The sequence below is a fragment of the Apium graveolens genome, chromosome 8 (assembly GCF_009905375.1).
Source record: "Apium graveolens cultivar Ventura chromosome 8, ASM990537v1, whole genome shotgun sequence".
Classification (NCBI taxonomy): Eukaryota; Viridiplantae; Streptophyta; class Magnoliopsida; order Apiales; family Apiaceae; genus Apium; species Apium graveolens.
Window position 1 is genome coordinate 154,050,461 of NC_133654.1, and position 144,179 is coordinate 154,194,639.

General features: G+C 34.8%; 1 non-coding gene across 1 annotated transcript; it reads left to right on the forward strand.

Moving 5' to 3' along the window:
• The first annotated feature begins 123,200 nt into the window (after positions 1–123,200).
• Positions 123,201–123,307, forward strand: LOC141681423 (small nucleolar RNA R71). Its single transcript, XR_012558858.1, has one exon. It is a non-coding gene; the product is annotated as a small nucleolar RNA R71 (small nucleolar RNA).
• Positions 123,308–144,179: the final 20,872 nt, after the last annotated feature.

A 144,179-nucleotide genomic window follows, 5' to 3' on the forward strand; every position in this document is an offset into this window, starting at 1 on the left:
ATTGTAAACTTATCAAGTAATCATTTTGGGTTGTAATAACTTTTAAATTGTGGATTCAAAGACTTGAACTTATTTCAATTTCATCTCTGAGACTATAACGGGTTGTGGTGTGTTAGTGTGGGGTCACAACATGAGGTTGTTTATTGTTAATTCAGTTAAGTGATATTGTGGAAAGAAATACCGTGATGACCCGGATCCCTGACCCCGGATCTGGGGGTGTTACAGGAAACTTTCAGATAAGGAAGGCGACTGAGTGAAAGGAAAGAAGATCAAGACAAACGTAAGAAGAGATATGCATGAAGAAGGAATTCTATGAAGAATGGAATACTTGGAAGAAAAGATAACTGATTGATATATTTTAGGAAGCGGAATTATATTTCATATCAATTAGCGATTATCTTGTAACTGTGTGATATATAAACACAGACATAGGGTTTACACTATAAGTGTTATCATTATCGAGAATATTATTCATTGTAACCCTAGCAGCTCTCGTGATATTTGTTCATCACTGAGAGAGGACAATTCTATATTGTAACAGAGTTTATTGCATTGAATAAAGTATGTATTCTGTTATTTGTGTTATTTGAATTCGATTTGATTGTGCTATACACTGTATTCAACCCCATTCTACAGTGTGTGTGACCTAACAAACGGTGATATCTTTTGTCAAATATTTTTGTTGTTTTGAATAAACTCATTTATATATTTCAAGAAGATGCCACCCAAGAAAGCAACCCAGTTTAAAGAAAATAGTAGTATTTTTACGGAGGGTCCAGCTATAAATGAAATTCTAGATTTGTTGCGCCAGTAGCAGCAACAACAGTTGCAGTTAATCCAACAGGTTCAGCAGCAGCAACTACTGCTGCAGCAGCAACTACTGCTGCAGCAGCAACAACAAGGGGTGAACCCAAGTGCTAGTTTCAAATCCTTTCAGAATATTAACCCTCCTGAGTTTAAAGGTGAACCTAATCCAGTAGCTGCTGGAGCATGGTTAAAAGAGATGAAGAAAGCTTTCAATCTTGTTCAAGTAAGTGAGAATCTTAAGACTGATTATGCTAGCTATTTCTTGAAAAATGAAGCGAATTATTGGTGGGAGTCAACCAGGGCGTTAAAGGAGAAGGCCCTGTTCTATAGGCTAGGTTTACTGAGTTATTTTTGGAAAAGTATATTCCTGACTGTGTGAGGAATCAAATGGAGATTGAGTTTCTAGAACTAAGCAAGGTGACAGAAGTGTAGCTGAGTATGAGGCTAGGTTCACAGAGTTGGCTAGATTTGTACCAGATTATGTGTGCTCCGAAGCTCAGCTTGAATAAATCCTTGAGTCGAAGAGTCTACCTGGAAGTTAGAGTCGGAATTGCTTGACAAATATCCTCACTTATTTAGTTAAGTCAGATTCTGAGGATAAAATCTTTTTAAGGGGGGAAGGATATAACGACCCATATATTTTTATTATTATTTAAATGTGTAATTATGGAATAAATAGTTAGATAAAATATTTGTGTGGGTTCACTCAGTGGGTTATTACTCTGTCACTATGGGTCTGTTATTACTAGTATATGAAATTGAATTACGTGGTTAATTAATGAATTGTATGATATTGTATCGTTGTGAAAAATGGTGTTATTGCAGTTTTATTTCCATAATTACTTGGATTGTCTCTAAAATTATTTTTATGACTTTATAATTTCAATAATTATTTTTAGGACTTTAATAAATTGAGAAATCAATATTCCATTAATTATTTATTTTTAAATGATTTTCTGAGTGTGTTTAATGGTAAAATCCATATTTAATTATAGAAATCTTCAAAAATTATGAAACTCATATTTATGTAAGTTTGGAATATTCCGAGAATTTTAAAATTTGTTTGGGAATTTTTGGGATTAATTTCAACCGCGTGTTGATTCTTTTAATTGATAAAAGCGGTAACAAATTGCGTTTCAGAAATTGTGTTAAAATTTCGAAATTTATGTTTTTATAAACTTCGGGATATTTATAACATTTTAAGACTATTTTCGTGATTTTCTGAATTTGTTTTAAGTGCAGCTTGGTTCATTAAGTGTGAAATGCGGGTACGAGTTGCGTTCCAAAAATGCCTTCAAAGTCATGAAAATTTTATTTCATTAGTTTCGGAATTTTTAGAAAATTTTAAGACTAACTTGGTAATTTTTGGGTTATTTTCGCCTGTGCAATGGTTCGCTAAAATCTAAAGTACGGGTCAGAGACGGGAAGAAAAAAAGGGGTACGTATCCTGAAACAGCTACGTGTCAATTTCCCAGGAATTCATTGGACACGTGTTAATATGCTATTGCTTAATTTATATAAAAAAACAAATAAATAAAAATAAAAATACAAAAACAGATATACACACACGACCCTATCTTCATTCCCCCCCTCTCGCCGGAATCTCGCTCGACCTCAGCTTCTCTCACTCTCGATTTATCTTATTTCCTTCCTAATCTCTCCTTCTGTATCTCTCGATTTTTCTCCTGACTCCCCGTTTCTCCCTCTTCCCCCTTCTTTCCCCTGTTCGCCTGGTGTTCCCTGGTAATTCCGCCGCCTATCCTGTCCTCCGCATCGCCGGTGTATTTTCCGGCGAGGATTGTTTAAGTGTGCGTGTGTCTTGCATGATTGTAATTGTAATTGCACTAACGAATTTTACCGCCGTCGGCGATGAGCCTTGGCGAGCCGACGGTGGGCGGTGATGAGTTGTTTCTGAGTCCTATAATTATAAAAATAAAATATTAAATAAAATACTATTTCGTATGATTAGTACGAAGTATATTAACGGTTGTAATGATTTAAGCGGTAATTACGTGATTAATTTGGATTATAATTGTTGGGTTGTGATTGAATTGATTTGGAATTGTGATGGGGATTTGACGACGAATTGTTTCGACGGGTAGTCCGATAAACAAAGGAGACGCTGCCCGATTTCTGAAAAAAATTAAACTACGGAAATACGGGAGCGTATCCGGTAATTATCGGGACGTAGAGCGGATATATAAATAGATATGTACTGTATACGAAACTTGATTTTGCGGTGTGATGAACTATTTTGCCAAAACCAATAACCATAATTACGTAAAATGACGAGTCTATGTATTTTCTAGAAAACGAACACCGAACCGATTTTTGAGAACGTGAACCCTAACTGTTGGGTGTGTTATTGTAATATGTATAATTACGAGTCGTGATTTGATATCGTATGGGTAGATTGTTAGCGAGGATATGTCAAACATACCTAGAAATCTAATGCAGGGTATTTCGGTTCTGTAGGTTCTAGTTGAAGGACTCCAGAAGTGAAGTCGAACTAAAGATAACCTAGTGATCAGTCGACAAGCGTAGCGAGGTTCCAAGCGAAGGACCTGAACGTTAAAGTCGGATCCAGGATAGTCTGATAGTAAGGCGATAAATCCGAGTGTCCAAGTTAGTCCAAAGTCAATCAGTAATAGTGGTAAAGCTCTGCAAGGCAAGTACCCCTGACCATTCTTTTATGGTTCAGTATATGTGAATAGCTAATGTTTTAATGTTGTGATGGAACAGAAATGTTTTAAGTACGTATCCCCTGTATTTGAAAATGATGTTTAAAAATGTTTTGGGGAAAAGTAACTTCTGAAAGCACCTATCTCTAAGCGTGATTTAAATGAAAAGTGTTTTTGAATAGTGTGCTGTGACAGAATGATTTTAAAAAGAGATAGGTGATAGTGATTTTGGAAACTGGACAAAGAGACTGTTTTAATCCACCTATATCCTGGAATGTTTTGATCCACCTATGTCGTGGAATTTTGGAAAGAGGCAAAAAGGGGAATTCAATTAATCTATTGGAGTTGCGTAAGAGGCCCGTTATTCGGTAACGGCCCAGCATGTGGTTGCGTAAGTGGCTAATTGGGTTGAGCATTCTGTTTAACCGATAAGTCCAGCGTTGGGGGAAAGACCTAGCTAGTCTTTTACCAAGTTCCAGAACACATTCTTATTTTGGATGGCCGCTAGTTGCTGTCCGGTGAGGGTAGACTGATCAGCTATCTTCACCCGTTAGATGTCCAATAGATTTGATTGATTCAGTTTTGGAATTGATTAACAACTCAACTTGATGTGAAAATGAAATAACACGCTAAGCTCTGATTCTGGTAATTATACATAGCACACGATTGATATGGTTGTTTCTCGAAGCATGCTAGTTTTGGTATCCAATTTATGAATGTTACCTGTTTTCTAACGAGTTATGAATTCTGTTCCTATGACTGCTTTACTTTAAATTGTTTTTCTTGTTATTCATATAGTGGTACTGCTGAGCAATTAATTGCTCATCCTTGCAGTAATGTTTTTATATATGTATTGCAGATGCCTAGGAGATTCTTCCGCGATAGTCAGGGCAGAGTCCCAGTTCCTTTTACGTCAGGCTCCTCTAAGGTAGTTGTGTGGACCAAAGATGGTCTGTTGAGTTGCTGTATTAAGATAGTATTGTTCAGAGTATTGTTATAAGTTGGTTTTGTATTAAGTGTAACCTAAATCATACTTAAACCTGGAAAAGGTCTTGGTAAAGGGGGTCGTAATTGTGTATTATTAATGTTTTGAAATATATTATGTTTATTATTATGGTTGTTGGTGACGTCAACTCCTGACCCCGGGGTTGAGGCCGTCACACTTATACCCTTTAAGAAAACTACTTGAACTACCACTGTTCAAGTATAATAAGTTTTCAAAAGTTCATTATATAGAAGGAGCTACAAGATAAAACTTGTATAGAATCAATCATTGAAATATCATTTAAAAGAAATAAAGTTACGAGATACTTCATTAAGTCCCGATACACACAAACACACACACATACATACACATATATATATATATATATGTCTCTCAAACACTCCTTGAAAACCTCTGTTATGAAAATTATAAACAGAGTTGTAATACCCAATGATTTTGGAAAGAAGAAACTTTGGCATAAACCCGATATCTTGTTGATCAGGCAAATATATCAATCAAGTTACATTCTCTACTGGTAGATGGATGAATTCCCCACTGGTCATCACCTGGGCCGCATTAGGACCTTATGTTGGACCGTCTTCCGGCCTCTTACGCATTGATGGACTGCCACTCAGCCACTTACACTTTGATGGACTCCCCCTGAGCCCATGTCGCCTATGGAGACACATTTTGATTGGGCTTACCTCCCGAACCTTGGGCAAGTAATCAAAGCCTCCATTATCAATCGGCAACTTCGTTGAGACAAAATTACACTACGGAGCCGGATCCCTTAGGTTTTGAGCGAGTATTTAAATCCTTCCACGAAAGAAAAGATTTAAATTAAAAACGAGTTTTGTGATCCACTCTAAATTTTATATAGTTATAGAAAACTATATAAAATATACCCAGGAACCTCCCCTCCCAGTTTTATGAAAATGTTTAACTTTAGGTCCCCTATACTAAGGGTATACGCAATTAACGCCTATCTCTAGCATAGGTATTATGCAGTTTATAAGCAATTGAATTGACAATGAAATATCAAGATCTCAAATCTGGCATGCATATATATATATATATACATATATATATATATATCATATCAACATACTTCAATATATCGCAAGATTTTCTAATAACAATCATGCACTTATCTCAAGATAATGCATATATATATATATATAATCATCACAACAACAGTATACAGGTAGAAAACTTGTCGGAGCAATCTGGGGTGGAAATAGGTCTGGTGTGAGTCCGGTAACCTATAAACAACATATAATCCAAAATTATTCATGTTCGCTTAAGAAACTAGACTTTATCCATTTAGACCCTAAAGTTTTCTTTTACGCTTAACGAATTACATTAGTCGCTCGCGTATCCTCCACTCCACTATTTTTATAAAATTAACCGTTAAACACTTTAAGGCGAATATTTCGCTAGTACTTTACCAACTTCTTAATAAACCTTACATAATTGTTTCATATTCCAATTAGTCCTTTAAGGGCCTTAAACAAGATCTCAAAGTTGTGCAAGAGGTAAAGGCTCGTACGCGAGACACCGTTACTTAAAACAGTCGTTTCTCATAAACCGTAAATTGGAAATAAGCGAACCACATATCAAAACGAAGCTTACGACATGATATAGCTAAAAATAGCAAATATTCAGTTTGGTGAGTGAGTTTTATATTCCGAAATTCAAGAACAAACAGTCTATATGTAAACGGGCATTACGACAACTATGTTTACGCGATTTCCCAAAATTTTACTACACTAAATCCTCCCCAAATTATCAACAATCACCAACACATCAATATTTCATTTAATCAATACTAACTCAGTCCATACTTCCAAGATTATCAACTCATTCAACCATTAACATAGATCCATTAACCATAACCATTACAAATCAATCAAAACTAACTGACAATCATGAATCATGCTTTCTCATCAACAATGCATCCATAAACTCATTAAAACTATAAGTCAAAGCTAGGGTTTTGAAGATTATACCTTCCTTGGAGTGTAAGAGTGGGTAATAAGCTTGGTATGATCCTTGTGTAGCCTTACTATAGCTTAAACTATCCAAGAAATCAAGATCAAGAAAATTATTTCTTGAAAAACAGTATTCATCATCACTTTTGATGATTTATTGAAAAATATTGGTAATGAATATAAGGCTCAAACTTATAGGAAGTCTATATCTAACCATAAGAAAGCTTATATAAATACCTTGTAATTGATTAAGAAGTAGAGCTTGAGTTTGAAATTTTCTTCCTTTATTTTTGAAGAAAGGCCGAGAGCTTCTTGATGGAAAATGGGGAATAAATGATTTTGATTTGTGTTTTTATAAACATGTGGTGTTTAAGGCTTGGTTACTTTTAACCTTGGATTTAATCATGGTAAAAGTAGTTGGCCACAATTCAACCAAGCTAAATATCTTGCTAATCATGCTTACCTCATCATGCTTATGTCATTACTTGGCCACTTGTCAACTTCCTATGGCTTGATGACATCATCTTTCTCTAATCCTCTTGATTAGTACTTAATTGTTTGGTTAATCTCTTTGTTATTTGCATAAGCTTGATCCTCGGTCACTTATTTATTTTACGGTTCGCTTAACTCTCGTTCTCGTTGTTCGTTTGAGGGATCATATCTGGGATCTTATTACTTGGGCTTCCTTAACCCTTTTTTAACATTTTATATTCCTTTAATAATCCTCTCTTATGATCCTTGAATTGAAATTCTTTTAATCATGTTACCTTGTACTTAATTCTTTCGGTATCTGGTCGATTTTTCGGGAAAAATCAAAGTGTTCGAATTCGAATTCTGACGATCTTTACATGCACTCATATACATTATAGAGTACTAATATGATATCAGAATATCCATAAAAGAACTCCCATATAGTGTGGCATGAAATTTTTCCTTAATCAGCACAATCAGCATAAGTTACTATTCATAAGGATTACAAAAATTCCAAAAATTTGGGGTTATTACAGTCTTCCCTCCTTAAAAGGATTCCGTTCCGGAATCAGATTGAAAATAAATGGGGGTACTTTTCTAGCATTGCGCTCTCTAGTTTCCAAGTTGATTCCTCCACATTATGATTCTGCCACAGTACTATGACTAGCTTGATCACCTTGTTCCGAAGCACCTGCTCCTTTTGATCCATGATCCTCATGGGTTGTTCTACATAAGTCAGGTTTGGTTTCATGTCCACGTGCTTGTATTTCACTATGTGCCTGGCATCCCGATGATATTTCCTTAACATCGATACGTGGAACATGTAATGAACTTGTTGCAGGTTCAGGACTAGGGCTAGCTCGTAATCTAACTTCCCAATACGCCTTAATATCTCAAAAGGTCCAATGTATCTTGGGCTTAGCTTTCCTTTTTTTCTGAACCTCATCAATCCCTTCTAAGGGGATACCTTTAACAGTACTAGGTCCCTTACTTCATACTCCTTGTCCTTTCGGGCTATATCTACATACTTTTTTGTCGATCTTGGGCTGCTACTAGCAGTCCTCTGATTAAATCCATTATATTTTTGGTTCTTTGGACCACTTCGGGCCTGAGCATCTTGCGCTCTCCAATTTTATCCCAATATAAGGGATATTGGCATCTTCTTCCGTACGCCTCGTAGGGCGGCATTTCAATGCTGGCATGAAAGCTATTGTTATAAGAAAACTCGATCAATGGTAAATGATCATCCCAACTTCTTTTAAATTCTATTGCATGGACTCTCAACATATCTTCTAGCGTCTGGATGGTCCTTTCACTTTTCCTGTCCTTATGGGGATGGTAAGCGGTACTCATGTTCAGTTTGGTTCCCGCACACTCCTGAAGGCTCCTCCAAAATCTATTGCTGGAACTCCACTAGTTGGTTAATTTGTAGTAGTAGACTGAGTTAGCTTTTGTTCTTCCTGTTCTTCTTCTTCAAATACCAGCTTCCTTTTGGCTCTTTCCTTCCTATACCCCTTTCCTGATTTCTGCTTTGGTTCCTCCAGCTTCTCAGTTTCAGTTAAGATAACAGGCTTCTCACTTTCTGACTTGGTGACAGGCTTCTTAGCTTGTTTCTTTGCTTCTAAGGTATCCTGCCTTTTCTGAGGTTTGAGCCTCAACTTTTCTTCTCTCTTGGCTTCTACAAATTGAGGATGTCTAGCCATTGCACAAATCAATTTTCCTTGTCTTTAGATCTTTGCTATTCTTTTCTTCAAGACTGAGTCTCGTGGATCTTTGTGATTTGCAATTGAGTGACCAAGCAGCTTCTTTTCATCAGGTTGAGGAGTTGCATAAACTAGGTCCAATGGATTCTTGCTTGAATATTTTGATGAGTGATTTTTGGGCTTCAGAATCACAGTGGCCTTTTGATGTCTTCTAGATGAGGTTTGACCCCTTTCATATTCCCCAACCTCATTTCACTTATTGGAATTTGTCTCAATTGAGTGAAGTGATTCACATATTTGTCTTGATTTACAATTGGACCAAATACCTTTTCAATTTTCTCATCAATTTTCTGCATTTTTTCTTTCAGCTTGAGTTCAGCTGCTTCTATGTTGATTAGATCAATACTATCTAATACTGGTGGCTTTGAGAACGTAATTATAACGACTTGTATATTTTCGCACTATTTAAATGTATAATTATTGAATAATTGAGTAAATAAAATTGTATTACTGCTGTCAGCTACGTATTATAGTCATTATGGATGGTATGGGTTGTATTACTTCATAGTAAGTGATTTTAATTATCACTATCGTGTTTTGTGGGTCAAATTGAATAATTATTAGTGATTTAATTGCATTTTTATTTTTATAAAATTAGAAATTATTTCAAAAATTATTTTGAGTGTTTTATATTATCAATATGAATTTTTAGAGATTTTAAGAAATTATGAAAATTTATTTTACTAATTTATTATTCCTGTATGACTTATTTAGTATATTTATTGTTAAATTCAATATTAAATCCAAAAAAGTTTCAAAAATTATGGAACTCATATTTTATTAAGTTTGGAATATTTTGGGAATTTTAAAATTATTCAGAAATGTTTGGGATTAAATTCATCCGCGCGTTGGTTCGTTTAATCGTTAAATACGGGTACAAGTTGCATTTCAAAATTGCTTTAAAAATTATGAAAATTATATTTTATTAGTTTCAGGATTTTTACAAAATTTTAAAACTATTTTGGTAATTTTCTGAGTTTATTTTATGTGCAACATGGTTCGTTTAAATGCAGAATGCGGATCAGGATTCGGGCTTGTAAGCAGAAATAAGTATATGTGGTAAATAATGTGATACGTGTTACGTTTTCTGCCAATTTTCCTTACGCGTGGCATCGATTAAGAATAATAAAAAAAATGATAAATAAATAATAATAAATAAACAATAAGCAAAAGCAATAACAGATATATACAAACAGTCTCTTCTCTTTCATTATCTCATATCTCTCTCCCTCACATCTCTCCCTCTCAGATTCTCTCTGTCTCTCACCCATTCCTCTCTCCTTTCTTTTTCTTTGTTTTCTCTTCTTCCTCCCACAATGGTGTATTATTCCGGTAATTTCCTTTCTTTTCTGGCCACTTCGTTCTCTGTTCTCCGATTCAATTCCGGTGATTATCCAGCCGTGTAACTGTTGCATTTGTGTATATATGCAGGTTTAAGTGTGTGTGTTTGTGTGCATGTGTGAGTGCTTGTGTGTGTGGGTGATTCAGTGTTACAGTGTTGTAAGTGCCGCTGTTGCCGGCGGTTGGTTTTTCCGGCCAGCTGCGCATGCGGCTGCGTCTTGTCTGCTTCGAATTTCCTGAATTACAATTATATCTTGAGTCCTGTGATTGTATTTTGATGAAATGAGTTGCTAAAAGAATTTGAGTGATTATTTTGCGGTTTATTCGATTAGCTTCTGAAAATTCAAAGTAAATATTAAAAATATTTACTCGAATTATTTGGATAATTATTTTGAATAAACCCTCATTATTATTTGAATTTTATTTCGAATTAATCGGTGAAACTCGTTACTGGCATCCGAATCGGGTACTTCCGAGATTCGCCGCCGTTAGTAATGAATTTCGATGAGCTGACGGTGGACTGTGATGACGCGATTCTGAGTCCTAATACAATTAAATACATAAATTTGTTTTAATGAATGGATAGTTAATGTTAAAAAATTGTAATTAGCTGAATGACTGTAAATTGAGATTTGTGGATTGTGGACGTCGATTATGTTTCGACGGGCAGGCCAATAAACAGAGGAGATGCTGCCCAATTTTCGGAAATTTAATTCGGAAATACTGGGACTTACCTTTTGATTATCGGGACTACTAATCAAACGTATATAACTATATAATTCTAAATACTTTACGAAATTTACTTATGAATTGTGATAAAATATTTTATTAGTAGTGACAACCATATTTTATGTAATGACGGCTCTACATAATTACTGAAAAAGAATGTCGAACTGAGTTTTGAATACATGGACCTTATTTGTTATGTGTGTTATGGTAATTCGAATAATTACGAGTCGGGATTATTATCATTTGGGTAGGATTGATAGAGAGGATACGTCAAGCATAGCCGAATGTCTAAATTAAGGTATTTCGAATTTATAGGTTATAGTCGAAAGGCCTAAGAGTCGACGTCAGACTAAAGATAGTCTAGTGATCAGTCAACTAGCTCAGCAAGATTCCAAGCAAAGAACCTGAGTATTGAAGTCAGATCCATGATAGTCTGATTGTAAGGCGATAAAGCCGAGCGTCCAAGTCAGTCCAAGGTCAATCAGAGATAGTTGTATATCTCTGCAAGGGAAGTACCCCTGACCATTTTTTTATGGTTTAATATATATGAATGAACTTTTGTTTAATCTTCAAACAGGAACATAAATGTTTTAAGTTACATATCCCCTATTTTTGAAAATATTGCTTAAAATATGTTTTTGGGGAAAAGTAACTTTGGAAAGGACCTATCTCAAAAATGTGATTAAAATGAAAGGAAGTTTTGAATAATATGCTGTGACAGAATGATTTTTAACAAGAGATAGATAAAGGTGATTTTGAAAACTGGATAAAATGAATCAGGTATTGGATAACGTTGCGTAAGTGACTAATTCGGCTGTGCACCCTATTTTCACCGATTAGTCCAGCATAGTTAATCAGAGACCTAGCTAGTCTCTGCGGATCCGGTTAATTTGTGTGGAAGCCCGATCAGCTTTCCTAGATAATTTGTGTGATAGCCCGGCCAACTATCATAGATAACTTGTGTAGAGGCCTGATCAGCCGTCCCTAGATAACAATCAATATAAATCTGATTACGGTTTGTGGTTTCAGTAATGGAACCAATGGTTTTATGGTACCCGTAAAGGGACATATGGTGGTATGGTTCCTGTAACAGAACAGTGATTTGGAAATGAAAATAGCATGCTAAAATTGGACTCTGGTATTTATACACAGCACACGAATGATGATATTATTTTACGGAGCATGCTAGTTTTGAATATCCAGTTTATACATGTTTTATTTATTTTCTAGCAAGTTATGAATTCTGTTCCTATAACTGTTCCATGATAAATTATTTTACTTGTTATTCATATAGTGGTACTACTGAGCAATTGATTGCTCACCCTTGTAGAATGTTTTGTATATATATATATATATATTGCGGATACTTAGAAGATTCTTTCATCGTAGTCAGGGCAGAGTTCCAGTTCCTTCCGTACCAGACTCCTCTGAGGTAGTTGTGTCAGATCAAAGATGGTCTATTGAGTTGCTGTATTAAGATAGTTTTGTCAGGATTGCTTGTAATGAGTTGGTTTTGTAATAATTGTAACCTAAGTCATACTTAAACCTGGAAAAAGTCTTGGAAAAAAGGGTATGTATGTATTATCAATGAAATGGATTATATTATGTTGGTTGTTGTTATTGATGACGTCAACTCCTGACCCTTAGATTGAAGCCGTCACAGTTGGTATCAGAGCTACAGGTTTGTGTCCCTGATTTAGGTTATGAGTAGAGTCAGAAGAGTGTAGGAAGGTTTATATGAAGTGGTGAGTCAGCAACTCAATCAGAGGAGCGGGTCTATGAGTCCAGTCAAGGGTTTCGGAGGTGTAACCCTGACGTCTATTGAGGATTGGCTGAAAATGCCCTAGATTAGAGTACGTCTCCTTTGTATATGTATTATTGGTAATGTCCGATAGAGATTTCTAGTTCCCCTCTCGGGAAATCGAGTCTGGTCACGAGAATTCAGTTTCTGAGCAGATCCTTAATGTGTCAGCGGAAGAAACATCCATATTATTCCTAATTATTGCATTTTCTATGTTAAGTGATGTTGTTGGACCAAGTGTGCGACCTCGGTGAGTTCAGATGGAATGATAATAGTCAACGGATGCTATTACAACCAAGTCTCATAGTGAATGTCGACCAGTACTATGGTTTATATCTTGAACCCCTATACTTCTTTCTTGAGACGTATTTTGTTTTTAGAGTAATTATTTACTATCCCATAAGTTGCTTATTTTTCCTGTGAGAAAGTTAAGAACACAAAGTAAGCAACTTAGGGTTCTGTTGATCTCATTACAAATCAGATTCTCCCCTTCCTATTTGTAAATTTATATAACATTGTTTCTTTCCTCGGTGATTTCATCGGTTGATTGGGGCAAACAATGCATATGATTTGACTATTTGTCTGTGTGATAAAAGGGTCTGGTGGGATGCCACTGAATTATATGTTGTGAACTATGCGGTACTAAGATTGGCCATCTTATGTACTTGTATGGTTGCTCTCAGTCATATTTGTGTCTTCTTTTCTTGTCTCCCCTGTATCAATAATTCTTTGATTTTGAAATTCCATTGGATATTCCGTGGTAGTGAATTTATCAGTGACTTCTGTAGTTAGACAGTCTTGGTTGTTGGGAGTAAATGAAAATTGACTGTCAGGAGAAATAAAAGTCTTATATCAAGTTGTTATTTAAGAATAATGGAAGCAATGAGGATTCAGGATCTAATGACGAAGTTGTAACTTCGGAAAAGTAATTCAGTGGTTGGCGGATCCCTTGCAAGTGATAGGAAATCATCCGTAGAGGAATGGTTGGTTGAAACTCGGACTAGTGTGTCAGCCAAGTCCGTGATTCCTTAAGTTTGACTTGACATACCAGTTTACCCTTTTTGGTTGGTGACTAGTATAGTCCGTCTAGTGTCGCGGTATATCGAAATTGTTAATGCTGTATTTTAATAATGCTGAGAGGTTAATTAGTTATTGTTATATTGAGAAGTCATGCTAAAATATTTAGTATCTTTATATTCCAGTTTTCTGCGCTGTTGTTGAATCTGCTACTGTTATTTTTGCTATTGTTGCTAGTGTTGTTAATCTAGATATATTTTATAAATGGATCCCGATAATAAAGACATGGGTACTTTGATTGAGCAACATTTTCCTGACACAGGTGCACCGTTTGAACGGTGATATTTTTGTTATACATTCTCATTATGTTTTTGAATAAATTCCCTGTTATATTTCAGGAAAATGCCACCCAAGAAAGCTACCCAGTCTAAAGTAAATAGTAGTAGTTTTGCGGAGGGTCCAGCTATAAACGATATTCTAGACTTGTTACGCCAGCAGCATCAACAATAGTTGTAGTTAATCCAACAGATTCAGCAACAACAACACCAACAAAGAGAGCCAAACCAAACTACTAATTTTAAATCCTTTCAATCTGTTAGGCCCCCAGAGTTTAAGGGCAAAGTGGACCCTGTTATTGCTAGAAATTGGCTTAAGAAAATGGAAAAGGGATTTACCCTCACTCAAGTAAGTGATGATCTTAAGACAGATTATGCGAGCTACTTTCTTTAGAATGAAGCAAATTATTGGTGGGAATCCACTCATGCGTTGGAAAGAGAAGGCCCTGTTTATTGGACGAGATTTACAGAAGTGTTCTTGGAGAAGTATTTTCCAGATTGTCTAAGGAACCAGTTGGAAGTCGAGTTTTTAGAACTGAAACAAGGTGGAAGAAGTGTGTCGGAGTATGATGCCAAGTTTACAGAATTGGCCCGATTAGTTCGTGAGTATGTAGGTACGAAGATCCAAAAGGCAAGGAGGTTTCAACAAGGATTGAAGCCTGAAATTCGCAGAGGAGTTATGGTATTGCAACTCAAGACATAATCTTCCGTAGTTCAGGCCGCCCTAGTAATGGAAAGTGACCAGAAGCTGGCTGTTAAGGAAGGGGGTGATAAGAAAAGGAAGTCTAAAGGTTTTATAGACAAGACAAATCAAGGAGAATCCAGTCAGGAGTTTTAGAATCGGTTTGGCCGAAACAGGAGTAAAAGATTATGGAGATAGAGTTTCTTTCAAGCTAGGCCTAGTGCTACTTCAGTTACTTTCACTCCAGCTCAGTCAGTTAATTCAGCAGTGGATTGCAAGTCCCGTGACAAGAGATACAGTGGTTCATGCAAAAAGGAAGTTCAATGTTTCAAATGTGGTCATAAGGGTCATTATGCATCAGAATGCAATCCAGAAAATCCAGGAGTTACTTGTTATAATTGTGGGAAGGTTGGGCATATTGCAAGGAGTTGTGGAACGACCACTCAAGGTATTACATCCCAAGGGTGAACATCCAGCACAGCTAGAGGCAGAACCTTCAAAGTGACCAAGAGATCGAGCGCCTAGGACTCGGACGTAGTTGCAGTGCATTTTCTCTCAACTCCATACCTGTTAAAGTTTTATTTGATTTAGAAGCGTCTAAGCCTTTTGTAATAAAGAAATGTGCAAGTAAAATGAATTTGATATTAGAAGACTTAGCCGAGCCTTTAACTATAAAAGTGGTCAATCAAGATGGACTTCTAGTGAGTCACCTCTGTCTTAGCTATCAATTAGAATCCATGAGCATTCTTTTCAGTTGATTTGACACCCTTCGAGCTAGGAGAGTTTGATATGATTTAGTAACAGATTGGTTGTCCTGTCATAAGGCAAAATTTGATTTTCAGAAGAAGCGAATTGTAAGGTGTACTGAAGCCAATAGTGAGGTAAGTTTCTAAGGGCAGAAGCAAGATAAGAAGTTCTTCCAATCATGCAAGAAAAGGTAATAAGCCAAGGATATAAGGTAGATCCACCATATGTAGAGATATGAAGAAGAAAGTACTTAAGATGAAAGAAGTTCGAGTAATGAATGAATGCCCTGGAGTCTCTCCAGAGGCCCTTGGGAATGAAATAATTAGTTAAGTAATTACACGCATTATTGGAAAGGGAGGTGGTCATACCAGATATATCCCCGTGGGGTGCACCAGTAATGCTATGGAAGAAGAGGGATGAAATTAGGAGATTATATACTGATTATCGAGAGTTTAACAAAATGACAAATAAGAATAAGTGACCCCTATCTAAAACTAATTAATTTTGTGACCTAATTTAAGGAGTGTGTTATTTCTCGAGGATTGACTTAAGATCAAGTCTGAAGTCATACCAAAGGCTGCATTTAAAGCGAGATATGGGCATTACGAGTTTTTGGAAATGTTATGTGGATTAGCAAATGCATCAGTCACCTATAAGGATTTAAAGAACATGGTATATAAGGAGTGCTTGGATAAGCATAATTGTATCTATTGATAACATCCTCAGCTAATCAAGACTAAGGAAGTATGTGTAGAACGCCCATGATTTCCCTACGAAGATTAGAAGGGAAGCAACTATATGTTAAGTTTTCAAGGATGAATTTTGGCTGAGATTAACAAAAAGATTCCGATTATTTCATTGACCACCTAAGCAAGGCCGATGTGGTAACATATGCCTTGTACAGAAGGAAAGGACTGAATGTAACTAAGATCACTGAGGAGTTAATACAAGATTTGGAAAGCATTAAGAAGTATTCGGATGTTTGGAAACTAAGTTAAAAGTGAGTACCGCCTATCATCCTTAAACGGAGGGTCAGAGTGAGGAAAATGATTCAGACAATATAAGATATGTTGAGAGGTTGTGTTGTAAATTTTAAGGAAAACTGGAATGATCCTTTTTCGTTGATAGAGTTCTATAATAATGGTTATCATGCTAATATAGGATTGCCATCCTACGAATCTTTGTATGGACATAAATGTGGGTCCCCACTTTATTAAGATGAAGTGGGAGAAAAGAAGTTGTCAAGTCCTAAGTTAATTCAGCACACTAAGGACGCAGGGTGTTGGGTTGGAAAAGAGTTGAAGTAGCCCAGAATAAATAGAGAAAGAATGTGGGCTTGTATTGAAAGGATATGAAGGATAGAAATATGATCAATGGTATTGTTAAAGGTGTTACCTTGAAAAGGATTGATTAGGTTTGAGCAAAAGGGCAGCTGAGTCCTAGATATATTGGACCGTTTGAGATATGAGAGAAATAGGTCAAGTCGTCTATGAATTAATGTGTTGCCATAACTGCAGCATACTCATAGTATGTTTGATGTCTTTATGCCAAAAGACTATATCCTCGATTTGAATCAAGACAGGGTATACGAACCAATCTAGAACCTAGATCGTAAAAAGCGGGGCCTCATGAATGAATTTATATCTATAGCGAGTATGATTTGCATAAATCCACGAGTTGAAGAGTCTACTTGGGAGTTAGAGTCAGATATGCTTGATAAATATCCTCATTTGTTTAATTAGTTAAGATTTCGAGGACAAAATTTTTTTAAGGGGGAAAGATATAACAACTTGTATATTTTCACACTATTTAAATGTATATTTATTGAATAATTGAGTAAATAAATTTTTATTAATGTTGTCAGCTACATGTTGTAGTCATTATGGATGGTATGAGTTGTATTACTTCATATTAAGTGATTTTAATTATCACTATCGTGTTTTGTGGGTCAAATTGAATAATTATTAGTGATTTAATTGCAGTTTTATTTTATAAAATTAGAAATTATTTCAAAAATTATTTTGAGTGTTTTATAATTTCAATATGTATTTTTAGAGAATTTTATAAATTATGAAAATTTATTTTATTGATTTATTATTCCTGTGTGATTTACATAGTATATTTATTGTTAAATTCAATATTAAATCCAGGAAATTTTCAAAAATTATGGTACTCATATTTTATTAAGTTTGGAATATTTTGGAAATTTTAAAATTATATCGGAAAATTTTGGGATTAAATTCACCCGCGCGTTGGTTCGTTTAATCGTTAAATGTGGGTACGAGTTGCATTTCAAAAATGCTTTAAAAATTATAAAAATTTTATTTTATTAGTGTCGGGATTTTTAGAAAATTTTAAAACTATTTTGGTAATTTTCTGAGTTTATTTTATGTGCAACCTGGTTCGTTTAAATGCAGAATACGGATCAGAATTCGGGCTTGTAAGCAGAAATAAGTATATGTGGTAAATTCTGTGATACGTGTTAAGTTTTCTGCCAATTTTCCTTACGCGTGGCAGCGATTAAGAATAATAATAATAATAAATAATAATAAAATAATAATAAATAAACAATAAGCAAAAGCAATAACAGATATATACAATCAGTCTCATCTCTTTCATTATCTCATATCTCTCTCCCTCACATCTCTCCCTCTCGGATTCTCTCTATCTCTCACCCATCCCTCTCTCCTTTCTTTTTCTTCGTTTTCTCTTCTTCCTCCCGCAATGGTGTATTATTCTGGTAATTTCCTTTCTTCTCTGGCCGCTTCGTTCTCTGTTCTCCGATTCAATTCCGGTGATTATCCGGCCGTGTAACTGTTGCGTTTGTGTGTATATGCATGTTTAAGTGTGCGTGTGTTTGTGTGCATGTGTGAGTTCTTGTGAGTGTGGGTGATTCAGTGTTACAGTGTTGTTAGTGCCGCTGTTGCCGACATTTGGTTTTTCTGGCCAGCTGCGCATGCAACTGCGTCTTGTCGGCTTTGAATTTCCTGAGTTGCAATTATATCTTGACTCATGTGATTGTATTTTGATGAAATGAGTTGCTAAAAAAAATTCAAGTGATTATTTTGCGGTTTATTCGATTAGCTTCTGAAAATTCGAAGTAAATATATAAAATATTTACTCGAATTATTTGGATAATTATTTCGAATAAATCCTCATTATTATTTAAATTTTATTTCGAATTAATCGGTGAAACTCGTGACTGGTGAAAGAGATGTGTCCTAAGTCCAATCATGTATGATGATTTAGAAATAACTTTTATGTAATCTGTTTTGATTTCATTGATATTAATAAAAGACTTGTTTTGGTTTTATTGCGGGCTTTATCTATTTAAGTGTTTAAATAAGATATACCATAGTTTAGAGTAAAGCTTTTTATGGATTATGATGAGATCATAATAATGAGACCTAAAAGATGATAACTCTAAACTTAAATATTTCCTGGTCGTAGGATTACTAACTGGTAATTAGTAATCCGCAAAGATCGGTACATACTATGCTTGCTTCATTATGAAGGATGTCCGTTCTCATAGACATTTGTGTGGTGACACTATAGCTAGTATGTAGGTGCTTATTATAGAATAAGTTTACTGAACATGACTCACACAGCTGAACAACTGATGGAGTTCACTCACGTGTCAGCAGTTATTCACATAGTGATAGTTGTACAAGTATCCTTAGACTTGAGGTCATCATAGTCATCTTGTGTACACTGAACTATGCTTTGGTTTAGTTCTTAGTCTCCAGGGACAATTATAAGGGCTCTACTGGATATAGGAATTTGTACACGAAGATAGTGTATGATCAATAAAGGATCTACCCCTTCTAGTGAAGGAAGAGAATGTTCAATGCTGATCCACTTATGCTAGTTCAGGAATCTCTGGCCAGAGTGAATGAAATTAGAAAGGAGTTTCTAATTTACATTAAATAGAACTAAGCATAGTGAATGGGAAATCAAATGATTAAATAAAATAGGCTTGACACAAGTTCCATGCCTTGTATTTAATCATGACATTGCAGGGTAGAAGGAATTGATTGTACGGTAACTACTCACTGAATAGGTTCTTGGTATTCTAAGCAGTGAATTCGTATTATCCGGATAGTCGCGATATGCTGAAAAGTATCCCTCACGATGTAGAATAAATATGATTAATGTATTAATTAATAATATTTAATGAATTAGAGAATTTATATAAATAATGATAAAATAGTTTTATTATTATTTATTTCTACTACCGGCTTAATATTGAACCTACAGGGTCACACCATAAAAGAGAATGATTTAATGGTGGAGGAATTAATTAATAATGGCTGGTTATTATTTATTTGTGAAATAAATAATTAATTAGCAGATTTAATAATTGATTAAATGAGATTTAATTAATTCTTAATATTATTAATTAAGAATTTAATTTTGGAAATTAAATCAAGTGAGAGAATTATTTTTCTAAAGTGTTTAGAAAAGGGATTAATGATTAAAAGGTGTTTTAATTATTAGTTAATTGGTTAATAAGAATAATCAATTAAAGGGTTAATAATAATAATATTTTATAAAAAAATTTCAGCTGAAAATTGTGCCTATAAATATACTATTATAAACCCTATTTGCCTCAACCCAAATAATTAACCCTAATTCTAAAGTAGAACAAGAGGGAGGCAACTAATTCTCTCAACCTCTTCCTCCTCCATCACATTGTACTCTTGGTGGATACCGGTGGAGTGCTTCACACTTGAGGAGCAGCTGCTAGGGATTTCCGTTCATCGTTCTTGGATCGCTATTAAAGACCACAATCTTTCCATTAACGTAAAGCTTCTTAAGGTAAACATACTAAACTACAAATTAAATATTATTTTTTCGCATGGATCCTGCGGAGGGTTTCCGTTTTTTAAGATTTAAATTTACGTTTTCGTTGCGTTTATGTGCTAAAAACCCTTCAATGGCATCAGAGCTACTTGCGAAAAGTTTTTAATTCGTTTATGTGTTTAACTGTTTTCGATATATGAGCATGTACGTGATTCGCCATGATTTGATGTTGATATAATATGCTTATATATGTATGATTTTGAATATATGATATTCATGTGAGTTGTATAATCATAAGATGATTATGTAATCTGTATATATACTGATATATACATGATTTATGTTTGTTCTAATTATGAGAATATTAGATACGGATTATGAATTGGCTGCTGCAGATTTGCTGAAATCTGGGTCTGTTATCCGATTTACGCAAACAAATACCCTATTCCGTAAGTAAACGAGCGTCTGAACAAAACTGATAGCTAAAGCTATGAACGACTTGTCTGTAAGGCGTTTGACGTCGTTTACTTCCCGTAAACAGTGATTCTTGTTTTTCTGATTTGATTCTGATTTTTTTGATTTTTGTCATTTTTTTTATGATTAGATCATGGATAATATGATATGTTAAGATCACATTATGTGTTTTAACATGCTTTTATGTGTTGTATGAGCATGGTGGATGGTAATGGCCTTTCGACCTTAGTGTAATGGTTTTGGTTTTAAATACGACTTCCATGTCGTCAATCTTTGTAATCATAAATCTCGAATGTAACTCAAGTTATTCTTGTAAGTTCATTAGATTAGTTTTACTTTCAATCATGTAATGTAATTGAAGACTCAAGAAGGCTATCCAATGGAGGTGATACAAAGAAGAAGACGAGGCATACAAGAAGTCTAAACAAAGAAGCAGACTTATATAATAAGTAGTTGTATTTATTTCCATCACCATATTAGATTGACCTTGATCTTTATCATGAGCTTGATAAAGATCACAAAGGATGGGGCCATAACCAAACACATTTACTTTATTGCACTTTACATTTACTTGTTTATTTAATTTTATATATGAGATATATGCTTATGTTTACCATGCGATGATAAATTTAGGTGAACTTAAATCAATATAAGGCGTGCTCTAGAAAATCTAGAATAAGAATCGTTTCTTACCTTAACAATAATATTATAAATATAATCATGAGATTCTTGTGTTTATGAAACACGTAATTAAATATGAATTTTCAATATTGAGAGAAAGGATGATTCTGTCAAAAGCAGATTTCTATCTGTAAGAAAGGGGTATTAAGTGACGCCTCTTGACAATGCTCCCCCCGATCTGGGAATCATCTGATTATCGATTATTGATTTGAAATATTTAATTTAAAAGGAAGAATCTCTTTATAATATGATTATGATTGTAACATAATATAATCCCTCTAAAATTAAATAATATCAAGTAGTAATTGGCCAATGACACAACGGGCTTGTGTCGGTCAAAGCCTTCCAACATGGTAGAAAGTAGTTCTTATTTTTAAATCATTGTCGTTTCGTGCTATAGCCGAGGGCTTTGATTTCGAAATAAGAAATACTTTTCTATTACATAAAGATGTGTACATTGAATTAGAATCTAAAGGTCGTTACGTGCTACAGCCGTGGGCCATTGGAGACTGATTCAATTGTACGAAATGTTGGGTTAGACTTGATTTAGAATATTGGGTTTGTTGTGCTACAGCCGTGACTCAATTATTCAAGAGGCTAAATTTTTATTAGGGAATAACATAAGATGTAATTGACAAGAGTTGTCTGCCTATTGAACATCACATAACGTTTCGTGCTACAGCCGAGGTTGTGTGATGGGCCGAGGTTGTGTGATGGAATGTAGGATCCCTATTCCCACTAGCATTATGAATGCTTAATTTTCACTTAGGGGTTGTATAAATTAGATAAACTAGTGGGAGCCACTTATGAATAAAGAGCCGATTCATATAGTATTTTGAAATGAAATTGAATATTTGCTAAGTGTTGTTATGTGTTCATTATTTACATATTTACTATATTCGTTATGTCTTCTGCACTATCATTCCGGAGTATACTAGATGCTTACAAGTTGACTGGTCCTAATTTTGTTGACTGGCTTCGAAACTTGAGAATTGTTCTCAGGGTTGAGAAGCTGGAATATGTGCTTGACTCACCTAAGCCTACTGAACCTGCTAGCGATACACATAATGATGAACATGTTGTGTATCGTAAGTGGATAGATGATGCAAATGTTTCTCAATGCATCATGCTAGCTTCCATGAACATTGAGCTACAGAAGCAACATGACCATATGGATGCTCACACTATCCTTATGCATCTACAAGAGTTGTATGATGTGGCAGGGAGGACAGCTCGATATGAGATATCGAAGGAGCTGTTCGGTTGTAGGATGTCTGAGGGATCATCTGTGAATGACCATGTACTTAAGATGATCAATTTGATTGAACGTCTTGGACAACTTGGTTTTTCCATGGATGGGGAGCTGAGCCAAGACTTGGTCTTGCAATCACTTCCGAGTTTGTTCTCGCAGTTTGTTGTGAACTTTCACATGAATAAGCTGGATGTCAGCCTGCCTGAACTCCACAACATGTTGAAGACTACGGAATTGAATTTTCCCCCTAAGAAGAGTTCTGTTCTTCTAATTGGTGAAGGTTCCAATTCTAAGAAAAGGAAGAAGAACCCTTCCAAGAAGAAGAAAGTAGGTGAGAAAAAGCCGGTTCCACCAAAAGCTGAAGACCCCAAGAGCAAAGCTGTTTGCTTTCACTGTAACAAGGTGGGGCACTGGAAGAGGAACTGCAAGGTTTACCTTGCAGAATTGAAGAAGAAGAAGGGTAGTGAGACTACCGCTTCTGATTCAGGTATGTTCATGATCGAAGTTAATATGTCACTAAGTCAAATTTCTACTTGGGTATTAGATACCGCCTGTGGTTCTCATATTTGCAATTCATTGCAGGGACTAAGGAGAAGTAGGACTCTTGAAGAAGAGGAGGTGATTCTACGGATGGGAAATGGAGCAAGAGTTGCTGCTGAAGCTGTAGGATCATTTCATTTACATATGCCTATGGACAAGACTATTGTTCTAAATAATTGTTATTTTGTTCCCTCGATTGTGAGGAATATTATTTCTATTCCACGTTAGACTTGGCTGGATTTTCGTTTGTTATTCAGAATAATAAATGTTCCATTTTTAGAGATAACGTTCTTTATGGAAGTTGTATTTTAAACAATGGTCTGTATGTATGTGACGTAGAGCATAATTTACTACAAATTGAACATACTAATAAAAGAAAAAGGGATGATGAAAATCTCACTTTCTTGTGGCACTGCGGACTTGGTCATATTAGTGAAAATAGACTGCGAACATTGCATAAGGAAGGGTTACTTGACCCCTTTGATTTTGAATCATATCCTACATGCGAGTCTTGTCTATTGGGTAAAATGACCAAATCTCCATTTAGTGGACATGGAGAGAGGGCTGCAGATTTGCTAGGATTGGTACACACAGATGTATGTGGACCAATGTCTACGCAAGCCATGGGTGGATTTTTATACTTCATTGCTTTCATAGATGATTGATCTAGATTCAGATATGTGTATTTGATGAAACACAAGTCTGAAGCCTTTGAAAAGTTCAAAGAATATAAGTATGAAGTGGAGAAACAAACCAAACATAGTATTATAACTCTTTGATTAGATCGAGGTGGTGAATACTTGAATGGAGAGTTTCTAGCTTATCTCAAAGAAAATGGTATAGTCTCCCAGTGGACTCCTCCATATACTCCACAGTTGAATGGGGTATCTGAAAGGAGAAATCGAACTTTGTTAGACATGGTTCGGTCCATGATGAGCTATGCGAATCTTCCAGTATTCCTGTGGGGTTATGCATTGGAAACCTCAGCATATTTACTGAATAAGGTGCCTTCCAAATCTGTTTCTCAAACTCCATATGAGATATGGAAAGAAAGGAAACCGAGTCTTAAACACGTTAAGATTTGGGGATGTCCAGCTTATGTCAAGAAAGTTGACCCAGATAAGCTGGAATCTCGATCTGTAAAATGTAATTTTGTGGGATATCCTAAAGAGACTTTAGGGTATTACTTTTACACCGATCATCGGGTGTTTGTCTCCAGACATGCTACCTTCTTGGAAAAGCAGTTATCCTTGAAGGAAACAGTGGGAGAAAAATTGAACTTGATGAGGTTCAAGAAGCACAAACTACTACGGATCAAGTGGAAACTCCTGTTCAGACTGAACAACCTTCTGTGGAACAGCCCATTCGTAGGTCAGGGAGAGTGTCTCGCCAACCTGAGAGGTATTATGGCCTTGTCATTGAGAATGACAATGAGTTGTCAATCATTGATGATAACGACCCTGTGACCTATAATGAGGCTATGAGTAGTGTTGACTCAGAGAAATGGCACAGTGCCATGAAATCCGAAATGGAATCTCTGTATACCAACCAAGTATGGACTCTGGTTGAGGCGCCTGAAGGTGTTAAGCCTATTGGGTGCAAGTGGGTATACAAAAGAAAGATTGGAGCAGATGGGCAGGTGGAGACCTATAAAGCCAGGCTCGTGGCAAAAGGATTCAGACAAAGGCAAGGGATTGACTTTGATGAAACTTTTTTGCCTGTAGCCCTGTTAAAATCAATTCGGATTTTGCTTGCGATTGTTGCTTACTACGATTATGAGATCTGGCAAATGAACGTGAAAACGGTCTTCCTCAATGGGAAACTTAAAGATGAAGTGTATATAAAACAGCCAGAGGGTTTTCTTTCCAAGGGAAATGAACACCTAGTGTGTAAGTTGCTGTGAACCATATATGGTTTAAAGCAAGCTTCTCGTAGATGAAACATCCGTTTTGATGAGACAATCAAAGAGTTTGGTTTTATCAAAAACATAGATGAACCATGTGTCTAAAAAAAGGTTAGTGGGAGCGCGGTAATATTTCTTGTATTGTATTGAAAGAGGAGATGTCAAGAGAGTTGACACACATAACAACATAGCAGACCCACTCACAAAGCCACTTTCTCAAAGTCACTTTGATCGTCATAAAGACAAGATAGGTATTAGATACCAGAGTGATTGGCTTTAGTACAAATGGGAGATTGAAAGAGATGTGTCCTAAGTCCAATCATGTATGATGATTTAGGAATAACTTTTATGTAATCTGTTTTGATTTCATTGATATTAATAAAAAACTTGTTTTGGTTTTATTGCGGGCTTTATCTATTTAAGTGTTTAAATAAGATATACCATAGTTTAGAGTAAAGTTTTTTATGGATTATGATGAGATCATAATAATGAGACCTAAAAGATGATAACTCTAAACTTAAATATTTCCTGGTCGTAGGATTACTAACTGGTAATTAGTAATCCGCAAAGATCGGTACATACTATGCTTGCTTCATTATGAAGGATGTCTGTTCTCAAAGACATTTGTGTGGTGACACTATAGCTAGTATGTAGGTGCTTATTATAGAATAAGTTCACTGAACATGACTCACACAGCTGAACAACTGATGGAGTTCACTCACGTGTCAGCAGCTGTTCACATAGTGATAGTTGTACAAGTATCCTTAGACTTGAGGTCATCATAGTCATCTTGTGTACACTGAACTATGCTTTGGTTTAGTTCTTAGTCTCCAGGGACAATTATAAGGGCTCTATTGGGTATAGGAATTTGTACACGAAGATAGTGTATGATCAATAAATGATCTACCCCTTCTAGTGAAGGAAGAGAATGTTCAATGCTGATCCACTTATGCTAGTTCAGGAATCTCTGGCCAGAGTGAATGAAATTAGAAAGGAGTTTCTAATTTACACCATAAAAGAGAATGATTTAATGTTGGAGGAATTAATTAATAATGGCTGGTTATTATTTATTTGTGAAATAAATAATTAATTAGCAGATTTAATAATTGATTAAATGAGATTTAATTAATTCTTAATATTATTAATTAAGAATTTAATTTTGGAAATTAAATCAAGTGAGAGAATTATTTTTCTAAAGGGTTTAGAAAAGGGATTAATGATTAAAAGGTGTTTTAATTATTAGTTAATTGATTAATAAGAATAATCAATTAAAGGGTTAATAATAATAATATTTATGGAAAATTTTCAGCTGAAAATTTTGCCTATAAATATACTATTATAAACCCTATTTGTCTCAACCCATATAATTAACCCTAATTCTAAAGTAGAACAAGAGGGAGGCAACTAATTCTCTCAACCTCTTCCTCCTCCATCACATTGTACTCTTGGTGGATACCGGTGGAGTGCTTCACACTTGAGGAGCAGCTGCTAGAGATTTCTGTTCATCGTTCTTGGATCGCTATTAAAGACCTCCATATTTCCATTAACGTAAAGTTTCTTAAGGTAAACATACTAAACTACGAATTAAATATTATTTTTTCACATGGATCCTGTGGAGGGTTTCGGTTTTTTAAGATTTAAATTTATGTTTTCATTGCGTTTATGTGCTAAAAACCCTTCAACTGGCATCCGAATCGGGTACTTCCGAGATTCACCGCCGTCAGCAATGAATTTCGATGAGCTGACGGTGGACTGTGATGACGTGATTCTGAGTTCTAATAGAAATAAATAAATAAATTTGTTTTAATGAATGGATAGTTAATGTTAAAAAATCATAATTAGCTGAATGACTGTATATTGTGATTTGTGGATTGTGGACGTCGATTATGTTTCGATGGGTAGTCCAGTAAACAGAGGAGACGCTGCCCAATTTTCGGAAAATTTAATTCAGAAATACGGGGACGTACCTTTTGATTATCGGGACTACTAATCGAACGTATATAACTATATAATTCTAAATACTTTACGAAATGTACTTATGAATTGTGATAAAATATTTTATTAGTAGTGATAACCATATTTTATGTAATGATGGGTATACATAATTACTGAAAAAGAATGTCGAACTGAGTTTTAAATACATGGACCTTATTTGTTATATGTGTTATGGTAATGTGAATAATTACGAGTTGGGATTATTTCCATTTGGGTAGGATTTATAGAGAGGATATGTCAAGCATAGCCGAATGTCTAAATTAGGGTGTTTCAACTTTGTAGGTTATAGTCGGAAGGCACAAGAGTCGACATCGGACTAAAGATAGCCTAGTGATCAGTCGACTAGCTCAGCAAGATTCCAAGCGAAGAACCTGAGTGTTGAAGTCGGATCCAGGATAGTCTGATAGTAAGGCGATAAAGCCGAGCGTCCAAGTCAGTCCAAGGTCAATCAGAGATAGTTGTAAAGCTCTGCAAGGCAAGTACCCCTGACCATTCTTTTATGGTTCAGTATATATGAATGAAATTTTGTTTAATCTTCGAACATGAACATATTTGTTTTAAGTTACGTATCCCCTGTCTTTGAAAATGTTGTTTAAAATATGTTTTTTGGAAAAAGTAACTTCGGAAAAGACCTATCTCTAAAATGTGATTAAAATGAAAGGAAATTTTGAATAGTGTGCTGTGACAAAATGGTTTTTAACAAGAGATAGGTAAAGGTGATTTTGAAAACTGGATAAAATGAATCATGTATTGGATAACGTTGCGTAAGTGGCTAATTCGGTTGCACACCCTATTTTCACCGATTAGTCCATCATAGTTAATCAGAGACCTAGCTAGTCTTTGCGGATCCAGTTAATTTTTGTAAAAGCCCGATCAGCTTTCCTAGAGAATTTGTGTGATAGTCCGACCAACTCTCCGAGATAACTTGTGCGGAGGCCTAATCATCCGTCCCTAGATAACATCCAATATATATCTGATTACGGTTTATGGTTCTAGTAACTGAACAAATGGTTTTGTGGTCCCCGTAACGGGACATATGGTGGTATAGTTCCTGTAATGGAACCGTGATTTTGGAAACAAAAATAGCATGCTAAAATTGGACTCTGGTATTTATACACAGTACACGAATGATGATATTATTTTATCGAGCATGCTAGTTTTGAATATCCAGTTTATACATGTTTTATTTGTTTTCTAGAAAGTTATGAATTCTGTTCCTATAATTGTTCCATCAAAAATTGTTTTACTTGTTATTCATATAGTGGTACTGCTGAGCAATTGATTGCTCACCCTTGCAGAATGTTTTGTATATATGTATTACAGATACTTAGAAGATTCTTTCGTCGTAGTCAGGGCAGAGTTCCAGTTACTTCCGTACCACACTCCTCTGAGGTAGTTGTGTCAGATCAAGACAACCTGTTGAGTTGCTGTATTAAGATAGTATTATCAAGATTATTTGTAAAGAGTTAGTTTTGTAATAATTGTAACCTAAGTCATACTTAAACCTGGAAAAGGTCTTGGAAAAAAGGGTGTGTATGTATTATCAATAAAATGGATTATATTATGTTGGTTGTTGTTATTGATGACGTCAACTCCTGACCCCGGGGCTGAGGCCGTCACAGTAATTGCTGGAATAATTACCTTACTGCCTTGAACATGCACATTCTTCTCCCCCTAACTAACTTGGATGAGTGCATCCTTTTCCCTCTTTTTGTTATCATCAAGTAAAGCAGGGTTGGAAGTGTGAGCAGCCACCAGTTGTTGTAGCAGTTGAGTTTGGGTTTGTTGATTAGAAAGTATATGAGCAACTGAGTCCTCCACTTTTGAAAGCCTTGAACCCAATTCCTCAACTTTACAACTCAAGTCATGTTCCTTCCTGAGATTTTGGTTTAAGCTTGTCATTGTAGAATCAGGAAGTTTAGCATCCAGTCTTTCAGAGATACCCTCCTTGACTTGCTCAATATCATGCATCAGTTCATCTGCAGTTTGATTATGTTGGAGAGCTTAAATTTTATGCAACTGTAGAGACTCTAGATGGGCTTGTAGAAGACTTTTGGTGCCGACATTGTTGGTGTCTTGAATGGCAGCTTGAGTTTGATGAATAAGTTTGAACAAGGTGGATTCGAAGTGATGATAGTTGCAGTCCTTTTTAAACATTCAAGCTGGAGTTTCTGCTTCTCCCCCTATGTTTATGGCTATATCTTCAGCATCCTCTCTAAGAGAGTCATCTCCAATAGAATCACCAGAAACCCCAGAAGGATAATTAAAATCATCTCCAGCTGTTGAAGGAAGTGAATTGATTGCATCCTTTGCCATTAACATAAAATCTATAGTGTGCACCAAATTAAGGGTCTTCTCAGCATCCTCATTGCTCTGTTCAGCTAGAATTTGATATGCTGGAACAAGATGAGTAAATGCCTCAACATCAAAATAGACAGAATCTAATACAACTTGATATTCTAGCTGAAATAGTTGCTCTTTTTCTGCATCATTGACATCCCTTAACTCACTAGTAATAGGATCTTCCCATTCGGTTATACCTGGTTTTCTCTTGTTATATCTCTTTTCTTGCATCAAGGGCTCCCCTTGGCTTCCCACCCTCACCTTCACCATCTAAGGTGGGACTCCTCTCACTCACTTTTTCCATGCTGCAAGAAATAACATGTATTTGTTTACTCTTTTCCTCTCCTTTTGCCTGAGAGCAACTCAGCCTCTCACTCACGTCACTCCCTTCCCTCAATCCTAAAAGTGATTAAACAACCACTAAGTCATCTACACTAGTAACATGTATAGAAATTTCAAGTTATGTAGAGACTTTCAACGGATGAGAGATATTCGTCGAAATAGCAGTTGTGAATGTCGAGGGATAATTGCTGTGAAGCTTATCTGCCGAGAGACAATCACTTATCGATGGATGAGGAATATCCGTCAAGAGAGTAGAAATTATAGAGTTAGGAGTTGAAATTACTGTAGAATCTGTGGTGATTGATTTGACTTTATGCACAGATTTCTCAGTAGTATAAAAAAATGGCAAGTGAGCCAACAAATCATCTATAAGATGATGCTCACTTGCTTCCGATTTTGGCTCCTCCATGAGTGTCAAAGATGGAGAATCAGAAATTGATATATTGATCATATCCACATCCAGTGAGTTTGTGGGAGAATTGTGTGTGTGAGGTGTTTCAATTATGAGAGATTTTAGCTGTGACCCCATATTTATTGGATCCATATCAACCTGAATTTGTGATGGTGCAATAACTGAGTCTTTGACCGCAGTTGGCACTGTGTGTGCACCCTGTGACTCCCCCAAAGGTTTAGATTTCTTCTTTCTGATAAAAGTTTTAGGTTAGTCTATGTCTCTTCCCCTTTTGGCCTGTGCTCTTGGTTGAGAGCTTGTTTCAATAGTCACATCATTTTGGGAGGATGTAACTAGCAATGAGCTTGTTTCCTTATTAAGCACTACAATCTTTTGGGAGACTGCAATGTGGCTGGTTTGGGTCACACTTACCTCACTCTCCTTATTCTTGGGGTTTCTTTGATTTTCACCCTGTCCCTCACCTTCCTTACCACCCTTCACACTCCCCTCTTGTGTTTTGGTAGTTATTAAAACTAGTTTCTTTTGAGAGGAACTAGAGTGGGGTTTCTTTGATTTGGTTTTTGAAATTTTGGATTTTGTGGCTTAGGTAGAGATCTATTTGGTCACTGACACAGATGCCATAGCCACAGTGGTTTGCAAAGAAACTTGAAGTTGAGAAAGAGTAGAGATAAAAACTGTTACCTCACTAACCTGAGGTGCCTCCATGATTGGCAAATAGTTGAGAGGCACTTCACTGTGGAGATTGTTCCTGTTAAGATCAGCAAGTAACCTATTTTCTTGGACCCAACAATCAAGCTTATTTGTTGAGTTCTCAATCAAGAGGTCCTTAGACACATGATTAACTAGCATCATAATAAACCTAGCATAGTATATGTTCTTTGACCTCTTTTTAATGTCTCCTAGCTTATACCCAAGTTCAAACATTACTGAATTACTAAAATTAAAGTACTTATAACTTAAAAGCATGCAAAGCATATTAACCATAGAGTAAGTAACTGCATCAAAATTGCTAATCTTACCTGAAAATACTTTTATAAAAGAGTCATAGAGAAAGGTCCATTCTTTTCTAAGGCCCATTCTCCTAACCTCACCTAATTTTGTAGGATTGAGAGAATAACCCATAAACACAAGCATGGTGCTCACATCTATGTCTGTGTATGGAACAAGTATGTTGTTTTCAGGCAAGTGAAAGCATGCTTGTATTTCATCATAATTAATGCAATAATCATTACCTTTCAGAGAGAAGGCAATGGTCTTATCTTTAGTGTTGTACACTATAGTAGTCCAAATCTCCTCCACAACTTCACAGTAGATAACTGGAGATTCAAGCATCACATAACTTAGTTTGCAACTTCGAACGAAGTCCATCATCTTGTGATAGTCCTCAGAAGCAGCAATATCTTTGTTCACCAGTGCTACAAAGTTGTTCTAGTGAAAGTTGACTCACCAAGTGGCTTGGTAAAGATGTCTACAAGTTACTGCTCACTTGGAACAAAATAAAGTTGCACAGTACCATTCATGACATGTTCTTAAATGAAGTGGTACTTGATGTCAATGTGCTTTATCCTTGAATGCTGCACAGGATTTTCAGTAATGGCAATGACACTTGTGTTGTCACAGAAAATTGAAATCTTGTCCACATGTAGACCATAATCCAATAACTTATTTTTCATCCACGGAATCTATGCACTGCAACTACCAACAGCAATGTACTCAGCCTCAGCTGTAGAAGTAGAAACTGAGTTTTGTTTCTTATTAAACCAGGACACTAGCTTGTTTCCTAGAAATTGACAAGTTCCTTTTGTACTTTTTCTGTCTACTTTAAAAATTGCATAATCAACATCTGAATAACTAATTAAATCAAAACCAGAATCTCCAGGATACCAAATGCCAAGTTTTGGTGTTCCTTTGAGATATCTGAAAATTCTCTTAATAGCTACTAAGTGAGACCCCTAGGATCAGCTTGAAATCTAGCACAAAGACAAGTAGCAAACATTATATCTGGCCTACTGGCTGTTAAATATAAAAGTGAGTCAACCATGCCTCTATAACTTGAAATGTCCACGGACTTTTTAGTAGTGTTCAATTCAAGTTTAGTGGCAGTGGTCATGGGAGTTTTTGCAGATGTTCAATCCATTAAGTCAAACTTCTTTAAAAGATCATAAATATATTTGGTTTGACTAATGAATATTCCACTAACTTACTTAACTTGTAAACTAAGAAAGTAAGTTAGTTCTCCCATCATGCTCATTTCATATTTACTTTGCATCAATTTGGCAAAAGTTTTGCAAAGTTTCTCATCTTTAGAGTCAAAAATAATATCTACATAAATCTGAACAAGTATACTAGAGCCATTAACATTTCTAAAGAAAGAGTTTTGTCAACAATACCTCTTGTGAAATGATTTTCTAAACGAAACTTTGACAAAGTGTCATACCAGGCTCTAGGTGCTTGCTTCAATCCATAAAGTGCTTTCAAAAGATAGTAGACATAATCTGGAAAGTTGGGGTCTTCAAAATCAGGAGGCTGACTAACATAAACTTCCTCCTCCAAATCTCCATTCAGAAATGCACTATTAAAATCCATTTGATAGACCTTCAAATTGGCATGAGCTGCATAAAATATAAAGATTCTGATGGCTTCATGTCTTGCAACAGGAGCAAAGGTCTCATCAAAATCTATTCCTTCTTGTTGACAACAGCCCTAAGCAACCAATCTAGCCTTGTTCCTGACTACCATGCCATTTTCATCTATCTTGTTTTAAATACCCATTTTGTGTCAATAGGATTTTTGCCTTTAGGTTTGGGTACAATCTTCCATACTTTATTCATTTCAAATTGATTTAGCTCTTCCAGCATAGCTAAAATCCAATCAGGATCCAACAAAGTTTCTTCTACCTTTTTAGGCTCTTCCTGAGATAGAAAGCTGTTGTATAAACATTCTTCTTGGGTTGTTTTTTTTTTTGCACTCTTCAAGATGCATCACCAATAATTAGTTCAAATGGGTGATCTCTAGTCCATTTCCTTTATTGTGGTAGGTTAGCTCTAGATGAAGAGGCCTCATTGTTGTCTTGATGGGTGAATGAGTTTTGATTAGAAGAAACTCCCCCTGAGTTTGTGGATCTTTGACTTGAAGTTGGGGTCCTTTCTGTGTGTGATCTATATTGACTTTCAACTCCTATTGATGGCTTAACGGATGTTGAATTTTGCCTTTCGATGGATGATATAGTTTGTCTTTCAACGGATGATGCAACTTGTCTTTCGACGGATGTAGAATTTCGTGCTTCATTTGTTGCTGACTTTTTTGCATTTTACTTAGAGATTATTTCTTGATCACTTTCATCATCACTATCATCACAATTCATCTCAACATTGTCAAATTTGAGGCTTTCATGGAAACCTTCATATTACAGTCCTTCAATATTCTTATCATCAAACACAACATGTACATATTCCATAACAATGTTGGTTCTGAGATTGTAGACTCTGTATGCTTTTCCAACTTCACACCCCACAAAAACACCTTCATCTGCTTTGGCATCAAACTTTCCATGCTGCTCAGTTTGATTCCTTAGAATATAGCATTTACACCCAAATACATGAAAAAAGTTTAGTGTTGGTTTCCTGTTCTTGAACAATTGATAAAGAGTCATGCATTTTGCTTGATTGACCAAAGAAATATTCTGAGTGTAGCATGCAGTATTTACAGCTTCTACTCAGAAGTAAGTTGGTAACTTTGATTCTTCTAGCATTGTCCTTGCAACTTCAATAAGAGATCTATTCTTTCTTTCCCCCAATCCATTTTATTGTGGAATCCTTACTACCGAAAACTCATGCATGATCCCATTTTCTTTAAAAAATAATCTCATTGCAGAATTCTTGAACTCAATGCCATTATCACTCATGATTCTTCTTACTTTGAGATTAGGATGATTGTTGATTTGACTTATATGATTGATAATGATTTCACTAGCTTCATCTTTAGATTTAAGATAATATGTCCAAGTGAATTTTGAGAAATCATTCACAATCACTAGGAAATATATTTTCTTTGAGATTGACAACACATTGACTGCTCCAAACAAGTCCATGTACAATAGCCGTAGTGGTTCTTCAATTATAGATTCAAGCTTCTTCTTGAATGATGCATTGATTTGTTTTCCTTTCTGACAGGCATCACACAATCCATCCTTTGAGAACTCAACTTGAGGAATGCCTCTTACAAGATCTTTCCTGACTAATTCATTCATAGTCTTGAAGTTCAAATGGGACAATTTCTTGTGCTACAGCCAACTTTTATCTTGACTTGCTTTGCTGAAAAGACAAGTAATAGAATTTGCACTTGATGAGTTGAAGTCAGCTAGATACACATTTCCTTTTCTCACTCTAGTGAGAACCACTTTTTTTTTCTTTTTTTTTTGTAACAACATAGGCTTCTAAATTGAATGTTACTGAGTTGCCCTTGTCACATAGTTGGCTAACACTCAAAAGATTGTGTTTGAGTTCATCAACTAGAGCAACTTCTTCAATGATGACATTATCTTTAGAAATCAAGCCATATCCCACAGTATACCCTTTGTTGTCATCTCTAAAAGTAATACTTGGGTCAGCTCTCTCCTTGAACTCAGTGAGCAGGGTAGAATCTCCAGTCATGTGCCTTGAGCAACCACTATCCAAATACCAAAGATTCTTTCTGTTTCCCTGTACACATTAAAATCAAATCAAGTTGATTTTGGTACCCAAGTTTCCTTGGGTCCTGCCTTGTTAGCCTTCTTTTTAGGTTTCTTAGGCTTGTCCTCGATTGACTTAGGTGATTCAGATTCAACCTTGGTCATTAGAGTAGGGCTTTGAAAACCATTCATAATTGCAGAATTATCATGCATCGGTTGGTTAACATGAATTGGCATATTATGTGTAAACATGTTATTCCAGTATGACATGCTAAATGGCATTTGAGGCATACTGAATGCAGCGTAGTAATGATTTTGTACAAATGGCATATTAAAAAATTGTGCATTCAAATTTTGTGCATGCATAATATTCATTAACATCGTGGGCATGTTGGGAAATGAGGGAAGTGCAGACATGGGTGTAGGCATAGCGGATTTGCAATTAAAAGGCAAATGATTAACACTTCCACACTTAATACATATTTTTCTAGGTACATATTTATCAGGTGTGTAGTTCTTATGTTTATAATTCCTACTTTCCCATTTCTATTATTTTTCTTTTTGGAGTCTTCCTTGACCTAAATTTTCTCCAATCTTTCATTCAGTTTCTTCATTGACAGATGCCCCACATCAACTCTTTTTTTCTCCTTGACTTGACTTGATTCTCCTGTAAAAAGTTCTTAAATACTGATCCATATTTCTCATTGAGTTTAGCTAGCTTGGCTTTGCTAATTGGTTTCTTTTCAATCGACGGATGTGGTTCCTTATCTTTTGACAGATAATTCTTTTTATCTTTCAATGGATAATCTTCATTATCCGTTGAATACACATCCGTTGAAAATATTTCTACCAAACAAGGATCTAGTTTCTCCTTGTTCTTTTTCCAGGCTTCTTCACATAATGATTCTATGCCTTGAACTTTGGCAATTTGTGTATGTACATCTCTTGATGACTTCCAAGCCTTGATTACCTCTTGCTCTGGTTCAAGATGCTTTCTTAAAATCTCCTCTTTCTTTAAGGATTCCGTCAGTTCCTCTTTAGCAATTCTACACTCGATCTTCAGTTTCTCAAACTCAACAAATTGAGTTTCTAGCACAGTATTCCCTCTCACATAAAAACATATTATTTTCCTTAATTTTTCATGTTTTATTTATTGATTGATTTAAGTGTAACACACAAGTGATATAGTTCTGTTGACATGTCATTTATAAAATTATTACACTCATCTTTAGACAGGTGTGCTAGATTAGTGGTGATTACCTGATTGCTTGAAGAACTAACTTCTGCTTCATCTAATTTGGCCATTAGAGCTAGACTGACATAGCTTGTTTCTTTATCTTCATCTACCCCATCAGCTGCCCAGTCATTTTTTTGAGTCAGGAAAGCCCTTTCTTTTTGTTTGAGCAATTCAAAGTACTTCTTTTTGTAATCCACATGCTTCTTTTTCTCAGAATCAGACTTTCTACATTCACTTGCAAAATGACCACTCAAGCCACATTTGAAACACTTGAATTTGGAGTTATCCACCATGTTTCTATTTGGCTTGGCTGCTCCAAAATTCTTTTTGAATTTGAGCTTGGTAAACCTTCTTGATAGGAAAGCTAAATGTTCATCTATGTCCTCCATTTCATCCTGACTGAGATGATCTTCATGCTCAGCTACTAGCCCTTTTCCTTTGCCTTAACAAATCCTAGATTTTGGTACAGATTCCACAGCTTCAACCTTCACCTCTTTCACTCTCTCTTGTTCAGCTACCAGTGCTATAGATCCTCCCTTATTCCTTCCTTTCTCTATCTACTCATCTTGTTCCAACTCAAGCTCATAAGTTTTTAGAATTTCATATAGTCTTTCCAAAGTAAACTCCTTGTAATCTTGAGAATTTCATAGAGAGATAGTCATAGGATTCCATTCCTTTGGTAGAGATCTAAGGAATTTCAGGTTTGAATCTTTTCTCTGATAGACTCTTCCATGCAACTTCAGTGCATTTAGTAGTTTTAGGAACATACTAAAAATGTCACTTAAGGATTCATTGTCTTCACAATAAAAGTGCTCATACTGCTGGATTAGAAGCTGCATCTTGTTTTCCTTCACTTGCTCAGTTCCATCACATATTATTTGAATTGTATCCCAAATATCTTTAGTAGTTTTATAGTTGATGACATTGTCAAACATATCTCCATCAAGACCAATGAACAGAATGTTCATAACCTTTTTGTCTTTATGTACTTGCTCAATATCTTTATCTGTCCATTCTGATTATGGCTTTGGAATACTTTGCTCATTGCCTACAACTCCATCAGCATCTGTAGCAGCTCTTCGAGGAACATGAGGGCCTTTTTCAATGCAATCAACATACCTTTCATCTTGAGAGAGGAGATGCGGGTGCATTTTCACCTTCCAGTGGTGATAGTTGTCTTTATCCAGAAAAAGGATCTTCACTCCAACATCCTTCCTGCTCATGTTGTTAGTTACTTTGATCTTTAAACTCTTAGTGTGTCAAGAGCTTGCTCTGATACCGATTGTTATTCCCAAACAATCTAACTACAGAATTATAGAAGGGGGTGTTGAATGGAATTCTGGTTTCTTTTCGATTTTATACAAAAATAAATATAACAATATTTGAATAGGCTAATTGCGGATAAGAAATGTTTAAGTATTCAAACACAAAGTAAGTAAACAAGGATGTTTAAAACTTTTTGGTGGATTGTTATTTCCACCAGAGATATATATAAATGTAGAAGATCTATGTGATGCAAAAACACATAGCTGCTTACAAGAGTTCTTACAAACTTAAACTTGAGAGTTCTAAAAGATACAGCTTACAAATGCTCTCTAGTTCTTGCTTGTTTTGACTGTGTCAATCGATAATTAACTCTTTGTTACGCTTGCTTTTTATATCACCAAGTTACATGTGTAGTAAGACAAATTATAAGTCTATTATCTAGGTCTAATCACATGTTTCTTCATTACTCTTTTTAATGCAATCCAGATAGATATGTCATCTTTGAACGTCTTTGTATTGCATGAAAATGGAAATGCTTATTGATCTTTATAATCCTGAATACAGGCTGCCATATTCCTTTTGTATACAATCAACCCATGTGACTCTCAAGTCACTATCAATTCCTATTTGAATTAGTTATTCGTCGAGACTCTGTTGACTATCCATCGAGACTTTATTGATTATCCGTCGAGACTCTTTTGGATCATCCGTTGATTGGAACTTAGGTCATCCGTCGAAGCCTAGTGGAAACATCCGTTGAAAGTATTTCATAGTAGTTGACTCAATTTCATTTATGTAAAATTACAAGGCATTTAATATTTATAATTAGCCAACCTATTTTGCATATCATTCTAGTAGCCAATATGACTTAGAATATCCTACAACTTCTAATCCTTCAAGACATTTGTTAGGTCACACAACACTGTAGAAGGGGGTTGAATACAGTGTAGAATACAATCAAATCAATTTAGAACACAAGTAACAGAAAACATATGTATTCGATATAATTAACTCTATTACAATGGAACTGTCCTCTCTCAGTGATGAAGAAATATCACGAGAGCTGCTAGGTTACACTGTATGATCTTCTCGATGATCATACATTATAACCTAACAGCTCTTGTGATCTTCTCGATGATCATACATTGTAACCTAACAACTGTTGATCTGTTGGAACAAAATGCAATTCCACTGTACCTTCATCCACATGTTCCCTTATGAAATGGTACCTAATGCTGATGTGCTTTGTCATTGATTGTTGAACTGGATTACCTGTCATAGCAATTGCACTTTGATTATCACAGTAAATAGGGATTTTAGAAAATTCTAACCCATAATCCAGTAACCGATTCTTCATCCAAAGAATCTGTGCACAACAGCTTCCTGCAGCAATATATTCTGCTTCTGCAGTTGATGTGGAAATTGACTTCTGTTTCTTGCTAAACCAAGAAACCAATCTGCCTCCAAGAAATTGGCAGCTTCCACTAGTGCTTTTCCTTTCTATTTTGCATCCTGCAAAATCTGCATCTGAGTAACCAATTAGCTTAAAATCTGATTCCCTAGGATACCACAATCCTAGATCAGCTGTACCCTTAAGGTACTTGAAAATTCTTTTCACAGCTATTAAGTGAGGTTCTCTTGGATCAGCCTGAAATCTTGCACAAAGACAGGTAGCATACATGATATCAGGTCTATTTATAGTTAGATAGAGTAAGGAGCCAATCATACCTCTTTAGTTAGTAATATCTACTGATTTACCAGTGTCCTTATCTAACTTGATTGCAGTGGCCATGGGAGTGGATGCAGTTGAACAATCTTGCATTCCAAATTTCTTCAGTAAATTTCTGGTGTACTTGGATTGACAGATAAAAGTGCCTTCATCATTTTTCTTGAATTGAAGGCCCACAAAATAGCCGAGTTCTCCCATCATACTCATTTGATATCTTGACTGCATTAGCTTTGCAAACTTCTCACAAAGTTTGGAATTTGTAGAACCAAATATGATATCATTAACATATATCTGTACCAAAAGTAATTCCTTTCCATGGTTGATGTAGAATAAAGTCTTGTCAATTGTGCCTCTGTGAAATCCACTTTCCAGAAGGAATTGAGCTAAAGTCTCATACCATGCTCTTGGAGCTTGCTTAAGGCCATAAAGTGCTTTGTCAAGCATGTAGACATGATTGGGATATTTAGGATCTACAAAGTCTGGAGGTTGTTCAACATATACCTCTTCTTCCAATTCTCCATTGAGAAAAGCACTTTTCACATCCATTTGAAAGACTTTAAACTTCTTGTGAGCAGCATAAGCCAAAAAGATCCTTATGGCTTCTAATCTAGCAACTGGTGCAAATGTTTCATCATAATCAATACCCTCTTGTTGAGAGTAGCCTTTAGCAACCAGTCTTACTTTATTCCTTGTAATTATGCCATCACTATCAGTTTTATTTCTGAATACCCATTTTGTGCCTACAACAAATCTGTTCTTTGGTCTTGGCACTAGGGTCCAGAATTTCTTTCTTTCAAATTCGTTTAACTGTTCCTGCATTGCTTGCACCCAATCAGTATCTTGAAGAGCTTCTTCCACTTTCTTTGGTTCAGTCTAAGATAGAAAGGAATGATAGAGACATTCATTTGAAGTTGCAGTTCTAGTTCTGACAACTGCTTCAGGATCTCCAATGATTAAATCAGGTGTGTGTGCTTTAGTCCATTTCCTTGCAGATGGAAGTTGATCTCTAGAACTGGATCCTCCCCCATGATCCATGCTGTCTCCATTAGCATTTTTTGATGCTCCCCCTATAGTTATGCTCTCTGAGACTTCAGAATTTGAGTTTGATTTTTCAGGAGTTGAAGAATCAGAGCTTCCAGAATTATCAGTACTTGGCTCATCAGAACTAGATGAATCAAAACTTGATGAGTCAGTGACAGGTTCTGATGCTTCTCGAGAGTCTTGAGATGTGGTAGGATCTTTAGCTTGCTCCCTAGACATGTGCATTTTCCTTTGGAGTTGTTACCACGGTTTCAATGACATCATAACATAATCCAGTAGAACTTACAGTGTTAGATATATTTGATAATGTCATGGCTAATATGTTTTATGTTTAGATTTCAGATCTTATTTGAACAGAACAAATCAGTACTTAACTGATCAGTACTTATACTGGAAGTCAGAACTTAAGGGATATCAGTACTTATGTCATCAGGAGATAGATATTGGAACTTAAGTGCTGAAGGACGATCAGATAAGGACAGTAGCTGATTAAAGTTAAGAAGATCAAGATAAACATAAGAAGAGATATGCATGAAGAAGGAATTCCGTGAAGAATGGAATACTTGGAATAGAAGATATCTGATTGATATATTTTAGGAAGCAGAATTATATTCCATATCAATTAGCGATTATCTTGTAACTGTGTAGTATATAAACACAGACATAGGGTTTACACTATAAGTGTTATCATTATCGAGAATATTATTTAATATAACCCTAGCAGCTCTCGTGATATTTTGTTCATCACTGAGAGATAACAGTTTCAGATTTCAGTTCATTTATCTTGTTGAAGTTTAAATGAGAGAGTTTCTTGTGCCAATTCCAGCTTTCTTCAGTTGAGGCTCTACTTACTAAACAGATTGCAGAACCATCAGAACTTGTTGAAAGCTTAGCTTCATAAATGTTACCACGCCTGAATCCCTTCAGAACAATTTTTCCTTTAGATTTACTAACTATTTCACAATGTTCTGCAAAGAAATCAACATGATAACCTCTGTCACAGATTTGACTTATACTCAGTAAGTTGTGTTTAAGTCCTGAGACCAGAGCTACATCTTTAATGATGACATTCCCAAGATTGATATTGCCATATCCCAAAGTTTTTCCAATGTTTCCATCTCCATAAGAAACACTTGGGCCAGCTTTCTCCACAAAGTCTGATAGCAGGGCCTTATTTCCAGTCATATGTCCTGAACATCCACTGTCCAGAACTAAAATATTTTTCCTGTTGCCCTGCAATCAAAAAGACCACTAATTATTAGTTTTAAGGACCCAGACTTGCTTGGATCCTTTGGCCTTTTTAGGTTTGTTAACATTTGCAGCGGATTTAGCATCAGATTTTATGTTAACAGTTTTCTTATCAGAACTTATACTACCAGACTTTGAATCAGAACTTACACTAGAAGGAACAACAGAAACTTTCTTTAAAGAAGGTTTTATTTGATAGTAATCATAGTACAAACTATGATATTCCTTACAAGTATAAATGGAATGCCATAAACTACCACAATGAAAACAAGGATTTTGTGGTTTGTATCTAACAGACTGACTTTTAACTCCTGACTTTGTAGATAAGGAGTTAATATTCTTATTCTTCCTGCAAAAAGAAGCCAGATGGTTAGAACTTCCACAGTTATGACATGCTTTCCTAGGAGCATCAGGAACAGATTTATAGTTATTGCTTTTATTCACACCTTCCTTTCCATTCCTGTTTTTCCTAGATGATTTTACCTTGTTTGCATTCTTAACATCTTTCAGCTTATGCTTAAGCTGCTTCTTTGTCATTAAGCCTATGTTAACTTCAGCTGTCTTTTCCTGTTTTAGTTTGTCAGAAGCTAATTCCTTTTTAACTTCTGATTTCTCATTTTCAGATTTTTCAGTTACAAACTTAACAGGGTTTAACTTCGGCTTTTGCTTATCAACAGGCTTAATTTCTACAGTTCCTTTTTCATTTTTATTTTCTCCATAGCCTAAGCCCTCTTTCCAGTTTCCACTGCTTAGCAAATTTTGAGTTGTTTTGCCAGAGTTAGTCCAAGTTCTGATAATCTCTCTCTCCTTTTCTAACTCAGTTTTTAGAGATTCATTCATTTTTAGCACTTCATCCCTAACATAAAAAGCATCATCTCTATCCTGCTGAGTTTGATGGAACATGACTAACTCTTTTTCTAAGAAATCATTTCTTTTCCTAAAAGCAAGATTTTCAGAAGTTAATCTTTCACATGTTAAAGTTTGATCTCTATAACTAAAAAACATGGTTTTAAGATATCTTCTCAACTCATTAATATCATCAGTATGAAAAGCATAAGTAGTCTGAGGTACCTTTGTTTCAGCAGCTTCAGAACTGCTCTCAGAACTTGATTTATTAGCATTTGCCATCAATGCATAGTTCTCCTCACTTTCAGAGTCTGAGGTGTCTGTCCAGCTTTTCTGCTTTGTGACAAGAGCTTTGCCTTTGTCACTCTTGGTCTTCTTGCAATCAGGAGATATGTGGCCTTTCTCACCACAATTATAACATTTAACATTAGCGTAATCTCCTCTGTCAGACTTTCCTCCTCTTCCTTCAGATCTTCTGAAATTCTTCTTATCAGAACTTATGCCTTTCCTGGAAAACTTCTTTCCCTTCCTGAACTTCCTGTATGCAATCTTTGTGATTCCTTTCACCATAAGAGCACACAGCTTCATCATCTCCTCATCAGCATCAGTTTCAGGCAAGCTTTCAGAATCTGAGTCATCATCACTCTCAAAACTTGATGACTCAGTATCAGACTTTATGATAAGAGCTTTACCCTTGTCTTTCTTTGAGGAAGGTGGTTTGGGGGATTCCTCTTCAGCCTTGAGAGCAACTGTCCTTGACTTTCCTCCTTTCCTCTTGCTTCTTTGTTCCATCTCAAGTTCATGAGTCTTGAGCATTCCATAGATTTCATCAAGAGTTGTTTCATCAAGATTATAGTTGTCTCTTATTGTTGTTGCCTTCAAATCCCAACATTCAGGAAGAGCTAACAGGAATTTAAGGTTTGTATCTTCAAGATCATACTCCTTATTTACTAATGACAAGTCATTCAAGAGTTTAACAAATCTATCATATACATCAGTCAATGACTCATTAGTCCTAGAGTCAAAGTGTTCATACTCTTGAGTGAGTATTGTCTTCCTGTTCTTCTTAACTGTTTCAGTTCCTTGACACCTTGTCTCCAGTGCATCCCATATCTCCTTAGCAGTCTTGCAGTTGATTACCCTGTTTGACATTACATTATCAATGGCACTATGCAATAAGTGTCGTACTTTGGCATCCTTGGCAATAGATGCTATATCTTCAGCAGTGTAATCACTCTTTTCCTTTGGTACGGTCATTGCTGCTTCACCTGCAACTACAACAGCGAGCTTGGTAGGTTTGTGAGGCCCTTCCTTGATTCTATCAAGGTATTCTGGATCTGTTGCTTCCAGAAACATGGTCATCCTTACCTTCCATATGGGATATTCAGATGGTCTCAATATGGGAACTCTGATAGTCTCATATCGACTCTGAGTTGATGTCTTTGATGATTCCTCAGTTTTGGTAGGCTTAGTTGGAGTTTCTGTGTCAGACATGATTGTGTTTGGATCTTTAACTGTATGTGTGTTAACAGAAGGCTCTGATACCACTTTCTACAAAAGCCTTCAGAGTCTATAATTTGAGAACAAAAGTGGTCATGGAATCTATCAATGTCTCTTTTGATGACAAGAAGATCACTGGACTTGAAGATTGCATTGATCATGATCAGCTGAGATTTGAAAATGAAGATTCATATTCTGATACCTCAAGTCCTGACAATCTAAGTCCTGATACTGTAAATTCTGATGGATTAAACTCTGATGTTATTGAAACTGTGGTGACTATGTCAAAGGAAGATGCACCAATGCAGGGGGAGCATACTCAAGATATTATCACATCTCAAGAAGCATCAGAACATACATCTGGCTCTTCAAATTCTGATTCGTCAAGTTCTGATAAGCCAAGTACTGACAGTACTGAAAATCTAAATACTGAAGGATCCAACTCAGAGAGCATAGTTTCAGGGGGAGCATCAGAAAATGAAACCGAAGACAGCATGAATCATGGGGGAGCATCCAGTTCTAGAGAAAATCTTCCATCTGCAAGGAAGTGGACAAAATCACATACACCTGATTTGATAATTGGAAATCCTGAGGCAGGTGTCAGAACTAGAACAGGTACTTCGAATGAATGTCTTTACAATTCTTTTCTCTCTCAGTCTGAGCCAAAGAAAGTGGAAGAAGCTCTTCAAGATGCTGATTGGGTGCAAGCAATGCAGGAAGAGTTGAATGAATTTGAAAGAAACAAAGTCTGGACCTTAGTGCCAAGACCTAAGAATAGATCGGTTGTTGGTACAAAGTGGGTATTCAGAAACAAAACTGACAGTGATGGCATAATTGTAAGGAACAAAGCAAGGCTGGTTGCAAAAGGATATTCTCAACAGGAGGGAATTGACTATGATGAAACATTTGCTCCAGTTGCTAGGTTAGAAGCCATAAGGATATTCATGGCTTATGCTACTCACAAAAAGTTTACTGTCTTTCAAATGGATGTGAAAAGTGCTTTTCTCAATGGAGAATTGGAAGAGGAAGTATATGTTGAACAACCTCCAGGCTTTGTAGATTCCAAACATCCAGATTATGTCTACAGGCTTGATAAAGCACTTTATGGACTTAAGCAAGCTCCTAGAGCATGGTATGAGACTTTAGCTCAGTTTCTTCTGGAAAGTGGATTCAACAGAGAAACTATTGACAAAACACTGTTCTATCTCAACCATGGCAAGGACTTACTTTTGATCCAGATTTATGTTGATGATATTATTTTTGGGTCTCCAAATGACAAACTTTGCAAAAAGTTTGCCAAACTAATGCAGTCAAGATATCAGATGAGTATGATGGGAGAACTCAGTTATTTTCTGGGCCTTCAAGTCAAGCAGAGTGAAGAAGGAACTTTTATTTGTCAATCTAAGTACACCAGAAACTTGCTGAAGAAATTTGGAATGCAAGACTGTTCAAGTGCATCCACTCCCATGGCCACTGCAACAAAACTGGATAAGGATACTGGTAATTCAGTAGATATTACTGATTACAGAGGTATGATTGGCTCACTTCTCTATCTAACTGCTAGTAGACCAGATATCATGTTTGCTACCTGTCTTTGTGCAAGATTTCAAGCAGATCCAAGAGAACCTCACTTAACAGCTGTAAAAAGAATCTTTAAGTATCTTAAAGGAACAGCTGATCTAGGATTATGGTATCCTAGAGAATCAGATTTTAAATTAATAGGTTACTCAGATGCAGATTTTGCAGGTTGCAAAATTGACAGGAAAAGCACAAGTGGAAGCTGCCAATTTCTTGGAGGCAGGTTGGTTTCTTGGTATAGCAAGAAACAAAAGTCAATTTCCACATCAACTGCAGAAGCAGAGTATATTGCTGCAGGAAGCTGCTGTGCACAGATTCTTTGGATGAAGAATCAGTTACTGGATTATGGGTTAATATATTTCAAAATCCCTATTTACTGTGATAATCAAAGTACTATTGCTATGACAGGTAATCCAGTTCAACACTCTATGACAAAGCACATCAGCATCAGGTACCATTTCATCAGGGAACATGTGGATGAAGGTACAGTAGAATTGCATTTTGTTCCCACAGATCAACAAGTAGCAGATATCTTCACAAAACCACTGTGTGAAGCTACCTTTTCAAAATTGGTAAATGAACTTGGAATGATTTCAGGTTCTTTCTCTAAATCTGCTTAAACTTGTTCTATGTTATCAGACTTTATGATCAGTATTTACAGAATTAATCTCTTTGTATATTCTGTGCATTAATTGATAAATGTCTTTAAGTACTGACTGTTGTCTGATATATGTTTCTAAACTCTGATAAGTGATATGTCTGTTTCAGTAACTATTCAATCCTATGAGGATAATTGTGCTAGATACTGACCTACTAGTCTTCAATACACAAATGATCCCATGAAAGAAGTAATTATTTCTGTGGAAATCTTATGACACAAGCAAATTATGATACTTGAGCTTAGTTTAGTTTACTTTATTCATCTTACTACTAAGTCCCAAATTAGAATAATGCTACTCATCTGTTTAAGTTCTGATTCTAGTAAAACTGCTGAATGTACTAAGTGCTGATAAACCTCACTTATCAAAAGAAGAAGAAAAAGAATCAAAGAATAATATCAGGTACTCCTTTGAGATCTAGAGTAAAAATGTGAAAGGGACGACCCAAGTGCATTGCTGGTATTAAGTAAATATGCATTAGAAAAGCAAAATATTTTCTTGGTGACTTTTCACACTCTATGATTACTGGAGAAATACACTGATAATAGCATAAATTCTGATAAACAGTCGTGACTCACTTACACTGAGAAGCCTCTGTAAAATAGAATTTCAAAAGATGCCTAAAATTAGCACAACAACAGTTGAGGTGGACTCATGCATGAACTCATTTATCAGTAGGTTTCAGGATAATGACAGCTCTTTAGCAAAATTTTAATTATGACTTATTTCTAAGATGTACTGAAGTAGATCAGACTTTACTCTTTGTCTGTTATTTAGCTTAATGCACACACTAATCACTCCATCTGAATGATGAAAATTTCTGTGGTGGTCTATGTTATTTTAGATAAACAGTCATTGTGTCACTTTTACACAAATTCTGAGGACAAGTTCTAGTTACACGTTCTGATGATTAAGTTCTGACGTTCATAACTCAGAACTTGTATGAGGATTTACTAAGATGGGCATTCCCTTTTCGAGTTAAGACATTATGTTCTGATGACTGTTAAGTTCTGGTATAGGTCTAAGTTCTGATTTCTCAGTCTAATCCTTTACTTGGCTTATCTTTGAATGAAATTTAATAACAGTCTCAGTTTGTCCTCGCATATGTTGAAGTGGAAGATTAATAGTCACTATGATTAGGATTAATGGTTTTGTACTTGAACAGTCCACTGTTTCTTGTGTCTTGTGCGGTCTAGACCATGATTCCTCTTTCCACTGACTGTTATTCTTTTTCAAAGTCTAGGGAGACGAGGTAGAATTAATTCTACCTGTCAGCACTAAATATCTTTGCGTCTCTAGGCATTCTCTTGCCTATATACACAGCCACTTCACATTAGTCTTCTCATCACACTTGTATCACAAATTCAGTCTTGTTTTTCATTTACTATCACAAATGGCTGAATTTGGCTGGTTCTACAATTACGGTGATGAGACTGTGCATGTCTTTTTGAATGGAATTCCAACTCCCTACCCTATCACCAACATCCCTCACAATCTCTGGATTCAATTTCCAGAGGTTATCAAACGTGATCTGGTGGCCGTTCGAAGAGACCTTCACCTTCGTCGTATCCGTCAGCAAGAGCGAATCATTCGACTCGCTATCTTGTTTGTCGAAGATAGGAAGAGGAAGATGACTTAATCTCGTCTTCTTCCTGTTCTTCTTCATCCTCAGCTTTGTCAGGCTTCTTAGCTAGGACTAAAGCTGTTGACGTTAGGATTAGAAGCTTAGGGAAAATCTTGTATTGATGTAATTTCTATTTCATATATGTATTGACTTGATATATTAATGAAAACTGTTTTTACTTCAAGATTTTGTCTCTGAGTTATTTTATCTTGTGTTGTTAAATCCTGCTTGATATTCTGATGACCATTTAAATTTTGTCTTTATTTAAGTTCTGATTCTTTGTCAGCACTTATTCATCGAAATTATCTCGGTCATTTTTAACATGATTCATTTTCAGAATATTAATGTTGCAGTGAAAAATACTTCAATCAGTGCTAACGGTTTCAATTTTGAATTAAAACTGTGTCTCTTGATAAATGGAACGGTTTTTCCTTAAAACACGGCAACTGGATAAGTAATCATTCCTGTTTTCTCGAGCCCAGTAACTATCCGTTATTACTGCATGTCTGACAGGTGTCCAACGGTAACATTTTTTTTAGAGTATAAGAACAACAGAGAGAAGATTTCTTTAATCTTTTATTTTCTTTATACTTTATCTCTCTTCTTACTTTTACTCTCTTTCTCATTCTTTCTCACGTTGGTTTTTCATACAGACATTATCTCAAACACCTAACAGGCATACTTGAATTTCAATATTTTTTTTCACATGGCACCAAAGGATTTAATCATTGATGGAGCAAAGTTTGTTCCAAACAACTATGCTGCAATTCTTGATCATGCTGAAGCTCCATCTGAATTGCATTTTGTGCAAGATCTTCTTGCACATAGTGAGGTTGGGTACGCCTTAACTCAGCCTGAATTCTTTTCAAGTCAACAAGTTCTGCGGTTCTGGAGGACTGGAGTTTTTGATGATGGTGGTAAACGAGGAACTCCCAGTATTATCTTCCAAGTGGGTGATTCTTCCTATGTAGTCACTCCTGGTACAGTACGAAGAGCATTACATCTTCCAGAAGAATGTACCTTCTCTATACCAGAGGAATCAGAACTTCGGGGATTAATGACTGATTTGGGATATGAAAAGAGTCTGACGAAACTTGGACAGTTGAAACGGGCTAATATCAGAAGAGAATGGAGTTTCTTCTTCGATTGCATCACCAAGGCTTTTGGCAACAAGTGTTCAAATTTTGATGCCATCCCAATTCTGAGTCAGCACATCGGGTATGCTATTATCCATCAAACTCATTTTGATTTTGCAACTGGAATAATTGGTTTTATTGGGGATAGGATGACAGAGGATCGAGATGTTGTTTATTTTTCTAGATTCTGTCAACTTATTTATACGTATTGTACTGCTGAACCCCAGTTAGTCAGCACTCAAACCCCACCTTTTAAGGTTGCAAAAAGGTACTTTAACGACCTGATAAATGCTGACACAAAGAAATCAATGGTGAGACAATTACAGATTCCTCAGTCTGTGAAACAGATTCTGGTAAATGCTGATCCTGCTACTTACAAATCTGTTTACTCAAATGTTCAACTCACTCACCATAACCAAAATCCATCAACCTCAGTCCCTACCTCTCATTCTACTCAACCTACCCTCAGAACTTATCTAAAATCCTATCTCTCCACTTCACAGACTGCTCAACCTTCTTCTTCAGCACCTACTGTGAAGCCTACATCCTCTAAGCCAAAGAGAACAAAGACCGTTCCTCAAACATCTCAAAAGAAGAGGAGGATTACTTTGAGAGATGAATCAGATTCTGAGGATCAGATTCCCTCTTCAGAACCTGTGGTAGATGAAGCTGAGAAGGCAACTTCTCAGAAGGATTCTGCAATTGGGGGTTCTAGGCTTCTCAAGAGGCTTAGACGTATGACGGTTCCTGAAACTCCCAAGGAATCTAAATCAACAAGGAAGTACAAGAAACAGAGGGCACAGAGGCTAGTTTCAGATGATGAGGAGGAAGCAGCTAAGGAAGGGGATCAGGAATCTCTGATCTCACAAGACAAGGAATTTGCTCCAGTCACTTCTTCTCCATCAACTCCATCTCAGGAACCTGTATCTGACAAGGCTAATTCACCTTCTATGTCTCTTGTTGATCCAGGCACAAGTGCTGAAATTGATATTCAGAACCTGGTTGTGCCTGAAATACTTTTCTTAGAAGCTCCAACAGCAAATAATCCTTCCACAACACCTGTTACTGATGCTGTTCAAACTCCTGAGTTATCACTAACACCTTCTCTGCATCAAGATGCTGATGATCAGATTTTAGGTGAGCATCAGGATATGGTTGTTGATCAGAACTTAGTATCAGATCAGCAATTAGAGGATGTTGAAGCCTCCATTGCTACTCACACAGTTGTATTATCAGAAGATACTGATTCTCTAAGTTCTGATGCTGCAAATGTTGGAGATACTGGTGAAGCTGCTACAACTGTAGATGCTGATGAAGCAGGTCCTTCAGGACATACTCCTCCACTGACTCTTCCTAAGTCTGAACTGGTAAAGGAGTTTGTTATCAGGGATGCACCAGTACCTTGGAGTGAAACTCCTGCAGGTCAGGAGTGGACTAAGGAATGGAACTCAGTTTCCTGTGTTCCAAATGCTTTACATCTTGCTGAGCACTTGACTAAAGCTGATGAAATGTTATATTCTGATGATTTTAAAACCCAGCTTAGAGTCACTGCATTGAGTACTAAACATCTTCAAGGTCTTCATTCCAACACTCAAGCAGAGCTACACAAGATTCAGGAGAACTTTATCAAACAGGAACAAGTTTGGAAAATTGATAAGAAAAAGTTCTTCCAACCTACCATTGACAGGGTTGCTTATATTGAGAAAACTCAAGAGAAGCAACAAGCTCAGATTGATCAAATTCTGACAAATCAAGCTTCTCAGCAATCGCAATTTACTGAAATCCAGACCTCAGTGGAACTACTTATCTCTCTTTTATTACCTGCTGATGCCAAAAAAGGGGGAGAAGGTAATTAAGTCCAAATGCAAAACCAACAAGTCACTGCAAGGAAAGGATGATGAAAAGATGACCAAGGAAACTCTGGAATGGGTAGTGGTCATAGTCAAGGTAGAAGGTTTACATCAAGACAAGCTAGTCACAGAACAAGTTCTGATACTGGGAAAAGAATAAATTCTGCTGCTGGTAAAAGGATAAGTTCTGATGAACTTCTAGATCTTGATGAGGAAATGTCAAGACAGTTATTTCTTCAAGAAAATCCAGGGATGGACTTGGAAAGTTTAAAGGAAGAAGAAGCCAGACTTAAATCAGAGAAAGTCACATCTAAATCTGAAGCTTCTGGTAAAAAGTTACTTCCAAAACCTAAAGGCATTGTGATCAAAGAAAGGATACATACTGAAGGAACTTTGGCTAGATCACAACCACAGATAGATCCAAGATCCAAGGGTAAAGAAAAGGTTGGTGAACCTATCAAGCCTTATGTACCTCCTGAGGAAGAAGAAATTACTGATGGAAAAGATAATCTTGCTCTGACTTCAAGAAAAGTTCTTAAAACAACCTCTGACATGGCTCAAGTTGTTCAGAGTCAAGAAATTGTAAGTTCTGATATTCAAAAGAAGCAAGTAACCTCTGACAGTGCTCAAGTTAACTTGATATCAGAAAATAAATCTAAAACACTCCTACCAGGATTCACTAAAGCAAAACAGACTCAATCTTTGAAGACTACTCCAAGTGGTTTTGAAGCAAGAGTAGTTACTGGAAAGGAAGCTAGAGATAAAACTGGATTGGGAAGTGCTGATGAAAGAAGAGTACACAACACTACCGATGATCCAACTTCCTTGAGTGAACCAGGTATTGGAGCAACTCCTGATAGATTGAATCAACTAGAATCTGTACAGATGGTTTACCATACCTACTTGAAAGAATACATTATGTTGTATTTCATGACAGATGGTAGGGTTTATCATATAAGACAAAATGCCATTCCATTGAAGTATTTTGAAGAATTAGAGCATGTATTATTCTTACTTCAAGTGGATGACAGAATAACAGAGACTGCTGCAAACTACTTAAAGGAACAGATTCAGAGACAGAAAAGACTTTATTCTGTTAAGTCTGACAGCAGATATGTTCCAAAGTACAGAAATCACAATGGTGATATTGTTGATATGAAGCCTAATACTGCACAGATCAGAACATATCTTGGTATTAAGGGGCTTGAATTCAATCTAGAGTCTAACAAAGCTTATGTCATAAGACTAGATCGGGAGTTGAGAAAAGCAAAGATTAATGATCTCAGAGCTGCAATATTTCAAACTGGTGAAGATACTGCAGAGCTTAAAGATGTCAAACAGAGAATGATTGATGAACTCAGATATGCTGAGAAATGTTTGTTGAAGAATTATCTCAGAACAACTCCTGACATCAGAGAGATCAGAAAATGATGAAGCCAAGTCGAAGATCTACAACTGCTTAAATTCTGATATTTATACAGATTGAAGTTGTTATCAGAAGTTGAATTGGTAAAAGCTTTAAGGACTGTAAGTTGTAGTTATCTTGTCTATTTCTCATGCATTTGTACTTAATGTTTTTGACATCATCAAATATCTGTTAAACTTGTATATTTTGCTAATTTACAAGTTGGGGGAGATTGTTAGATATATTTGATAATGTCATGGCTAATATGTTTTATGTTTAGATTTCAGATCTTATTTGAACAGAACAAATCAGTACTTAACTGATCAGTACTTATACTGGAAGTCAGAACTTAAGGGATATCAGTACTTATGTCATCAGGAGATAGATATTGGAACTTAAGTGCTGAAGGACGATCAGATAAGGACAGTAGCTGATTAAAGTTAAGAAGATCAAGATAAACATAAGAAGAGATATGCATGAAGAAGGAATTCCGTGAAGAATGGAATACTTGGAATAGAAGATATCTGATTGATATATTTTAGGAAGCAGAATTATATTCCATATCAATTAGCGATTATCTTGTAACTGTGTAGTATATAAACACAGACATAGGGTTTACACTATAAGTGTTATCATTATCGAGAATATTATTTAATATAACCCTAGCAGCTCTCGTGATATTTTGTTCATCACTGAGAGATAACAGTTTCAGATTGTAACAGAGTTTATTGTTTAAATAAAGTTTGTTTTCTGTTACATAAGTTCTTGAAGTTTGATTTGATTGTAATAAACACTGTATTCACCCCCTCTACAGTGAAAGTGTGACCTAACATACAGGATCAGGATTTAAGTCATCAGAATTTTCAGAATCAGAATTTAAATCTTCATTCTCAAATCTCAGTTGATCATGATCATCGAAATCTTCAAGTCCAGTAATCTTCTTATCATCAAAAGAGACATCGATAGATTCCATGACAACCCTTGTTCTTAAATTATAGACTCTGAAGGATTTTATGGAAAGTGGATATCCAACAAAGATTCCTTCATCAACTTTTAGATCAAATTTTGACAGCTGTTCAGGATGAGTCTTAAGAACAAAACACTTGCAACCAAATACATGAAAATATTTCAGATTTGGCTTCTTTTTCTTCACCATCTCATATGGTGTTTTTCCATGCTTGTTTATGAGTGTAGCATTTTGAGTAAAACAAGCAGTCTGCACAGCTTCAACCCAAAAATAGGTTGGCAACTTTGCTTCATCAAGCATAGTTTGTGCAGCTTCAATCAAAATCCTGTTCTTTCTTTCTACAACTCCATTTTGCTGTGGAGTTCCGGGTGCAGAAAATTCCTGCTTGATTCCATGCTCTTTGCAGAACTCTTCCATAATCGAATTCTTGAACTCAGTGCCATTATCACTCCTTATTATTTTAACATAATCTTTGACCAACTTATCCAGCTGTCTGACATGATCAGTTAGAGTAAATGCAGTTTCATTCTTCTTGTGCAAGAAGTACACCCAAGTGTACCTTGTGAACTCATCCACTATAACCATTGCATATTTCTTCTTTGCAATAGACACGACATTGACTGGACCAAATAGATCAACATGTAGTAAGTGATAATCCTCAAGAATTGATGACTCAGTTTTGCTCTTGAAAGAAGATTTTCTTTGTTTTGCCTTCTGACATGAATCACAAAGGCCATCAGGAGCAAATACTATTTTTGGCAGTCCTCTCACAAGATCTTTCTTTACAAGCTCATTTACAGTGTTGAAATTTAAATAAGAGAGTTTCTTGTGCCAATTACTGCTTTCTTCAATTGATGCTCTACTCAATAGACAGATAGCAGAACCATCAGTACTTGTTAAAAGTCTGGCTTCATAAATGTTACCATGCCTGTAACCTTTCACAACTACTTTGCCTGTAGAATTACTTATAACTTCACAGTGTTCTTCAAAGAAATCCACATGATAACCTCTGTCACATATTTGACCTATACTCAACAGATTGTGTTTAAGTCCTGAGACTAGAGCTACTGATTCAATGATGACATTCCCAAGATTGATCTTGCCATATACCAGAGTTTTTCCAATGTTGCCATCTCCATAAGAAACTCCTGGGCCAGCTTTCTCCACAAATTCTGAAAGCAGGGCTTTATTTCCAGTCATATGTCCTGAACATCCACTATCCATAACTAGGATGTTCTTCTTATTGCCCTGCAATCACAAAGACCACTAATCGTTAATTTTAAGGACCCAGACTTGCTTGGATCCTTTGGCCTTATTAAGTTTATTAACATTTACAACGGATTTAACATCAGAGTTTATGCTAACATTTTTCTTATCAGATTTTACAGTATCAGACTTTGCATCATACTTTATACTAAAGGGAATTAAAGCAACTTTCTTTAAAGAAGGTTTTATCTGATAATAATCATAGTACAAACTATGATATTCCTTACAAGTATAAATGGAATGCCATATACTACCACAATGAAAACAAGGATTTTGTGGCTTAAACCTAACAGACTGACTCTTAACCCCTGACTTAGGAGGTAAAGAGTTTATATTCTTATTCTTCCTGCAAAAAGAAGCAAGATGGTTAGAGTTTCCACAATTATAGCATTTCTTTCTAGGAGCATTAGGAACATTCATATAATTGTTGCTTTTATTCACACCTTCCTTTCCATTCCTATTTTTCTTAGCTTCCCTTACCTTGTTCACACTGGTAATTTCTTTCAGCTTATGTTTAAGCTGCTTCTTTGTCATTAAGCCTATGTTAACTTCAGTTGGTTTATCTTGTTCTAATTTTTCAGAAGTTGACTCTGCTATCACTTCTGTCTCAATATCTTTCATCTTTTCAGAATCAGACTTTACAGTTTTAGCTACAAATTTAACAGGATTTACCTTTGGCTTAGTAGTCTGTTTAAAAATAATTGGCTTAACTTGTTCAGTTCCTTTTTCACTTTTATCATCTCCATAACCTAAGCCCTCTTTCCAGTTTCCACTACTAAGTATATCCTGAGTTGCTCTACCAGAGTTAGTCCAAGTCCTGATAATCTCTCTCTCCTTTTCTAACTCAGTTTTTAGAGATTTATTCATTTTCAGCAATTCATCTCAAACATAAAAGGCATCATCTCTTTCTTTCTGAGTTTGATGGAACATGGCTAACTCTTTTTCTAAATAATCATTCCTCTTTTTAAAAGTAAGATTTTCAGAAGTTATTCTTTCACATGTTAAAGTTTGATCTCTGTAACTAATAAATATGGTTTTAAGATATAATCTCAACTCAGTAATATCATCAGTATGAAAGGCATAAGTTGTTTGAGGTACCTTTAACTCAACAGCATCAAAACTGTTATCAGCATTTGCCATCAAAATATAGTTCTCCTCATCTTCAGAATCTGAAGTGTCTATCCAGCTTTTCTTCTTTGTGACAAGAGCCTTGCCTTTGTCACTCTTTCCTTTCTTGCTGTCAGGAGATATGTGGCCTTTCTCACCATAATTGTAGCATTTGACATTTGAGTAATCTCCTCTGTCAGACTTTCCTTCTTTGCCTTCAGATTTTCTGAAGCCCTTCTTATCAGAACTTCTACCTTTCCTGGAAAACTTCGTTCCCTTTCTGAATTTCCTGTAGGCTATCTTTGTGATACCCTTCACCATAAGAACACACAGCTTCATCATCTCCTCATCAGCATCTACTTCAGGTAGACTTTCAGTTTCTGAATTATCATCATCAGAACTTGATGATTCTGAATCAGATTTTATGATGAAAGCCTTTCCTTTGCCTTTCTTTGAGACAACCACTTTGTGGGATTCCTCCTCAGCCTTAAGAGCAACTGTCCTTGACTTTCTCCCATGTCTCTTGCTTCTTTGATCCATCTCAAGTTCATAAGTCTTGAGCATACCATAAATTTTATAAAGAGTAGTTTCATCAAGAGCATATTTGTCTCTTATAATAGTAGCTTTCAAATCCCAACTTTCAGGAAGAGCTAAAAGGAATTTTAGATTTGAATCTTCAATATCATATTCCTTGTCCACCAGTGACAGATCATTCAAGTGTTTGACAAACTTGTCATATAAGTCAGTTGATGACTCATCACTTTTTGAGTCAAAGTGCTCATACTCTTGAGTAAGTATAGTCCTCCTGTTTTTCTTGATTGCATCAGTTCCCTGACAACTTGTTTCCAAAGCATCCCATATCTCTTTTGTAGTCTTGCATTGAATTACCCGATTTGACATGACATTATCAATGTCACTATGCAACAAATGCCTTACCTTTGCATCCTTGGCAATAGATGAGATATCTTCAGCTGTGTATTCACTTTTTTCCTTTGGTATGGTCTTTGCTGGATGATCTACAACTACAACAGAGAGCTTGGTTGGTTTATGCGGTCCTTCATAAATTCTGTCAATGTATTCTGGATCTGTAGCTTCCAGAAACATAACCATTTTCACTTTCCATATGGGATACTCAGAAGGTCTCAGCATGGGAACCCTGATAGTCTCATATCGACTGTGGGTTTGAGTCTTTGGAGTTTCTTCAGTTTTGGCGGGCTTGGTTGGATTTTCATCTTCTTCAGACATGATTGTTTTGGATCTTTACTGTATGTGTGTTAACAGATAGGCTCTGATACCATTGTTAGGTCACACAACACTGTAGAAGGGGGTTGAATACAGTGTAGAATACAATCAAATCGATTTAGAACACAAGTAACAGAAAACATATGTATTTGATATAATGAACTCTGTTATAATGGAACTATCCTCTCTCAGAGATGAACAAATATCATGAGAGCTGCTAGGTTACAATGTATGATCTTCTCGATGATCGTAACACATATAGTGTAAACCTATGTCTGTGTTTATATAGACACATATCTTATATAATTCTTCTAGTCCTCTAACTCTTTTCATGCATATCTTCTTCTGTATTAGTCTCGATCTTCTTTCCTATAAATCAGCTTCCTTCCTTAACTATTAGTCCTTCAGTACTTAAGTTCTGATATCCATCTTCTGATATTATCTTCTGATAATCTAAGTCCTGATATCCTTAAGTCATGACTTCCAGTAAGTCCTGATTCCAGTAAGAACTGATATTTCCTGTTTGTTAAGATCTGAAAACTAAACATGAAACATATTAGACATGACATCTTAAATATATCCAACAATATTACAGTAAACATGATTGTGCTACAAAAACATTTAAACATAACCTACTCTTTTAACAGATGATAGAATAAGATTATCTGTTGAAAGCTACAATTATACTTAATTAAATCTACTAAGGTGTTTTGGTAAAATACCATCAATCCTAAAACACATTTCTAACAATATCCCCCAATTTATGTCTACTATAATTGTAGACATAAATTTTTATAGTAGACATAAATTTAGGAGGACTTGATGATAACAAAACACCTTATACAAAAGAATCATTCAATAGCAGATAAAATTATGAGTGCTGCAAGTTTTATTGAAAGTTGATAGAAGAAAGTTCAAAAGTCTTAACCATAGCTCTGATACCACTTGTTGGGCTTGCTAAGCAGGCCTAACTCCGTATTAGTATGATATTTTCCGCTTTGGGCCGAGCCCGCACGGATTTATTTTTTGGACACATCCCAAAAGGCCTCATACTAATGGAGTTTATCTGGCTGCTTATATTCTAGCAATCTGCCCCTCCTACAAATGATGTGGGCCAACTCCTAACAGGAGCCGGATCCCTTAGGTTTTGAGCGAGTATTTAAATCCATCCACGAAAGGAAATATTTAAATTAAAACGAGTTTTGGGATCCGCTCTAACTTTTAAAATCATTTTGAAGATTTGCAAACATTTTTGAAAATGTTTGGAATAAGGATGATTTAATAAAATACATCAGTTTTAATATATTAGAAAATATCTAAATATTATTATTTAAATAATATTCCCATAAAGAATGGTTTTTATAAAAATAAATGAAGTAGAAGTTTTGAAACTAATACTTAAAACAAATAATAAATAACAAAAGATTTACTTATACGAAAGTAAGATCTTTATTTGAATAATCAAAAATAAAGTTTGATTATTATTTGAAACTATCCAATATACCTTATTCGATTAATAGTTATAGAAAACTATATAAAATATACTCGGGAAACTCGCCTTCCGATTTTAGGAAAATGTTCATTTTTGGGTCCCCTATACTAAGGCTATATGCAATTAATGCATATCTCTAGCATATGTATTATGCATTTTACAAGCATTTGAGCTGACATTGAAATATCAAGATCTCAAATCAGGCATGCATATATATCATATCAACATGCTTCAATATATCACAAGATTTGCTAGTAACAATCATGCACTTATCTCAAGATAATGCATATATAATCATGACAAGAACAGTATACGGGTAGAAAACTTGCTTGCGCGATCCGGGGTGGAAATAAGTCTGGTGTGAGTCCAATAACCTACAAAAAATATATAATCCGGAATTAATCCATGGTCGCTTAAGAAACTAGACTTTATCCATTTAGACCCTGATGTTTGCTTTTACGCTTAACGAATTACTCGGCTCCACCATTTTTATAAAATTAACCATTGAACATTTTAAGGCGACTCTTTTGTGAGTACTTTACCAACTGCCTAATAAACCTTCCATAATTATTTCGTATTCCTATTAGTATTTTAAGGGCCTTAAACAAGGTCTCAAAGTTATGCGAAGGGTAAAGGTTCGTCGCAAAATGCCGTTACTCAAAACAGTGATTTCTCCTAAACCGTAAATCGGATCTAAGCGAACCACATAAAATAACGAAGCTTACGACATGATCTATCTAAAAATGGCAAATGTGCAGTTTTGTCTATGAGGGTTCTGTTCCGAAAGTCAAGCACAAACAGTCTATATGTAAACGAGCATTACGACGACTATGTTTACGCGATTTCCCAAAATTTTACTACACTAAATCCTCCCCAAATTATCAACAATCACCAACACATCAATATTTTATTTAATCAGTACTAACTCAGTCCATACTTCCAAGATTATCAACTCATTCAACCATTAACATAGATCCATTAACCATAACCATTACAAATCAATCAAAACTAATTAACAATCATGGATCATGCTTTCTCATCAACAATGCATCCATAAACTCATTAAAACTATAAGTCAAAGCTAGGGTTTTGAAGATTATACCTTCCTTGGAGTGTAAGAGTGGCTAATAAGCTTGGTATGATCTTTATGTAGCCTTATAATAGCTTAAACTATCCAAGAAATCAAGATCAGGAAAATTATTTCTTGAAAAACAGTATTCATCATCACTTTTGATGATTTATTGAAAAATATTGGTAATGAATATAAGGCTCAAACTTATAGGAAATCTATATTTAACCAAAAGGAAGCTAAGATAAATACCTTGTAATTGACCAAGAAGTGGAGCTTGAGTTTGAAATTTTCTTTCTTTGTTTTTGAAGAAAGGCCGAGAGCTTGTTGATGGAAAATGGGGAAGAAATGCTTTTAATTTGTGTTTTGATGAACATGTGGTGTTTAAGGCTTGGTTACTTTTAACCTTGGCTTTAATCATGGTCAAAATACTTGGCCACAATTAAACCAAGCTAAATATCTTTCTAATCATGCTTATTGTTAGGGTGAAAACACGTGCTAATATTCACGCAAGTATGCGCATTCCGAAGTAGTATAAGATATAAATCAGATTCATTACCACAGAGACTGGTTTAGTTTAAGTTCAATTTATGCACCTATACAATAATGTATGGTTATCGCTCAATGCTAAGACAAATAACAAATTGGAATTTGATTAAACTAAGAGATTATACTAAATAACATTAACTAAAAGAATTAAGGTTGAATTACTATATATGACAAACATGGAATCCTAACTTCATTAAATACTTCATTCAATAGCCTTTTTGTTCTTAACCTTAGCATGTAATGGTGATGACACTAATCAGATAACACGAAACTAGTAAACGCCAACTTTCGTTGTATGAATACCCTACTATCAAGCATCCACAAAAGAGATAGAAGTTGAATAGACACCACTTATGCTTAGTCCTTATATGTCTATAAGAATTGAAAACATAACGGTTTAATGCGCAAGTTATCTATCATGATTACATAGGGCAAGTAAGATGGTTAAAATTACCTACGAATCATGCATATAAATACATGAACCTATGCTAGCATGGAAAGTTCTAAATCTCTATATTCACTGTCACTTCAATAGAGATTAACACGTTATTTTATATGTTAGCTACGCACACAACATGAATAAGCACAACCAATACTAGGATATCAATCAATCACCACACACCAAGATATTATAACAATTAACTATAGAAATCCATAAGTAAATCCGTTAGAACCCCACGATAACGATTAGTTCATAATCGAATTCATCCTCACCATGGGTTCAAATGAAAGCATGATAATAAACAATATAAGAGTGCTAGGGTTCAAGAACAAATCGAAAACGAGCATCCAAGTATCAACTATATTAAAGAAAACAAAAGTATTCTTCTCCGTAGCCTTCTCGTGCTCTCTAGGTCTTCTTATTGCTTTCCCAGGCCTCCTTGTTATCAAAAACGTGTTTTTGTTGATATATAGGCTTCTGGTCATTCTGGGCTTTCAGACTCTCAAAATCAGACTGGAATCAGGATTCTGTGAAAATGACCTGGTACGGCCGCGCGCTATCCCAGCGCGGGCGTGCTCTGTTTCTGAGGCTCCAGCGCGGCCACCCCGCTTCTCAGCGCGGGCGCGCCGTGCTATTGTAGTTGGAATTCTGAATTTTCTTCTTTTTGCTGTAACTTTTGCTCCACTCATCAGAATTTGATGAATAAGCAGTCCACACGAAGCTCTCGAGATCATCTATAATTTGAGACTGGCCTTGACTTTAGATTTTTGGCTCTTTTCAACATATATTCAATAAAAGCTCAATTCTTCCTCCAACTAGTGCCTGAGATGCAAGAACATAAAAACACATCAAAAATACAAACAACTTGAGTCCAAAACACCAACTTAAGCTTGTAATGAAGCGTTCCAAGTAGATATAAAATCCACTTATCACTTACCTCATCATGCTTATGTCATTACTGGGCCACTTGTCAACTTCAATGGCTTGATGACATCATCTTTCTCTAATCCTCTTGATTAGTACTTAATTGTAGCTAACCCTAGCACTGCCACTTAAACACAAACTCAAACACAAGCCATCTCAGGTTTCTCCCAAAAGGCACCTATTGTAAAAATAAAGAGGCTAGCAAAGTTTGATGCTCCTCAAGCATCAGGACTTAGTGCTTCTCAGAAACCACCAACATAAATAATTGAAGCAGACAGGGTGGATCTAAAACACAAGTTTCTTATTCTTCTAAACCTACAAAATTTGTTAAGAGAAAACTTGTGCTAGCTGAGTCAGAATCTAATGATGAGGACACTACTCACTTGTCATCCAAAATTCAAAAATTAAATGTTGATTCTACTCAAGCTCCTGTTGTACTACCAACTGTACATGGCACATCAAATAATGATGATGTGAATGTTGATTCTTCAAGCCCTACACCAAAGAAAAGGAAGCTGGTCAAATATTACTTTGTTAAGCAAGTATTGAAGATCAAACAGGAGATAGCTGAGGAAGGACAGGCTGCAGCCACTCAAACAATCTCTAGGAGTCACAAGGATGACAATACTGTAGTTCTTCCAGTCTCAATTTCTGGCTCACCGGTAAAAGCTAATTTTAGGGTGAGGGAAATTTTTTCTACTTCTGAGCAAGTACAGAGGATCATGGCTGATATCGTACAGGGAGCATCTCAAGAAACTGAAGCTGAAAGGGATCTATTCACAAGGATCTTTATTGATCATGAGCCAAGCTCACAAAAACCTTCATCTCCAATTGGTGAAGCAGCTAAAAAGGGCTCAGTCCCACAAAAACCTACATTTCAATATGGTGTAGCAGACATGGTAAATCCTGATCCTCTTGCAAGTAAATCTATCCAAGAATGGCATGATGCTGCTACAACCAAGATCACAGATGAGGTCTCCAAGGTTAAAGCATTCTGCAAATCTATTGAGTTTCATTTTGTAAAACAAAAGGCTGGTGTGCATTTAAGTCAAACACATGAGGATGATTCTGATGATGAGGAGAGGGGTACACAAGAACCTAGATCTCAAACTGATCTTGCAGCAACATCTCTAGCCACACAAGAACCACTACCTCAAAGTGGTAGTGCAGGATTAAATCCTAATGTAGTTGTCTTGGCTCTAGTGAGGAAAGAAGAGTGCATCCCACACCAAAATCAACTGAAGTTCTTTTAGTTCCTCCATTGAATGCACTGCCTCTACAGGAAACTGAATCTTCTATCACACAAGGTATAAATATTGACTCATCTTTATCAGTATTTAATTTAAATACTGATAGTGTCTTGTCAACATTTACTGTTAATTTAAATCCTAATGGTATGATCATGTCTAGTCCTCTAAAAGAGGGTACCCCTATTAATGTAACCACATACATCTCTTCTCAGTCACCTCTTATTTCTGTAGGACAAACTTTTCTTAACCTTTCATTTGAGATTGAGGGAAAAGATCTAGATAAAAATATAAATAAAAAGAGCTGGGATCCTTACCAGGAAAAAGGAGAGATAGATGAGAGTCAGGATTTAGTATATCTTTATGAGGAAACTCTGACTCTTAAAAGTCATGACATGAGTGTAGTTAGAAGTAACGAGAATACTTTAAAAGAATATAGAGATCTAAGTAGTTCATTTTTTTCTCTTGCAGGTGCTCAGAGTATAAAATAAACAGTTGTTGATTCACAACCTGTAGTCCCATAGATAAACTCTGATGCACCAAGTATTGATGTTCTCCCTGCAGATCTAAGTACTGATACTTTATTGCAGTCCACTCATGTTTTTCATTCACATACGTTTGTAATCCCTCTTGATTCTATTGATGAAGTTGCAGAACAATCCACTCATGAAGCTACAGTTCCAGTATTCACAACAATTTCTGAGTCTCCACATCATACAACTAGAACTGAGATTTTGGAGTTAAATGATGATGCTCCTACACATATATCAATAATTCCTGAGGGAGTTGAGTTAAATACTGATGCTATGGAAGTTTTTGAAGCAACTGGTTCACATACTGCTCCAATTCCTGATTCCATTTTAAACTCTGAAGCTGAAGATGAAGTGGCACAAAAGTTCAAGGAACCAGTGGCTGATGATGAGGCTTCTAGTCATTATAATGATTCTGATGATGGAGATGATATTGATTTCTATAAGATCAATGTTGCTCTAGATCCTATGAAGATCTTGATGAAATCACATTTCTGGAAGATATGTCTGAAAAGGAAAGACAAAGGTTGATAAATGCAATAGTTTCTATAGTCTCTAAAGCTTATAAAGATGAGAAAATGGAAGTCTAAATGGAAGGATTATACATATCCCATGTATTTTCATAATGCTTCCAAGCACTTGCAGACAACTGAATCTGAGATCAAGAATCCCTCATTGCTTTCCCATATTAAAGCTTCAACTCTAATGATCAAGTCTGTTCATTCCACACAAGCCAAAGCTCAAACTCAATCGGATGCTCTTAAGATGCATTTCATGAAGCTAAATCCAACAATGAGTTTGAAGTATAGAAATAATTGAATCCTATCATTTCCAGACAAGACATAATAGAGGTCAATTAGGCTAAGCTAGAAGTCACTCAAGCTAAAATGTCTGGGCAATTGGATGAGGTAAAACAATCTATGGAGCTAATTTTGTCCCTCCTTCTTGGTGATGATGCTAAAAAGGAAGATAATTTCTAAATCTAAATGCAAACAACTCCAGTTAAAAGATGATGATAGAGATGATGCCCTTGATGGTGGAAATAAGGGTGGCAAGGCACTTGGAAGGTACAAGGGAGAAAAAAGTGATGGCTCTAGTGGTACTTCTAACTTCTAAGCCCACTATCCAAAGAAGGGGTGGAGGTGGGAGAATTGGAGGAGATGGGAGAAAGAAAATACAACTGTTACAAAAGAATTGACTACTGTGACAACCACTGAAAGACAAACTATGACAGTCAGAGATGTTGATGATGACCAGGCTGAAAGGGTTGTGAAAGTTGGTGCTGAAGTAAGTCAATTCATGTAAACTCCGAAAGTGAAGGGAAAAAGACAAATCTATTATACAAGGATCCTAAAATTACAGCTTTTAATTCTGAGGTGAGTAGAAGGATTTTTGAAAAAGGAAATCCAAGAGTTGATCTAGAACAATCGAGATTAATGGAAGAAGAATTGAAGTTACTAAAATCTGTAAACTCTAATGTACCTCAAATTGAAGACATTCCAAGAAGAAAGAGAAATCAAAGACCAAAAGAAAAGGTAACTCTCATCAAAGAAGTCAACTCAACTATAAATACTGAAGGACCTACTCTTAGGTCTCGAGCTATCTTAAATATTGATAGGTGGTATAAGGGGAAAGAAAAGGTTGGTGAAAAATCAAAGTCAAAATTAGTATCTGCTAAATCTGAAACACTGATAGATCCATTTTGTTCTGTATGTCAAGCTCATAATGATGCTGATGAAGAAAAAGTACTTGAAGAAGAAGCCAATCAGGTTTACAAGAAAAGAAAGGTGATTCCTGGATCTGATTGGGCTGAAAAACTTGAAATTACTTCAACCACTAACATTGATCATGTTGGAAAAATAGATACTGAAGCTCAACCAATCTCAACCTCTGATACTACTCATGTTGGAGATAGAACTGACCAAGAAAGGTTAAAAGCTGATTACACTGTCCTGAAGGAGACTCAAACTTTGATTCAGAAAGCTCAAAAGCTTATAAGACATAACTTAGTTTTGAAGAGAAGAAAAGCTATTGTAGGGAAGTAAGACACCAGCACCAAAGAGAGATTCTTCTGAGACCATTAACAAAATCTGCAGTAGTAATTCACAATCTAGAATTGCTGGCAGAAGAGGCGGCTTGGGTCTTCCAAGTGCTGATAATTACACATGAAATGATTTAATTCTAGGTGAGCCAGGGAATCTGACAGGTATAAGGGAAAATGTGAAGCTTGAAGATCTACTAGAAGATTATATTAGTTCAAATTGTGCTTGATTTATATGACACAGATAAGTTAAAAGAAATGATGCTGTATTTTCTTGAGTCAGGCAAAAGGTTGAAGATTTCACAAGAACAAATGAGAGACAAACCATGGAAGGAGTTGGAATATATCACACCTTTACTGAAGGTAATCAACTCTACAACTGCTAGGTGGTCTGATTATTTGAAAGACTTGGTATCCAGGAAGCAGAAAGAAATGATCATCAAGTCAAAATACATTTCAAAATACATTGATGAAAATGGTCACACTGTTGATATGCCTATATGAGGAGCTAGAGTAACTACATCTATTGGGATAAAAGTTCTTACTTATAATCCAAATGGTAAGAAAGCTGGGTTTCTGGAGCTAGATGACTTGTCACTTGACAGATCCAATATTCATGACCTCAGAGCAACTATCTATCAAAATGATGAATCTACTGAAGAGCTGAAGGATATCAAACAGATAATGTAAATATATTTTAATGTTCTTGAAGAAAATATACTCAAGAAATTTTTTGATGATGCTACTGGTTTTTCCAAGTTGAAGACTGAAGATAAAGTCCGATACACTGATAGTAAGATTGTACATATGTTTATATTTCTACATTTAGATAGTTTTGACATCATCAATTAGGAACTTGTACATAAATTACCTAATGCACAAGTTGGGGGAGATTGTTAGATGAAATTGATGATATTAGTATATAACTATTAAAGTTTGCCATCTGCACTTGATATCAGAGTTTGACAAAGATGACGCCATCATTATTTGTTATCAGTATTTGTTGATCAATATTTACCATCAACATTTATTTATATCAGTGTTTGTCAATTTAAAAATCAGGAGATATCACATGAAGATATATTTTCAGAGATATGTCGGTATAGGACTTTACTTATTGTAGCAATCAATAGTTGGATATATATTAGGATACGTTATTCACTTATAACATATCTTCTAGATTGATTGTATAACTGTGCAGTATATAAGCACATATTAGGCTAACACTATATGTGTCGTGAATTGATATATCATACACATAACCTAGCAGCTCTCAAGGATATCTCTTCATCCTTTGAGAGAGTATTGTAATCAGTTTTTATTCAGTAATGTAAAACTGTTCTTATCTGTTGAGTTCTTTATTTCAATTTGATTGTTTAACTGTATTTCACCCCCTCTACAGTTAATTTAAGGCCTAACACAATGCTTTATTATCATACTAGAAAGTAAGCACATAGCATGTCACTACCTCTCATCTGAGCAAGTTTCCCATTTGTTCATTAAAACCTTTAAGGTTTTAATATCGGACCTAAAGAACTTTATGTGGTTCTTGTCACCAGAAATTCAGTTATTGAATTTCTCTAAAAAAATTACATGGTTCACAAGAACCAACATTTCTAGTGTTCGGATTCGTGGCACAAACGTAGCAGAAAAATAAAAAATAAATATGAAAAACGAAATCCCAAATGTAGGATCCATGCGAAATAAGACATTTAATTCGGAGATTAGATGTTTACCTTAAATAAAGCTTTCCTTATGATTATAATGGAAGTTCTGATCTTGATGAATCACAGCAGTCCTCCTTGCGAAGATCTGCTCTCCAAGGTATCCACACGAACGTCCGACCGTCCAACGATCACCGGAGCCGGTACTAGCCGATTTGGTTGTCTCTTCATCTCTCTCTTTCTCTCTAGCCTCTCTAAGATGTAGAGCTTCTAGGATTTTTCTCAAAAACAAATTATAACTTCTAACCCTAAACATATACATCTTAATGTATATATAGGGGAGAGAGGATTAGGGCCTAACCCTAAACCTAATGGGCTTCTGAAAATAACCCATTTTGATTTCGGGTTTTTATTTATTACTATGAAATTCAAATTCTAATATAATTAATCAAGTCTCACTTAATTATTTTAATAATTAAATTTGATTTAATTATAATAAAATGTTTAAATTTATGATTTAAATAACACCCCGTTTTAAACGTTCTTTGTGTGTGACCCTTTAGATTATTATTACGTTGGCAATAATTTTATTTTCTAATAATAAAATTATAAACAATGAGTGGCATCTAGTAATACATCATTGTTACCCAAGTAACAATAATAATTGGTGGTTTAATTAAACCTTTCGTGAATAATTCACAATGTAATATAATCCCTTTAGCCTTATACTATAGATCAAACTCGAGGCATGCATTGTATCATCCTCTGTTAACGTTTAATCCTTTTTTCCTTGATCAATGAGTAAACTATTAAAAAAATCAGTATTTGAGCACGACCATGCATTTTATAGTCTTACTCAATCAAGAGGCCAATAATATCACTTCTTTAATATAGGAGGGCTAAATCCCATCTAGATCATTCATATTTCTCATACAGTTTATAATATACCTAATGTGTACTTTGATTATACCCGATCAAGGATAACTTTCAATAGTATCAAAGTATATTAATTCTCGTATAGAAATATAATGACTTCAGTTCAAAGGTCCAATACATCATTATCACTGTGAGATTAACTTATGACACGTTAAACATGTAGTATCTTACAACGGGTCAATCCAGCACCATGTATTTAATACATGTTCCTATGTTTTGACTTTAGTATCACCATATCTATAATCAATGAGATGTGATCATCAGTCAACAAACACACTAGTCTCATCGTATTTATTATCGTCCCTTAATAATAATACTTGACTAGGTACCTTTAGGAATATCAATACTATTCTCATAATCTCATTTCTAAGTCATGTACTTAGAGATATAGATTTACATATCATATTCCAAGGACATTTATTAATCTAACATTTTGTCGCAGAAAATAAAGATATAATAAATTACTAAGGAATAATCCATCGAATCGTAATTAATAATCCGAATGTCTTATAACATAAACATAATAGTATTGTCTCTAGGGCACACACACTAACATCTGGCTCATCAACTGGTACAATCAGAAGAAGCCCAAGAAGGATATTGTGATATCCCGTATTTTTCAAAATTATTATTATTTGAATATATTTATGTGCTTTTCATATTTAGAAGGAATAAAATGGTGGATATTTTATTCCTGTTTCGTGAGTTTGTGTCTTTAACTGGCTTAACATGCTAAGTGATAGTTGGTATCAAATTTTGTCAGTGTTGTAAAAGTATTTAATTACTTTTACAATTTAAAGATATTATCTGAAAGTCGATTATTTTATCAATATCGGTAAAACTAAGTGTATTTTCCAGTCTTGGGGATCGAGTAGATATTTTACTCGCCTCAATATTTTATCTATGTCAGAAATATTATTTGGTATTTTAACCGTGTTCACCCGGGCATAGTGTGAGGTTTAAAAATAATTAAAAATAATATTTTACGGCTATTTTGGTATGTGTTAAATAAAATTATTATGTGTTTAATATTATTTAAAAATGTATTTTGCCATGATTTAACATGCGGTGGATTAGTATGTGGTCCCATAAGGACCAGAGTATTTTTCGGATACTCGTTACATGTTTAAAATATATTTATATGAAATTATACGAGATCTGGACGCGTGTCCAAGTACGTTTTTATCGAGGTACTTTTTTTTTATCTTGTTTTGTGTATGGTTGCATGCATTATATGTGTTTTTGGGATTTTCTATTAATTTAGGGAGTGTTTCGGTTTCTCAATAATCAACGGACCGGGACCCCACCGGGATGTCAAAGGCCAGAAAATCATATTTTTATTGTTATAAAATTATACATACTTCAAAGATTCGTTATTTTCGCATTTTTGGATTATTTATATTTTTTGGGGAATTTTGGCATAAATTTTATATTTATTCGATTTAAAAATTATTCCCCATAATTATTATTTTTGGGTATAAATATTTTAATTAAGGGATAAAAATATTCTTAATTGATTTTAGGGGTAAAAATTTCCTATTAATATAAATAGCAGATTTTTTTATTTTATTTTTATTTTCAGAATTATCCAAAAATATCATAAAAATCAGAAAAATAGAATTAAGGGCTAGGGTTTGTTCTTCTACTATTCGATCGATTGGAGGTGCTAGAGATCTACGTTCTTCACGATCTTTATATGAATTTGTTGCCCTAGACGAGGCCAATCTTTTGATACCAACATCCTTAATTAAGGTTGGGTATATCGTAAATTTGTTTTCCTCAATGTCGTCAGATTTGGTCATTCGATTTGCAATGATTATTTGATGTTTTCGAGTTTATAATTAGCTTTTTTATGATCTTTTGAGTCGATATAGATGTTTGTTATTGTCGTTTGATTTCCGGACTTGTTAAACCAAGTTTAAAAGTTTCATTATTTTTATATTCGATTTTCCGGCTTGTTTTTGATATTGTTAACTGATTGGATGTTATGAATAAGTTCGGTGTTGAATTAGCTTCGTTTTAGCAATAAAATCATGATTTTTTATCGAGTTTTGGACATAATCGAATTTCACAGGAAGTTCGCCGATTTTTCACCAGTTTTATTGGCTATTCGGCTGGAGTTCGAGTTTGAATAGTTGGTTGTTGGTGTTGTTGGCATAATCGGGTTGCAGGAGAGTTTTAAAATTGATATGTGCCTTAAAACTCATTGGAACGAGCTGTTATGTGCAAGAATTAGTCTGGCCGGAATTTTGTCCGACCACCGGAACGACCACCGGTTTCTGGATTTCCCATATCCCGGCAGACCTATTCTTGTTCCGACCCGGTTTCAACCCGTTGGGTTTTGGGTATAAGCCGATTTTAATCCTAATTTCCCCAAAATTCTTTTCTGAAAAGTGTTTCAGCATTTTTTTATTTTTAATTCAAAAATTCTGTTTTTAAATTTCGAAAATCATTTTAATTCCAAAATTAATTTGGTTAATTATTTTTATAATTAACTAGATTATTTTAAATTTCAAAAATTATTTTCTATTATTATTTTCAAAAATCCAAATTTGATTTAATTATTTATAATTTATTTTAATTAATTGTTTATGAATATAATTAATTGATTAATTTATTTAATCAATTAGTTTTATTTATAGATAGTTAAATAAAATCTAATTATTTATAATTAATTCAAATAATTCCTAGAAATTATTTTTGAGCTTTTAAAAATATATTTTTGAAATTATTCGTAATAAATAGACCGTTCGTCTATTTAATACGAAACGAACGCGTCTAGATTCAGAAAAATATCCCGCTTCCAATAAAAATACTTTCGAGACACAAATACATTTTGTTTCAAAAGGTCACTTGTGTTGCAATCAGTTTTGAGTCACGTAATTATCGAAATGTCGCATTTCGACTCGATTTCTGTTTTAAACGTACGGAGTCCAATTTTTTGACGAACCGAGTCATGCGTGATATGAATTATGTGATACGTGAGTTATATGTTTATGTTCTATGTGAATTATATGCGTATGTGGGCCAAGAGTCTTGTGTTTGACTGTTTTCTTTATGTATGGGTTATCGTATGGGTAGACGATAGGGTTTTGACGCACAATTCGTCGATTAAATATCGTTTAGACGATTAAATTATGATCTTTTAATTATAGATGTGGATCGTTCGAGTTGATCAGGACCAGGCATTGGAAAGAATGAAATAGAATGGTATTGGATATCTGGCTTCTAGCAATCGCTGGAGCAGCACATCAGTGAATTGTTGAAATAGAAAGACAACGAGATCATGAGATGTTAGACTGAGATAATCGTGATGTTGCGAGTGTGCCTAACTGCTAAACACCAAAGGAAAGTATCCCTATCTTCACTTATCGTTCAAGTGATATTTATTTTGAATCCTACTATGCAAGTTTCCCTATACTATTCTAATTCCTGAAAAGTTAAATGCTTTACCTATTAAAGTGATTGATTTTGTTTATACAAGTACTCTTCTGCTATTCTATGTTTAGAATAGTTAAGTGTTTTTACGTATCAAATTACTGGATTTATAAATATTTTAGATTTTGATAAAGATTATTTTTGTTGTGAGTATTCCTGCCCAAGTTAATGGGGGAATAAAATTTATAAGGGTGTCGATTATTATGACCCCTTTCAATAAAAGGTTTTAAGATTGGATGAATTCGTAAGTGACCGGGGCGGATGGTCAAGCGGAGGGCCATGTATTATATGAAATATTTATAATAAAACTTATGCCACAGACAGATATATTGCCTTTTTATTTGAGTACTCGTGTTGTGGGACATGTTTCTATGAATCATGATCCAGTGCTATCACACGGGCTGATCAGCATGTGATAGTACGTCCGTCGGTGAAAGATTCCAATATAAATTATTATATTGTTTTGATAATCATATAATAGATGATTTATCAAGTATTTCTATTTTGGATAAAAAGGTGAAATACAGTTTTGATGCAGTTCCTGATTGATGTTGATATTTAATTTGTTGTTAAATATCAAAGGTAGTATTAATATATATGATTGATGTTGACTTCAGTATGGGATATTGTGAGAATCTAACTTAGTATTGATATCTAATTTTATGTGATAGAAAAATAAGTATTAACATCAGGACTGAGGTTTTGAGTAAATTGGATACAAAATTATGATTCAGTCCATAGTCACTGTTTCATGTTATTGTTTATGATATTTTCGTAAAAATTATTTTACGAGTTTTATCCTCGTCAAGATTCAAAGTATTGCTGAATCATTTTCGCTAAAAAATATCAAAAGGGTTTTGAATACAAATGAGGAACCAATTCTAGGATTCCTTAACTAAATTTTTTGATTCAACAATTATGAGTTTAAATGTTTTACTCCATTGCTGATGTCGATTTTTATATCAAAAGACCATTTATATGTCATACTGAACTTGTTGAGCATTTCTTTCGCTCATACTTGCCTGTTTTTGAATTTAACCTTCCAGTGAGGATTAGTTTGCGCTGTTTAGCTGCGTAATTTAAGAAAGCAAAGAAGAAGCTTTTGGAAGGTGGTTGGTCCAGGGTTTGCGTAACTAAAGTAAGTTATATTGTATAAAGTTGTATATATATATTATAGTTGTGTTATCGAGTATTTGGGCCTAGTATACTTCTTTTCGAAGTTATACTAGCGGGTTTAGCCATGAGTTGGAATTTGTTGAAAAGAGTTTGAAAAGAAAGTGAAAAATTTATTTGTGGAATTCTTATTTCTAGAACTGCAACCTTAAAAGATCTTGGATTAGTTTGGGGTTATAGATGCTAAATATCTTCTGTTGGCATTTGTTTATTGATTTAATAGGTTAATTTGGATTGAGATTTCATTGTGATGACCAAATCCTCTAACCCCAGATTTGGGGGCGTTACATATATAAACTTTCAGTTAACCCACATTCGGTGATCATCAATCAACCGATGCGTTAGGATTAACAACATTCTGGATTCTCTCCAAAATTTAGCATACAGAGTAAACCCACATTCAGTGATCATCAATCAACTGATGCGTTAGGATTAACAATATTCCGCATTCTCTTCAAAATTTAGCATTTAGAGCTGACATCAATATTCGTCATATTAAGTATCGCATGGATTACTGTAATATTCTCGTGTATCACTACCGCAACAAAACGACACCAACACGAGAAATAAAAATTTTACGGAGAAATAAATCAACCGAAATATTATAAATCTCATACTAACCCATAACCAGTATTTGGTACCAGGCCCGTTAGGTTTTTAACGTCACTTCCTCCAATAAACTTTTCCTTTCGCTTGTGCTTAGGGTAGTTCCTGAAATCTTTATTCAGGTGGCAGCTTTTTAATTACAGCAGCAACTTGGAAAGACTCACTAATGACCATTCCCTCAATATGAAGGTCATGAATGATCACATGCAGTTTTTCACCAGACCAACCACAGCCTTAGAATCCACAATTTTATAGTCAAGAAAGCGGCCAAAAATCCATTTTTTAGCCCCAGCGTCCTTGGTTTTACACTTACGGTCAAGTGACTCCATGGCCTTAACTGTTGGATTTAATTTATACACGTTACACAATGAGTGAGCCAAACAATTAAGCATATAGTTCTGATAGATGTAGTCAGAGTGCTTCCAAGCATCAATAGCATACACAGTCTGCACGTTGCTCTCAGCAGTGAGCAACGGTACCTCTTCCTTCAGGAAGCGATCCAGATGCAGCATGATCAGATAAAAAATGCATCTTTTGCTACCAATATTTGAAGTTCATTCCGTTGAACTTCTCGGGTTTATCAGCATGTACAGCAGGCGCAGCTGGTATAATAGGTGCAACAGGCACCGCATGTATGACAATCGATATATGCGTCTATACTACAGGTGTCTACACACCATTAGGTACCACATGTACAATCGGTGGAACGAGTCCTTCCGACATCTGTCCAAAGGGCACACTAAACTGTCCTATGATAGTGTGTCCCACATGCACATGTTCCGAAGGCACATTTTCAACAGGTGTCTGAGCCCCATCAGATACTACAATCTGTGCGTTAGGCTTAGGCGCCTACTGGTGAACCCCATCAGATCCAATGATCTATTTTTTGGGATTAGCTGTCGTGTTCATCGCGTTCACAGTTTGATTTTCCATAGATCCTCACTTAAACAAACAAACAAACACGTAAGTAATTACAGATGTAAATAAAATAGTACGCTTTAAGATTATTGTACAATCTGCGAAAAAACAAGTTATAATAACAATCGTGTTCGTGTGTGATTAACAGAGTGATGTAAATAAACAATGAATAAAACAAAATTAAATAAGAAGGAGACAAGAACAGAAAAAACCCGAGTCTAGTGCGTGACTGTCTCCTTAAACCGTATTAGCCCTAACCGTATGTGCGAGCGAATAGCCTTCTAGGATAAAATGAGTTGCAGTGAAGCAGAGCATCACTTCCAGTGAGCTTGAGACGAACAAGAAACTATCACTGGACTATTTGGAAAATTTAGGACTGAAGAGAATGAGAAATAAAGAGACACATCTTATTTTCCCGACATAATAGAACTGGTGCCCTAAGACTCTATTTATAAAGAGAGGCTTGAAAGGACTTATTTTCTTTTCGATGTGGTACATGGTATTTATAAGAAAAAACAAGGAAGGGGTATGTGCTACTCTTGATGTGGTACAAAACCACTTTTCATATTAAAAGGTCACACTTTGGAACATCGGTTCTCATTCACCTTTAACTCATTTTGAGCGTGTAAATATGCATTGGAATCCCCTCATAGAGAAGAATACGTTCCAGTAAATACACACCACTAACACATCATATGTCTCACTCATATAGAGTCTCTGAATGATTTACAACTTAGTCTAAAATACTAAGTTTTTCCAACACTTTCAACGGCTCGAATATATTTCCAAATTTGTGTGTACTCTGGAATATTATAATTTAACCATATTAAATTTTTTATTTATTTACTGATTGAGTAGCTATAGAGTGACGATTGTTCTCAATGTTTATGCATGAAAATATTTAATTTTACCACGTACTACAACTTCATGTTATAATGTACCAATATAAAAAAATAATAAATAATTGTCTTCCTGAATTAGAAGTCGCATCGACTTCTAATTACAAAACTATGATATTTTTTTTACCAGATTTTCAAATTAATCTCTTTCTAATTACAAATCTATGATATAGTTCTTTACCGAATTTTCAAATTTATCGTTTTGTATGTTAAGAGGCTGCTGAACTCTATTAAGTTAAGACATTAAAATGATGCTTATTGTGTTGTTTGCTTAGCCATATCGACCAAAAAAATCATCTATTTTGAAGCTCAGAAATACTTCGGATACTCACCAATTGTTTCAGTGGAAGTAAGATTTATATTTTTAAAATTTTTATACACTACCTTGTTTCTTTTGTCTTTATTATGGGGGATACACATGTTAGCGGACAATTTAACCTTCTACAAAATTATTACATACAATATCATATCATTACATGGTAAAATAAGCTCTTATATATATAAATATATATATAACGTACATACTTAAAAAAGTTTTATAGGGGTTGTAACTCACTTACACTAAAGATTTTTTTACTACGGACCTAGCATTGTCAGTGAATATCTCACTTGCCCAAAGAAGAATAACACTAATAATTGAAATTTACGTCAAATATGGCAATAAAGTATAACACATAAAAATATCTGATAAACCTAATGTGTATCACTATCTCTAGAATGATGCGTGTATAATTTATTTTTGTACTCAATTTGGTGGTCTCCTAATACTGAAGCATGATAATACTTACGTTAACTAGATTGGAACATGGATGTTCAGTTAAGCACACATTTGCACATCGTACATATATTTACTTTGTAGTAATATTTATGGTGTGAGTGAGATGAATTTTTATACTTGCACATTATAAGGTAAAAGGGGATGACTTGCATACAATACATGAATGGAAACAACATATAAATTGTTTGTATTCATATTAGTTACATGAGTCTGTTTTCCTAAAGTACAAGTAAAGATTTAAGTTAGGGTAAGTTAGGGGATGTAAGTGTTCGATTGGACCATTATCGAGGTTTAAAAAGGAATAATTTTTAAGAGATCACGTTCTGAGATGAAATACATTCAAAAAGGGAGGTTGTTGAAAAAAGTTGAAATGAACGATTTTGTGAGAATGATTTCTACGAAATCTCACAACATATACCTCATCTTACTAGGGAGCCTTAACGGTTTAATATGACTTCTGTATGTGCTCAATATAACCGTGAACACACGAAATGACGAAATCTTAATTTACAATTTGAAGAGAAACCAAAGAGAAGAAGTCAACCACAACTGATTGAAAATTGGCTAAGTACCAAAGTACATTGAGCGAACGGATAATTCATTGAACTTACGAATAATTAGTTGAAAGGGCTCCGACGTGCTACAATGCCACGTGAAGCTATATAACGTTCGAGCATTTTCGGAAGATTATAAGATTTTAATCGATTAAATATATGATTTCTATTATATATTGACTAGATTTCTAATTTTTGGCTTATGCATACTCATTGTCTTAGCTTCTTCTATATACAATTTGTAAATGGGAGTTTAAAATATATACATTTTAGGAATACCTTTACTTTTCGATTACTCTCAAAGCTCATTTAAGTTAAAGTACTCTCTCTCTCTCATTTAATATTTTATTTTACATGCTTTATTAGTTTTAATCTGTTTAATTTTATAATGGTTTCACCCTCTATGAGAGGCTAAACTCATTATGGAGTATTGAAATCTTAATCATGATGCGCATTGATGTTTAATCTCTTTATTTTATATGATAATTCTTTTATTGAAATCTTGTGAAGACAATATTACATGAAGAATTGATTGATATGTTACAAATACTTTATCAAATGTAAGACAATATTTTGAATTTGACATTATATTATTATTATTATTATCATAATATATCCAATATTGTTAACATATAAATACATGTTTATTACGGAGAAATGATTTTAATTGGTAAAATTATAGAGATTTTAATTGTTGTTACCTCATCAATGCCAGCAACTTTTACCCTCTACCATTTTAATGCTATCATCCTTCCCTCACGCATCTTGTAGATAGAGAAATACTCCTTTCTTTTTAGAACATCATGAGTAAAACTCTTATTCTTCTTTTGATTTATTATCTTCTTGAACCAACAGAAATCTTCACCAGTTGCTCCAAGCGAAATACTAACCCCTCCTTGAGTTTCTACAACTCCTTCAAGTCATTTTTTACTTTTAGAGACCTAAATTGTATATGGCTTAATTTCTCATAATAAAAGCACTTGATGTTACGATTATGTTTCTTATCATACTTCTTTTTCTTGTCACGCGGATCAAGTGCACTTCTATCAGACACGTCACTCGACCCTTGCTTAGCCAATCATTTGGCCTTTAGAAAATGACAATGGTACTTATCGAAAGCTAACTATGTCTTCCCAACCAATAACAAAATAATCATAGTACTATACTTCTTCGGTAAAGATAATGGTTGAAGAACAACTTTTTCCTCATCCTTCAATTTTTTATTCAAATTATTCAGTTGGTTGATCAAGCCATTAAAATGATTTAGATGATGTCTTAGATATCCGTCTTCTTCTATTTTGAGCCCGAACAAATCTTTCTTGAGAAACAACTTAGTGGCTAATAACTTTGAGTAATAAGTTTTCGGTCAACTTCTCACACAAATTTTGCATACTCGATTTTTGATACAAGGGCCAACCGGATTGTCGATGCATAACTTCATGTCTTCCCACTTTGTATTATAAGTAGGCTTATTCTTTTTAGAGTTTTAAATAACCATCACTGAATTAATAAATCTTTCATCATGCTCTTCCATAAGGTAAAAATGTTTCTTTCATTAAATAATTCAATCTCAAATTTTCCTCCGTCCATATCCATCATGAACCTTGGCTCTGATACCACTTATTAGGGATAATACACATAAAATATATGATATTGAAAAATCACATCCCAACTTGTATTACAATTCTCAATAATATATCAATCTCACCAAACAGTGTATCATTCACATGATACTTAATCCAAATAATACTCAAGAATATTAAGCACAATACGACTATGTATGTATTGTCATCACAAACTTAGCCACCAAGACTTTCCATTCTTGATACATAAACACCTAATTTTGTGAAGAAAACATACCATGTATAATAACTATTTGCCTATACAATTATTACCCAAACCAAATATGACTTGCATCAACAAAATCCATACCACAGTATTAGGTTAAGTCCAACACAAATTACATACGCAAAAGTCAAGTGATGAATTAAGAGGATTTAAGATTCTATATTTATAAGATTCTATTTATATATGGTGTGCTCATGAGCACACAATCAGTACAAACTCCCATGAGTTTGGCTTGTTTTCATTGGTGGAATTTGTTTTAATGTTAATGGACCATCTGCATTCACGCTAATTCCACCAATAAAAATAAGCCAAACTCATTATAATTTATGCTTATTGTGTACCCATGGGTATATACTAGAAAATCCCTTTATTTTTAATCTATATACGTTATTAGCTTATAACTCGTGCCAAGCACAAGCGAGTTTAGTCTTGTTTCTAATTTTTTGTATTGACTATTATTTTTGTCCTATGATATTTCCAAATCATTTTTTAATTCTTTTACATACATTACTTTTATATATGTTGAAAATGGTAGGAAAACTATATTTTTATAACATAAATTACTTACTTCGGTATGAAAAATTCTATCCATAACATCTATGTCAGCTCTTAATTAAATAAGAAAATTTATTTAAGGATTTTTAACTTTGTTATCAAGTGGTTTGATATTTTCGGATTAATGTCATCAAAGTTATGATGTTATTATGATGGATAGAAATTTTCAACTTGATGTTCGCTTAAAATTTCAATGAAAACACAAAGTACCTAAAATCTTTAAACAAAAATAATTTGAAGAACATTTTTCCTTTTGGTAAAAGAAAAGAATATTTTTCCTTATCTTAATATAAGATTTAAATAAAATTAATACATTTTCTGAAATAATCCCCAAATTGAATGGAGGGAAAATGCAGCTGTAACATTCAATGCAAGAGTCTATGCATTCAAATTTTCACTTAAACTATTACAACGTTTGTGTAGAATACATGACAGATGTATATGATCAATATTTTAAAGACTTATGCATCATAATATATAAAAATAGCTAGTACTAAACAGTAAAATAAGAATTAAACAAAATAAATAAAACTTTCCATAAAAAGACTCGTATGGATTCAAATTTGGGAGCTTATTTATATCCTTAAATTATAATATAAATATATATTGTTGGCAGGATTCGAACCTGGGAACTTGGATAAGGTTAAAATAAAAAATATATATATATATATATATATATATATTTGTTGTTGGCAAGATTCGAACCTAGACACTTGGGTAATGTATTCTTTTAGTATTTTGATATGTTATGTGTAAATGCTCTAAGTAGAATCAGGATCCGTTGGGAAGATACAGGGCGTCAGGATATGGCAGAGTATCAGGATCTGCATGGAGACAGGATGAAGACAAACATCAAGATATATGTGCTTATCAGGATATTTAGAATAAATTAGTATCTACTTATTTATACAGTCCCAATGTTTGAGGAGAGATTGATATGTCATTTCCTGATTTATAAGAACACGACTATTAATTAGGATATGTATGGAAACAAGATAATTATCTTTATAACATATCTTGTAATTGATAGAGCAATTATGTAGTATATAAACACAGAACATGTTATCTATTTAAAGTAACTTTATCACGAGTATCATTGTAACCTATTAACTCTCAAGAACATTAGAATTTCTTGAGAGAGTTTGTAATAGTTTATCCGAATTAATAAATTATAATTGCTCTTACATCCTGATTTTGATTTATTGATATAATTGTACCCAACCCCCCTTAAACAATTATATCTTAACTGGGTAAAAAGTGGTATCAGAGTGGTCTTATTTAATTTTAATCAAAATAGATCAAAGATGTCAGGAAGTAAGTATGGAAGTGTGAAAATACCAATCCTAAAAAAGGCTGACTACTCAACATGGAAGGTAAAACTGATGAGGTTCCTTGAATCTGTTGACTGTAATTATCTTGACATAATCAATGAAGGTCCACCGTATCCACATAAGCTTGTTCCATTAACTCCTATTGTTCCTGAATACTACATCAGGAAATAAAGATCAAAGTGGTCTACTGAAGAAAAGACTGTTATGCTTAATAATGTTAAAGTAAGGAACATTCTTTATAATAGTTTAGACACTGTTAAGTTAAACAGAGTGATTGCCTGTAAAACTGAAAAAGAGATTTGGAATGTACTGAAACACAGTGTCAAGGAACTCTGGATATTAGGAAAAATATAAGAGTTGTTCTTATTCAAGAGTATGAACAGTTTGAGGAAAAATCTGATGAGTCTCTTTGTAATATCCCATATTTTCAAATATTATTATTATAATTATTTGGAATTATTTATGTGATTTTATGTGAATTTTGGTGAATTATCTGATAAGTGGAATTGATGTTTGGGTGTTTAGATGTGATATTATTTGAGTATTTGAATTTTATATGTCCAGAATAAAATATAGATAATTGTGATATTTTTCTGGTAATTTTTAGTCGATTAGATGATTTTATAATGATTTACGAATCATTGATTATTTTCTGAGTAATTACAAAAATTATTTTATAAAGCCGGAAATCGTCCGACTTCAACCGTTTTTTGTATTTTTATAACCCGAAACTCTTCGGAAAACTCCTTCCTAACCTAATCTGGTAATTCCAGACATTTTCCGTGTTTTGACTTTTTCGATCCGGATTACGGTTTGACCCGTGCGCGGCCCGGCGCAAGATTTTCGATACGATAGTTATTTCGGTAATCAATAAAACCCGTATTCTCGAGAGACGGGATATTTTTACATTATTTTCGTATATAGTGTTTTATAAAAAGCTCGGTTTTGATAATTATCCAATTCTGGTATTTAATTGTATCGTTTTTATAGTTACTTAGTGGCTAAGTAACTAATTTAACGATCCAAAACGATCCAGAATGATCCAATATTCCATAAATATAAATAGCCTATTTCTTATTTCCTTTATTTGGTTTATTCATTTGCAACCAGTTAAAATACCGTAAATACAGAGAAAAACCCTATAAAACTGATACGTTCCCGAGAATCAAACACACGAACGAAGGCGTTATCGAACTCCGATTCGGGCGTGTAGCATATCAAAACGAAGCTCTCGAAATCTTCTTTCTGAATCAATCATCAGTTTCTTTCCAGAAATCATGGTAATTTTCTTATTTAATTATTCATATTTGAATTATTTGATAATTAAATTATGAAAATTTGTTCTTGATGTTGTTGATGTGATTTGATGCTTCCATGTTGTAGAGCATGTTTTTCTGGTCGATTTGGTATATTATACTTCAAAAATAAAGTTCAATATCATATAGAAATTAAGGTTTGATTTTTCTGAAAATTATTTGAATATGTGTTCTTGGTGTTCTTGAAGAGTTCTGAAAATCAAAGTCAATTTTGAAGGTGTTATTGAACACCAAATCACAAGTATGAATATCCGTTGTGAAGCCCTCAATCTGTTCTATCTGATTTTAGCATCAAAAATCAATTGAGGTTTGGTAGTTTTTAATTTCGTAATTTTAGGGTTCATCTTCGAATTTGGGGCTTTTTGTTTCACTGATTTATGGGTTATTTTGATGTTATAAACTGATTGTGCATAATCAGAGCTTCGTTTCCATGTATAATATGTTAAATTTGATTTAGAAACTGGGAAGATCGTAGTTTTGATGGGAGCTTTTTAAAGCTCGCCGGAAAAATCGATCGGTTGATCGATTGTTGTGGTTGTTGCCTGTATCGTGTTTCTAGACAATTGTAGGATGTTATTGATGCAAAAACGCGGGCAAACTAAGCCATTTTAGGCCGGAATCGAGGTCACCGGACGGGGAAAGAACCCGCCGGAAAACTGGGTTCAACCCAGGATCCGGCCGGAGTTCATCCCGACCCGGACGGGTTGGGTGACCCGGTTAAGACCCGTTTGGGTTAAATTGCAACCCGGTTTTGATCTTATTTTACCCAACTTTGAAATCAAAAACCTGATTCTGGATTTTCCTTATTAAAAATAATTCAAAAATCCTATTTTTAATTTCTAAAAATTCATTTTATTTTGAAAATCATTATTTTAATTCTGAAAAAAATTATTTTAATTCAAAAATAAATCCAAATTATTTAATTAATTAATTTTAGTTGATAATTAATTATTTAATTAGTCAATTAATTTAATTATTAATTGATTAATTAATTTAATTAGTTATTAATTAATTTTAATTGATTATTTAATAAGATTTAATTATTTATTTTTGATTTAAAAATTCTAAAAAATAGTTTCGAGCTTTAAAATATTATTTTAAATTATTTTCCAGGCTCGATAATTTTTATAAAATTATTTTCGAGTGTTCGAGCCTTATTCTTTAATTATTAAATGATTTAGAGATTGTTTTTATTCCGAAAAATGTTCAAAAATTCAAAATAAATCAATCGTTCGTCCGTTCAATACGAAACGAACGCCTCTAGACTCAGAAAAATATTTCGCTTTCATTAAAAATACTTTCGAGACCCAAATCATTTTCTTTCGAAAGGTCCCTTATTTTACGAATCATTCTGAGTCGATTATTGATCGATAAATTATATTTTTGATCCGATTTCCTTTTTAAACATATCGAGTCGACCCTTTTTAAGAACCGAGTCATTTGTGATATGAATTATGTGATATATGAGTTATGTGCTTATATGCTATGTGAATTATGTGCATATGTGGATCAAGAGTCCTGTGTTTGTCTGTTATATTCATGTGTGGGTTATCGTATGGGTAGACGATAGGCTTTTGACGCGCAGTTTTTCGAGTTATTATCGTTTAGACAATTAAAGCTATATCTTTTAATTATAGATGCGGATCTCTCCAGTTGATCGGGATAAGACGTTGGATAAAGAATGAGATGGAATGGTATTGGGTATCTGGCTTCTAGCAATCGCAGGAGCAGCATATCAGTCAAGTGTTGAAAAGAAGGACGATGATGTCTTGAGACAGAATGTCAGAATAAATGCGTGTTTGCGAGTGTGACTAACTGCTAAAATCTAAAGGCAAGTACCCCTGATTTCACTTATCATTCAAGTGACGTTTATTTCGAATCATATTATGCAAGTATCCCTATCATCACTTATTGTTCAAGTGATATTTATTTTGAATCTTATCATGCAAGTATTGCTTTCCCTATTCAGTTCAAGATAGATAAATATTTTACATATCGCTGAATTAAATAATTCTGTTTATGCAAGTACCCTCTGCTATTCTATGTTCAGAATAGTTAAATGTTTTACTTATCAAATTACTGGATTTATAAATAATTTAGATTTTGAGAAAGATGATTTTGTTGCGAGAATTCCTGACCAAGTGATTGGGGGAATAAAAATTATTTAGGAAGTCGAATGATTCAGCTCCTTTTTCAATAAAAAGGTTTTTAAGATTGGAATGGTTACTGGTTACTGGTTATTGGTTACAGCGTAGGTGATCGAGATATCGGTCCAGCTGTAATATCTTTCAAGGCTAGTTATGCCTTTTCTGGCGCCCTATAGGTACCGTATGTCTTCGGGATACGGGTAGTACCTATATTTACGGTATGGCTGGGGGATTCCGGTGTTGTTTCGCGAATGATCATCGGGACCATCATGAAATGTTATTGGTTCTAATCTAAATTGATATTTAAATTTCTTTATTGTTTTGATAATCATAGAATAAATGATTTATCAACTGATTCTGTTTTGGATTAAAAGTACTGATTCTATTTTGGATTAAAAGTGAATTGCGGTTTTCATTCAGATTCTGATTTATGCTGATACTTACGTTGTTGTTAAATATCAAAGGTGGTATTAGTATAGATGATTGATGTTGACTTCAGTATGGGTGTTGTGAGTATCAAAGTTCGTATTGATATCTAATTTGGTATGACAGCAAAATAAGTATTAATTTCAAGATTTCGGTTTTGAGTAAAGTTTATGATTCAATCCATAATCATTGTTTCATGTTATTGTGGTTTACGATATTTCCGTAAACACTGTTTTACGAGCTTTGCTCTCGTCAAGATTCAAAGTATTGCTGAAGCATTTCGCTCGAAAATATCAAAATGGTTTTGAATACAATTAAGGAATCCATTCTGGGATTCCTCAACTAAAATTTTATGATTCAACAATTATGATTTCAAATGTTCTGCTCTAATGCAGATGTCGGTTTTATATCAAAACAACCATATATATATTATAATGATCTTGCTGAGCATTTCTTTCGCTCATACTTGCCTATTTTTTTAAATTTAACCTCCAGTGAGGATTAGCTTGCGCTGTTTAGCTGCATAATTCGAGGAAGCAAAGAAGAAGCTTTTGAAAAGGTGGTTGGTCCAGGGTTTGCGGACTAGTGTAAGTTTTATTGTATAAAGTTATTTATATTATATTATATTATAGTTGTATATTTTATTTGGGCCTAGTATACTTCATTTTGAAGTTATACTAGTGGGTTTAGTTTTGAGTTGGAATTTATTGAAAAGAGTTTTAAAAGAAAATGAAAAAAATTATTGATGGAATTTGGAATTCTTGTTTCTAGAACTGTAACCTTAAAAGATCTTGGATTAGTTTGGGGTCATTTATGCTAAATATCTTCCGCTGTCATTTATTTATCGATTAAACAGGTTGATTTGGATTGAGGCTTCTTCGTGACGACCAAATCCTCTGAACCCGGATTTGGGGGCGTTACAGGTTGGTATCAGAGTTGAGGTTATAGTAAACTAGAAACGAGAGTGTGTAGGAGTGTGTATAGCCATGTGAGGACGTTTGAGCTCATATCGAGTTCCTGTTGGACTATCGGATATAGTGCCAACAAGTAAGTTAAGATAGGCGCATTTGTTTGAGATGATTATGCTGAGCTGGATGGGACTCAGGAAGCTGCAAACTTCTATTGTGGAATCTTCCGAGGCTACTACATTTCGACGATGATGATGATTATCGATATCCTTGGAACATGAAGAAGCGTCTAGAATCAGATGGCGAGTCAACTGGAGAGTTCAAATTGAAGATAAATATTAAGACTTTGGCAATACCTTTTCTTTCTATAATTTCTTTTGACCTCTCTCAAAAGAAGTAATTGTTAGAGGATATATTCCCTAACACTCATTTTCAATCATAACTGTGTTTTAAATGTGCCAGAGGCTATCATAAAGCCTATTTTTCAGGTTTTGATAGCTCTGCCAAGTTATGATAATTTAATTCCACTTTTCTTATTTGATAAATAGTTTTTTGGTGATGTGACACCACTTGCTCATTTGATGCCATAATTTTGTTCTCTGGACTTCATTTCCTTCAGAAATATTAGCTTTGAAATCTTTTCAGTTTTAATCATTTGATTTTGGATTCCTTTGATATTCTTTCATTCTGACTGAGATGAACAACCCTAACTTTAGGGGACACAAGGTATACCTGTCTGTGTGATAGGAGTTGGATGGGACGCCATCACTTGTGTGTATTGTGAATACATGAAGGTTAACAAAGAAGAAGCTTTTGGGAATGTGGTTGGTCCAGGGTTTACGGACTAGTGTAAGTTTTATTGTATAAAGTTGTTTATATTATATTATATTATAGTTGTATATTTTATTCGGGCCTAGTATACTTCATTTCGAAGTTATACTAGTGGGTTTAGTTTTGAGTTGGAATTTATTGAAAAGAGTTTTAAAAGAAAATGAAAAAAATTATTGATGGAATTTGGAATTCTTGTTTCTAGAACTGTAACCTTAAAAGATCTTGGATTAGTTTGGGGTCATTTATGCTAAATATCTTCCGCTGTCATTTATTTATCGATTAAACAGGTTGATTTGGATTGAGGCTTCTTCGTGACGACCAAATCCTCTGACCCCGGATTTGGGGGCGTTACACTCTTACTGACACTTATGACAGATTTTTGACATTATTGAATAATATGTCATTGACTAGAAAGGAGTATGATATAGAATATTTTAACACTAAGTTTTTTAGAGCTCTTCCTGAAGAATGGGATACTCACACATCTAGCATCAGGCATCAGTATAACCTGGATCAACCATTGGATGAAATCTATAAAATGCTGAAAACTCAAGACTTGGAGATTTAACAAAGGAAGAATAAGAAAGGAAATAAGATGAAGTTTGTTGCCCTGAATGCTGAAAATCACAAATTCATGGAGAAGATTAGTGAGAACTTAAGAAGAAGAAATATTATTGGAATTTCAGATACTGATAAGTCATCAGATCCTGATATTGATGAGGATTTTGAGATAGAGCTGGATGATCCTCAAGTGATTCAAATAGTTGCAGTGTTGGTCAAAGTGTTCAGGAAGATAAGATTCAAAAAATCATAGAGAAATGGTGGTTTTAACAAAAAGTATTATGATAGTGACAAAGGAAAGTTTAGGAAGAAAGAAGATCATGATTAAAAGGGAAGACAATTTGACAAGACAAAAGTGAGGTGTTACAACTGCAATAAAAGGGGACATCTTGCTAGTGAATTTCCAAAAGAAAGAGGAAAAACACTCATCACCTCAAGCAAGGACTGGATGGACTCATCAGCATCTGACAGTGATGGTGAATGCTATGCACTAATGGTAAATCATGAAGATGACATCTCCTTTATTGATAAGGTATCAATGACTATTTTTCCTGTGAATACTGAAAATATGTCTGAGCTAAAATCAATTTTGAAATCACTTCATGTAAATTTTAAAAACAAATCTCTTGAAAATGAAAGGCTTATCTCTGGAAATATTGAACTGAAAAAGAGAGATGACCATCTTGAAACTGAGTTAATTTATATGCATGAAATTGAAGCTGCTTGTAGCAAGGCTAAACATAATGAAACTCAGATAAATATTAAGTATTCCATGTTAGAGGAAATTCTGGAAAAGGAAAAGCAGATAGTTAAAACCTGGATTAGTTCATGTAAAAAGTTTCATAATATGACAACTGACAAGAACAAGAAAGAGTTTTTAGGCTACAATGAAAATAGTGATAAAAATATTGATAAAATATCACTAACACCACTCCTGTTATATTTGTTAGCACTGTTAAAAATGAACCTAAATCAATTTTTGAAAAAGGATCTACTTTTAGATATCCTGACAAGAGGAAAGTTGAGGTAAAAAAAGTTGAAAAGAAAGGTAAGAATATAGGTCTTCTATCTAAGGGACAATTGAAAAAGAAGATAAGCGAGATAACTAGTAAATCTCAAAATCAGGGTTCTAAAGAGGTAGAAATGGAAAACAGGGAACTAATAAAGCAAAAAATTATATATATATTCTTGATGCTCCTAGAAAGGTTTGTTTAAAATGTGATAATACTAATCATATTGCTACTGCTTGCAGGAAAACTAAAAAGTAGAATTTTGTTATTCTAAAGTTTGATGTTAGGGTTAGGTCAGTATTTTATAAATCACAAAATCCTTGTTTTCATTGTGGTAGTGTCTAGCATTTAATTTATACTTGTAATGAGTATCATAGTTTGTATCACAACTATTATGATCCTTTTCCCAAGTTCAATAAATTTGCAAATTCTGTTAGCACTACTGAATTGAATATGCATGCAACTTATTGAGTAAAACCTGACTGGACAAATCCCGATGGAGCAAATCCTGATGGTCCAAATTTGTCTGGAAGACTTCTGCGGAAAAAATTACATAATATGTCAAAAAGAACACAACAAGTGTGGGTTCTCAAAAATGCTAACTGATTCCCTAATTCTGATTGCAGGCACCAAAAATAATGTGTTAGTGATGGACACTGGATGTTCAGCACATATGAATGGATACAAGACCTTGTTATCAGAGTATGAGAAGAAGGTTGGCTCAACGGTCTCCTATGATGATGGAAATGTAGGAAAATTTTTGGGATATGGCAAAATCATTATTGGAAATGTCCTCATTCAAGATGTAGCTCTGGCAGATGGACTAAGCACAATCTATTGAGCATCAGTTAAATTACACACAGAAGATATCATATTGTATTCTATGATACTCACTACGAAGTAGTTCATAAAGTATCTAAGAAAGGTTTTTTAATTGCATACATACATGAAAATATCTATGAAGCCAAACTTCATGCAAATACTGATGGTCCTGAAATTTGCCTGATCAGCAGGGCATCAATATATGAAAGTTGGAAATGGCAGAAGAAGCTTTCTCATCTCAACTTTAATAATTTTAATGAGTTGGTTAAGAAATATTTGATGAGAGGATTACCACATATGTACTTCTCTCCTGATAGACTTTGTGAACCCTGTTAACAAGCAAAGTAGAAAAGAATTTATTTTACAAGCAAGACATAATCATCCATCAAAAAACCATATCAAATGTTGCATTTGGATCTCTTTGGTACTGTGAACATTATGTCTATCAAAAAGAAAAGGTACACCTTAGTTATTGTTGATGAATTTACCAGATTTACCCGGGTGTATTTCTTCAACAGGAAAGATAAAACTTCAGACATTCTTCTCGGTCATATAAGGCTGATTGAAAATGGATCAAAGTATAAAGTACAAATACTCAGGAGTGACAATGGCATATAATTCAAGAAATTTAAGATGGATGAATTATGTAGATACATCTCAGCAATTCTCAGCTCCAAATACCCCTCAACAAAATGGATTTGTGGAAAGGAAGAATAGAACCTTGATTAAGGCTGGAAGGACAATGCTGGCAGAAGCAAATTTGCCAACATACTTTTGGGCTGAATATGTCAATACTTCCTGTTACACTCAGAACCTGACTCTCATAAACAGGCATGGAATGACTCCTTATCAAATGATCAAGGAAAAGAAACCTAGTGTGAAGCATCTCCACATCTTTGGATGCAAATGCTTTATCCCTGAGCAACTTGGAAAATTTGACAGAAAGGCTGATGAAGGCATCTTTGTTGGATATTCATCATCTAGAGCTTACAAAGTTTTCAATCTGAGAATTAGAATAATTATTTAATCTATTCATGTGTCATTTGATGATAAAAAGCTTCCTGGTTTTGAAGAAGATTCACATGTAGAACTGATTTTTATAAATGAAAAGTCAAAATCAGGAATTGACTCAGATCCTGATGATCAATCAAATACTAATGCAAGGTTAAATCCTGATAGTGATCCTGACATGGAACCTGTTGTTGTTACAACTGTTGAGGGGGAGCAATAGCAACACTCAAACAGTCAAAACTCTAGTGAACAAGATCTTAATACTACATCTGAAGAAACAAATAAATTAAAAGAACAAATTGTCTCCAGCAACAATAAGTCTACTAGAAATTCTTCATATAACGCTGATTCATCACATAATAGCTCACTAGAAGGAGATTTTTCAGCTAAACAAAATGACTCATTTAATGATCAAATCACAAATGGAAGCTCTACACAGTCAAGTACCGAGAGCAATGACTCGGGGGAAGCTTCACATGAAAATGACTTTAATGATGCATCCAATTCAGGGGGGTATCAAGTAGCAGAACTCAACTTCCAAGAGCAATAAATTGGACAAAGGATCACACTCCTGATCTTATTATTGGAAATCCCAATGCTAATGTTCAAACCAGAAGTGCAATAGAAGGAATATCATCAAGAGCACTTTGCCAAGCTGGATGCAGTTATAATTGATCCATTATTTCAGGGAAGTCCACAAGAACATTCAGATCAGAGGGTTGAAGAAGCTTCAAAGAATTAGATCACGCATGAACCATCGGTTCAAAGTACTGATGAAGAGCTATATGCAATTCTTGACTCAAGGTCAATTCGTGATGCAGTACATCCTGATAGTTCTCATGCTGATCATGATTCATCTCATCCTGACAGCACAGGTCCTGATCCTGATGTTAATATTATGGCTGCAAAGCAGAACACTGGAGCTATCTTGGTTACTCTTCTTTTTTGCTTTACCTAAGGATTCAGCTACAAAAGGTATAATTTCTTCTCACACTTTTACTTTATCTGCTAGTATGAGTATAAATAGATCTTTGCATGAGGATACCCCTATTTATATGAGTGCAGACCACTCATCTCATCCATCTCTTATTTCTTCTATTGTGAGTGATTTGAGCCTTCATGTGAGACTGCGAGACAACAATTAGTGAAAAATCAAAATACTGATAGGTAGTCTCCTGTACTGGTAAAAGGAGAGGTAGACTTGACTGAAAAGAGTGAGAAAAATATTACTATAAAAAGTAATATAAGTGTGAGATGTGATGAGATCACTTTAAAAAAATAAAGAGACTTAGGTTTTATTGGTTCTCTTGTTTCAGGAACTCCTCAAAATAAGGCCCTTCCTCAATCAAAGATGATCTAAAGCTAAAGGGTATTATTGAGGATCTAGTTCCTGATGACACTGTATATTTTTCTGGCGATAGTAGCAGTGATGATGATGAGGATGATGATCCTGATGCAGCCCAACTCAAATCTATCTTGGAGTCTTCTAAGCACTTTGGTTTTGGGTCTTCCTCGGGACATGCACCAGTTCATGACATTCCATCTCTCAATCAACATAGAAATCATTATGGAACAATTCTTGGAGATTATAAAATGAGACCATCTCTTATGAGGGTGCTCACACCTTGGTTGATCATGCTGTGAATTCCATCAGGAATTATGATCTTAAAAATGTTGGCAAGTCTACTATTGTTTTAATTAAGGGTTTGCACTATGGTATTTCTAGAATCATGACAACAAATTTTGTTTAAAAAGATTCAGTAGATGAATTGACTACTTCAATCAATGACACTAATAAATATTTAGGATTAAGAAAAAGGCTTGCTGCTATGGAAAGAAATCAAGATTCTATAGAAGAAAGGTTGTCTATCTTGGAGAAAAATCAAAACTCCACCAATCAAAAGCTAGATGATATTCTCTCCTTGCTACAAGGTCTTGATGCCAAAAAGGGGGAGAAAGTAAGTCAGACAAAATGTGCACCTGAGTTAGTAATGAGGAAAGATGATGTCAATATTGATGATGATGGTAGCAATTAAGGCACATGAACCTTTGATGTTGTCTAAGTACAATCAAGAACTGGAATAAGAACTCAAACACAAACCACACAGTGAACTCATATTTCTATTGACGGTAAAAAGGCTGTTAGAACTAAATCAATAACTCATTCTCAGATACTGATAGAAAAGGAAACCTTGTCTGCAATTCCAGAAGAAGATGAATTGATCATTGATAATCTTGAAGATGCACAGAAATTCTACAAGTCTTAAAAAACCAAAAAGGTAAGATTGTTACACTCTAATACAAGGAAAAAAGAGTTGAGGATTGTTTTGATAGAAAAGAGTTTACTCATCTGGTGGATGAATTTCCTGACATAATTGAAGAATAATTGCTAAAGCAACGGGAAAAAATTCTGAAACAATTTCAAACTGGAAGTGAAAGTTCCTCTAGAGGAAGAAGAAGAGCTAGAGGTTCCAGAAGCACTAGAAGGGGAGGAAGAGGAAGGAGTACTAGGACAAGTCAAACCATTGTTCCCTCTCAAAGAAGGATAAGGTCAAGTGGTATCAGGATTGAAGAAATTTCTGAGACATCTCAGTCTCAGGCTCCAAAAATTCTCATTGATCTAAAATTTCTTAATCCTGAGCCAAGATCATATGCAATTAAGAATATGAATCCCTTTGTGGAGGAACCTTTTGAGGAATCATAAATTCCATAACTAGAAGACCAAGACAGCTGCAATTTACAAGTTTTGAGCAACCATCTAATCATGATTCTAGTGTTCTTATTCCTGATCCTGACATAAGTTATCCTGACAACTCTATTCCTAATTCTGACACAAGACCTATTTCTAGGAATCTTGATTCTGAAGTGACAAATATTAACTCAGAAGAGGATCAAAAGTGTTTGGATCAACTGACCATCATAATTTTTTATGTCTTTGTTGATTCTCATAATTTTGAATTTAATGAAGAAAAAAGAAGAATAGAAGCAAGAGTCAAAAGAATATTAAACAAGGCAAATGCTGAGTTTAATGTAATGATCATGAAATCTCGAAAGCAATGTGGCGTGTTCAAAATCCTGAAATGGTGGAATTGTCAAGAAGTTACTTTCTAAATAGAGAAGAAGACAGAAAATGGAAGAGATTAAATGACATAGATTGCTCTAAACATATGAACTTTGTTCCAGGTGTATTAACATAAATAGATGCAATTGAACCTGTAATAAATGATGATTCAGCTCCACCTTCATGGATATCACATGCAGATAGACTCAAGATGCTGGATTCATATACAAGATCTGGAGTTGGACATCAGGAAGCTGAATTTGTAAATCCAAGATTGATAAAATTTACTCTGGCTGACAGGCATGATGAAGAAGTTACTGCTAATCATTTGAATAGGCTTGAAGCTGTAAAGATCATTATTGATAAACATGATAGTTCAGAACCAAAGGAGAAAATAATGCTTATTGTAGAGGGTGAACAAATTTAAATTCTTTCTTTTGATGAACTCCTGATGATGTCAACCAAAGAATTAAAATATATACATTATCTTCTTATGGTTGAGAGTCAAACATCTAAAGAATGGTCTGATTTAATTTTCTATTCAATCAGAAGAAGAATTCAAGATAGAGGATTTGAATATTTTGGTAACTATATTTTTATGTACATGAATTACAAATATCAAGAACTGGAAATGAGAAGGGGTGTAGCTGTATTTGAAACAGTTCTTACTTCAAGATAATTGACACTCAATCCTGATGTTCTGAGAGCTAGTTATGTACTTCTTGATGATCTAATGATTAAAAGAACTTTTATTGGATATTTGAGAGCTGGTATATATCAGTTAATGAGGAAATTGAATTTGAAAGAAATTTGAAGAACAAACTAAAGCAACTTCTCAGAAAGAAGGTAAATGACATAGGGCAGGCCTTTGTCATGAGGTACTCAAATTTATATGAAGAACCAAGAAACTGTAATCAACAGAATTTACCGAGTATGGTCTATATCTCTACTCAATATTTTGTCTTCCTACTTTTCGTATCAACTAGAACATAGAATTTATGCTTATTCCACAAAACATGAATTGAGGAAGATTCTTAGATGTAAATGCTTTAAGTAAAATTAGCATCTGCTGGGAAGATACAGGGCGTTAGGATATGTAGAGTATCAGGATCCGCATGGAGTTAGGATGAAGACAGATATCGGGATATGTGTTCTTATTAGGATATTCAGAATAAATTAATATCTACTTATTTATACAGCCCTGATGTTTGAGGAGGGATTGATATGTCAATTCCTGATTTATTGGAACACAACTGTCAAATAGGATATGTATGGAAACATGATAATTATCTTTCTAATATATCTTGTAATTGATGGAGCAATTGTGTAGTATATAAACACAGAATAGATTTCCCGTTAGATTAACTTTATCACAAGTATCATTGTAACCTAGCAGCTCTCAAGAACATCGGAATTTCTTGAGAGAGTTTGTAACAATTTATCAAGTATTATTAAATTATTATTGTTCTTACATTTTGATTTTGATTTATTGATATAATTGTATCCAACCCCCCTTTAAACAATTATATCTTTATTGGGTAACATGATCTAACGACCCTTATAGTTTGATTAAAAAGATCTGACGATTATAATTGATGATAACCAAACCAAGCAAAAAAATGATATCAAATTATACCCCATTCCGGTTATTATAGTTTAGTATAGATTAGTTTAATTAATATTTTTGTTATTACAAGTTAAATCAGTTATCAACTATGATTATTTTATATACTAACTATTGAGATTATCTCTCTCCGAGTAAAATCTACTTCTATCTACTTTGTATGTATGAAATGGCAACCAAGGGCAAAATTACCCATTTTAATGACCGTGATATTATGAATTTGTCCTTTTTTTGAAAATATTACACAAATGCCATCCTAGTATAATTTATGCTAAAAATTAGTATAACTTGTGTATACCCCCAACCTCTTATTGATAAAATGCATGTCACAACCATTGTGCTACATAGATCATTTATTATACTTTGAAAATCTTATTAGATAAACCACATAATCTCTTTTTTCTCATATTCTTTTTTTATTCTTTTAACTTTTAAGTAAATAAAATGTTGTTTTGTATTACTTATGTAACGATATTTTTCTAGTTTTCGTAGTTTTACGAACAATTATGTCTACAATCATTTTTATAATTTTTATTGCAGTTGTCTTTTTACGATTAAATGAATATTAATTATATTTTTTTGTATAATATTATTTTTCTTATTTTACTTTTGAATTAGTCAATTATTGAGAAGGATGTAAAATGAGGTATAATCGAACACCCTTGTGCCCAAGTATGGGATCAACATATTGTTTTCATTTCAAGGTTTGGATTTAGTACTGTTTTATTCAGATATAAGCAAGTCTCATTTATTACAATTTAGGTTTTAACTGAATATGAGTCAGTATCATATTCTTTTCAACAGTTTGTGATTCATCCAATATGGGTCGAGTATGATCAACTGATATATAATATCATTTTTATTTAGACTGCCTAGATAAATATTAACATGAAATTTTTGAATTTTTTGTTAACTAACAATAACAATAGAAAAACTCCACCAAAATTTAACGAAAAATATAAAAAACATGATAACTGCTTGTAAACAAATATATAGTAAACTAAATGACAAAAGTTATAGTCTAATACAAATAAAATTTCAAAATAAATGTTTCACAATTGACATGACAAACATATATAAAACTCTTTGTCCTTATATGAAGAGTTATGTAATACTTATATCGCATATTTCACTAAACAATTAGTCTTGGAAATCCATCTTTGATTATATCAGACAATTATATCACATAATTTTTAGATTAAAAATTTTAAATATGTGCCTCAATTTATGTGACGGCCTCAACCCTGGGGTCAGGAGTCGACGTCATCAACAACCACAATAACAAACATAATATAATCAATTACATGATAGAATATAAATACGACCTCTTTTTTCCCAAGATCTTTTCCAGGTTAAAGTATGATTTAGGCTACAGCTAATACAAGACTAACTTACAACCAACCATCTGACGTAGCTAAGATAATATAGCAACTCATCAGCCATCATTGGTCCAACACAACTACCTCAGATGAGCTTCACACGGAAGGAACTGGAGCTCTGCCCTGACTACCACAGAAGAGTCTTCTAGGCATCTACAATACTTATATAAAACATTCTGCATGGGTGAGCAATTAATTTCTCAGCAGTACCACTATATGAATAACAAGTAAAACAATTTCAATAAAACAGTTATAAGAACAGAATTCATAGTTCGTTTGAAAACAAGTACAACATGTATAAACTTGATATCAAAACTAGCATGCTCTGTAAAACAAAATCAACAGTCGTGTGCTGTGCATAAATACCAAGAGTTCAGTTTTAGCATGCTCTTTTTCATTTCCAAATCTTCCATTCCATTACAAAAACCGTAAAACCATTTGTCCCGTTACGGGGACCCGAAATCATTTGTTCCTTTACTGAAACCTCAATCACTTGTTCCGTTACTGGAACCACAAAACCACAATCAGATATGTATTGGATATTATATAGGGACGGCTGATAAGGCATCCACACAAATTATCTAGGATAGTTGGTCGGGCAATCACACAAAATATCTAGGAAAGCTGATCGGGCTTTCACACAAAATAACCGGATCCGCAGAGACTAGCTAGGTCTGTGATTAAATATGCTGGACTAATCGGTTATGAATTGCGCGCAACCGAATTATCCACTTACGTAATGTTATCCAATATCTGATTCATTTTATCCAGTTTCAAAATCATTTTTACCTATCTCTTGTTAAAATCAATTCTGTCACAACACACTATTCAAAACCTCTTTTCCAATTTTAATCACATTTTAGAGATAGGTACTTTTAGAAGTTATTTTTCCCTAAAAACATATTTAAACAACATTTTCAAATACAGGGGATACGTAACTTAAAACATTTTTGTTCCTGTTCAAAAATAAAGTAACAGTTCATTTATATATACTGAACCATGAAAGAATGGTCAGGGGTACTTGCCTTGCAGAGCCTTACAACTATTACTGATCGACTCTGAGCCGACTCGGACGCTCAGGCTTTATCGTTTAACCACTAGATCACCTTGGATTAGACTTCAACACTTAGGTTCTTTGGTTGAAACCCTACTGACCTCGTCAACTATCCACTAGGTTATCTTTAGTCGAACGTCCACTTTCGGTTTCCTGACTAGAACCTACAGGGTCGAAACATTTTATGTTAGACGTCCAGGTATGCTTGACATATCCTCGCTAACAAACCTACTCATACGATTTCAAATCCCGACTCGTAAAAATACGTATTATAATAATACACGCAACAATTAGGATTCATGCATTTAAGATTCGGTTCAATATTCAAAACTTGGTTCGACGATCATTTTCAGAAAATACATACGACCAACGTTCGAAAATATGGTTGTCATATACTTTGTAAAATATTCTATCACAACACACCAGTAGGTCTTGCAAAATACTTATTTATAATTAATGCGTGTATATATATTGGACTAGTAATCCCGATAATCACATGATATGTTCCCGTACTTTCGAATTTAATTTTCAAAACTTCGGGCAGCATCTCCTCCATTTATTGGCCCACCCGTCGAACAATTCGACGTCAAATCAACAACAAATAACCCACAATTAATTCAACAATCACGATTAACCGACATCCACTTCACAAATCCCAACCACTGATTCAAACCAATTAATTATTATTATTCGTATTTTTATATTTTTAACTCGTAGGACTCAAAAATATTTATCATTGTCCACCATCGACTCGCCGAGACTCATCGTCGACGGCGGCAAAAATTCGGTGGTGCCCGCTAATTACGGGTGTCCTACGCGAATTTCGTCGATATAAATAAAATTTCTGATCGCAAATAATTTATTTTATTCTGTTAGTCAAATAATTCGAAGAATCATTCGAATTTTTCTTAACATAAATCGAATAACACAGCAAAGACTCATTCGATTTTCAGGAATAAATCAAACAAATCTCAGGAAACCATTAAATGTTTTCATCATGAAGCGGCTGCAGAAATCGAAGACATGAACCCAATAATACATACATACACGCACATTTATATGCATATATATATATATATATATTCAAAAATCAGGACCAAGCTCCAAGAACAAATGGAAATGGAAGCCGGCGAGTATGCCGGAAAATAGAACGTGGACTCGCCGAGACTCATCGTCGACGGCGGAAAAAATTTGGTGGTGCCCGCTAATTACAGGTGTCCTACACGAATTTCTCCGATATAAATAAAATTTCCGATCGCAAATAATTTATTTTATTCTGTTAGTCAAATAATTCGAAGAATCATTCGAATTTTTCTTAACATAAATCGAATAACACAGCAAAGACTCATTCGATTTTCAGGAATAAATCAAACAAATCTCAGGAAACCATTAAATGTTTTCTTCATGAAGCGGCTGCAGGAATCGAAGACATGAACCCAATAATACACACATACACGCACATTTATATGCATATATATATATATATATTCAAAAATCAGGACCAAGCTCCAAGAACAAATGGTTACGGAAGCCGGCGAGTATGCCGGAAAATAGAACGACAGACTCGCCGAGACTCAACGTCGACGGTGGCAAAAATTCAGTGGTGTCCGCTAATTACGGGTGTCCTACGCGAATTTTGCCGATATAAATAAAATTTCTGATCGCAAATAATTTATTTTATTCTGTTAGTCAAATAATTCGAAGAATCATTCGAATTTTTCTTAACATAAATCGAATAACACAGCAAAGACTCATTCGATTTTCAGGAATAAATCAAACAAATCTCAGGAAACCATTAAATGTTTTCATCATGAAGCGGCTGCAGGAATCGAAGACATGAACCCAATAATACATACATACACGCATATTTATATGCATATATATATATATATTCAAAAATCAGGACCAAGCTCCAAGAACAAATGGAAACGGAAGCCGGCAAGTATGCCGGAAAATAGAACGAGGGGCTTACCGGGAAAAGAAGCTCGGCGGCGCCTACAGGGAAGCCGGAAAAATAAAACAAGAAAAGGGAAGATTTTGGGAGAGAAAGAGTGAAAAGAGGGGGAGATATACAGGAGAGATTGAGAGAGAATTAGGAACCAAGAGAGATGAAAGATTGATGCATATGTTGTGAACATGTGTTTTTGGTTTGTTTTTGTCTGTTGTTTTTTTATTTAATCTGAAATTTCCACGTATCTCTGATTGCATAAGGTTTAAACACGTGCCATCACTACTGACTGTGCGCGCAAATCTGATCCGCACTTCGCAATTTAACAAGTCGAGTTGCGAATAAAACAAACTGGAAAAATTGCTAAAACAGTTTTAAAATATCATAATAATTCAAAGCTATTAAAAATAACTTTTTCGTAATTTTTAAAGTATTTTTTGAAACGCAACTCGTACCCACATTTCACAATTAATGATCCGAGCTACACTTGAAACAAATTCAGAAAATCACAAAAATAGTCTTAAAATATTAGAAATATCCCGAAGTTTATAAAAACATAAATTTTGAAATTTTAAAACAATTTTTGAAACACAATTATACCCGCTTTTAACAATTAAACGAATCAATGCGCGAGTGAAATTAATCCCAAAATTCCCAAAATAATTTTAAAATTCTCGGGATATTTCAAACTTCAATAAATATGAGTTTCATAATTTTTGAAGAATTCTGGAATTAGATACGGATTTTACAAATAAATGCAACTAGGAAATCATACATGACTAAATAATTGATGAAATATTGATTTCTAAATTTTATAAAATCCCAAATTTTTTTATTGAAATTATAAAATCATAAAACTAATTTTAGAGAGAATCCAAATATTTATGGAAAATAAAACTGCAATAAAATCACTTTTAAAAGCGACACAAAATCATACAACCCAATAATGAACCACACAATTCACTCCCATACACTAGTAATCACATATACATAATAACAAAATAATACCCCGCTGACAGAACCCATATACATATTTTATTTATTTAATTATTCAATAATTACACATTTAAATAATATTAAAAAATACGAGTCGTTACATCCTTTCTCTCTTAAAAAGATTCTGTCCCAAGAATCTGATCTAACTACACAAGTGAGGATATTTGTCAAGCATATCTGACTCTAACTTTCCAGTAGACTCTTCTACTTACGGATTTATACAAAGCATACTTACTATAGATATAAACTCATTCTTAAGGACTCACTCATAATGATCTAGGATTTGGGTCGATCACTCCACGTAGAATAAGTTTGGATGAGAGCCCATTGGCTCATAATCAATGACTCGATTCAAATCAGAAACATATGGCTTTAATATTGACACACAAAACATACTATAAATTTGCTGCAACTACGGCGGCAATACTAACGCATGATCAACTTTATCTATCTTCCTCGATACCTCGAACGGTTCCATATATTTATGACTCAACTCGCCCCTTCTAATCAAAACTAACCAATCTTTCCCAAGATGAAACTTTTATCCATACCCACGATCCTATTTCTATGTCCATACTCCTCCGATGCAGATCCGCCTTCTTTCTTTGTCTATCCTGAGCTGCTTCAACTCTTTTCCAAATCAACGTCACTATGTACTCAGTGTGTTGAATTAACTCAGAACCTACCAATATTTCTAGCCCACTTACTCTCAATAGAGGGGGACCCCACATTTATGTCCATACAAGGCTTCGCTAGGTAGCGTTCCCTTACTGGTATGATACCACTAGCATAGAAAAACTCGATCAATGGTAGGTGATTACCTCAGTTTCCTTTTAAACCTAAAATATATACTCTCATCATATCTTATATTGTCTGAACCGTCTTTTCACTTTGACCCTTCGTCTAAGGATGATAGATGGTATTCACTTTCAACTTAATTACCAAACATTCGAACACTTCTTACTCATTTCCATCAATTAAGGCTGTAAAGTAATCTCATATCTTCACTTCTTCTCACCTTCAGGTATTTGAACTTCGCATTCCACTCCTTCTAATTCTTTTATTACTTCTCATTGATCTTAATCATATTCAATAATTTCCTTCTGCATAGGGCATCTGTTACTACACCGGCTTGCTTAAATGGTCGTTAGTGACATAATTGGAATCTTTTGTTAATCTCAGCCCAAAATTCATACTTGAAAACTTGACGTATAGTTACTTCCCTTCTAATCTTCGTAGGAAATCCTTGAGCGTTCTACACAGACTTTCTTAATCTTTGAATAGCTGAGGATATTATTAATAAATACAATTTGCTGATCCAGGTACTCCTTATACACCATGTTCTTTAAATCCTTAGAGACGAATGGTACACCTGTTAATCCAAGCAACATCACCAGAACTTGTAATGTCCATAACTCATCCTAATCGCAATCTTTGGTATGTCTTCAGGCTGGATCTTAAGTCAGTCCCCGAGAAATGACACACTCCTTGATTTTAGGTCACATAAGTAATCAATTCTTAATAGGGGTTACTAATTCTTATTTGTCATTTTTTAAACTCCCGATACACAATCTAATAATTCCATCCCTTTCTCCAATAACATCACTGGTGCATCCCAGGGGACTAAATCTGATATACTCACTTCCCTTTCCAATAACTTTCATAATTATCGAACTAATTATTTCGTTCCACTGGCCTCCAGAGAGACTCCAGGACATTTATTTATTACTCAAACTTCCTCCAAATTAAGTATTTTCTTCTTCGTATCTTTACTCATGGTGGATCTACCTTATATCCTTAGCTTATTACTCCTTTTCTCACATAATTGGAAGAACTTATTATATTGCTTCTGCACCTAGAAACTTACCTTGCTATTGGTTTCTGTACACTTTACAATTCGCTTCTTCTAAAAACCACTCCTTTCCTTACTACAGGACAACCAACCCGACCTAAAATCACATCGAACTCTTCTAGCTCAAAGGGTGTCTGATCAGCTGCAACTACGTCCAAATTCTAGACGCTCGATCTCTTGGTCCTTTTGAAAGTTCTGCCTCTAGCTGTGCCGGATGTTGGCCCTTGAGATGTAGTATCTTGAGTAACTGTTCTACAACTCCTTGCAATATGCCCAACTTTTCCACATTTGTAACACGTAACTCCTGGATTTTCTGGATTGCATTCCGATGCATAATGACCCTTATGACCGCACCTGAAACATTGCATATTCTTTTTGCAAGAACCGCGGTGTCTCCTGTCACAGGACTTGCAATCCACTGTTGACTTGACTGACTGAGCTGGAGTAGAAGCAACTGAAATAGTATCAGACCTAGTCTGGGAGAAACTCTGTCTCCTAAATCTTTTACTCCTATTTCGACCAACCCGATTCTAAAATTCTTGACTGGATTCTCCTTGGTCTGCCTTGTCCATATCACCTTCAAATTTCCTTTTCTTATCACTCTCTTCCTTAACAGCCAACTTCTGGTCACTTTCCATTACTAGGGCGTCCTGAACCATAGAGGAGTATGTCTTGAGTTGCAATGCCACAACTCCTCTGTGAATTTCAGGCTTCAACCCTTGTTGAAACCTCCTTGCTTTCTGAATCTCCATACTTACATACTAAGGAACTAATCGAGCTAATTCTGTAAACTTGGCCTCATACTCCAACACACTTCTTTCACCTTGTCTTAGTTCTAGAAACTCAAATTCTAACTGATTCCTGAAAATACTTCTCCAAGAATAATTCTGTAAATCTTGTCCAAGAAACAGGGCCTTCTCCTTCCAACGCATGAGTGGATTCCCACCAATAATTTGCTTTATTCTTAAGAAAGTAGCTTGCATAATCTGTCTTAAGATCATCACTTACTTGCGTGAGGGTAAATGCCTTTTCCATTTCCTTAAGCCAATTTCTAGAAACAACAGGGTCCACTTCGCCCTTGAACTCTGGGGGCTTAACAGACTAAAAGGACTTAAAACTAGTAGTTTGGTTTAGATCTCCTTGTTGATGTTGTTGCCGCTGAATCTGTTGGACTAACTACAACTGTTGTTGCTGCTGCTGGCGCAACAAGTCTTGAATTTCGTTTATAACTGGACCCTCCGCCAAACTACTACTATTTTCTTTAGATTGGGTAGCTTTCTTGGGTGGCATTTTCCTGAAATATAAAAGGAAATTTATTCAAAAACATAACGAGAATGTATAACAAAAATATCACCTTTCAAACGGTGCTCCTGTGTCAAGAAAATGCTGCCCAATCATAGCACCCATGTCTTTATTCTTAGGATCCATTTATAAAAAAATCTAGATTAATAACACTAGCAACATTAGCAACGGTAACAGTAGCAGAATCAACAACAGTACAAAAAAACTGAAATATAAAGAAACTAATCACAGTAGCATGGCTCCTTAAAACAACAACAACTGACTATCTTCCCGTCACTACTCAATTACCACATCCACATTAATCTGATATACTACGAGACTTGACTGGCTATATCACTCACCAATTACATAGAACAAACTGGTAAATCAGGTCAACTTAAGAAATGCTGGACTCTTCTAGGAACTATAGCCCAAATTTCAACCAACCATTCCTCTAAGGATGATTTCTTATCACCCACAAGTAATTTACCAACCACTGGATTACTTTTCCCGAGGCTATAACTCCACCGATAGATTTTGAACCTTCCCTGCTACCCTTATTCTTAAATAACATCCTGATATAGGACTTTTGTTCTTCCTAACAGTCAACTCTTATTTGCTTTCAATAACTAAGACTGTCTAATCGCAGAGATACTGAAGAAATTCATTATCATGGAGTACCAAATGAAATTTCATAATCAAGGGAATCGAATAAGAAGGAACAATGAAGAAGATGTAGTTATGACTGAAAGCAACCATACAGGTACATAAGATGGCCAGTCTTAGCACCGCATAGTTCACAACACAGTATTCGGTGGCATCCCACCAGACCCTTTTGTCACACAGAAAAATGGTCAAATCATATGCGTTGTATGCCCCAATCGACTGATAGAATCATTGATGAAGGAAGCAATATTTAGATAGAACATTCACAACAAAAAGAGGAAATCTGATTTGTACTGAGATCAACATGACCCTTAGTTGCTTAATTCGTGCTCTTAACTTTCTCACAGGAAAAATAAGCAACTTATGGCATAGTAAACAATTACTCTGGAAATAAAATATGTCTCAAGAAAGAAGTATAAGGGTTCAAGATGTAAACCACAGTATTGATCCACACTCACTATAAAACTTGGTTGTTATAGCAGCCACTGTCTATTATCAGTCCATCTAAACTCACCGAGGTCGCACACTTGGTCCAACAACATCCCTTGAAGTTGAAAATGCTATATTTAGGGATAATATAGGTGTCTCTTCAGCTGATACATCAAGGGTCCGCTCAGAAGCTGAATTCTCTCAATCATACTCGTATTCTCGAGAGGAAAACTAGAAATCTCTATCGAACATTACTAACAATACATATACGAAGGAAACGTACTCTAAGCTAGGGCAGTTCTAGTCAATCCTCAATAGACGTTAGGGTTATGCCTTCGAAACCCTTGACTGAACTATTAGACTTGCTCCTCTGATTGAGTTGCTGACTCACATCTATATACAAACCTTCCTGCGCTCTTTTGACTCTACTCCTAACCTAAATCAGGGACTCAAACCTGTAGTTCTGATACCAACTGTGAGGGTCTTAACCCCGGGGTCAGGAGTTGACGTCATCAACAACCACAATAACAAACATAATATAATCAATTCCATGATAGAATAAAAATATGACCCCTTTTCTTCCAAGATATTTTCCAGGTTTAAGTATAATTTAGGCTACAGCTAATACAAAACTAACTTACAACAAACCATCCTGACGCTGCTAACCTAATACATCAACTCATCAGACCATCCTTGGTCCAACACAACTACCTCAGAAGAGCCTAACACGGAAGGAACTGGAGCTCTGCCCTGACTACCACTGAAGAGTCTCCTAGGCATCTACAATACATATATAAAACATTCTGCAAGGGTGAGCAATTAATTTCTCAGCAGTACCACTATATGAATAACAAGTAAAACAATTTTCAATAAAACAGTTATAGTAACAGAATTCATAGTTCATTAGAAAACAAGTACAACATGTATAAACTGGATATCAAAACTAGCATGCTTTGTAAAATAAAATCAATAGTCGTGTGTTGTACATAAATACCAGAGTTCAATTTTAGCATGCTATTTTTCATTTCCAAATCTTCCATTCCATTATAGGAACCGTAAAACCATTTTTCCCGTTATGGGGACCCGAAATCATTTGTTCCGTTATTGGAACCTCAATCACTTGTTCCGTTACTGGAACCATAAAACCACAATCAGATATGTATTGGATGTTATCTAGGGACGGCTGATCAAGCCTCCACATAAATTATCTAGGATAGTTGGTCGGGCTATCACACAAAATGTCTAGGAAAGCTACTCCACACAAATCCGCATAGGCCTCATCTTGAGAAAGTAAATGAAGATGCATCTTTACCTTCCAGTAATGGTAATTATCTTTGTCCAGAAAAGGAATCTTGACTCCAACATCCTTCTTGTTCATCTTGTTATTTATTGTGATCTTTAAACTCTTTATGCTTCAAGAGCTTGCTCTGATACCAATTGTTAGTCCCTAACAATGCAACAAGAATTACAGAAGGGGGGTTAAATGTAATTCTAGTAAACTTTTTCTTGAACTATAAATGTTTTAACTCAAACTATATATATATATATAAGTGTTTCAATTTGCAAGGTGCGGAATCACAGGTTAAATAAATCAGAAACACAAAGTAATAAAAACACAAGTCTTTAAAACTTTCTGGTGGATTTGAAAGTATCCACCAGATATATATATATATATATATATATATATATATATATGGTGGATTAAGAACTATGTGAAGAACAAATTGTCTCACAACTGCTTTACAAGTGAACAAATAAACTACAGAGAAATTCTTAACAGTTACATGTTTTTTCTATTTCTCTTCTAAAAGTGTTTGCTTCGTTATTTGTTCTACTAGCTATACTTGGTTTATATACCACCAAGTTTACATGGTAATAAGACAAGATAATAAAATAAAACTATCAAGTCAAACTCCATGCTGCTTCACTACTCTATTCCAGCATCTTTGAAAATCTTCTTAATCTTGCATGGAAATGGTAATGCTTCTTTGTTCTTTATTTCCTGTTAAACAGGCTTCCACATTCCTTTTGCAAATACCCAACGCATGTGACTGTGTTGTCACTGTCAACAGATGCTTGAATTGATCATCCGTCGGGTACATGCTTGTCATCCGTCGGGTTGTCTTGTTGATCATCCATCGGGTAGTTTTGTTGATCATCCGTCGGGTAGCCATTTATCACTTGACTCCATTTCATTTGTGCAGAATTACAAGACATCTTATATTTACATTTAATCAACCTATTCTGCACATCTACTAGCAGTCTACATGACTCATAAGCTACTACAGAATCTACACAAAGATGTTTGCAGAAATGTGCTACATGACTTATTGTTACATAAGCTACTCACCCGATGGATATCAATTAGCCATCCGTCAGGACTATATTGAATCATCTGTCGGGACTATAATTGATCATCCGTCGGGTCCTACATTTTTCACTAAGTTAAATCTACAAAGGTGTTTTGTTGTAATCATCAAGTTCACAACATATTCCCAACAAATAAATCAAACAAATCTCAGGAAACCATTAACTATTTTCATCACGAAGCGGCTGTAGGAATCAAAGACATGAACCCAATAATACATAAATACACGCACGTTTATATGTATATATATATATATATTCAAAAATCGGGACCACGCTCCAGGAACAAACAGAAACAGAAGCTGACGAGTATGCCGGAAAATAGAACGAAGGGCTTACCGGGAAAAGAAGCTCGGCGGCGCCTACAGGGGAGCCGATAAAATATAAGAAGAAAAGGGAACATCATGGGAGAGAAAGAGTGAAGAGAGGGGGAGATATGTAGGAGAGATTGAGAGAGAATTAGGAACCAAGAGAGATGAAAGATTGATGCATATGTTGTGTTCCTGTGATTTTGGTTTGTTTATTGTCTTTTTATTCAATCTAAAATTTCCACGTATCTCTGATTGCATAAGGTTCAAACACGTGCCCTCACTACTGACTGCGAGCGCACATCCGATCCGCACTTCGCAATTTAAAAAGTCGAGTTACGAATAAAAAAACTGGAAAAATTACTAAAGCAATTTTAAAATATCATAAATAATTCAAATCTATTAAAAATAACTTTTTCATAATTTTTAAATTATTTTTTGAAACGCAACTCGTACCCGCATTTCACAATTAACGAACCGAGCTACACTTGAAACAAATTCAAAAAATCACGAAAATAGTCTTAAAATGTTACAAATATCCCTAAGTTTATAAAAACATAAATTTTGAAATTTTAAAACAATTTTTGAAACACAATTTATACCCGCTTTTAACAATTAAATGAATCAACGTGCGGGTGAAATTAATATCAAAAATTCCCAAAATAATTTTAAAATTCTCGGGATATTCCAAACTTAAATAAATATGAGTTTCATAATTTTTGAAGAATTCTGAAATTAGATACGGATTTTACAAATAAATGCAACCAGGAAATCATACGGGACTAAATAATTGATGAAATATTGATTTCTAAATTTTATAAAATCCCAAAATTATTTTATTGAAATTTTAAAATCATAAAAATAATTTTAGAGAGAATCCAAATATTTTTGGAAAATAAAACTGCAATAAAATCACTTTTAAAAGCGTCATAAAATCATACAACCCAATAATTAACCACGCAATTCACTCCCACACACTAGTAATCACATATACATAATAACAAAATAATAACCAGCTGATAGAACTCATATACATATTTTATTTATTTAATTATTGAATAATTAGATATTTAAATAATATTAAAAAAATACGAGTCGTTACAATTTATATATATTTGGTTGACCAATTATTTAAAATTAATGCGATACAAATGTATAATTGGTCTAAAAAATATTTAAAAATTAAAAAAAATATGCGTTTTATAAATTTAATAGTTTTTTACATCAATACATTTTATAGAGTGTACTACCCAAATGTATGAGATTTTTGAGATTTTTAATAAAATAATGATCTGTGTAGATAATGATTTGCAGAATAAGACGTTTAGCAATATTAAACGCAATATTTTTACTTGACGTGCATATATGGTAAGAAAAATAATATTAACCAAAAAAAATCATGTAATAATTTGGATGTCATATACCAGGCAGTTGATAGACCTCGTACAAATTGTACGGAAACTCATACTTGGTGTGTCATTGTACAGTGCACTTGTATGTAAAACTAATCATGACAGTAAATAAATAATACGTTATTAGTGGCCTATTGCAATGCTATTTGAAAAGTGTTACAAGCATTTAGCAAAAGTTATAAAAATTACTTCTATAACACTCCTCAATTAAGGTGTTAAATGAAATAGTAGTTTTCATAGAAATTAACTCTAGAAAAAAATAATTAATTGAATTTAAGATTGTATCATGTATGTCTATATACGTAAGACATCATTCATACATAAATTTAAGATATTTTATAACATGTGTTAAGGTTTAATCTTAAACTAGCATAATAACCCGTGCAACGCACGAATCATATTTTTAGAATTTTTTTGTGTGACACGTAATTATATTTTTTGGTTACAAGGATGCCTAATATAAATCGATTAACAATTAAAGCGATTAATATAGACCTGAAAAATCATGTTCTTGTATGTGTCATGATATTGAATATGTGTTTATATAAAAAAATAGAAATTATTACATATAACTAAATGGCTAGTACGTTCATGTGTAATAAAATAAAAGTTAATATATATATACACACATATATATAATAAACTCTCTAGTCAATTAATGGTAAAATTTTGCACATTTAAATGTTTGTCATAATTTTATATGTTGTATGTGCATTTGTTAGCATATATTATAAAATTTCACAATGTGATTATGTGACTATTGTGAAAACTTGTATAATCCTAAAATTCTTTTAACTTGTATTTGATATAAGGTTTCTCAATATCAGTTATTTCACGAGAAATTTTTTCAAATAATAACACAAAAAAGGAAAAGGTCAAATTAATTTTCAATAATGGCACTCTAAAACCACATAGCGTGTTGGGTTTTTAGTTCTAGACTGAAATGCAGTGATGTTAATGGGTTTAGATGAAATTATAAAATTTTAAATATTAAAATAATAATGAATTAATAAAAAGATGTTATGACTGTAAATGATTAGATACAATAGCACGTGAATGGGCCCATATATTATATATAAATTATCTGTGTGGTTTTTAATAAACATAATTTAAATTTACGTTGTATAAATACATCTGTTCGGGACTAATTTCTTGTACTACGAATATATATTTTGTGTAAACGCTAATTAAACATGTGTTTCTAGTCTTCTTTTAGAATAAATAATTTGTGGAGAGAAGAAACACTACAATGAATTGGAGTTTCTAAAAAATACCCCTTTAAATTGTGTTTTAATGTACGAAAGTATTACGTGCTGATTCTCAATGATCAGGAGGAGCTCAGGATCTGACTATGTTTAAATGTCATGAGTCTTTGATGTGTCGTCAGGATTTGATGCATCATCAGTATCTGCAGAACATCAGCATCTGAAGGCAGTCTGTTGTGAAGATTGATTTTGTTCCTTATTTTGAGGGATGGATATCTGTTACGTTCTCAGTGATAGGACTTTATATATTCAGTTAAAGATATGTATCATTTTCTGTTAGTAATTGATAATGCATATCTTAGATTGATTTGTAGCAACTGTGTATTATATAAAAATAGTTTAAGTCATCACATAGTGATCAACTCGAGTATTGTACGACCTAGCAGCTCTCAAGAACATTAGTATTTCTTGAGAGAGTTTGTAACAGTTTTTGTCAGAAATATAAAGAACTGTTATATTTTCTATACTTGTTCGAAATATTTATACAATTGTATCCAACCCCCCTTAAACAATTGTATTATTACTGGGCAACAATTGGTATCAGAGCTCACTGATAAACTTACAATCAGACTCGATCTAAACATGTCTTTGAACAAGTATGAAAGTATTAAAATCCCCATTTTGAAAAAGACTGAATATCCTACATGGAAGGTGAAGATGCTCATGCACCTGGAAGCTACAGATCCAGACTATCTCGACGTAATCAATGATGGACCTTACAAGCCAACAAAACTGGTGCCTGCAACTCCTACTGTTGCTGAACACCTTCAGTTGAAGGAAAAGAGAGAGTGGACACCAGAAGAGAAAGTAGCTGTGTTGAAGGATGCAAAGGTAAGAAATATTTTGCATTCTTGACTCTGTGATGTCAAACAGGGTTATAGCCTACAAGGCTGCCAAGGAGATCTGGGATGCCCTTGAAACCCAATGTCAAGGAACCATGGCCATCAAGAAGAACAGAAGGGTTGTTCTAATTCAAGAATATGAACATTTTGAGGCAAAGTCTGATGAAAGTCTGACCGATATCTATGACAGGTTTCTCACACTGTTTAACAATCTATCTTTGGTGGGAAAGGTGTATGATCGTGAGGATTCAAACACCAAGTTTCTTAGAGCCTTGAATGAGGAATGGGAGACTCAGACTTCAATCATACGACATCAGTATGATTTGGAAATGGTCACTCTGGATGAAATCTATGGCATGCTGAGAACTCATGATTTGGAAGTTCAGCAAAGAAAAGAGAGGAAAAGTAACAAGGGAAAATCAGTTGCTTTGAAAGTGAATGTTAAAGCTTCAAAAGAAAGGCCTGTTGAAGCTGCAAGGAAAAAGAACAATCTGCCAGAATCAGATACTGATGATTCATCATCAAATCCTGATGATGATACTGATTTTGAAACTGATGAGAATGTGATAGATTATGATGTCATGCATATGGCTGCATTACTAGTTAAGGTTTCAAGAGGATGCAATTCAGGAAGTCTCAGAAGAATAGAAACTTCAGGAAGAGGTTCACTGGAGGAGAAAGGAAGTCATCTGGAAGAAGAGAAGAGAATGACTCTAAAGCTGGAAAAGTCGACAGGTCAAAAATCAAGTGCTACAACTTTGATGAACCTGGTCACTTTGCTACTGAGTGCAAAAAGACAAAGCATGACAAAGGGAAGAACAAAGCCTTGATTACATCAACCAAGGATTGGATGGACTCCACTGATTCTGAAGATGAAGACACATGTTATGCACTGATGGCTAGCTTTGATGCTTCTGTTTCCACTGACTCTAAGGTATCAAATTATTTCTTCTCTTTTGATACTGAAGATATATCTGAACTGAAATCTATTCTTAAGCCTCTTCACGAAAATTTTAAAAATAAGATTCTAGAGAACAATAGACTGTTAACTAAAAATGAAATCTTGAAAACTAGAAATGATCAGTTGGAATCTGACTTAGTAAATCAGATTGAAATTCAGAAAGAATGTAAGAAAGCTAAACATACAGCAAAGATACTAGAGGCTAAGTATAGTATGTTAGTGTAAGAATTAGAAAATGAGAGGAAAACTCTTAAATCCTAGACTGTGTCAGTTGAAAGGAATATGTCCTAAGTCCAATCATGTATAAGGATTTAGGAATAACTTTTATGTAATCTGTTTTGATTTCATTGATATTAATAAAAGACTTGTTTTGTTTTTATTACGGGCTCTATCTATTTAAGTGTTTAAATAAGATATACCATAGTTTAGAGTAAAGCTTTTTATGGATTATGATGAGATCATAATAGTGAGACCTAAAAAGATGATAACTCTAAACTTAAATAGTTCCTGGTCATAGGATTACTAACTGGTAATTAATAATCCGCAAAGATTGGTACATACTATGCTTGCTTCATTATGAATGATGTCTGTTCTCATAGACATTTGTGTGGTGACACTATAGCTAGTATGTAGGTGCTTATTATAGTATAAGTTCACTGAACATGACTCGCACAGCTGAACAACTGATGGAGTTCACTCACGTGTCAGCAGTTGTTCACATAGTGATAGTTGTACAAGTATCCTTAGACTTGAGGTCATCATAGTCATCTTGTGTATAATGAACTATGCTTTGGTTTAGTTCTTAGTCTCCAGGGACAATTATTAGGGCTTTTCTGGGTATAGGAATTTGTACACGAAGATAGTGTATGATCAATAAAGGATCTACCCCTTCCAGTGAAGGAAGCGAATGTTCAAGGCTGATCCACTTATGTTAGTTCAAGAATCTCTGGCCAGAGTAAATGAAATTAGAAAGGAGTTTCTAATTTGCATAGAACTACGCATAGTAAATGGTAAGCAAAGTGATTGAATTAGATAGGCTTGACATGAGATCCATGCCTTGTATTTAATCGGGACATTGTAGGGTAGAAGGAGTTTATTATACGGTAACTATTCACTGAATAGGTTCTTGGTATTCTAAGCAGTGAATTCATATTATCCGGATAGTCGCGATATGCTGAGAAGTATCCGTCACGATGTAGAATGAATGTGATTAATTAATTAATCATATTTAATAAATTAGAGAATTTATATAAATAATAATAAAATAGTTTTATTATTATTTATTTCTACTACCGGCTTAATATTGAACCTACAGGGTCACACCATAAAAAGAGAATGATTTAATGGTGGAGGAATGAATTAATAATGACTAATAATTATTTATTTATGAAATAAATAATTAATTGGCAAATTTAATAATTGATTAAATGAGATTTAATTGATTATAAATTAATTAAGAAAAGTTCTTAATATTATTAATTAAAGGATTTAATTTTTGGAAATTAAATCAACAGAGATAATTATTTCTAAAGTGTTTAGAAAAAGGATTAATGATTAAAAGGTGTTTTAATTATTAATAAGAATAATAAATGGAATAATAATAATAATATTTATGGGAAAATTTCAGCTTAAAATTTTGCCTATAAATACACTATTATAGACCCTAATTTTATTCTAACCCACACAAAACCCAAAAAGTTTGGAAAACCCAATTCTCTCCACCTCCTTCCTCCTCCTTAACATCGTTTTCTTGGTGGATACCGATGGAGTGCTTCACACTTGAGGAGCAACTGCTAAGGATCTCTGATCGTTGTCTCCGAATTATTTTAAAAGGTTAGATTTGATCCCTCGAATTTTTATTCACGATTTATATGCTTTTATTTGGATTTTGTATGTGTAAAAGTGTTTTGCCATGCCCCGCTGCGTTTAAAATCCAACATTGGTATCAGAGCCATAGGTTCTATGCATATAGATCTGTGGTAAAAATTTCAGAATTTTATGTGTTTGTATGAATTAATTATGATTTTTACAAGTTATATCATGGATTAATTTTGTCTGATGAGAAATCGTTTCTCAGAATAATTTTGATTGTTGATCTGGGTTCTACAAGTGTTGTAGATCGTCTGGGTATTTTTTTTATAATTTTAGGATGTATAGATTTTTTATTATGAATTTTTGAAGTTGTTGCAATTAAAATTCATAATTTAATAAGTATAATTATGTGTATATATAGTATATATATATATATATATTTGTATTATCTGGACATCTGCACTTCTGCTCTGCATCTACTGCTGTTGTTTGAGTTCTGCACGGAAGAAAAGACATGCACGTTTTCCAAGGAAAGATGTCAGGCGGATGGTCAGATAAGCGGCGAACAGGATCAGGCGCGTGCAGCGCACGCGAGAAGGCCTATTGCGCATTTGTAGAATGTGTTACACCCTTTTTGGCTTAAAAGGGGTGTAACGCATCACGGGAATGCGTTACAGGTCCTGTAACGCGTTCCTGTAATGCGTTACAGCCCTTCTGTTGATTTTAAAATTGATTTTCTGGGAGTTTCGTAACTCCGTTTTGGGCTTGCAATATACCGTTGGATTCGTTTTTCCGAGACGGATCTAATGGAGTGATCAATTTTAGTTTATATAAAAGTTTTGAACTGTTTATATTTCCATGAAGTGTTTTAAAGCTATTTTTGACTGTTTTAATTGTTTTTAAATGCTTCATGTGATACATAGAGCTGTATAATGCTTAGACTAATGTGCTAGATGAAATAACATGCCTACCTTGATGTTTATTCATGTTGATATATGGGATATATGCTTAGTTTATCATGCGGTGAACTTAAATAAACATAAGGCGTTTGTTAGACAACCTAGTATAGTGAAATTGTTTCATAACCTTAAGAACAATATTATAAATACAATTATGAGATTCTTGTGTTTGTGAAACACGTAATTGAATATGAATTTTCGATATGAGAGAAAGGATGATTCTGTCAACAACATATTTCTATCTGTAAGAAAGGGTTATTAAGTGACGCCTCTTGACAATGCTCCACCCGATCTGGGAATCGTCTGATTATTGATTATTGATTTGAAATATTTAATTTAAAAGGAAGAATCTCTTTATAATATGATTATGATTGTAATGTAATATAATCCCTCTAAAATTAAATAATATCAAGTAGTAATTGGTCAATGACACAACGGGCTTGTGTCGGTCATAGCCTTCCAACATGATAGAAAAGTAGTTCTTATTTTTAAATCATTGTCGGTTCGTGCTACAGCCGAGGGCTTTGATTTCAAAATAAGAAATACTTGTCTATTACATAGAGATGTGTACATTGAATAAGAATCTAAAGGTCGGTACGTGCTACAGCCGTGGGCCTTTGGGGACTGATTCAACTGTACGGAATGTTGGGTTAGACTTGACTTAGAATATTGAGTTTGTCGTGCTACAGCCGAGACTCAATTATTCAAGAGGCTAAAGTTTGATTAGGGAATAACATGAGATGTAATTGACAAGAGTTGTCTTCCTATTGAACATTGCATGGCGGTTCGTGCTACAGCCGGGGTTGTGTAATGGAATGTAGGATCCTTATTCCTACTAGCATTATGAATGCTTAATTTTTCATGTAGGGGGTTGAATAAATTAGGAAAACTAGTGGGAGCCACTTATGAATAAAGACCCGATTCATATAGTGTTTTAAAATGAAATTGAATATTTGCTAAGTGTTGTTATGTGTTTATCATTTACAGATTTACTTTGTACGTTATGTCTTCTGCACTATCACTCAGGAGCATACTAGATGCTCACAAATTGACTGGTCCTAATTATGCTGACTGGCTTCGAAACTTGAGAATTGTTCTCAGGATTGAGAAGCTGGAATACGTGATTGACTCACCTAAGCCTACTGAACCTGCTAGTGATGCACATAATGATGAACATGTTGTGTATCGTAAGTGGATAGATGATGCAAATGTTGCTCAATGCATCATACTAGCTTCCATGAATATTGAGCTACAGAAGCAACATGAGCATATGGATGCTCACACTATCCTAATGCATCTACAAGAGTTGTATGATGTAGCGGGGATGACGACTCGATATGAGATATCGAAGGAGCTGTTCGGTTGTAGGATGTCTGAGGGATCATCTGTGAATGATCATGTACTTAAGATGATCAATTTGATTGAACGTCTTGGACAACTTGGTTTTGCCATGGATGGGGAGCTGAGCCAAGACTTAGTCTTGCAATCGCTTTCGAGTTCGTTCTCGCAGTTTGTTGTGAACTTTCACATGAATAAGTTGGATGTCAGCCTGCCTGAATGTTAGGGCGAAAACACGCGCTAATATTCACGCAAGTATACGCGTTCGCAAGTAATATAGAATACTTTCTAGTTCGTTCCCTCAGAGACTCAGACTAAATTCTTGTCTAATTATACTAACTCACCAATGTATGATTACTTCTCAATGTTAAGATACTAACACTTAAAATTGTTGATTAAATATTAACTATAATTAACTACTTAATTAATCACTTAACTAACACTTCAATTTATCAATAATAAAACACTCATGAGATCACAACTTCATTATTACTTCCTTCTATAGCCATTGTTATTACCTTTAGCATGTGACAGTGATGATATTAATCGAATAACACGAAACTGATAAAAGCCAACTTTCATTGTACTAATACCATTCTACCAAGCATCCACAATTAAGATAGAAGTTGAATAGTCATCAATTATGTTGAGTCCCCATATGTCTACAGAAATTGACAACACAACGATTTAAGCACAAGTTATTCCTTTTGATTACATAGGGCAAATAAAACTGTTAGAGTTACCCACTAATCATGCACAACGTATATGAACCTATGCTAGCATGGCAAGTTCTAAATCTCAAGATCCACCGTCTCTTCACAAGAGATTAACACCCTATCTTATATGTTCGCGACGCACATAAGACGAATACGCACAACCAATACTAGATATCATGCAATCATCACACACTAAAGTATTAAACAATTAACTAAAGAATTCCATAATAAATCCATTGCAACCCCATGATCACGATTAGCCCACAATAGCACTTATCGTCATCATGGGTTCATATGAAATCATGATAAACAAACACAAGAAAATAATAATTAAACTAATTATATTAAAACAGAGTACGTTACAAGAGTAAATAAGTTCAAAGCAAGAAAACTAGCATTCAACGTTACAACGAAACAAGAATCACAAGAAGATATGCTTCCTCTTCGTTGCGGTGTGCTAAATCGGTCTTCTTCCTTATCTCCTTCGCTCCTTGCATAAAAACACACTCTTCTTTAATCCACACTTGTGAAAACGTCTCAAATCTACTTATATAATAGTCCCATAAAACTCAGATTACATAGAAGTGGAAACCAAACAGAAGTAGAAGTCCTAAAATAATTTGTCTTTTTTCCCGACCCTGCGCGGCCGCTCAGCCTAGCTGAGCGGGCGCTCAGCTTACTGCGCGGCCGCTCAGCAATGCTGAGCGGGCGCTCAGACCTCTACTGGAAAAATTCTGATTTTGCTCCGTTTCTTCGCCGTAATCTGCCCGTTTCTTTCCTCTCGCAATGGTGAACACATGCCAAGGCTTATTCTTGATGATTCCTCCCCCGAAATGCAACTAAAACCCTGAAATGCATAAACACTAGAAAAACGCATCAAATATACAAAATACTTGATTTTAAGACACCAATTTAAGCCATTTTAAGACGCTCTAAGTGGTATAAAATGCCACTTATAACACCCCCAAAATTAAATCGATGCTTGTCCTCAAGCGTCACAGACTCAAAAATAAATAAAAACATGCATGAATGCAATCTATATGAAAATGCAGCAATCCCCCTTACTACAATTAATCAACCAAATTGCCACATCCCAACGAATGCAGTTAGACAACTAAAGATCAATAAACTCATGCAAACGGACATACAGCCAGAAACGTGGTGTGTGCAAATGCTTAACAGATATGCTTCGAAACTAGACCAATTACTATGACTAGACTATCCTCAAGGCAATCCTACGATTATACAAAGAATAAAAAATTCTAGGCACAAAGTGATATACAACACTACAAGAACTCTGGAGCTTACTACGGAATCGTGCTTTTTATTTACAACTCAAATGCTTATTTGACCGTGCAATGAGTGAGGTCCACAAAAGACTTATACAATGGTATCCATGTAACGAGCGTTAGGTTAGCGGATCCCAGACTCTAAAAGCCTTAGGTCACTAGGCACAAAGTCCCCTAAGAACTTAATAACTCGAATACCAAAGAGCCCACTCTTGATCAATTATGCAATTTTTTTTTTAAACTTCTGAGCAAGTGCGTTTCGCTCCATCTTGTTCAACCCTAGACTACTCGCACCATATGCGAGCCGGCTACTAGCCATTTGACGCCTAGCCACAACTAGCAACAACTTCCATATTTTTTTCTCCAAAATTTTTTCTTTTTCATACCTTTATCACTAAGAACCTATAATCGAATTCTAAGCATAATAAGTAGATTGACCTTGAAAACAACCAAATCATAACAACAATCTAGCCCTTACGTATTCTCTAAGACTTAGTGGACTTACAATTGTTTCTAGCATGCATATCAACCTACACAACTTAATATCACTTTAATGTTATCACTACACTCGCATCAATATCACAATTCAGTCGATAAATCATTGCAAAAGGGATCATGGTAAATGCATGAGCTACATGACATTCATAACAAAAAAAAAACTATATGGCATAAATTATGCAACTATATGAACTAAACTATCATGAATATGCAACTAAATGACACACACACAATATTCCTTAACTACCACCCCCAAACTAAAAATCTTCACTGTCCTAAGTGAAAGTAGTAGAAAGGAACACAGGGTATACCTACTCGGAGTCATCATCATCAGTGGGTGCAGTATCAGGCGGCGGGTATGCAGAGTCCTCACCAAAAACTGGCCACTGGATATCAGCTCCAAGGCCTCGAAAAGCAGTCCCTAACGCAAGGGTGAGCTCCTGAGCAAACCTGCTCTGCGTCTCATACATGACATCCATCCGCCGTGAAAGCCTCCTATACTGGGCATCAACCATCCCAGCACCCTCCTGAGCTCTCGAAGAACCAGCCTCATCACGCCCTGGCCTAGCCATAGTAGCACCTCGTGCTGGACGCCCTCCTGGAAGACATTAAACCCAGCCCATGCTCCTCAGGCTCACCACCGGTCCACTCCTACATCCCATTCAGAGTGCCAGAATCAATCGGAGCTGCTGGCAACTGCAACTGCTCATGAGCCGGCCAGTTCACTCCCACTGCTCGGCATAGCTTCGTAACCGTAGATGCATAAGGGATGTTCATATGCTTCGCTCCCCTCAAAAACTTTAGAATTCCTTGGTAGATTAACTCACCAAGGTCCACATAGTATTCCTCATTCAGAATTCCCCACAACAACTGTGCTCTCTCAACTGTGACCTCGTATGCATGCGAAGAAGGAAAAATATTAGCACAAATAAATGCATTCTATGCACGGGCATACCTGTTCATGGCGATCGCCGGAAAGTGACGATACTCATTAGTGCCGGTCCTGCAGGTCCAAACTGTGCCCGGTCGACAGAGAGTCGCACAAATCAAATCCAAGTCAAAATCCTCAGCAGTCTTTTCATTCCAGTTCTCCTCCTCGGGCTTCCTCTCTCGCTGTCCAATCACACGGCGAATCGCCGTAGGATGATAATCAACCGTCAGCCCTCGGACCACAGAAAACCCATTCTTTTCGGCCTTCGCGTTCGCGTAGAACTCGCGAACAACGCTCATCGGTACCGCTTCGTGTGACTCACAAAAAGCTATCCACCCCTTCTCTGCAATCATGGGCAGCAACTCACCATCCCTCCCCGATGGTAAAAACCCCCTCTCCTTCAAAATCAGCTTCCCCAACAGCCTAGTGTACTCCTCCTCCGCGGCTCTGTCAGTTAACCGAGGCCTTCCAGCAGTACCCCTTGATGAATCAGCAGTAGGAACTGTGCTGCTGCTGTCAATAGTGCGTGCTCTCTTGGGTGCCATTGATTCGTGAAGAAAAGTGTGTAAGAACTGATTTTTGATGTTTGTGAGATGGTTTAAGTGTAGGAAGTTTTGTGGGAGATATGTAGGATAGGTGTATGTATATATAGGGTGTGGATTAGATTAGGGTTTAGAAATTAAGGGGTAACATGATGGGGTAGTGGGAACAAATCGTGGGTTTATGGGCTAAAACTGTTTTTGTGTGTTTTTTTTTTGGCTGAACTGTAAAAAAAAAAATTCTGGTACTCGACCCCTGAGCGGGCGCTCAGCTTGCTGCGCGGTCGCTCAGGGCTCAGGGGGTCACTGGAAATTTTTTTTTCAGCCCCTGTTTTCTGATTTTTTTTTGTGTTTTTGGATAGGTTATTAACTTCTAAGGGTTCCTGTAACAACAATTCATGGGTTGCCTCCCACGCACAGCTTCTTTTTCGTCATTAGCTTGACGTTTCGTACCCTTCTCAAGTAGTCAACAAAATGGCACTAACCACTTCTCGGTTTGCCATGTCCCCATAGTAGTGCTTCAACCGCTGACCGTTAACCTTGAATGCTTGGTCCGGATCATTCTCAAAAATTTCCACCGCTCCATGTGGAAACACAGTTTTGACAATAAAAGGTCCAGACCACCTTGATTTCAACTTCCCAGGAAAAAGTCGGAGCCGAGAGTTGAATAAGAGAAATTGTTGCCCTGGCACAAATAACTTTGGATGTAGCTTCCTATCGTGCCACCTCTTCACCTTTTCCTTATACATTTTGTTATTTTCGTACGCTTGAAGTCGAAATTCATCAAGTTCATTAAGTTGAAGCATTCTTTTCTTACCAGCTGCATCTAAATCTAGGTTCAACTTCTTCAATGCCCAGTAGGCCTTATGCTCAAGCTCCGCAGGTAGATGACATCCCTTACCGTACACCAACTGAAACGGTGACATCCCAAGTGGAGTTTTATATGCTGTTCTATAAGCCCAAATAGCTTCATCGAGCTTTAAAGACCAATCCTTCCTTGACGGACAAACAACCTTCTCTAGAATGTGCTTTATCTCTCTGTTAGACACTTCCGCTTGACCATTTGTTTGCGGATGATAGGCAGTAGCTACTCGATGATTCACATTATAACGCTGCATCATAGAAGTGAACTTACGGTTGCAAAAATGCGATCCTTCATCACTTATGATTACCCGAGGTGTGCCAAACCTTGTGAAAATTTGCTTATGAAGAAAATTTAGCACTGCCTTTGCATCATTTGTCGGTAAAGCTTTAACTTCGACCCATTTTGAGACATAATCGACTGCCAGCAAGATGTACTGATTATTGCAAGACGAGATAAAAGGCCCCATGAAATCGATTCCCCACACATCAAAGACCTCGACTTCAAGCATCATATTTAATAGCATCTCATCCTTCCTTGACAAATTTCCCACTCTTTGGCAACGATCACACCTTAAAACAAACTGATTAGCATCCTTGAACAAAGTAGGCCAGAAAAAACCTGCTTGCAGAATACGAGCTGCCGTCTTCTCACCGCCATAGTGTCCACCATAAACCGTGGAATGGCAGTCTCGTAATATCCCCTCCGTCTCACAGAACGGGATACATCTCCTGATGATCTGGTCAGCTCCCTGTCTAAACAAATATGGTTCATCCCACATATACCACTTCACCTCATGCAGAAACTTCTTCTTTTGAGTGGATGTCAAATTAGGAGGCATTATATTGCTGACGAGATAGTTTACAATATCTGCAAACCATGGTTCTTCCTCCTGAATTGCAAACAACTGCTCATCCGGAAAAGAGTCATTGATTAACGTCCTATCTTGTGAAGTAGAATCGGGATTCTCCAACCTAGAGAGATGGTCAGCTACTTGATTCTCAGTACCTTTTCTATCTTTGATCTCTAACTCAAATTCCTGTAGTAAAAGCACCCAACGAATGAGTCTCGGCTTCGAATCCTTCTTGGAAACCAGATAGCGAATAGCTGCATGATCAGTGAATACTGTTACTTTCGTACCAAGCAGATAAGATCAAAATTTCTCAAAACCAAAGACTATAGCCAAAAGCTCCTTCTCAGTAGTGGTGTAGTTCAATTGGGCACCATTTAAAGTCTTACTCGCATAGTAGACCACATGGAAGAGATTTTTCTTGCGCTGTCCCAGAACTGCACCTACCGCATAATCACTTGCATCACACATCATCTCAAACGGTTCTGTCCAATCTGGTGCTGTAATAACAGGTGCAGTGATCAAACTCTTCTTGAGAGTCTCGAATGCTGCCAAACATTCATCATCAAATTTGAAAGGCACATGTTTCTCAAGCAAATTGCACAACGGCTTAGATATCTTTGAAAAGTCCTTGATGAATCGCCGATAAAAACCCGCATGACCAAGAAAACTACGGATTCCTTTCACAGAATTAGGTGGGGGAAGATTTTCAATGACTCCCACCTTGGCCTTGTCCACCTCCAGACCCTTGCTAGAGACCTTATGCCCAAGGATAATACCTTCACGCACCATAAAATGACATTTCTCCCAATTGAGCACCAAATTAGTTTCCACGCATCTTTTGAGTACGGCGCGCAGATTATTCAAACATTCATCATATGAGTGTCCAAAGACGGAGAAGTCATCCATGAACACTTCGACGTTATTTCCAATCATGCCAGAGAATATAGCCATCATACATCTCTGAAAGGTGGCCGGGGCGCCACATAACCCAAACGAAACTCTGCAAAAAGCAAACGTGCCAAATGGACAAGTGAAGGTAGTCTTTTCCTGATCCTCTGGTGCAATACAAATCTGATTATACCCGGAATAACCATCCAGAAGACAAAAATACTCATGACCCGCCAATCTGTCAAGCATCTGATCAATAAATGGAAGAGGAAAGTGATCCTTCCTTGTGGCTTTGTTCAATTTTCTATAATCCATGCATACTCTCCATCCTGTAACTGTTCGAGTAGGGATGAGCTCATTCTTTTCATTTGCGACCACAGTTATACCTCCCTTCTTAGGTACACATTGTACGGGGCTCACCCACGAGCTGTCAGAAATAGGATAAATGATGCCTGCATCTAGCCATTTCAGAATTTCTTTCTTCACCACCTCCTTCATGATGGGATTCAGTCTTCGCTGTTGTTCCACAGTTGGCTTACTACCTTCCTCTAGCAGAATTTTATGCATACAATATGAAGGACTTATCCCCTTGATGTCTGCTATGGTCCATCCTATAGCCGATTTGAATTCTCTCAAAATCCTTAAGAGCTTGTCTTCCTCACTACCTGAAAGGTCAGATGAAATAATAACAGGTAACGTAGATGAATCACCTAAAAAAGCATACCTCAAGTGCTCAGGTAATGGCTTGAGCTCCAAAGTAGGTGCTTCCTCTATTGATGGTTTGAGCTTCCCTTCAGCGTTCTTAAGGTCAGAAGTACCAAGAGATTCAAATAGTATGTCCAGCTTTCGCTTCCAGGGAGAAGTGTTCAGATATTGTAATTGCTCGTTGCTATCTTCATCATCGCTGTCAAAATCCCCCACTAAGGCCTTTTCCAATGCATCAGACATTAGCATGTGATCGAGTTCCGAAGTAACCGCAGAATCAATCACATCCAATTTTAAGCACTCCTCATCTTCTATAGGGAATTTCATTGCCATGAATATGTTGAAGGTCACATCCTGATCTTGGACCCGCATAGTAAGTTCCCCTTTTTGCACATCTATCAAGGTACGGCCAGTAGCCAAGAAAGGCCTTCCCAAGATTATGGGAATCTTCTTATCTTCCTCAAAATCCAGAATAACAAAATCTGCTGGAAAGAAGAGCTTATCCACCTTGACGAGCACATCCTCAACTATGCCCCTTGGGTAAGTAATGGAACGGTCAGCCAATTGTAGCGACATGTATGTGGGTTTTGGATCAGGTAGATCCAGCTTTTTAAAGATCGACAACGGCATCAGATTAATGCTTGCTCCCAAATCACAAAGGCACTTGTCAAAAGTCAGATTGCCAATGGTGCAAGGAATGGTGAAGCTTCCTGGATCTTTCAGTTTTGGTGGTAACTTTTGCTGCAGAACAGCGCTGCATTCTTCCGTGAGAGCAACGGTTTCAAGGTCATCCAGTTTCACCTTCTTTGAAAGAATAGTCTTCATAAACTTCGCATAACTGGGCATTTGTTCCAGAGCCTCAGCGAAAGGTATATTGATGTGAAGTTTCTTGAACACCTCCAGAAACTTCCCGAACTGTCTATCCAGCTTTTGTTGCTGCAATCTCTTAGGAAAAGGTGGTGGAGGATAGAGCTGTTTCTCCCCTGTATTAGCCTCAGGCAGAGTGTGTTCAACAGTAGTCTTCCTTGGTTCCGCCGCTTTCTCCTTTTGCTTAGATTCTTCACCTCTAATTTCAGCTTCTACTTCTTTTGCCTTTTCAGCATCAGCTACTTTTCCAGACCTTAAGGTAATAGCCTTGACTTGCTCTTTAGCTTCCTTCCTGCCTGGTACTTCCGTGTCACTGGGAAGAGTTCCAGGTTGACGATTGAGCACTGTATTGGCTAATTGACCGATTTGATTTTTCAAGGTCTTGATAGAAACCGCCTGACTCTTGCACAACAGCTTAAGTTCCTCAAAATCAGTACTAGTAGGTGCAGCTGCACTTCCCTGTTGAGGATATGATTTCCTTGTAGCATACTGCTGTGGTTGCTGGAATCCAGGTGGGTTAAACTGTTTACTCACTCCTTGCTGATATGGTGGCTGAATAGCATTCTGATTATTCCCCCAGCTGAAATTTGGATGATTTATGTTGTTAGGATGATAGGTCGCTGGCACAGGCTGCTGTTGTCGCTGATAATTATTCACATACTGAACAAATTTGTTGACAAGAGAACACTGATCCATAGCATGAGAACCTGCACAAAGCTCATAAACCATAGCTATTTGATTAACTCCATACGTAGCCAGAGAATCAACCTTCATTGATAGCGCTTGGAGCTGGGTTGCAATAGCGGTGGCTGCATCAACTTCCAGAATACCTGCTACCTTGCCTGACGTCATCCTCTGAGTTGGGTTTTGATGCTCATTTGCAGCCATCGTCTCTATAAGATTATACGCCTCAGTATAGCTTTTAGCCCATAAGGCGCCTCCAGCTGCTGCATCGAGCATGGGCCCCCAAACCATTATAGAAACCAGTGATCACCATCCAATCCGGCATTCCATGATGTGGACATTATCTCAACATTTCCTTGTAGCGTTCCCAAGCCTCGCACATAGATTCTGTAGGTTGCTGCGCAAACTGAGTAAGAGCACTCCTCATAGCAGCAGTCTTTGCCATCGGATAAAACTTCACCAGAAACTTTTGTGCAAGATATTGCCACGTAGTGATGGACCCAGCTGGTTCAGAATATAACCAGTCTTTAGCCTTGTCCCTCAGTGAGAATGGGAAAAGCCTCAACTTGATAGCCTCATCAGTCACGCCATTATACTTAAAACTGCTACATATCTCGACAAAATTCCTTATGTGCATGTTGGGGTCTTCAGTTGCCACTCCCCCAAAAGAAACAGAATTCTGCACCATCTGAATAGTGCCCAGCTTGATTTCAAAGGTGTTAGCTTGAATAGCCGGATGAAGGATGCTTGACTGAATGTCATCAATTTTAGGCCGAGAAAAATCCATAAGAGCTGGATCAGCTTGAACAATACGATCTCCCATATTTACTGGCTCTTTCTGCTCAGTTCCTGAATCCGAATCCTCAAAATCTAACTTCTCCGGAATATCAAAAACTTCGTCTGTCTCCTCAGCTATATCTAAAGTCCTCTTGCGAGCACGAGAACGAGTTTGCATAAACGCTTGCTAAAGTACCTGAAACACAACTGGAAAAAATAAGTAACTACTACATCCTAATCACTGAGTCCTAATGACCAATGATGGTAAGTACATAAACTAAACAAATACGCCGAGTCCCCGGCAGCGGCGCCAAAAAACTTGTTAGGGCGAAAACACGCGCTAATATTCATGTAAGTATATGCGTTCGCAAGTAATATAGAATACTTTCTAGTTCGTTCCCTCAGAGACTCAGACTAAATTATTGTCTAATTAAACTCACTCACCAATGTATGATTACTTCTCAATGTTAAGATACTAACACTTAAAATTGTTGATTAAATATTAACTATAATTAACTACTTAATTAATCACTTAACTAACACTTCAATTTATCAATAATAAAACACTCATGAGATCACAACTTCATTATTACTTCCTTCTATAGCCATTGTTATTACCTTTAACATGTGACAGTGATGATATTAATCGAATAACACGAAACTGATAAAAGCTAACTTTCATTGTACTAATACCATTCTACCAAGCATCCACAATTAAGATAGAAGTTGAATAGTCATCAATTATGTTGAGTTCTCATATGTCTACAGAAATTGACAACACAACGATTTAAGCACAAGTTATTCCTTTTGATTACATAGGGCAAATAAAACTGTTAGAGTTACCCACTAATCATGCACAACGTACATGAACCTATGCTAGCATGGCAAGTTCTAAATCTCAAGATCCACCGTCGCTTCACAAGAGATTAACACCCTATCTTATATGTTCACGACGCACATAAGACGAATACGCACAACCAATACTAGATATCATGCAATCATCACACACTAAAGTATTAAACAATTAACTAAAGAATTCCATAATAAATCCGTTGCAACCCCATGATCACGATTAGCCCACAATAGCACTTATCGTCATCATGGGTTCATATGAAATCATGATAAACAAACACAAGAAAATAATAACTAAACTAATTATATTAAAACAGAGTACGTCACAAGAGTAAATAAGTTCAAAGCAAGAAAACTAGCATCCAACGTTACAACGAAACAAGAATCACAAGAAGATATGCTTCCTCTTCGTTGCGGTGTGCTAAATCGGTCTTCTTCCTTATCTCCTTCGCTCCTTGCGTAAAAACACACTCTTCTTTAATCCACACTTATGAAAACGTCTCAAATCTACTTATATAATAGTCCCATAAAACTCAGATTACATAGAAGTGGAAACCAAACAGAAGTAGAAGTCCTAAATAATTTGTCTTTTTTCCCGACCCTGCGCGGCCGCTCAGCCTAGCTGAGCGGGCGCTCAGCTTGCTGCGCGGCCGCTCAGCTTGCTGCGCGGCCGCTCAGCAATGCTGAGCGGGCGCTCAGACCTCTACTGGAAAAATTCTGATTTTGCTCCGTTTCTTCGCCGTAATCTGCCCGTTTCTTTCCTCTCGCAATGGTGAACACATGCCAAGGCTTATTCTTGATGATTCCTCCCCCGAAATGCAACTAAAACCCTGAAATGCATAAACACTAGAAAAATGCATCAAATACACAAAATACTTGATTTCAAGACACCAATTTAAGCCATTTTAAGACGCTCTAAGTGGTATATTCTTGATGTATGTGGACCGATGTCTACGCAAGCCATGGGTGGATTTTCATACTTCATTACTTTCATAGATGATAGATCTGGATTCAGATATGTGTTTGATGAAATACAAGTCTGAGGCCTTTGAAAAGTTCAAAGAATATAAGTATGAAGTGGAGAAACAACCAAACATAGTATTATAACTCTTCGATCAGATCGAGGTGGTGAATACTTTAATGGAGTGTTTCTAGATTATCTCAAAGTAAATGGTATAGTCTCCCAGTGGACTCCTCCAGATTGGTATCTAAAAGGAGAAATCGAACTTTGTTAGACATAGTTCGGTCCATGATGAGCTATGCAAATCTTCCAGTATTCTTATGGGGTTATGCATTGGAAACCTCAGCATATTTAATGAATAAGGTGCTTTCCAAATCCGTTCCTCAAACTCCGTATGAGATATGGAAAGAAAAGAAACCGAGTCTTAAACACGTTAAGATTTGGGGATGTCCAGCTTATGTCAAGTAAGTTGACCCAGATAAGCTGGAATATCGATTCGGAAAATGTAGTTTTGTGGGATATCCTAAAGAGACTTCAGGGTATTACTTTTGCACCGATCATCGGGTGTTTGTCTCCAGACATGCTACCTTCTTGGAAAAGGAGTTTATCCCTGAAGGAAACAGTGGGAGCAAAATTGAACTTGATAAAGTTCAAGAAGCACAAACTACTATGGATCAAGTGGAAACACCTGTTCTGACTGAACAACCTTTTGTGGAACAGCCCATTCGTAGGTCAGGGAGAGTGTCTCGCCAACCTGAGAGGTAATATGGCCTTGTCATTGAGAATGACAATGAGTTGTCAATCATTTGATGATGATGACCCTGTGACCTATAATGAGGCTATGAGTAGTGTTGACTCAGAGAAATGGCATAGTGCCATGAAATCCAGAATGGAATCTATGTATACGGTATACAAAAGATAGATTATAGCAAATGGCCAGGTGGAGACCTATAAGGCCAGGCTTGTGGCAAAAGAATTCAAACAAAGGCAATAGATTGACTTTGATGAAGCCTTTTACCTGTAGCCCTGTTAAAATCAGTTCGAATATTGGTTGCGATTGCTGCTTACTATGACTATGAGATCTGGCAATTAGCCAGGTGGTTTTATTTCCAAGAGAAATGAAAACCTAGTGTGTATGCTATTGCGAACCATATGTGGTTTAAAGCAAGCTTCTCGTAAATGGAACATTCATTTTGATGAGACAATCAAAGAGTTTGATTTTATCAAAAATGTAGATGAACCATGCGTCTACAAAAGGGTTAGTGGGAGCGCGGTAACATTTCTTGTATTATATTGAATTAGAGTTGACACACATAACAACATAGAAGACCAACTCACAAAGCTACTTTATGAAAGTCACTTTGATCGTCATAAAGACAAGATGGGTATTAGATACCAGAGTGATTGGCTTTAGTACAAGTGGGAGATTGAAAGGAATATGTCCTAAGTCCAATCATGTATAAGGATTTAGGAATAACTTTTATGTAATCTGTTTTGATTTCATTGATATTAATAAAAGACTTGTTTTGTTTTTATTACGGGCTTTATCTATTTAAGTGTTTAAATAAGATATACCATAGTTTAGAGTAAAGCTTTTTATGGATTATGATGAGATCATAATAGTGAGACCTAAAAAGATGATAACTCTAAACTTAAATAGTTCCTGGTCATAGGATTACTAATTGGTAATTAATAATCCGCAAAGATCGGTAAATACTATGTTTGCTTCATTATGAAGGATGTCTGTTCTCATAGACATTTGTGTGGTGACACTATAGCTAGTATGTAGGTGCTTATTATAGTATAAGTTCACTGAACATGACTCGCACAGCTGAACAACTGATGGAGTTTACTCACGTGTCAGCAGTTGTTCATATAGTGATAGTTGTGCAAGTATCCTTAGACTTGAGGTCATCATAGTCATCTTGTGTACACTGAACTATGCTTTGGTTTAGTTCTTCGTCTCCAGGGACAATTATTAGGGCTCTTCTGGGTATAGGAATTTGTACACGAAGATAGTGTATGATCAATAAAGGATCTACCCCTTCCAGTGAAGGAAGCGAATGTTCAAGGCTGATCCACTATGCTAGTTCAGGAATCTCTGGCCAGAGTAAATGAAATTAGAAAGGAGTTTCTAATTTGCATAGAAGTACGCATAGTAAATGGTAAGCAAAGTGATTGAATTAGATAGGCTTGACACGAGATCCATGCCTTGTATTTAATCGGGACATTGTAGGGTTGAAGGAGTTTATTGTACGGTAACTATTCACTAAATAGGTTCTTGGTATTCTAAGCAGTGAATTCATATTATCCGGATAGTCGCGATATGCTGAGAAGTATCCCTCACGATGTAGAATGAATGTGATTAATTAATTAATCATATTTAATAAATTAGAGAATTTATATAAATAATGATAAAATAGTTTTATTATTATTTATTTCTACTACCGGCTTAATATTAAACCTACAGGGTCACACCATAAAAAGAGAATGATTTAATGGTGGAGGAATTAATTAATAATGGCTAATAATTATTTATTTATGAAATAAATAATTAATTGGAAAATTTAATAATTGATTAAATGAGATTTAATTGATTATAAATTAATTAAGAAAAGTTCTTAATATTATTAATTAAAGGATTTAATTTTTGGAAATTAAATCAAGAGATAGAATTATTTCTAAAGTGTTTAGAAAAAGGATTAATGATTAAAAGGTGTTTTAATTATTAATAAGAGTAATAAATGGGATAATAATAATAATATTTATGGGAAAATTTCAGCTGAAAATTTTGCCTATAAATACACTATTATAGACCCTAATTTTATTCTAACCCACACAAAACCCAAAAAGTTTGGAAAGCCCAATTCTCTCCACCTCCTTCCTCCTCCTTAACATCGTTTTCTTGGTGGATACCGGTGGAGTGCTTCACACTTGAGGAGCAACTGCTAAGGATCTCTGATCGTTGTCTCCGAATTATTTTAAAAGGTTAGATTCGATCCCTCGAATTTTTATTCACGATTTATATGCTTTTATTTGGATTTTGTATGTGTAAAAGTGTTTTACCATGCCCCGCTGCGTTTAAAATCCAACATCAGTCAAAAAGGTTCATGAGATGGTTTCTAAGAAAAACTAGAAAGAATGTCTTGGTTGTGTAGATGCAGTTAAGGATGTTGACACTGAAAATAAAACTACCCTTAAGACTCTTGTTAAGTTTATCTCTTCAGAAGCTAATGAACCCAAATTTGTCTTTGAAGTTTATCTCTTCAGAAGCTAATGAACCCAAATCTGTCTTTGAAAAGGGTTCGACCTCTGCATCCTAAGATAAGTCAGTAAGTGATAAATCTCAAAGAAAGGAAACCAAGGAAACCATTAAGACTGTTAAGAAAGAAAAGAACACAGGACTTTTGTCTAAAAGATAATTGAAAAAGAAATTATCTGAGGTTCTTGACAAACCTCAAGTAAAAGGTCCTAAAAGAAACATGAATGGTAAACAAGGTATCTCTAAGGATTCTAATTATAAATTTGTTCCTAATGCTCCTAGAAAAACTTTCTTTAACTGTGGTGATATTAATCATCTTGCTATTGATTACAGAATGAGTAAGAAAATGAAAACTGCTATTCCTGAGTCTGATGTTAGGGGTAGATCAGTATTTTATAAACCATAAAATCCTTGTTTTCATTGTGCTAGTAGCTGGCATTCAATTTACACTTGTAGTTCTTATCATAAGTTGTATCACAACTATTATGAATCTTTGCCTAAATTCAATAAAACTGCTTATGTGCTCAATTCTTCTAGTTCTACTAAATCTACTTCTGATAAGATAAATCCTGACAAGGGAAAACTGTCAGAAGTATTCCTGAATCACAGAGGCTTAAGTTGTCCAAAAAGAGGGCCCAACAAGTATGGGTCCTTAAAAATCCTTCTAATTAATTACTCTTCTAACTGCAGGGTAACAAGAAAAATACTATTGTCTTGGATAGTGCATGTTCATGACACGTGACTGGAAATAAATTCCTGTTATCAGAATTTGAGAAGAAGGCTGGCCCAGATGTATCTTATGGAGATGGAAATATAGGACACACCTTGGGATATGGCAACTTGATAATTGGAAAGGTAGCAATAGAGAATGTAGCTCTGGTGGAAGGACTGAAGCATAATCTTCTAAGCATCAGTCAAATCACTGACAGAGGTTATCATGTGGTGTTCTATGACTCTCACTGTGAAGTTATTCACAACAAGTCAAAGAAGATTTTCTTGATGAGATACAGATATGGCAATATGTATGAAGCAAAACTGCATGAAAGTCTTGAGCAAGAAGCTACTTTCCTTATCTCAAAGGCATCTGTAGATGAGAGCTGGAATTGGCACAAGAAGCTCTCACATCTCAACTTTAATTCAATAAATGAACTTGCCAAGAAGGAGCTGGTTAGAGGATTACCAAATATGCTATACTCATCTGATGGTCTTTGTGATGCTTGTCAAAAGTCCAAGCAAAGAAGAGTATCTTTCAGAAGTAAAACATAATTTTTTATCACTGAGCAATATCATATGTTACACTTGGATCTCTTTGGACTAGTAAACATAATGTCTATCAACAAGAAAAGGTACACACTTGTAATTGTAGATGATTTCACTAGATATACTTGGGTTTATTTTCTACACAGGAAGGATGAAACTGCAGAAATTCTTTTGGATCACATAAGGAAAATTGAGAATGGATCCACCTTCAAAGTGAAAAAACTGAGAAATGATAATGGCATTGAGTTCAAGAACTCAAAAATGGAGGAAGTATGCAAGTACAAAGGCATACAACAACAATTCTCAGCTCCTGGCACACCCTAACAAAATGGTGTTGTTGAGAGAAAGAACAGAACCCTGATTGAAGCTGGCAGGACTCTGCTGGAAGAAGCCAAAGTATCCACTTACTTATGGGCTGAAGCAGTAAACACAGCTTGCTATATTCAGAATATCACACTGATAAACAGACATGGTTTCACTCCTTATCAAATGCTGAAAGAAAAGAAGCCTAGTCTCAAACATCTTCATGTATTTGGATACAAGTGCTTTGTTTTGAGAACTCATACTAATCAGCTAGGAAAATTTGAATCAAAAGCTGATGAAGGAATCTTTATTGGTTACTCACCATCAAGAGCATACAGAGTGTTCAATTTGAGAACATACTGTAGTTATCTCCATCAATGTATCTTTTGATGATAAGAAGATTCCTGGTTTTGAAGAAGACTCTCATGAAAGTCTAATCTTTGCAAATGAAAATGCACTGTTGGAATCTGCATCAAACTCTAATGAACTGTCAATTACTGATGATCCAAATCCTGATACTCCTTCAGATTCTGAAGATGATCATTGTACTAATGATCCTACACATGTAGAGGGGGAGCAACAACAAGGTTCAACTGATAGTACTAACATTGAAGAATCAACACAAGGTTCCTCTCAATCTGGTCATTCAGAATCCAATGCTGATTTTAATATCGGATGGACATGAGTCGAGTCCCAAAACTTCATCAGGAGATAATAACACTGATTTAGGGGGAGCCTCAAATGAATTTGATGAGGTATATAATTCAGGGGGAGCATCTAGCTCCAGAAGGATATTTCCTAGTGCATGAAAATGGACTAAAGATCATACTCCTGATATGATCATTGGAAATCCTGATGAAGGTGTAAAGACAAGGAGTGCAACTTAAAATGAATGTTTGTATCAGAATATACTTTCAAATGAAGAGCCAAAGAAAGTAGAAGATATGCAGATTGGGTCATAGCTATGCAAGAAGAGTTAAATGAGTTCGAAAGAAATAAACTTTGGAAGCCGGTGCCTAGACCTAAAAACAGGTCAATTGTAGGCACATCAGAAATAAGACTGATTCTGATGGAACCATTGTCAGAAACAAGGCAAGATTGGTGGCTAAAGGATATTCCCAAAAGGAAGGCATTGACTATGATGAAACATTTGCTCATGTTCCTAGGCTGGAAGCAATCAGAATTTTCTTGGGATATGCTGCACACAAGAAATTTAAAGCCTTTCAGATGGATGTCAAGAGTGCATTTCTCAATGGAGAACTTGAAGAGGAAGTCTATGTTGAACAACCACCAGGTTTTGTGGATCCTAAACATCTTGATTATATTTATAGACTTGATAAAGCACTCTATGGACTAAAGCAAGCACCTAGGGCATGGTATGAGACTCTTGCTCAGTTTCTGCTTGAAAGTGGATTCAAAAGAGGTACAATAGATCAAACTTTATTTTATCTGAGTCAAGGTAAAGATCTGCTTTTAGTTCAAATTTATGTGGATGATATCTTTTTTGATCAACTAATCAAAAACCGTGTGATAAGTTCTCAAAGTTGATGCAATCAAGATATTAAACGAGCATGATGAGAGAGATGAGTTACTTCCTAGGATTGCAAATTAGACAAACTGATAATGGTATCTATATTAATCAGTCAAAGTACACAAAGAATCTGTTGAAAAGGTTTAATATGCAAGAAAGTGCAACTGCTACTACCCCTATGGCAACTGCTACAAAGCTTGATCCTCATGAAGGTACAACAGTTGACGTCACAAACTACAGAGGTATGATTGGTTCTCTTTTGTACCTAACGGCTAGTAGGACAGACATTATGTTTGCCACCTGTTTATGTGCAAGATTTCAGGAAAATCCTAGGGAGCCACATCTTATTGCAGCGAAGAGAATCTTTAGATATCTCATGGGTACTGTATCACTTGGTCTCTGGTATGTAAGGGAAGCTGATTTCGGATTATGTGGATATTCAGATGCTGACTTTGCTAGCTGCAAGATAGACATGAAGAGTACATCTGGGAGCTGTCAGTTTTTGGGAGGCAGATTAGTCTCATGGTTCAGTAAGAAGCAAAAATCCATTTCTACTTCAACTGCTGAGGCTAAATATATTGCAGCTAGGAGTTGTTGTGCTCAGTTGTTATGGATGACAAATCATCTCATGGACTATGGATTATCATTTTCTAAAATTCCTATTTATTGTGATAATCAAAGTACTATTGCTATGACAGGAAACCCAGTGCAACACTCTCTTACTAAACATATCAGCATCAAATATCACTTTATAAGAGAGCATGTCATGGAAGGAACGATTGAGCTTCATTTTGTTCCTACTGATCAGCAGCTGGCTAATATCTTTACAAAGCCATTACCTGAAGCAACATTTTCCAAAGCTTGTCAATGAACTTCGTATGGTTAGTTGGGACAGATAATTTCTTTTAAATTTATATTTGATTAAATCCTGATGTATATTGATCAAATCTTGATGTGTCCTAAATGTTGTTCAAGATATTAAGCTGGGAATTTTTGATGTATTTTATTATATGCATGATAAATTAAGAGAATTTATTTTCTAAATGTGCATGTATGTATATATATCATAGTCATCATTACAAATCAGTCTAGGGAGACGTGCTTTAATAAGATTTTTTTAGTTAAATTATTAAGTTAACTCTGCACTTAATAATTAATCAGACCCCTAATCTTTTGATATTCTCTCTCTCTCTCTCTCTCTCTCTCTCTCTCTCTCGGTTATTTAAACCATCATTCATCATCCAGTCCAATCATCTCCTCCTAAACACAAAACGCTCTCTTCACTTTCATTTCTCATACATCTTTCTTCTCAAACAATGGCGCATTTTAGCTAGTTAAACAACCATTTCACTAATATTGCAATAATTTTTCATGATGGAATGCAAACTCAATATCACATATAATGAATATTTTTCCTCCACGCCTACAAACATTATGTCATCTTCTGAGATTTCACCTTTCGTCATCCAAACCACTATTATTCATGGCAACTCTTTTAGAACCAATAACTACTTGGCTCTGCTTTCACATCAGCAGTTTCCTCAATCTTTTCATGATATAAAGGATTTCTTACTTCAATGTCCAATTGAGTATGCTCTCAAAAATCCTACTAAGGTATCATACAGGGTTGTAATATAGGTATGGAATACAGCTCTAGTTAATGAAACAAATACTACTTTCTCTTTTGAATATAAGGGACACAAGTATGAGGTTGATGTTTATATTCTGGTTCAAGCATTGCGATTGCCTGCTTGTGATGGTCCTCCTGTTAATTATGCAACTGAGCAGTTGTTTGATATGCTCAGAACTCTGAGCTATAAAGGTGACATCACAACAATTGGCAAATTGACAAGGACAAAATAAAGAGAGAATGGAATTTCTTCTTTGACTGCATCAACATATGTTTCTTGAACAAGACAACAAATTTTGATGCTCTCCCGTCTACTTCTCTAAAAATTGGGTACTCTCTCCTCTACTCTGGTAATTTTGACTATGGTAACACCATTCTTCAATTCATAATTGCTAGGAGAACAAAAACATCAGGAATAATAGGGTATACTAGATTTCTTCAACTGATTTTTAATTTTCTATGCCCTAATACTACATTTGATAATGATGAATTGCTTCCTATATTTCAAATTACTGAGAAGGCTATGACTGATCATATTAAAAGAGATGAAAAGTATAAGTTTTCAGGACCTCCTTTCGTGCCTCAGGAGGTCAGGAAATTTCTGTTGAGAAATTGACCCACTCCTTCACAAGTGCCTGCAAATTCTGATGTTGGCAACTCTCTAACTTTTCCTGATACTGTGGAACAAGACACTACCCATCTTGTTTCTAATCTAAGCATTCCTTCTCCTAAACAAAACTCTAATCCAGCTCCTAAATTAGCCTCCTCTGATGTCTCCCAAAAAGGCATCAGTTGTACTAAAGAAAAGGATGGTTAAGAAATCTATTCAATCTAAACAGAGAGCTCAACAGGCCTCAATGAGTGAGAGTGAGAAGAAAGAAGAATGTTTTTCAGTTCGAAAAAGAAGGCTGATCATGCAAGATGATTCTAACTCTGATGATCAGATGCCCATTGGGCCAAGGATGAAGATAAAGAAATCAACAGTTGCAATTCTTGATGACTATGTTGACACAACTGGAACCAAGGAGTCAACTAATGATGCTAGTGCTCTGATCAAAAAGTTTCCAGTGATCAAAGAAACTGCTGTGCACAAGACAGCTAACGAGAGCAAGTTGAAAATAAAAGCTGAAGATGTGGTTAGGTACATCATAAAGAAGAAAAAGGCTCAGTCATTTTCTATGGATGTCAGTCCACAAGAACCTACGTCTCAAAGGGATTTAGCAACTGAGACACATCCAGTCACACAAGAACCATATTCTCAAAGAGAAGATGCAGACAAAGAGACTGCAAAAATCATCGTTGATTTTGCTCAAGGTGATCTTCTTGCTGATTCTGAACAACTACTGCAAGAAAAGAAGGCTCATCAGGATGTATTGTCAAAGGTGGATGCAGTTATTAATGATCTTATGTTTGAAGAGAGTACACAAGAACCTTTACTAATACTTGTTGAAGCAGTTCATATTCCTCAGGCCCCACAAGAACCATCAGTTCAAAGTACTGATGCTGGCCAAGTTCATTCTCCTGCCAAATCAAATCCTGATGCTACAACAAATCCTAATGTTGATCAACTGTCCATTCAAGCAGCGTCTACTGATGATTCATTGCTGCTGACTAGCTTGTTAAAGCATCCTGATGTGTTGTTTGTTCCTCCACTATCATCACTTCCACTTGAGGACTCACCTTCAGGTATTGCTTATTTTCCTCTATTGTTCTTAATGTTTGTATGATTGTAAATAGTCTCTTGGTTGAGGTTACCTCTATTTATATGACAAGCATACTACTCCTCTCAGCCATCTCTTATTTCTTTGCAAAATGTGTGATTGTGCTTTTCTGTGAGACTGTGTGAAAATACTCTTAGAGAAAATTAAATTTTGAGTGGCAGTCTCCTGTATTGGCAAAAGGAGAGGTAGCTTTGAGAAAAGAATTTTATAATTGTTTCTTTACTTATAAACTTTCTTCTGTGAGAAAAATAATACTCTTAAAAGTAATATATTGTATGAGAAGTGATGAGATCACTTGAAAAGAAAAATACTCTTAAAAGTAATATATTGTATGAGAAGTGATGAGATCACTTGAAAAGAAAAGAGAGATTTAGGTGTTACCTTGTTTTATATTTCAGGATCTCATCAGGAACAGACACCTATTGCTAAGGATCCTCATAAAGGCAAAGCAATTCTTCCTAACTCTGCAAATTCTTCTGACGGTCTGTCTAGCTCTGATTCTGATGAAGATAGTGATCATGATGATTTTGATACATCTCAGCTTAAAACTGCTATTGATGCATCTAAGAAGTCAAATGTTGGTTCTTCTTCACATTTCAATGCAGATCCTTCTTATTACAATGCTGATGCTGAGCATTTTCGAAAGAATGAATGAGATTTTGCATGGAGAGATGCACATACTTCTATCTCCTCAGCTGTTGGTATGCAACATGTTCACAGGGCCTATGATGAACTTCAAAATCCTGAAATTAAATTGCATCTTAAGGCCTCTACCATTTCTGTGAAAGGAATTCTCTCTGAACTTGATGATATGAAAAAATCTCATGCTAGCTTCCAGAACAAGATTGATGTATTTATGGTTAATCCACTTACTTCAATCGAACTCATAAGTGTGAAAACTGTTGTTGAAGTCGTGGTTCAATCTCAACAAAGCATGGATTCTTGATTTTTTTCCTTGGAAGATAAAGTATCTTATATAGCTAATAAACTGGACGCTATGTTTTCTCTTCTTTCAAATACTGATGCCAAAAGAGGGAGAAGATAGCTGTCACAAAATGTACACCTGATTCTATTCAGTTGAAAGATAAAGATACTGATGGTGATGGTGATAAAAATCTGGTTGAAAATGTTCAAATTGTTTCTACTGCTCATCAATCTCAACATTCTAAAAGATCTGGTTCTTCAGGGCAAGGAAAGTCTACTGGTGCTCATGGAGTTAAGCACAAGACTAATGTTGATACTCCTGAAACTGGTGATGTTACAATCTTTAACTTAGCAGATGCTAAAGCGTTATTCTTTCCTTACAGACACAAGGAAACAGGTGAAGAGATTGTTCTTTACTACAAAGATAAAAGGTTTGAGCAAAAGAATGCCAAGAGTGCTCTTGGACTGATAACTGAAGAATTTCCTGATCTAACAACTGAAGAAGCAGTTATGTAATAGAAGGAGTTAATGGCTCAAATTAAAGCTGAAGCAAACACCTCTAAAGGAAGAGGAAAAAGAGATGGAAGAACTACAAGAGCTAGAGGAAGAAGAGGGAGAGGAAGAATTTCTAAACCCATTCAAGTGTCTGCAATTGATTCTGCATTTCTGAATGTCATATTCAGAGAAGGTTTTGTTCCTGTACAAGGACATGATTTAGCAGAAGAAGTTGAGAATACTGAAGAGATGATTGTTCAAAGGAAGAAGAAATCAACCGCTGACATTGCTCAAGTTGAAATAACTAATGCAAATATGTCTTTTGAAGCAGACACAAATCTTGAGGAAAAAGCGGATCCTGATGCTGTGAACCTGATAGCTGATTTTGATACTGATGAAAAAGTGAACAAAGCATTGGATGAATCAATTCTTATTAAAATAGTTACTTCTCATAATTCAGAGGTTGATGAACAAGAAATAATTGATAGAAGCAAAGCTGATCAAGCTTGCAGTGATTATGGGCAAAGAATTCTAAATTCAAGGAAAGACCTATGGTAGAAAACAAAAGGAAAGGTTTATGATTTATCTACAAGCTATGCTCCTCTGAGCAAGAAGGATAAAAGATGGAAAGATATTTATTCATTCAATTATCCTAAAGGATTCAAGCACATTGAATTTGTGTTAGCAGGACTAGGGGATTCTATTTCAGAATAGGAAAATGTTGATAAGTCCATCAAGAAACCTTTTTGGGGTGGAACATAATGAAAACCTAAATCTTATCCAAAATCGTACTAGAGGAGGTATTGGTCATTCTGGAATGGAAACTCTGAGGTCTGATTTACTGGACACAGATATCCTGACTGACAATCTTGGTGAAAGAGGTACTCCTTCACATCTTGAGAAGGTTGAAGCTGTAAAGATTGTATATAGGAAGATAAATCTTGATGATGTCAGAGAAGAGATTCTGTACTTCTTGAGAGATGGTAAAGTAAAAAGTTTTCCTCTGCAGCAAGTCTTGATGAAGACTGTGACAGAGTTGAAATATATTCACTATCTTCTTAGAGTTGAGGACAATGTCACCAGAAACTGGTCTTCTATGATACTTGAGAGTATCAGAAGAAGAGTCATGAACAAAGAAGAAAAATACAATGGTGATTATGTTCCTATGTACAGAACATATACTGGTCAAGAAATGAAGATGAAAAAGGGAGCTCCAGTTCTAAACGTGTTTCTCAACAATCCTCAGTTATCTTTCAGTCCTGATCATGAAGATGTTAGCTTAAGCTTTATGTTGATTGGTGATCTTGAAATAACTAAAAGTTCGATTTCTAAACTAAGATTAGCCATTTATAATCTTGGACAAGATACTGAAGAGAAGAGAAAGTTAAAGAAAAAGCTTATCAATGTCCTTCAAGACAAGGAGGGAGAAAGGTTGAACAACTTTCTGGAAACAACTGTCAGTTATCTTAGGATACTGAAGTGAGCTTTATTCCGTGTACATTTTTTAATTGGTTTTGGCATCATTGAGAATGAAATTTATGCTTCATTACATTAAGCATAAATTGGGGGAGATTGTTACGTGCTGATTCTCAATGATCAGGAGGAGCTCAGGATCAGACTATGTTTAGATGTCATCAGTGTTTGATGTGTCATCAGGATTTGATGCATCATCAGTATCTGCAGAATATCAGCATCTGAAGGCAGTCTGTTGTGAAGATTGATTCTGTTCCTTATTTTAAGGGATGGATATCTGTTACGTTCTGAGTGATAGGACTTTGTATATTCAGTTAAAGATATGTATCATTTTCTGTTAGTAATTGATAATGCATATCTTTGATTGATTTGTAGCAACTGTGTATTATATAAACACAGTTTAGGTCATCACATAGTGATCAACTCGAGCATTGTACGATCTAAAAGCTCTCAAGAACATTAGTATTTCTTGAGAGAGTTTGTAACATTTTTTGTCATAAATATAAAGAATTGTTATATTTTCTATACTTGTTCAAAACATTTATACAATTGTACTCAACCCCCCTTAAATAATTGTATTATTACCGGGCAACATAAAAAGTGTCTTATTTTGATGTCTGAAACGTTACCTAAAAAAATTGTGTCAACAACCTTATTTCATTGACTTCTTGATTGTATGCTCCGGAAAATTATCATTCTAACAGTTACGCATTTAAGTTGAAAGCTGTATTTCCGAAATAAAATTTTCAAGACGATGAATCATCGTAATGATCTATGATATCTAAGCAGTGTTCTAAAAATCGACCGATAACTCAGGCGAGTACTCAGACTCATTTACAAACTGATATTCTATTACTCGGCTAATTAGCCGGTTTTGAGCTTAACTCGGATAATACTTGGCATAACTTGGCTCAAACTCAGTTCAACTCAGATTTGATATTAAAAATTCCTAAAAATAAAAAATTGAAATAACAAAATATCTTAATTATTTAATTAAGAATCTTTGAAAATTCACTCGTTTATCTCAACCTATTGTCTATTTATTACTTATTATGTACAAAATTGACGACGATTTTGAGTCTGAAACTCATCTAATCTCGGGTTTCAAGCATGATAATGAAATAATTAAAAATTATCTTTTTGTTATTTAGGAAATATATGTGGATAAAATTGGGAGTAATATATATTTTTCCGGTTGATTTCGGTTTTAAAATATTATGTAATTTACTATATTAAATATCTGAATAATTATTTTTAAAAAAAATATTTAACGCATCCAATTTCAGTTCTGAGTGTTCCCCGAGTAATTCGAGTACTCGTGACTCGGTAGGCTCACTGAGTCAACCGGAGTTCCGATTTTTAGAATATTGTGAATAAGTAACATAAAATATATTTCTTGACTAATCAATCACTATATATAATCTTATATCATATTCAAACAAATAATTGTTAGAATAATATTAATTATTAATTTTATATTTTTGTATATTATTTATTTATTTAGCCTTATGATTAGAGTACTCATTCCGAGTACTACCCCAATAATCCGAGTACTCGTGACTCGGTAGGCTCACAGAGTCAACTCGAGTTCCGATTTTTAGAACACTATGTATAAGTAACATAGAATATATTTTTTGACTAATCAATCACTATATATAATCTTGTATCATATTCAGATAAATAATTGTTAGAATAGTAATAATAATTAAATTTATAATCTTGTATATTTTTTGTAAAATAGTTATTTTTTATTTTAAATATTCAATAATATTATAATTTTAATCATAACTTATTTTTTTAGAAATATATAGGCAATTAAATCAACATATATAAAAAGAAAAAGATGATTATAAAAATGTAATTCTATAACTCTTATGTGACAAATACATATTAAATGTATAATTAAAAGACACAAATCACAAATTGTCGTATTGGTATTGAAATATATAAGATAGTGGCTAGACTTGGGTTCGATTTCTCACAGAAATATTTTTTTTAAATATAGTAAACACACGGCAAATTTGTAATTTCACGATAATAAAATATCTAATGAATTTTATGTGCATGTTCTGCTATTATATAGATAACTAGTATAATAGCTCGTGCGAGGCACGGGCCATTTTCTAGCAATATGAGAATAAGGTGTATATAATTTTTGAATGTTAGCTTTTTGCGGTTAAAAAATAAAGTATGTAATCCCCAATAATTTAATTAAGGCGTACAAAAAAACAAAGAAATTAGTTTAGACTGAATGATTATTTAGACGCTTAAGTGATGATTTATTGTGTTACATTTATTCTCCTTCTTTCTCAGACTTTGACGATTCTGGTGAAAATATATATTTTTATTGAGTGTGATCTTTGAGATGAATATGTTATGTTTTTTACTAATTGATAACACACGCACACACAGGATCGAACTCCTGACCTCCCGCAAGGGGGTACGTATAATTTGTGTAGTTCCAATATATATGAGTATAAGGTGATGAATATTTTTTGCACATGAAGTATAAGATGTCTCAGCCCAATCCCAAATTTTTCATGAAGTGTGAGTATAATATTTTTTAATAATTTGTGACAATATTTATTTAACAAATATATGCATATCTACTATTCATGCATGTGACAAGTACTTTAGAATATGTCATTGTGCGTGGTAGTATTGGTGTCATATTATATACAGTTTTTAGTATATATACTAATGTAACTTCATCTTAACCATTCTTCATTTTGTTCGTAGATGATTCCAACATTTTTCATATTCAAATTCAGTAATTATATATATATATATTGGCTTTTAGTGCCAAACTTTTCTAAATTCCGTAAAATTGTCATAAACATCAGTACTAAATTTTTTAATATTTTAATATTAATATGAAAGAAATAGTACAATATTTTTTGTGATCAATATAATTATTTTTCATTTTTAACTTATAACAGATCGAATGAAATCATATTTTTAGTACGTGCGTAAGTTTTATTAATATATTAAAATTCAAAAATGAAAATAATCCTCTAATAACATTAAACTATTTCGTACCATATAAACAATTACAAAAAGTACCATGTTTCATTCACAAACTTTTAAATATATGTAATTTTAATTATATGAAATATTATATAATTTACATTTTTTAATAATTGAAAATCGTTTAAGTTAGTACATTTTCCAAATTACATTAACTGCTAGAATTATTTTCTTTATAAAATTGTAAAAAATATTAAATCTGATTTTGTATAAAATACAATTTAGAATTTATAATTTATTCTAAAAAAAGTCACGTACACATAGTTTAAAATTTAATATTAATATCATATTGTTTTAACAAAGTGGAATGTGGTAGTTTTAAAAAAATGGAATTTGAAAAAAAAATTGTTCAGTACAAAGCCCGTAGGCCGTAATTTTATTCGATCGTGCGGTAATCTTAATCAAATAATGAGTGCTTTTCAAAAATCGGGGCAAGTTCATAACAAATCATAACAAATCAAGATAGCAATTTTGATATAGATTCTTTATTGATTTGGCCTTATAAGAATGTATGAAGATAGATAGATGGATAAATTTCTATTTTTTTAAAATTAATTATCCAAATTATCTACTAATTATGTTTGCAGTGAAAAATAAAATATCTTACTATCTATGATACTCACATATTATGTGTTTTATTAATAACATATGTGATATTATGGTGTAGTGGTATGAACAACTATTTACGAATGTATAGTCTCGAGTTCGATTCCAACCAACAACGTCATTTTTAATTAAATTATAGATATATTGGAAAATCCGTCATTTTAATTGAATAAAATGTCTCACTAATTTTAAAATCATGTTGGTGTATTATATAGATAAAGGAAGGATGCACGACCAACTTTATATTTTACAAATATACCATCATTACATTATATCCATAATAATTTATAAATATTTATGTTATCCAAGGACGATTATGTGGAAATAATAATTTTATTATAAATAATTATTTAATTCGACTAAGTTTATTTTAAGTTGTAAAAAGTACAAAAATTTAGCAATTAAGAAATAATTTTATAATAAAGATATTTATCTGGGGGTAGCAATTTCAGGTTCTGGGTCAAGTTCGTCGGGTTGAACGTACCTGGATTTTTTTTGTTCAACCTATGGGTGTAATCGAGCCGAGCCGAATACTACCAGGCTCGGCTCGAGCTCGATTAAAATAGTTCGGGCACAATCTCGAGCTCAAACTCGACCGAGCCTTTAATTTTAAGTTTGAAGCTCGGCTCGTAAGAGGTTCGTTAGGCTCGAGTTCGGCTCGAAAGCTCGAATTAATTCACTAAATATTAACAAAAATTCAAAATTCAATCGGTTCGACTCGAGTTCGGTTCGAGTTCGACTCGATAAAAATAAATATTATATAAAAAATATTAAATATTTATATAAAAACATATTTATAATAAAAAAATTAAAAGATAATAGAGGCTCGATAAGGCTCGCGAACCTTATGAGCCGAATAATTTGAAGCTCGAGCTCGGCTCGGTTAAAAATTAGAAAAGCTCGAGCTCGGCTCGATTATTTTCGAGCCAAATTTTAATTTTTTTACGAGCCGAGCTCGAGTCGCTCACGAACAGTTTGGCTCATTTACACCCCTAGTTCAACCCGAACCCGGCAAGACTCGGGTAAAAAAATTTAAAACGTGGTAAAGGCATTTAGCTAAAGCTATGAAATTTACTCATATAACATTCCTAAAGAAAGGTGTTAAAAGAAATAGTAATTTTCATAGAATTAACTTTAGGAAAGAATAACCAATTATATCCTATATATATTTGGAGTAAGGAGGTTTTGGTGGTACAATTTGGTCGTCACAAGTGAGTTGCACCTGCTGAAGGATAACTATAATATTATATTTATATAATTTATTCTATTATTCTACTAATTAAGAAATTGAACTATAATTATATTTTCTTAAATGATATAAAATAAAATTAATAGTATTATATATATATAATACAAGCAACAATTATCTTAATAAGAAAGTAACAATGAAATCATTTATAATCGGTTAAAGTTGTATCATTTTTTAAAAAATATTGAAGTGGGTAAGTTTGATTTTAAAAAAAATTCAGTAGATAATTTTCATTTGTATCTTATAAAATAGCGAAAATATTTAGATTATATTTAGGTATAAATATTACATTGTTTTGTTTCATTTTGTAAAAATGGAAAATTACGGATTGTATTTTAAAAAATTTAGAATACATGAATCCTCTAAAAAATAAAAATGAGGAATATAATAATAAAAATAATAATAATAATAATTATTATTATTATAGTACAATTCAAAATTGAAATACATATCTAATAAAATACATTATAGATTATATTTATTACATGTATTCTATTATTCTATTACTCCATCTATCCTAACCATTTCTTTACACTTTCCTTTTAAGATGTCCCTTACAATTATTTACCTTTCAAAAATTTTCAAAAATAGTAAAGTTTTTATAAAATAAAAGTAAACTCTTCCAATAATTACCTCCGCTATACCGAGTTTATACATAAAATACTAATTGGTCCTACCACTTTACTCACTTTTTTAACTTTCCACCACTACTTTATCATTTTTCTTAACCTCCGTGCCTAAATCAAATGTAAACAAATGGTTGGGACGGAGGGAGTATAATATTTAATTATCTGTATAACAAACACAATAGGTAATTAGTTAAGAAATTGAACAATAATTATATATTCTTAAATAATATAAAATAATGTTAAAAGTGTTATGTATATATAATACAAGAAATAATTATTTTAATAAAAATAAATATAAGTAACAATCAACAAATCATTTGTTAATCGGGTTAAAGTAGTATCATTTTCTGAACCTAATTTTTGGATAGACAAAGATGATTACGAGTTTATGTATGTTTTATGTTTTGTCTAAATATAATTGATGTTAGCTTGAATAGTTCACAGCAAGAACATTGATGATTTTATGGAAGCCGAATATATTGATTTTTTTTTTGAAATAACCATAGAGACTGTTTAGGCATGTCCTTAGGCAATATCACTTTATTAATGAGATTAATGATTAAGGAGATATAAATGTAAAGTGCATATTATGATAGTGTTGC